The sequence below is a fragment of the Acomys minous genome, assembly GCF_964271855.1.
Source record: "Acomys minous genome assembly, chromosome: 6".
Taxonomy (NCBI): domain Eukaryota; kingdom Metazoa; phylum Chordata; class Mammalia; order Rodentia; family Muridae; genus Acomys; species Acomys minous.
Genome location: NC_140487.1, coordinates 128784116 through 128922331, shown reverse-complemented (window position 1 = coordinate 128922331; position 138216 = coordinate 128784116). Strand labels below are relative to the sequence as shown.

At 53.2% G+C, this 138216-nt stretch overlaps 2 protein-coding genes across 4 annotated transcripts; one reads left to right on the top strand and one right to left on the bottom strand.

Annotated features, from left to right (window-relative positions):
- Positions 1 to 17543: 17543 nt before the first annotated feature.
- Positions 17544 to 123645, top strand: PRKCZ (protein kinase C zeta). Of its 2 annotated transcripts, XM_084785314.1 has the most exons (18): positions 17544 to 17786; positions 21367 to 21488; positions 22632 to 22721; positions 24419 to 24469; positions 86172 to 86257; positions 92771 to 92902; positions 93883 to 93964; positions 95519 to 95571; positions 96297 to 96485; positions 98946 to 99043; positions 110385 to 110471; positions 112111 to 112246; positions 112460 to 112547; positions 115077 to 115196; positions 115799 to 115878; positions 116243 to 116332; positions 122990 to 123105; positions 123206 to 123645. In XM_084785314.1, the coding sequence occupies exons 1-18, from the start codon at positions 17716 to 17718 to the stop codon at positions 123291 to 123293; spliced, it is 1779 nt and encodes a 592-aa protein (XP_084641440.1). In that variant the 5' UTR covers positions 17544 to 17715; the 3' UTR covers positions 123294 to 123645. The 2 variants fall into 2 exon arrangements, with proteins under 2 accessions (XP_084641440.1, XP_084641441.1); XM_084785315.1 differs by lacking the exons at positions 17544 to 17786; positions 21367 to 21488; positions 22632 to 22721; positions 24419 to 24469 and adding an exon at positions 34582 to 34768.
- Positions 123646 to 127914: 4269 nt separating this feature from the next.
- Positions 127915 to 134817, bottom strand: FAAP20 (FA core complex associated protein 20). Of its 2 annotated transcripts, XM_084785316.1 has the most exons (4): positions 134659 to 134771; positions 134078 to 134222; positions 133699 to 133982; positions 127915 to 128456 (listed from the first exon to the last, which is right to left on the bottom strand). In XM_084785316.1, exons 1-4 carry the CDS (start codon positions 134727 to 134729, stop codon positions 128384 to 128386), a joined length of 573 nt encoding a protein of 190 aa, XP_084641442.1. In that variant the 5' UTR covers positions 134730 to 134771; the 3' UTR covers positions 127915 to 128383. The 2 variants fall into 2 exon arrangements, with proteins under 2 accessions (XP_084641442.1, XP_084641443.1); XM_084785317.1 differs by lacking the exon at positions 134078 to 134222 and having other exon boundaries at positions 134659 to 134817.
- Between the last annotated feature and the right edge of the window lie 3399 nt (positions 134818 to 138216).

Sequence of the window (138216 nt, the reverse complement as noted above, 5' to 3'; positions counted from 1 at the left end):
GCCCATTTGTGACTGACTGGAAGGTGGTAGCTGTCATTGTAGCAACAGACACACACACACACACACACACACACACACACACACACATACACACACACACCGGGAAGTTGATGAGTTCAGCAACTCTCCCCTCAGCTGCAGTAAGACCCAGGGATTGAGGCCATGCCTGGGTGAGTCAGTTCCCTTCCCACCCACTCCTGGGGAGCTCCTCTCAAGGCTTTGGTGCCCCTGGTGCAGTGACACACACCCTTCTAGGTGCTAGCCGTGGTCACCCTGACCACACAGCAGCCACCAGGCAACTGTTTGCCTGTAGGAAGCTCCAGCAGTAAGTCTTTTGGCTTCCAGACCTTCTCTCTTCAGCGCCTGTGGGTTCTGGGGGAAGGAACAGCAGTCTGAGTGCTACAGCTCTGAGGGGAAGGCACCCTGGGAATACAAGAAAGTCACACCACACAATAAACCGCACACAAGACAGTTATTGGGAGAAGAGCCCAGGAAGGCGGCTGCCTCTGCTGGGGTGAGAAGCTGCAGGCAGACAGGGCTTATATGGGATTTCTTGGGGATGGAGCTTTCCAGGGATGGAGCTTTCCAGGGTGAGGATTGGTGGGGATTTCAATACCAGAGTTTGGGCTTTTTACTTTTTGGGCAAAGGCTGGGTCCAGCTGTTAGGGCGGGTACAGTGTTCTGCAGGCAGAACCTGGTAGTTGGAGGTCCTCAGGGAAGGGGCCTGGCCACTTGTATGATTCTAGGGGCTACCCTCTATTTTGTTTATTATTGATAAACAAACAGGGGTCAGGAAAGGGATGGTGATGTCATTATTAGACTAAGTCCTGCTGAATAGGGGTGTTGAAGTCCTTGGGGTGATCTTGACCTTCACCATTATGGTATAATTGGGAGTCCCAGGTCTCTGGCTTGGTAGCTAGGGCCAGTAATACTGTAGTAGCCACTGATTGCAAGTCTGGTTAGAAAACTTTTGGATCTGGGCCAGGCGTGGTGTCGCACGCCTTTAATCCCAGCACCTGGGAGGCAGAGGCAGGTGGATCACACTGTGAGTTTGAGGCCAGCCTGGTCTAAAAAGTGAGTTCGGGACAGCCAAGGCTACACAGAGAAACCCTGTCTCGGGGGAGGGGGGGAGAAGAGTGTCCCTGAGGGGCTAAAACAGTCTGTTATGCAGAAGAAAGACAAGAAGTGATGGTGGTATTTGGCAGTTAAAGAGAGCTGAGGTGAGAGTCTAATAGTCCGATGGACGAGGCTGTGAATGCTGGTTGTGAGTTTGACCTGGGAAGGACACACAGCGAGCACTCTCCAAAGAGGCCAGGCACCGTGTTATTCAGTAGCTCATAGGCAACTATGATGCCCGAGGCTTGTCCCACAGTATTGACAGGACCAATGTGGGTAACCGCTCTTAAGTTTCTGGTCACTTTCCACAGTAATCTTCCTTTTTTGGTCATAGAGAGAACAGACACGGGTTGTAAGCCCCAGAGAGGGAGAGCTGGCTAAGGGAGCTGACAGCCGCATACAGAGCAATTTCCCAGCCCTGTTAGGACGGGCTGTTGCTTAGAGGTTGAGGTCTCTTCATGTTAAACACCCACGCGCACGGGCTACTCGGGCAAGTGTAACGGGCAGAAGCAGACAAGGAGAGAACACGTTTACACACCAAATCGGCAACGCGAGTCAGCTTGAACTGTTGAGACATGGGCATGGCTGAAAGGTAAATATGGCGTCCTCTACCGGCTACCCGAGGAGAGAGCACTGGGGAAGGGGGTAGCGTTTGGAGACCCTTGCCCGCTATGGTGGAACAGGAGGTGAGGAGAGAAGACAGCAATAGGACAGCCAAGGCCACACAGAGAAAAACCCTGTCTCGGAAAATCAAAAAAAAAAAAAAAAAAGCGCTTATTTAATAAGTCTTAAAGCTACACCTCCTCAGACTCATTTACAGGAACATACCTCTGGCTGCAGCCAAACCACTTATACACAGGTATTTTTGTTTTTAGGCTTTTTCATCTATTCCATGGTACACCTCGAAGACCATGGCTACGACTTCTGCCTGTGGAGTCAGACATCCTTTCTCTAGTGTTTATAGTCTTGGCCCTAGGACCAGGGTAACTATGTCAGAGGGAGTTGTTTGCCATCTGGAGACTCGAGATCCAGATTGGTATAGTGCAAGAGAGCCTTCGTGGGATGCTCTGGGAATTGAGACAGATCTTTCTGTTTGTCCTGGATGACCTTGGTGATTTATTTTTTTTTTTCATAATTTACCCCTTTAAGGGCAGCTTTGTGGAGACCAACCTGGAGGCAGTTATAAAATTATCCCTAGCAAGGACGCCCCCTTGGGTATTGTAATTCCATTGTCAGGGGTCTTGTCAGGGGCGGCCTCAGCCCTGGCTGGGTGGGAGGCATTAGTCAGGTGGGTGCTGCCTGCCTGGTCCCAGCCTCGCCTGCACCCCTGGGGTGTGGGGTGGGAGATTGTTGGTGAGATATAAACAGCACAGAAGATGGTAATACACTGGAATTCTTTAATAACGGTGGAAGAACTAGCAGTGTAGAGTGTTGGCTCTGTTTATTAACAATTAAACTTTATTAAACAACCCAACTAGCATATACAAGAAGGAAAAAAAAGGTTAAAGGGACAGAAGAGTAAACCTTTTGGAATCCGTAGAGCCCCTGGCTTTCTGCTATTTGAGAGCGTTCACTTGAGGAGAAGGGGACGTGTACCCTGAGCAAGCCATCTACCCAGGCAACCTCCCGCACAGGGAGAACCATGGCTGGGCTGGGGGTGGGTACAGAGCGTCCCATGGTCAAGTACAACAAGTAGAGGGAGGACTCAGGGCTGAGAGTGGGCACCTGAGAGGGTTGATTTGGACAGCCTATCTCTGAGGAGGGAGAAAGGGAGACAGAAGAGGACAGAGGCGGAGAGAAGAGGCTGTGGGTTGAGGGTGCTAAGGGGGAGGCTTGTTAGCGTGATAGTGAAGGAATGATTCGCCTGGGCCTCACAGCTAAGAGAAGTTGCGTTTTCCTTGCTTGGCTTATGCCACGTGCTCCCTTCTAATCAAGATGTGAGTGAAGTCGCACGGTAAAATCCGTCCTTTTCAACCCCAGCAAAGACGGGTGTCAGCCACATAGCTGCCTCCATCCTGATGGGGGAACATGGGCTAAGATGGCAGCAAGCCACACGTTTCCTTAAGACTACCTATGTATAGATTCTTAACTATCAACCCCAGGGGTTATGAGCTCTAAGTTAACCCTTTTGTTACAGGTTTAATCATAACCAAAATACTTATGAATCTTGAGGTATGGAAAATTTACACAGTAGTCTTACAAATCTCAAGACTTATACCTTAGCAAAAGTTTTAGAGAGTTAAACCAAAACCAAAAGAGTATGAGACAAAAGCCAGGCGTGGTGGCATTTGCCTTTAATCCCAGCACTCGGGAGGCAGAGACAGGTGGATCTCTGTGAGTTCGAGGCCAGCCTGGTCTACAAAGCGAGTCTAGGACAGCCAAGGCTACACAGAGAGACTGCTCCATGGTTACTTCCTCGGACTCAGGGAAACATTTAACTGATGGTCACTGGTGCAGCAATCAGTGAGCTGTTAGGTGAGCTTGTTGCATGTGGAGCAGAGATAAGGGATAGGATCCCACAGCATCTCAGCTCCTGAGGGGGATACAAGCACCAGGAGAGCCTTTCTAAGTCAGAGCATCCGTGTAACTGTTCCGGCTCTGAGAATAAACACCCTAGCAGCTGAGAGCCAAAGTCACACCACACAACAGATCTCACACAAGAGGTTTATTGTGAAGGAAGAACCCAGGACTGTGGCTGCCTCTGCTCCAGCGAGAAGCAGCATAGAACTGAGCAGAAGACAGCGTGTGGGGTAAAACTACAAAGGAAAGAACACCCTGATCTGGGCCGGGCGTGGTGGCGCACGCCTTTAATCCCAGCACTTGGGAGGCAGAGGCAGGCGGATCGCTGTGGGTTCGAGGCCAGCCTGGTCTACAAAGTGAGTCCAGGACAGTCGAGACTACACAGAGAAACCCTGTCTTAAAAAGCCAAAAAACCAAAAAAAAAAAAAAAAAAGAACACCCTGATCTGGATTTCACCCCAAGCCCAAGATCGGGACCAAGAAACAGAAGCTTTTCCAGTCCCCGAGCCTGCCACAGAAAGCCATCAACAGCTCCTGAACTCGCCCAAAAGCTTAGGAACTGAGATCCCACTAACCCTCACCCCGGAAATCCACGCTCTAGAAAGCTTCACCCCAGCCCCAAGGAATCCTATATAAACCCTGCTTTCTGCTCAGTTCCCTGCTGTTGTTTCTCACCTGAGCAGAGGTGGCTCCAAATTCTAACGGCAAGCGGTTGCCTTTTGGGATCTGCATTCACTAGTCAAATGACCCCTTTTATCACACTAGCTACAAACTCCAGGAAACTGAAACATTCTTGCCGAGAACCTAGTATCTCCTCAACCGTGTGTTTGCCTCTCTGGCGGAACACACCCTATTATTTCTTAAAGTTAACTCACCGGTCATTTTGAGCTCTTAGGCTTTTAGAGGTTTGGTCACAATTTCTTTTCAAATGACCGAATTTACTGCAATTGAAGGACCGAGCGTTTTGATATCTGAGGCTTTCGGTGGCTACTGGGAAAGTTAATGGTGGTGATCTCATAACTGGAGAACTGCTCTTCTGGCAGCTCAGTTTGCCCAAGATTAACCTTTTTTTCTTGAAATGGGCTGTTTCTCTTTAACCCTTTCACCCTGTATGGCCCTTCTGCTCCTCCTGGCTCCTCAGCTTGCCCAGGGGTTGTGGGCACTTGACACGTAAGTGCCTGGAGCAGGGCAGGACGGCAATTGCGGGAAACTCCAGCCCTCAGTTACCAGGTGTTCTCCCTTCACCAGCGGCGCTCTCTGCTACCCAAGCACCTCAGCCTCTGCCCACAAACTGCAACCCTTTCCCAGAGGAGAGAACTGAGCGAACCTTTTCATTTTCCTAAGTCATCCATTTGTGTGTGTGTGTGTGTTTCCAAACCCCTGTATATCCATTCACAACTTTTCCAATTGTTCAACCATTCTCTCAACCTCTTAAAAAACAGAATGCAGGAAGATGACAAAACCAAACCAGAGAATCCCCTTTGGAGTAAAGCAGGAGAGGATGCAGCGGTATTAGTGCCCAGATTTTTCAATATTCTAAGCCCTACGTCTAGCCACCACTTGTTAGTATACTTTTAAAATCTTATTTTTATTTTGGTTTCTTATATCCCTTTCTCCGTTATCCACCCCAATCCCTCTCAACACCCCAACACCAGGTAGGAGAGAATGAAGGTTCGTGGGGAGAGGGGGCGTAGCTCTCTTTGGCTACTTCCTGCTGTTTAGGGTCGTCAGGGCCTTTGGGGTGATACCAACCTCCGTGGTCAGGATATTCAGCCAGCAACAATAGCAAGCACAGCAGTAGCCTTCTTTTCCTCCTCTGACCGTCTCCTCTAAGCGTTCTTCTCACAGCCCTCCCCTCTCTCACACGCGTGGTTTCGTATTTATTCCATCTGCCAAAGACCACGCCCCTGCACCAGGCAGTTCCCAGCTGCCAAAGGCCACGCCCCTGCACCAGGCAGTTCCCAGCTGCCAAAGGCCACGCCCCTGCACCAGGCAGTTCCCAGCTGACAAAGGCCACGCCCCTGCACCAGGCAGTTCCCAGCTGACAAAGGCCACTCGTGTCCTCTCAGGAGGCAGTTGTCAGCTGTGTACAAACTGGAGCAGCCCCCATATCCCACACCTGGGATGAAAACAAAAATGTATTTGAAGAACCCAAAACTTCCACAACGGGAGATGGCGATAGTTTTTAGGAGGGAGAACTGCGTGGGATGAAGAGGTGACCGGAGCTGTGCTCGCTCCTGCCTCTCACAGCTATGAGAAGAGCTTTGCGCTACCGTGCTCCCTGCCATGAAGTTGTTTTGTTCTGCCTTGCCTGAGGCCCAAAGGGACAGGATCAAGCGACCATGAACTGACGCCTCTGACACTATGAGCCAAAATAAATCTCCTCTGCTTCCCCCTGCCAGGCATGGTTGTAACCCCAGCGTTCAGGAGGCAGAAGCAGGAGAATGCTAAGAGGTGACGTCCAGCCTGTGTTTCAGTTGAGATCAGGCCCTTACTCCATATTGTATAAAACACTGGTTTTGTTTTGTGTTCTGCCTTTCAGATTGTGCCTTGCCCTGAGGGACCTGTTTTGCAAGCAGCACTTGACTTCAGTTGGAGTGCACCTTCTGAGGCAGGAGGACTCGGTGTCTTGCTATTCCTGCAAATACCACCTGTCTCTCGCCACCTATGAGGCGAAAACTGAACAGTAAACATGGTACCACCCTAAACATTTGCCAAGTAAACTTAGACCATATGAGCATAGGGACATGTTAAAGCTGTATCTGGAGAACCAAGCCCAAGAACTTATCGAATATACCACACTGAAGGAGGGAGCGACACCCTCACTGGGGCCCTGCAAAGAGGGCATCGCGTTCGGGTGGTGGTGGGGAGCCAGCACTGGGAAGGCAGAGGCAGGTGGATCACTTTGAGTTTGAGGCCAGCCTGGTCTACAAAAGTGAGTCTAGGACAGCCAAGATAACACAGAAATACCCTGTTTCGAAACCGCCCCCCCAAAAAGACACCATATGCTGCAGTGTCAATGGCTGCCCCCGACCTGTAACCTAACCATCCAGTGTGCACTTCTAGGCACTGTCAACCAGAGAACTCCCACTCTCCCGGGGGCTTCAGCTTGGCTCTTCCTGCTTTATAGTCTTCTCAAACTGCCGTCGGTCCAGCTATCCAATAATGTGTCTGAATCTAATTCTGTTTTTTTACTTCTGTGTCTTCCACAGTCCCTGTCCCTCACTTTTGCAGCACCACTCAACCGTGAGGCTGGAATCAAACCTGTGACCCCGCGGCTTGTCTCTGAGGCAGGGCCTCCAGCAGCTTCTCTGATGGACTCACTCTTTCTCAGAGAACTCCTTAGGAGAAAAGATTTACACATTTATGATGTGTATTTTGTATCTGCAAGTTAATGATAATTAAATTGGATAAAGAATCTGTTTGCTAAGAGCCAACCATCAAGGGAAATCAGGACTACTTGGCAAAATATAGCCAACAAAAATCAACATAACTTATGAATTTCTGAACTGTCCAATAAATTCAGACATTGAGGAATAATACCAGTGTATCTGCCCATCTGTTTCTAGCACAGCGTACTCATGACAGCGCCACAGTGGGCTTTCTGGCTACCCTGGCTCCTGCGTGAAAAAACAAACACGTTGAATTTTTTTCCAGGTGTGAAGTCAGCATTTCCCATAAAAACCAGGCAATATTGCTTCTTCCTCAGAGAGCGTCTAGAACATGGCCCGTCTCTTGCAGCCACTCAGCGAATACCATTCATTTTTATTAGTTGGCTCAAATATCCTCTTAAGTGCCAATAGCCTTTGGGAAGACATGCAGAGAGGTGGGCTGCTGGCACGGAGCTGGCAGGGCTCTGCACCTGGCAGCCTACACGACTCGGGATGAGATGGCTTAGCCCTTACACCACACGTGAGGAACTCAAGGCCTGTGGAGGTTGGGTAACTCCTGTGCCTTCTGTCTGTGTCAGAGGACTGTCCCGCCTGCCTGTGTGCCTCACTTCCAAGCGGTCTATTAACCCCTTGTTTTGCGACTTGCTCGGTATCTTTACCTTCGGGAGCCCAAAGCCACAAGTTCTGTGCAGCCAGCTTGGCTGGGCAGGGGGTGAGGTGGGGATGGGGGGTAGGGATGGGTTGGGATGTCAGACCCTGAGCTCACTCACTCGCCTGGGATGGCCTCACAGCTGCTGCGTCCTAGGCTACAAAAGTGACGTGAGACCCCGATGAGGAGACCCCGATGAGCTACTCTCTGCAAGACAGCTCAGGTGCTTCCAAAGAGTAAGACGACACCTGGACACAGGCGAGCTGCGAGGTCTCGGTCTGGAGCTTCCCTGCGGAGCAGCAGTGTCTCCTCCATCTGCTGGTTTGCTGGGGCCAGTGCCACCCAGCAGGGGCATGTCTCCTTATGTCCTGGCAGGGCATGTGAGTGCCAGGGTCACGTGTGGTGGTTGGTTTATGTGTGCAAATGTGCAACCTTCACTAGCTTTGGGCTAGCCTTCACAAGCACCTCCCACCTGGCCGTCACAGGGACTTTCTGATAACACGAGGTACGAGAGCTGTCTGTACTTCCACGTCTTTCCTTGGGTCTGGCTCCTGAGTTGGAAAGCTCAAAACAGAGGGCATGGATGCTGCTTAGGCTCTGCTGCCTCTGGTTTTCTAAAAACCAGTCCCTAGTAGGCAGCTGGGGGTGGGGCTTCCCCCGTCCCACAACCTTGCCAGGCCAGAGGCCCTGCTGGACCATGTTTCAGCTGCCTGTGCATCTACAAGCTGCCAGCCTGACCCAGGAACGAGCCAGACATATTCTGGGTCTGAGCCACGCCGCAGACCTCCAGGCAGCTTGACACCCAATCCCACAGCTCAGATTTCGTAACGCCAGTGAGGGGCTCAGGCTGGAGGACGGGGGAGCCTTTTTACTCTATTTTCATGGGGGCTAAAATAGTGCTTGTAGTCCTGGAGTGCTTGCCGCCATTGCCATGGCGACACAGTTCTGGCAGAGGCCCTCGTCCTCCACTGGGTCTTAAGCAACTCCAGGCTGTTTCCAGGTCTCCAGACTGGTGCAGCACAGGAGTGCAGTTGCCTCTCTGTCTGCCCATGTGCTCTGACAACACCCCTAACCTGTAATTCAGGCCGGGGTCCTGGTCCCTAGCAGGCCCCAAGACAGGGGCATCACTGTGTTCAGCCGAGGTAGAGAAAAGTGAGTGAGTGTGTATGTGTTGCACTGATGTGGCCTGCAGGGACCTTGAGCCTCAGTCCTGCCTTCTGTAGCCATGGGATCCTGGGACAGGTCCGGTGCCTCCCAGGCCTACAGAAGAAAAGTCAGGACTCCGCACCCTAGGGAGAGAGGGTGAGGGTTAGTTAGTGAGACATGGTGCAAAGGGGGGGGGGTCACATTATGCCCCGGGCAGGATACAGCCCTAGAGCATAGCCTGGGCCCCTTTCCGGTTTGGCTGGCAAGTGTGTAGGAAAGCCATGGATGGCTGTTATTTCACAGCTCTTCTGTTCCTTTCTCTAGCTTCCCTTCCCTCTAGCCTCTTGGCCCAGCAACGCACAAGAGCTCTTAGCTCATCTGCCTCTGCTGACCTAGCATCACCCACACTCAAAATATCCCGATGCAACACACACACACACACACACACACACACACACACCAGGAAGAACTATGCATACACAGGCAGGAACATTGTGCACAGTCAGTGCTCACAGGTTTTTGTTTTCTGAAAAGGGTTTTATTTAAAGAATTTCATAAAAATAGGGCTGGTGTGATGGCTCAGAGGGCAAAGGCGCTTGTTACCAACCTGACCTCCGTCCCTAGGCCCCACATGGGAGGAGAGAACGGATCGCCACAAGCTGTCCTCTGACCTCCACGTGTGCACTGTTGCATGTGTGCACACACCCACTCCACACACACACACAATAAATAGATGCTTAAGGCTTACATAATTCACTTTGGAGAGTTGCAAGATATATATATGTTTCCTGCTCATCCTCTGACTAGAAACTGAGTTAACATCTCACATAGCCACGGCACATTTGTCAGTACAAAACAGTTCATTTCTGCACTACGAAGGACATGCTTTATCTGGGTTTCTCAATTTCTGCTTTGGATTCCACATTGCATTGGCCTATTTATTTATTTATTTTTGAGACAGAGTTTCTCTGTGTAATAACAGCCTTGGCTGTCCTGGAACTCACTTTGTAGATCAGAGACCCACAGAGACCCACTTACCTCTGCCTCCCAAGAGCTGGCGATAAAGGTGTGTGCCACCACACCCGGCTCTGGCCTGTGTGTGTTTGTTTTTTTTTTTTTTCAACAGATGTATTGCAAGTCCTTTTCTTGGTGAGATATACTTGGCATTTGACCTTAGGAGCATCACAGAGCATCCTGAGAGCTGGGACTCCAGGTGAGAACACTTGCCTGGTTTCTGAAGAGCTTGGGGTTGAAGCCCAGCTTTCTGCATCTCGGCACTAAATACATAGAAGAACACTATTTATTTTTAGTTTTGACAGTAAGTGTAAGGCTATAGAATAATTCTTTACATAATTTCTGGGAGGATTTCAATAGAACAAATTTCCAAGTGACACAGTAAATAAAAGCTATAATATGGGCAGGGTGTGGTGGCGTACACCTTTAATCCCAGCAGTCAGGAGGCAGGTGGATCACTGTGAATTCAAGGCCAGCCTGGTCTACAAAGTTAGTTCAGGATAGCCAAGGCTACACAGAGAAACCCTGTCTTGAAAAACAACAACAACAACAACAAAAAAAAAACCAAACAAAAAAAACCAAACAAACAAAAATAAAAAGAAAAGGAAAAAAAAAGGCTATCAAATATAAATAGCCAAAACACTAAGAATGTAACATTTATATAATTCCTGATTATGTCAATGTTCCTCCTGCTATAGGTAGTTTATTGCATACATGTGTAATAATATAAATATATAGGTAAAAATAATGTTTAATTAAAAAGAGACAAAAAATTCCAATGCAAAAAAAAAAAGTCAAATTACTATTTAAATCAAAAGAACAAAAATTACTTTGTTTCTGGAGGTACTGAAAGTTGACCTTAGGACCTCACCATCAGAGTCCAGCGCTCTGTTACATTCCCAGTCCACATTTTTAGTTTTTATTCTGAATGAAGGTCTTATTAGGTTTCCCAGGCTGGGTTTAAATTCACACTGCAGCCCAGGCTGCCTTGGTATTTCTGTCTCAGTCTCCTAAACAGGTGGGAATTACAAGCTTGCACCAAGGGGCCTGTTTTAGCAGATCATACATTTAAAAAACAAAACCCAGGCTGGAGTGATGGCTCAGCGGTTAAGAGCACTGGCTGGTCTCCTGGAGGACCTGGGTTCAATTCCCAGCACCCACATGGCAGCTCACAACTAACTGTCCGATTCCCGAGGATCGGACACCCTCTCACAGACATACATGAGGACAAAACACCAATGTGCACAACATAAAAATAAAACCAATCAATAAATATGGCCCAAGAGACAGAACTGAAGACACAGGAGACATCCCATGGGCCCAGAAGGTAAAGTAGGACTGTGTGGGGATGAAGACCCAGAGCGCCCCGCCCCCAGTGCTGGGGGGGTCCAACCAGCCAGAGCTGTGGTCACTGAGTAACCCCAGCTTCCAGGCCAGCACCAGGATCTGTTTAAGTAACAAAGAGACAGGCCCTGTCCGCTGAGTCCCTCCTGTGCCCCCTTCTGGGGATGCTCGGTACTGCGCCTGCCAGTGGAGGGCAGTAAGGAGCTGGCGTACAGGGCCCTCATCTCTGACCAACAGCAGCATAGGCGAAAAATGCAAAGTCCAGGCAAAACTGGCCATGGACACGTAGGATTTCTGATGTGTGTCCTCCCAGCCACCCCGACCATTTCACCCACTCGCTATCCTCCTCCTCCGCACTACAGCCATAGCTTTGGCTTTCCCAGCATTCCCCGCTTCCCAGGGCCATAGGTCTGTTGCATGTCTATCATCCCCACCTCCCTCCCCCCGTAAAAAACATTGTTAGGTTCCTATACCACCCTCTTCCAGGGCCTGGTCTTCCATACCCGGCAGAGCTGTCACCTATTTAATGAAAGGGCCCAGGCCACTGTGGGAGGTGCCGCTCCTGGGCAGGCGGCCTTCTCCAGGCTCCTGCCTCGGCTTCCCTCGATGCTCTTGACTTTGGATGACACCTAAGGCAAACAAACCCTTCCCTCCACAAGCGGCTTTGGGTGGTGGAACCAAGACCCGGTGTACTTACGTGTGAGTAAGGCGGGGCTTCTCCCTGAACCTCTTGAGTTTTCTTGGCTAGGCTGGAAGCCAGCAAGCCTGTGATCCTCCTGCCTCTACCTTCCACTCAGGGCTGGGCTTTACAGGTATGTGCCGGATGGCCAGCTCGTTCTGTGGGTGGGGTCCTCCTGATGGTGCAGCAACGGGGGCCACATCTCCAGCCCCACAGAACTGTCATCCTATAGGAGGCCTGTCTCTACTGGCACGCACAGGCTGCCTGCGAGGAAAACCCTGGCTTATGGCTGCACAACTTTTGACACTTCATTGGACCTCCAGCAACATCAGATGAACGAACGAACGAATGAACGAACGAATGAATGCACGCAGTGGGCGTTGTCACTTTAGTTGGTTTCCCTAAATCCAGTGACCCCTAACAAAGAAAGGAAACATCTGTTGTAGACTGTCAGCTGTGAGCACCAAGCACCTGTCAGCAAATGCTCGGGGCCCTTCCTGTAGCAGGTGGGTCTCTGCCAGACCCCACCCAGGTCAGCCTCACACGTGGAAATGTGAGCAATGTTTCCTTTCCCTGGTGGGGAAAGGACCCGCAGGGAAGCCACGCCTCCCGGGGAGGTGGGCGGGGCCTCATTTAACCCTCTGCAAGCCACTGGACACTCTTTACCCTTCCCCACACCTGGAAGTTTCTGCCCTGTTCCTCACGTCAATTTTACGCAGCTACAGTCATCTGAGGGGAGGGCGCCTCAATTGAGAAACTGCCTTTAGAAGACCGTGCTGCAGGCGGACCTGAAGGACATTTTCTTAATTAGGGGTGTGTCAGGGCCCAGCCCATGATGGGAGGTGTCGTGGTTGGACGGGGTAAGCCGGCTAACAGCGCTCCTCCGTGGCTCCTCGGCTCCTGCCTCCAGGCTCTTTTTCCGGTTGAGTTCCTGCCCTGACTGCTTTCAATGATTAACTGTTCTATGGAACTGTGAGTGAAATAGGCCCTTTCTTCCCTAGGTTGTTTTTGGTCACGTTTTATGACAGCAACAGAAACCAAAGGCACCCTCCACCAGCTGAGTGAAAATCAGGCTAGAGGGTGCTCCCCACCCAGCTGGGCTTTGGGCTGGCTCACCGTCTCTGAAGCCGAACCTGTATAAACCCATTTATACATTTGTTTTGTTTTGTTTTTTGGGGACAAGGTTTCTCTGTGTAGTCTTGGCTGTCCTAGACTAACTTTGTAGACCAGGCTGGCCTTGAGCTCACATTAATCTGCCTGCCTCTGCCTCCCGAATGTTGGGATTAAAGGCGTGAGGCGCCACCGCCGCCTCCGCCACCACCATCGCCACCACCACCCAGCCCCGCTTATATTTTTACAACCAGCTAGCATTCTTCATTTGGAAAACAAGGCTCTGTTTGTGACTATGGGAGTATGTAGTGTCCAGGAGGAATGAAAGGCTGTCCCCAGCTGCCCAGCCAGTTTCCCCTGTCTGCACACCCCCCCTCCCCGGGGCTCTGCCTCACAGTACTGGTTCTAAGGGTCAACTCCATACCCTACCCACCCAGGAAGTTCCCAAAGCCTCACCTTCTACTCTACTGTGACTATATGGGCTGGTGTCCATGGAAGCTGGTGGTGACCCTGCCCTCCCCTTGGTGGACAACACCCAGGAGGTCCTGGAGCCTGTGGTGGCCCCAGAAATCTCATTTCATTACACTGGGTGCCTAGAGAGGCCATGGGGACACCCAGCCAGAGAGGGGAAATCACTGGCGAATTTGAGAACAAATCTACTGTTGTCTACTGCCAGGCAACAACACCCCAACTCCATTCAAGGGGGAAGCGGCAGGTCGCCTCACCTTGAAGCCTCACAGGTTGGGGTCTGACTGTGGGAGTGGCCTGTCCCCACAGAGCTGGTGTGTGTGTGTGTGTGTGTGTGTGTGTGTGTGTGGCCTGTCCCCACAGAGCTGGTGTGTGTGTGTGTGTGTGTGTGTGTGTGTGTGTGTGTGGCCTGTCCCCACAGAGCTGGTGTGTGTGTGTGTGTGTGTGTGAGTGGCCTGTCCCCACAGAGCTGGTGTGTGTGTGTGTGTGTGTGTGTGGCCTGTCCCCACAGAGATGGTGTGTGTGTGTGTGTGAGTGGCCTGTCCCCACAGAGCTGGTGTGTGTGTGTGTGTGTGTGTGTGTGTGTGTGTGTGCAGGATAGGTGGGTGCTGGGGACGCTCTTAGGACACTGGGGCCCTGGTGACACCCTCCTACCACCCCTCTGGCTGTACATGGTCTAAGGCTGGGCCTGGGAGTCACTGCCCTCCCCCCCATGGAAAACAGAGCCCCTCCAAAAGCCAATGAGCCCAACTTTGCCTCACCGGGACTAGAGTACCCCAGACTCCTCTCCCAGAACTGAGGCTCCCAAAGGGACTTCCCTGGCCAAGGCCACCTGGGCTGGAAAAAGATTGCTGCTCATCAGTGTGCCTAGCCAGTCACCATGTCACTTTCTGTCCAGTTCCCTTAAGGTGATGGGGAGGTGGAAACAGACCGCTCACTTGGTAGAGACTCAAAGTGGTGTGGCACCAGCCTGGGCAGGCTTCAGAGAAGGTGCCAAGACCTCGGGCCAAGGGATGCAGAGTCAGATGACAGAACGGAACGGCGTCCCCAGGGCCTACGTGCCATGGTGGAAAGCTGGCTTTCACATAAGAGCAAGGGGGACAGCTGAAGGGTTCTAGTGTTTCTTTTATGTGTGTGAATGTTCTGCCTGCATGCATGTACGTGTGCCAAGTGTGTTGCTGATCAGAGACCAGAGAGGGCCCTGGATTCCCCCGGAAGTGGAATTTTAGATGGATGTGGGTGCTAGGAACCTTCTGGAAAGGCAACCATGCTCTCTACTGTTAAGCAATCTCTCCAGTTTCTGCCTGAGGCTTTTAAACCCTGACTACAACCCCAGCAAGGGTTGACTTTTTGTAGGCCAGGCTGGCCTTGAACTCACAGCGATCTGCCTGCCTCTGCTGTCTCCCGAGTGCTGGGTGTTGTTTTAAAAACTTGGACGTGGTGCAGTGATCCCAGCAGAGAGGGAGGCTAGGCCAAGGGGTCATAGTGAGCATCCGGGAAGATCCTACTGTTAGATTGTGATGAGGACACACCGGGGTGTAAAGGAGAACTGGCAGGGTTGGGTGGGGAGGGGGGGGGCTGCGGGGTGTGACATGGAGGCTTCGCTCTAGAGCCTTGGGAGGACAGGGACGGCAGTGGTGGCCCTGGGGTGCTGAGGGAACTTTCAGGAGCATGCAGGTAGAAGGGCTGGGAAGATTTCGGGGAGCATGATGCTTGGTTGGTGTCGGGAGAGCATCTATTTGAGAAGCCACCAGTGTCTGAGGGCCTGGGCACCCACACTGACCGGTCATGTGATCAGGGCACGGCAGTGCTTGATGAGTCGGGAGGGTCACAAGTTCTAGGCCAGCTGGGGCCACACAGGGAGCCCTGGTCTTAAAAAAAAAAAATTAGCTACCAAGAAGAGACTTGATACCCTATGAGCATATACAGGGAGAGGAGGTCCCCCTCAGTCACAGTCATAGGGGAGGGGAGTAAAGGGAAAATGGGAGGGAGGAGGAATGGGAGGATACAAGGGATGGGATAACCATTGAGATGTAATATGAATAAATTAATAAAATATAGTAAAAAATGTAACTAACAAATTATTAAGTCAAAAGGAATGTTTATCTTGTAAAGGCTGATTTTATTTTAAATACATTTATTATAAATTCCTAAAAAAAAAAAATTTAAAAGTAAAATATAAAGGCTGTGCATCCAGAGCATTGGAGAACCGCAGCCTGGGTGGGTGTGTTGCTGTCAAAGGTAAGCTAGGCATGGCAGAGGAGCAAGCTTCAATTCCAGCACTTGGGAGGAAAGGGTAAGCAGTCTGAGTTTGAGGCTAGCCTCTGAGTCCCAGGACAGCTTGGGCTACACAGCGGAACGCCGCCTCAAAAAAACCAAACAAACCAGAAAGTAAGAAAAAGTGCAAGCAAGCAGCAGCCTAGCCCAGGCCTGTCCTCTTAGCTACCTGGAAGACCGAGGCTCGAACAAGGATTTGAGGCTGGCCCAGGCGTTTTCGTGAGGCGATGTCTCAGAGTAAATGCTGAGGAGTTGTAGCGATGGCTCTGTGGTGAAGGCACCGCCACCCTCTCTGAGGACCTGCCACACTGCTCTGAGGAGTGCACATGCTCAAAACAACACTCACGTTCATAAAATGCAAATAAACTTTTTGGGTTTTTGTTTATTTGTTTTGCTTTTTGGGGCACAGTTTCCTCTGTGTAGCCCTGGCTGTTCTGTAGACCAGGCTGGGATTAAAGGTGTGCACCACCTTCCTTAAAAATAAATCTTTAAAAAAAAAAAAAGCAGTCCAGGAGGCAGAGGCAGGCAGATCTTCATGAGTTCAAGGCCAGCCTGGTCTACAAATCAGGGTCCAGGACAGCCAAGGCTACAAGGCTACACAGAGAAACCCTGTCTCAAAACAAAACAAGACAAACAAAAAACCCCATAAATTAAAAAGTTGAAAAAAAATTAAGGGTGTAGCTGGTGGCAGAGCACTTGCCTAACATGTGCAAGGTTCTGAGTTCAAGTCCCAATACTAAAATAAACAAAAATATCACACATATCTGGAATATAGTGGACACAGGCATGCCGACCTGCAGAGAAACCAAAGGGCGTTAAGAGAATTTATTATCTGAGACATTCCTGGGGATGTAGCCTAGGCTGGCTTATGGCTCTAGGTCGGCCAGCTTCAACTTCTCAGATGTTGGGATTAGGGGTGTGACAACATTTTTAAAAGTTATGATGGAAGCGTTTAAAAAGCACTTGAACAGGGTGGCGATGACGCACGCCTTCAATTTCAGCACTCAGATGTATCTCTGAGCTCAAGGCCAGCCTGGTCTACAGAGGAGTCCAGGGCAGCCAGAGCTACAGAGAAACCCTGTCTGGAAAAACCAACCAACCAACCAAGCAAAACAAACAAACAAACAAACAAAAATTACCCATTAGAAATAGATCACCAGCAGGGTGACAACAGGTTGTCCTCTAGGGGGAACGCAGGATCCAAGGCCAGGGCGGGCCTCCAGGGTCACCCTCAGTGCCTGGCACCAAGAAGAACCAGGCACATGTGTGGAATGTAAGGCGAAGAGCGAAGAAGGCTTCACGGTTCTCCAGATGTGTCCGGCTGAGAAGTGAACTGGAGCAGAGGCAGCGAGTGTAGACGGGCTTTCCCAGCCTGAGATGCCCGGCAGGCTCGCTCTCTGCCCAGGCGCTCAGCTCCTCGCAGCCTCGGGGGGACCTCGCGGACAGCTGGGGTTCGTGCGCCGAGGGTCTGAAAGCGCCGCACTACCGCACCTCCAAGTTCGCCCGGCTCCTCCGCACCACAGGCTCAGTGGGCTCCGAGGCGCGGAGGGAGCCGAGGGGCCCCGCAGTCCCTGGGCTATTCGGGTCGCCGCCGGTTGCCGGGCAAAGGCGCACCGTGCGCGCTCCCATTGGCCGCAGGTGGCCGTGCCCCGCCCGCCAGGTAGTTCGTCCTGCGCTCTCGTTATTGGGCCGCGCGAGGATTGGCCCAGGTGGCGGCCCCAGGGAGCCCTCATTGGCCACAGGTGCCTCCTGCCCCGTGGATTGGCCGTCTCGGCGGGCAGGTTCCGCCCTCACCCCGCCCGATGCGCCCCCCTCTCCCCCGCCCCGCGCAGCGCCCAAGTTCCGTGGAGTTGGCGCGGCCGGCGCCGTCGGTCCCGCGCTGCGCGCCCCCTTCCGCGTTCCGCCGTCCGCCCCGCCTGGCAACCCGGCCGTGCGCGGGGGCCGCTAGCCATGGCCCGTGCGCCTGGGACGCAGCGCTGACGGCGGCTGGCGGAGCGCGCCATGCCCAGCAGGACCGACCCCAAGATGGACCGGAGCGGCGGACGCGTCCGTCTGAAGGCGCACTACGGCGGGTGAGCGCGCGGCGGCCGTCGGGGTGCTGCGCGCGAGGGAGGCGGGGAGGCGCCGGCGAGGCGCCCGGGTGGCGGCGGTGGCGGTGGCGCCCTTGAATGTGGCCCGAGGGAAGCCTCGAGGGCGGGGCGCGCTCCGCGTCGCTATCTCTTCTCCAGGTGCGCGCGGCAGGCGGGCGGTGTTGCGCTCCCAGCCGCGGGCTCAAGTCAGGGACATCAAGGACAAATTTGTACGGTCTAAAAGTTTTCATCGGACTGTGAAAACTTCTGGTGCGTTAAAAAAAAAAAATCAAAACACTTATTTAAACTGGCTTTGGTTTAAACGTAAGGAAAAATCTTTGAGCCAGGTAAAGGCACGCGCAAGAATGCCTGCTGTTGTGGCAACATAAGGGCACATTTTCACGGCTTTTGTTTGGGGGGACAGAACTTTTTGGAGCTCTCCGGGAAGAACATAGTCCTGCCCTTTATTTATGGACAGAGATGATGGACTCTTCCGTCACTTCCCTGGAGGTGGTTTTGGGGGCTGGCGTCGGCCCTGAGCCCTGATTCCACCTTGTTTTTCCGGGAGAGGGGAGGTTTAGGGGCATCGGGCACTTGACAGTGGTCAGTGTGGTTGCCCCGGAGCATTGAGTGACGGGAGGAGAGTGGTGGTGTCTGATCCGCCCGGGCTCAGCTGGGTATTTTGCGTCTCTGATTGTGTAGACAGAAGGCGGTGGGTGCCTAATGCTTTTGGCCGCTTCTTCCTTCGGTGGTGCTGCCTCCCGGAACCGACCTGGGTACTCCCGGGTCAAGGGTCAAGGGTCACTGCTCTTGGGAAGGAGGAAGGGAGTGGAGCGGAATGCTGGCCCTGTGGCTGAACAGCATTCTTGGGAGTTTTACAGAGTGGCCCGTCCCAGCCACAGAGACAAGTGGCTGTGGTCCTCCGGAGGTAGTTCAGGGGCGATGGTTTGCTTTCCAGCCTCAGGGACTCCCCAGCCCCACAGTTTGTTATGGAAATATTCGTGCCAGTTCCCTCTCACTGTGGCCAACTCCTGGTGATCCTGGACTTGGAGGTGGGGCTTCTGGTAGAGCCAGAGAAAGAAGGATTTCTGTCAGCCCCACCCAAAGATGTCAGGTCGGAAGCTGTGCCCTCAAGCTTGTGGATTCTGTAGCGACTGTCTCAGCTGCCGGGAACCCCATCCCTGCCCCAGCCCCCCAAGCTCAGCAACTCCTGTTCAGTTGGCGCTTGCTAAAGCTTGGGGCCTCCGGGGGTGGGGTGGGGGTGGGGCGGGGAGATCCGTCCTTCCCTTAGGGACAGGTTCAGCCCGCACTCTGGGGTCATGGCTCACCTTGGACAGTTCCCCTAGTCCTGGACCTGCCAGTCTTGCCCACCCTCCCTGCCTTTTGCCCCTGGGGAGCACTTTGGTTACCGGCAGTGTAATTCAACCTGTTGACTCCAGTTTCCTCAGCTGACAAAAGTGGAGCCCCCCCCTTCCTCTCCCTGCCCCTCCTCTTTCCCTTCCTCCACCCCTTCCTGTCCTCTTCCTTCTCTCCCTGTTTCCCCCCCCCCCTGTGGAGGAGGCATCTCCCCAGCCTAAAATCTGTCAACTGGGTGCCTCTCTAGAGCTTGAGCCCCCACCCCCACCCCCCTCTCCCCCACATACCCGACACCAGGCAGTTGCAGAAATGCAGAGACAGTCTCTCAGCTGTGAAAGCTGAGGGTTAGGGCAATGTGCTGTCCAGGAAGGCAGTGTCCTGGGACCCTAGTACCAGACACTGCCCCGAGGGAGGAGATAGAGCCACAGCTAAGAACCAAAGATGCAACCCTGTGTTAAGCGATGGCCACTTGCTCTCCTGTTGTCCCAGAGTGCTGCCACCAGTGTCAGGCAACACTGTGTTCGTGGGGGTGGGGAGTGAGCCTGATGTGCAGAGCTGAGGTGCCTGCTTTTTTAAACTTCAGACATCACAGATGGTGGGTTCTTCCCTCCTGTTGAGGCTCTTGTCACCAACTTTCATGTTGGAGGACCTGCTGTGGCCCGTCCAGGCCGTTCTCAACCTCTGTGAGGTGCTCTTGCTTAGAAACTGTCACCAAAGAACACTTGACTCAGGTGAGACATGGCCAGGGTGGTAGCTCAGCCTCATGTGGTGCCTACTAAGGAGTCACAGGAATGGTCTACCTGTCCCTGGGCGCTGAAGGGTGCCAGCGAGGTTGGCGGAGGATGGCTTCCAAGGGTTCAGAAAGAGGTTGGAAGGCTGGCCAGTGCTGAGCATGCTGGGTAATGTAGGCACCATGCCAGGGTGAGCCTGGTGACAGACAGGTGTCTGGGGGTGATGGCTTGGTCTTCGGAGTCCTCACTTCGATCCTGTCTGAGCTTCAGTTTTGTTATCTGTCACGATTTGACAGGATAAGCTCCTGCGACAAGTGGGGGCCCTGGGCAGGCACTCGCTAGCTGGTCTTGGCAGGAAGTCGGGACAGTGGGGGGACATCTGGCCCTGGCCCTGCAGAGTTGGGGGGGAGATCCTTGGGCCAGGAGGTCCCAGAAGGCCTGGCTGGTGTGTTGGGGGCTGGGCAGGGGCTGCGTCCTTGTTGCTTTGAGTTTTGTTAGTAGACAGAGTCTTTGTTTATGGACAGTTGTGTGACCCAGTTCAGACTGCCCCGTGGGGAGCCCCGGCCCCAGTGTTTCTGTTTCAGAGCTTTTCAGGCTTCCTCTCCTAAGCCGCCTTCTCCAGGGATGTCAGACACCAGCTGATTTTCACTGCAGCTTCTCTGAGGGTGTGGTTCCTGCTCGGTTTCCATGGAAACTTGTTGCCTTGACCCCCTTATAAGGGAAATAGGGGAGCAACACCCCCACTTCTCACTTTCCTCCTCCAGGTCATGTGCCTGAGCCGTCTCCTGCTACAGAGGGTTCAATCCCATTTAGGAATGAAAAGATAAAAGGCAACTGCATCTTGAGGTTTGATTTCCCAAGAACTGTGCCTTTCAGAACTCTACACTGGGTAGAGGTGGGTCAGGTCCTACTAGGATGCCCAAGAACTGCTTGATTAATTAACTTCCCGTTTCTCTGGGTAACATGCCGTGGTCTCCACCACCAAGGTTTTGGAAAAAGGCTTGCTTGACACTGACCTGAATGAAGCCAGTGGGTTTGCGTCTGCATCCTGGGCTTTCCTTCGGTGCCCAGTAGGGACGGTTGCTTGGCCTCCACTGTGGGGGTGCCTTCTGTCACTTCAACTTGGTTCTCTGTGGAGTCATGGGGATCGTTTTTAAAACTGGCCAGTGGTTCTGTTTTGTGTTGGGGACCGTCATTGTTTTTGGCGGTGGGGGAAGATTTTAATTTCTTTCTTTTTTGGGGGGGGGTGTTTCGAGACAGGGTTTCTCTGTGTAGCTTTGGCTGTCCTGGACTCTCTTTGGTAGACCAGGCTGCCTTTGAACTCACAGAGATCCACCTGCCTCTGCGTCCCGAGCGCTGGGATTAAAAGGCGTGTGCCACTACTGCCTGGCCCGGTTTTCATTTCGTTTACCTAATCAGTTACTTGGCTAACTAAACAGGGTTTGGTCAGATTCAGATGTCATCCTAGTGACAGATTCCTTGTCCTTTTGTCCCAGGGACATCCTGATTACCAGCGTGGATGCCATGACAACGTTCAAGGACCTCTGTGAGGAAGTACGAGACATGTGTGGCCTGCACCAGCAGCACCCACTCACCCTCAAGTGGGTGGACAGTGAAGGTAGCCTCTGTCCTGGGATGGTCAGCCCGAGCTCCCCTGGGCTTTGGCTTGGCAGCCTCCTCCACAAGTGTTAGAACCAGCAGTGCCTCCGTAGGGGTAGCTGCAGATGGTCAAACAGGAGCAGGGCAGACAGGGCAGCACTAAACCTAGGCACAGGGTGTCACTGCTGAATAGCGAACCAGCTTTGTGCATCTCTCGGCTCCCACTCGCACAGTCCTGTCCCCTTCTCTCACTTCCCTGTGTCCTGGAGTTTTCTGGCAGCTGATTTAGCTTCCTGTTTTCCTAGAAGAACCAGAAGGCTAAGTATAGCCCCAAGGCATCCATTTCCTGCCCTTTGATTTCTCTGTCCTTTTGTTTGTTTGTTTGTTTGTTTGTTTTCCAGACAGGGTCTTTCTGTGTAGCCTTGACTGTCCTGGACTCGCTTTGTAGACCAGGCTGGCCTCGAACTCACAGCGATCCACCTGCCTCTGCCTTCCGAGTGCTGGCATTAAAGGCGTGCGCCACCACGCCTGGCTTTTTCTCTCTCCTTGCGCATCTATCTTACATTCTTTTCTCTGTTCTTCTCTCTCTTTCTCTCCTCCTCTCTCCTCTACCCCTTTCTGCCGCCACCTCTCTTGCTTTCTCTGTGTTTTTCTCTCTAGCCTTGTCTCTTGTCTCTTCCTTCTGTCTTTCTTTCCCACATTCAGACCCATAGACAACTGAGACGAGATGGGGGATGGTCAGGAGAGACTCCAGTTGCGCATCCGACCACCACTGTCCGTCAGAGACACTGTGGAGTAGGCAGAGCACATGGCCTCTCTCACCTGGGGCTGTTCGTCCCTGCGTCACCAGGCAGGGACCTCCTCCTTCACCTGGGCCACCTAGGAGGAGGTTCCCTGTCTCATTTGCTGCCTAGCAGGCTCTTAGAGCCCCCAAGGCTGAGTGAATGCGCCCTCCTGCGATTGATAGCTCTTACGTGGGACCTGAGGGTCGCACGAGGGAAAATCAGCCCCTAGGTTTGGGTGGCTGCTCCGTGCCAGCCAGGAACAGCGAGACTTTGCCTGCCTATACTTCTGTCTGACCCGCTGAGTGAGCACGGTGTTGAGCAGCTCAGACCTCTTTGCCTTCACAGCCTCACTGGTGCCTCTTGCCTCCACCCCCTAGGTGACCCTTGTACTGTGTCCTCACAGATGGAGCTGGAGGAAGCCTTCCGCCTGGCCTGTCAGGGCAGGGATGAAGTGATCATCATCCACGGTAGGTGAGACGCCTGCGGCAGGCTCCTCATCTGTCCACTCGGCTGTTGCGTGTGGCTCACACATCCTGATCCCAGTCCGTCACTGAGGGAAGCCAAGCAGGGCATGAACCTGGAGGCAAGAGCTGAGACAGAGACGCACGCACGCCCAGGGTGGTCCCACCCACAGTGGCCTGGGCCTTCCCATGTCACTCATTAATCTAGAAAATGTCCCACGGACTTGACTAAGGGTCAGTTGGAGGGAGGCATTTTTCTCAGCTGAAGAAAGCGAAAACAGCCCAAGGGTCTCCACTCAGCTCTGAGGATCTTTGTCTGACAGCCTAGGGACTGGGAAGCCACATGGAGCCTGGCAGTCTAAATTCTTATGTGCTTTAGAAAGTAGGTTGATTGGGCTGAAGAGATGGCTCAGTGGGTAAGGGCACTTGCTGTTCTTGCAGAGCACCTGGGTTCTGTTCTGAGAAGGCACATGTTGGTTGACAACTGTCTGTAATTAGTTCCAGGGGTGTCCAGTGCATCTTCTGACCCACACGCTCCCACACGTGTGTGCACGCTCCCACACGTGTGTGCAGGCTCCCACATGTGTGTGCAGGCTCCCACATGCGCATGGTGCACATACACTGATTCAGAGACACAACGCATACACATGAAAAATAAATTTTTAGAGGCAAATTGACTTAATTAGAAATGTATTACTGCATTTATTTATTTACTGTGTGCATGCATGTGTGGGTATACGTGTGCCGTGATCCGTGTGTGGAGATCAGAGCACAACTTTTGAGTTGCTTCTTTTCCTCACTATGTGGGTCTCAGGGATCAAACTCAGGTCACCTGGCTCCATGTGGCAGGTGCCTTTACACTCTGACCCATGCTCACACAAAACCTAAGTTCCAGAGAAACTGCTGTAGAGTTAGAGAAGGCCAGCCTGGACAGCGCTACCCCTACCCTGACCCCCACCCCCTTGTTTTTGGTTTTTGGATTCTGGTTTTTTGGAGACAGAGTTTCTCTGTGTGGCCTTGGCTGTCCTGGACTCACTTTGTAGACCAGGCTGGCCTCGAACTCCGAGTGATTCACCTGCCTCTGCCTCCTGAGTGCTGGGATTACAGGAATGCGCCACCACGCCCGGCTCCAGTCTAGACTGCTTAATAAGACCTTGTTTCAAAATAAAAAGTAAAAAGGGCAGCTCAGTGGAAGAGAGCCTGCCGAGCACTCTCAAGACCCCAGGTTTAATTCTTAGTGCTGCTTTGTAAAATTAGATTTTCAAGGTAATTGCTGTCCTTTCTTGCTCCTGAGTTGCTTTACAGCGAGAACTGCTGGTTTTCCTTTGATAGCTCCACTTTTCAAAAGCCTTTCCCTGGAGCCTTACAAGCTGGGCTCTTGACACAGAGATTCTCTGGAGCTTTTGGGCCTGTGCCGAGCAGTATCTTCCAAAAAAGGGTCCTCAGCCGGGCGGTGGCACATGCGAGGCAGGCCAGTCTCTGTGAGTTCGAGGCCGGCCAGGTCTACAAAGCGAGTTCCAGGACAGACAGGAGTGTTACACAGAGAAACCTCGTCTCTAAGGAAAAAGAAGAGGAGGGGGAAGAATGGGTCCTCATGGGACTGTGGGGAGCAATTTGACCTGAGTCGCGGCCAGACTCTCTTTGAGGCACAGCGTAATGGTACACTGGTCTCTAACTTTATTGTTGTCTTTTTCTCTATCCAGTTTTCCCAAGCATTCCAGAAGAACCCGGCATGCCTTGTCCTGGAGAAGACAGTGAGTGTTTGATTTTTTAAAAAAATATTTTATTTTATTTTACTTTAAGTATATGGGTATTTTGCCTGTGTGTGTGTCTGCACACCATGGTATCTGCACAGGCCAGAAGAGGGCATCAGAGCCCCCTGAAACCAGAAGTGCAGTTGTCCGCTGCCGTGTGGGTACTGGGGATCATATCCAAGTTCTCTGCAAGAGCAGCCAGCACTCTTAACCCCTGAGCCATCTCTCCAGCCTGAGTGTTCCAGTGTTGCTTTTAACATGTGCCGTGTGCTACAGGTAGGACTGCAGTCCGTTACGCCAGGGCAGTGGCTGGGTGCTGTGTGTGAGGCAGGGCCTTGGGAGCCAGAGTCGTTTACCCTGGTGGTGGTGGGGGTGTGTGTGTGTGGGGGGGGTTGTCATCTAACTTCAGGATGGCCAGCACTGTAACCCGAGAGCTCCCCATCATTTCCATGGGTGCGATGTGGCTGACTGGTGCTTTGTGGGCAGTGGGGGAGGTGAAGGTAGGAGGTGTGGTCGGCCATCGTGAGGTGTCAGAGTAGAAGCTCGACCAAGCGTCCTGGTTTGTCCCAGGAAGACAGTGCCCAGGCCGCAACAGCTGGCACTGCACCAGTGCATCTGTGCCACTGTGTCTGCCCCAGTGCGACCACCCAGGCCTGGCCTTCTTGCTCTCGCTCTCTTCTTCACTTCCGTTCGCGGCTGTTGGTAGGAGATGAGGGAAGCGGGTCCCATGAGTGGCGGGTTCTGAGGACAGCTTGGTCGTTGCCTCTGATTCTGTCATGGAGGCCGTCTTTAGGTGTCAGGGCACGGCAAGGCTCCTGAGGATGGCATCTTTTGGCTTTCCTGGTTGGCAAAGGGGAAGTGCCACAACCCAGCGTGGTTGGGGCCGTATAATGTGGGGAACCGACCTATTGGGTAGGAGGGCCAAGGGAGAATATCCTTAAGGTGTGTATGTGCGTGTATGGGATGTCGTGTAAAGAGGCCATCGGTGGACTGAGTGGTATAGACCCTGACGCTCCCTCTGGGGTGCTCATGTCCCGGGGGTTGGGAGGGGGCAGGATCTGGACGTCTTTATGACTGTGTGTAAAATAAGGCAGGGTTAGCCAAGACGGCTCAGTTCTTGCCTGAAGACCCGAGTGTGATCCCTGGAGCCCACGTAGTTGTTGTTTGTTTGCTGTTTTGTTTGTGTTTGAGACAGGGTTGCTCTGTGTAGCCTTGACTTTCCTGGACTCTCTTTTGTAGACCAGGCTGGCCCCGAACTCACCGAGACCTGCCTCTGCCTCCCTGAGTGCTGGGATTACAGGCGTGCGCCACTGCACCCGGAACCCATGTAAAAGCAGGAGACAGCCAGCTCTACAGAGTTATCCTCAGACCTCTAAACACACACTGTGATACACATGTACCTGTATTCACACACACCGTGCACATGCTCACACGTGAATAATAAAACTTCAGCCTGGTCTACAAAGGGAGTCCAGGACAGCCGCTGCTAACACAGAGACCCTGTCTCGAAAAACAAAAACAAACAAAACAAAAACCAAAATAATAATAATAATAATAATAATAATAATAATAATAATAATAATAATAATAAAAACTTTAAAAATTAAAAAAAAGAAGAAAATAAAGTTGTTCAAGAGGGAAGATGAGGTTATACTGTCTGTCTTGCTCCTTGACTTTCACACCGCTGTGATCACAGGGCAAGAGGGTGGGTAGCTCAGAGTGTTTGTGCTCTGTCTCAGCATTGTCCTAGGGATGCAGGCCTTGTTGGCTGTCTGTGTGTGGATGCTGAGGGGCTAAGGAGCTAGCCGCAAATTCACAGCAATCCACCTGCCTCTGCCTCCCAAGTGCTGGGATTAAAGGCGTCCACCACCACCATGCGGCTGTTTGTTTGTTTTTAATGCTTTTTCTTTTCTTTTCTTTTTTTGGTTTTTTGAGACAGGGTTTCTCTGTGTAGCCCTGCCTGTCCTAGACTCACTTTGTAGACCAGGCTGGCCTCAAACTCACAGTGATTGCCTGCCTCTGCCTCCTAAGTTTGGGGATTAAAGGTATGCACCACCACGCCCAGCCCTGTTTTTAATGCTTTGTTTTTATTTTATGTGCATTGGTGTTTTGCATGTTTTGTTCCTGTGGGAAGGACCCAGACCATCTAGAACTGGAGCCACAGATGGTCGTGAGCTGCCATTTGGGTGCTGAGACTTGAGCCTGGCTTCTCTGGAAGAAGCTAGTGTCTTAACTGTTGAGCCTTCTCTGCACCCCGTGACTTGTGCTGTGTTTGTTGGTGAGTGTTAGGAGCTGTCTGTACAGTCTGGATCTTAGCATCTGCTAGGTCATGATTTACAAACACTTTCTCATCCTCTGCGTTGCCCTTTTTGTTGAAAGACCCTTTAGACTTTCAGAGTTTTAAAGTTTTCCTTGAAGTTGGTTAATTCTATCTTTTGTTGCCTTTGGTGTCACATCTGAAGAATTGTTGCTGGGTGTCACGATGCGATGTCTTCGCTTGAATTTCTGTGTGCAGTTTTTGTGGGTTCTGTTCAACTTGGGTCACGGATCTGTGTTAGGTTGGCCTTGCATTTCTCTTCTTTGTTTGTTTGTGTTTTTTCGAGTTAGGGTTTCTTTGTGTGACCTTGTGTGGCCATGGCTGTCCTGGAACTTGCTTTCTAGAGAGGCTGGCCTTGAACTCAGAGATCTGCCTCTGCCTCTGCCCCTGCCCCTGCCTCTGCCTCCCGGGTGCTAGGATTAAAGGTGTGCGCCACCATGCCTGGTTTAACTCTTGTATTTCACATCTGGTAAGAGTTTTAACTTTTTCTTGCACTATTTGTTGAAAAGATTCTCCTTTTCCTGGTGAAAGCCTTGGCGCCCTTGTTAACTGTTTTTCATGTATATGCAAGGATTTGATTTCTGTTTCCCAGGGTTTGTATATGAGCTTGAGGATATGGTCCATAGCTGGTAGCGCTGTTTGGGGAAGTTTTGAAAGCTTTGGACAATGAACCTCAAAGGCTTAAGTGGGGCTGGAGAGTTCTAGCTCACCGGGTTCCGTCAGGAGCTCTCTGCTCCCCGGCTCTAGCTCACCGGGTTCCGGCGGGAGCTCTCTGCTCCCCGGCTCTGGCTCACCGGGTTCCGGCGGGAGCTCTCTGCTCCCCGACTCTGGCTCACCGGGTTCCGGCGGGAGCTCTCTGCTCCCCGGTTCTACCTCACCGGGTTCCGGCGGGAGCTCTCTGCTCCCCGGCTCTAGCTCCCCGGGTTCCGGCGGGAGCTCTCTGCTCCCCGGCTCTAGCTTACCGGGTTCCAGCGGGAGCTCTCTGCTCCCCGGCTCTGGCTCACCGGGTTCCGGCGGGAGCTCTCTGCTCCCCGGCTCTAGCTCACCGGGTTCCGGCGAGTGGTTCACTGAGATGTGAGCACATTGTCACACACACTTCTACCACCACATGGTGCACTCTGCATTATACTGTGAGGCAAAACCTCATCACCCTTAGGCGGCTTCTTATCAGGATGGTGAAGACCATATTATCTCATTGGTCTGAGCATGAAGTGATTCATACAGCTACTGTGATTTTGCATTAAGGTTTTTGTTCTGTGTTTTGTTCTTGAGACAGAGTCTCATGTAGCCCAGGCTGGCCTCAAACTTGCTATGCAGCTGAGGATGGCCTTAAACCCTGATCCTTCTGCCTCAGGGATTACAGGTTTGTACCTAGATCTGATGCAAGTTTTAAAGGCAAGCAAGAAGTGAGGGGTGCTGGGTACATAGCTTGGTGGTAGACTGTAAAGTTACCACACACACATACACACACACACACACACACACACACACACACACACACACACACACTCTCACGCAGTGAGTCCCCAGGCTCGCCACTTTGTCAGAATGGTTTTGAATTCTGGGAACCTTAATATTCTATCTTCCTTTTTCGGATTTTAGAATGAGATTTTTCTGTTTCTGTAAATTTTTAAAATTATATGGGTTGTTTGTTTGTTTGTTTTTCTGTGCTAGGGAACAAACCTAGGTCCCAAAGAATTCCAGGCATATAGCCTGGCAGAGCTTTACCCTCAGTTCCAGGACTAACATCTTAGCAAACTGAAAGGTTTCCATTTATTTATGTGCTTTTTAATTTCCTTTAGCAATGCTTTTCAGTTTTCCTTTCACGGCGTTGGTTTGGGTGGTTGGTGGTTTCATGGTACTGGGAGTTGAACCCGGGGCCTTCCACAGCGTGTTCGACCTGGGCAGTTGTCATACTGGCCTTTCGCCTTCTTGCTTGACTATTCTTTTTGTTTGTTTGTTTTGTTTTGTTTTGTTTTTCGAGACAGGGTTTCTCTGTGTAGCCTTGGCTGTCCTGGACCCGCTTTGTAGACCAGGCTGGCCTCGAACTCACAGCAATCCACCTGCCTCTGCCTCCCGAATGCTGGGACTAAAGGCATGCGCCACCACCCGGCCTCTTTCTTGCTTAACACTTAAGCTGTTTCCCCCCTTCCTTTTGATGCTATTACAATGGAACTGTTCTTTCATTGTACAGGAAGACGGTGGGTTTTGTTGTTTTTGTTTTTTTAAGTAGCAGGAAAACTTTATTCAGAGTGAGGTGATAGCGGGTAGGTGAGTGAAGGTCTCTGTCTTCTTAGTTTAACTGGGAAGAGGGAGCCCTCAATTGAGAAAATGCCTCCATCAGATTGGCCTGCAGTCCAGTCTCATGTGGGAGGGCCCTGCCCACTGTGGGTAGTCAAGCTGAAGAAGCCAGTGATTGGCAGTCCTCTGTGGTCCCTGCCTCAGCTTCCCTAGCTTAGAGGCTGAGGCCTGTACAGTGAAATAAACCCTTTCCCTCCCAAGCCGCTTTGGTCACGGCGACAGAAAGCAAACTAAGACTATACCCACGTGCCAAGACAAGCGATTTTTTTTTTGGTACGCTCACCTTATAGCTTGTGACTTCACTGAACTTTTCATTAGTTGTCACTACTTCTGTGGCAGTTCAGGCGACATCGTCTGCACACAGCAGTGTGGGAGCCCCGAGTCTGTCTCTGCCCAGACCTATATACAGTGTTCTGTCTGCATGTACACCTGCAGGCCAGAAGAGGGCACCAGATCCCACGACAGATGGTTGTGAGCCACCATGTGGTTGCCGGGAGTTGAACTCAGGACCTCTGGAAGAACAGCCGGTGCTCTTAACCTCTGAGTCATCTCTCCAGCTCCGGTGGTTGACTGTTTTTATAATGAAAGATACTGGGGTTTGCCAGTGGGTTGTTCTGTACCAATTGAGATGTTCGTGCAGTTTTTAAAAAGTCCTGTTAATGTGACTAGTACCCTGGCTTGTTCTTTATTTCTATCCCCCTGGGATTGTGGGGGCCATGAGTGTGGTGCCTGTGGGGCCAGAAGACTGCAGCGCATCCCCTGGAGCTGGAGCTAAAGGAAGCTGCTGGCCACCGGATGTGAACGTGCGGGCTGGGAACCAGACTTGGATCCTCTGGGAGAGTAGAGAGTTTTTAACCACTGAGTTATCTCTCTGGCCCCGAACTAATCAGTTTTCTACTTTGAATTTTCCTTGAATTTCCGTGAATAGGTTCCACTTGTTTTACTAGTGTTTTATTGGTTTTTGTTGTTGTTGTTTTCTCTTTTTAATGGCCGCTGATGCCCACCTGGGTAATATAAGAGCACGGACTTCTGACTCAGCCCCATCTACAGATTAGGTCATGCCAGCAAGTTTTAGGGAAAGGATGTGGGCACACATCACTAGCAGCGTTTGCCACTTTGCGGGCTCTTCTTTCTTCCACCCTTTCAACCCCCAACACTAGATATGAGAGGAAAAAAGAGAGAGAGGAAAGGAAAGAGATCCCTGAATGAAGCCAGGGGTCATTAGGCGACTTCCTGCGGGTTAGGGCTTCGAGCTCCTTGGGGCAAGTTAGGTCTCCACTGTCTTGTTGTTTCTTCTTTGCACAGGACTACGTAACAAACCTCGACTGGCTGGCATGGTGGCGCACGCCTTTATCCTAGCAGTTGGGATTAGATCCCAGGTGGATCTCTGAGTTTGAGGCCAGCGTGGTCTACAAAGCGAATCCAGGACAGCCAGGGCTGTTACACAGAGAAACCCTGCTCGAAAAACCTAAAAAAGTAAAAAATAAACCATACACACACACACACACACACACACACACACACACACACACACCCTTGACCAACAATCTCCCTACTGAGGCTCTAGCATTTCTATATTTTCTGAAAAGTCCCCAGAATTCCCAACATCACACTATCTGCAGCTGGCAAACCCATGCCTCTGCCAGAGCCCGAGGCAAATCACAGTCAGCTGCTGCGAAGCGGCCCCCACACCCGCACCTGGGACTAAAACAAAAATGTTCTTATAATACTGCTATTTTCTAAAGAAACAGACATTCCAAGATTGTCACTGCTCCTCACTGTTCAAACGTCCTCAGCTGGTGGCTGCACTGAGGTCCGTTTTTCCTCTGTTCCTTGTAGATTGGTGGGTCTGGTCTGACCTCTTCCTCCATCCCAATTTGTGGGTGCACCAACACTGTTGTGCTGGAGGCTCTGTGTGACTGGGGTGGTGGACTGGGGGGCACCAGGTGGGGATTGGACCCTGGGGGTTCTGAAAGCAGATGTCCGGTTCATGCAGGTCAGGAAAGACTCCCAGCTCTGTCTCTTGTGTCGCCAGTTCATGGGCCTGTCCGTTTCTTACACCCACTGTCCTCCCAACCTGTCGAGCTGCTGTGCCTGCCGCTCCGCCTGTTCCTGTTTAAGACTTTGTGCATCCTGGGGGTAGTCAGAACAGTGGCCCCGAAGCAGACCACGGCAGAGGAGGCTTTGGCAGGGGTGCGGTCACCAAAGAAGCTGAGGTGGCTGTCTGTTTAGAGAACAGTCCGAAGCATGTTGGGACATGATGTGTGTAACCTGAAGGTGCTGAGAACAGGCCGAGGGAGCCGCTCAGTAGGCCCGAGGCCTGGTCTTCAAAAGGCTTGGATTCTGTCCCTAGTATTGGAGAGAGAGAGAGAAAATGGAGTGTGATGCTCATGTGGCTACTGTCTTGTTGGCTACTCTATCTGCAGCATGACTTTGTCCAAGTAGTGCATGTGTGGTGCCTCTGTTTCCCCATCCGCAAGTGGGGACAAGGAAGCTGATGACATTTAGAAGGGTCTGCGCCTGTAATCCCAGCACTTGGGAGGTAGAGGGCGAAAGGGTCAGAAGAAGCTCCATGTTACCTTTGACCACACAACGAGTCAAGCCTGACGGGTCCCCATGAGACCCTGTCTCAGAAAAACAGAGCGGCCGTAAACACAAAGAAAGGGGGTCACTGGAGCATGTTCCAGGGGGGCCAACTCCGTCACAGTCTGCCATGGTCAAGTACAAATGGGAGTTCCTACCAAGTGCTACCAAGCTTCTGCATGGTGTGTGTCTCCCTTGTCCTGGAGGCTCAGGGTGGGTAGCAGCGTGCAGCACCAGGTTGCTGTCAGGGAGACGGAGGTGTAATTTAGTGAGCTGTCCGTAAGCCCGCACTGCAGAATCTTTCCCAGCTCCCTGACACTCGCCAGGACTTATAGGTAGGCCTATTGTTTTTGTTAAAAGTCTACTTTCATTCAAACTCAAGTTACTTGCCACAAATTGGGAAAGCTACTTTTGCACCTAAAATAGGCTTGTGACAAAATTAGCAACCAGCCAGTTCAGCCTGCGTTTTTCTGGAGTTTTTGCAAAACTGGATATTTTGGGCTGGACCAGAGGAGAGAAATTGGCCAGACAGCGTTTGTGATGTGACGCTAGTTTTTTACACGTTGGACACGTTTTTCTTGTCCATCACGGATGTCATGGTTCTGTTATTGTATGATCTTATAATCCTGGCCAAGGGCTTGCAAACTTTAATTATGTTGGGCTCTGTGGGCCATGCACTTGCTGTCTTAACCAACAGTTCCTACGACTGTATTGTACCTTGTGGGTAACCCCATAAAACTTTCACATACACTGAAATTTGTATCTCAGATGTGTTCATGTTTTTCAAAATATTATTATTTTATCTTCCTTAACCAGTTAAAAATGTAAGATTTTTTTTTTTGCAGGCTTTGTGCATACTAAGCAAGTGTTCTATCCCACAACTGAACTATACCCACAGCCCTTGATTTATTTTTTTATTTTTATTTTTGAGACAAGGTCGCACCTTATAGCTTAGGCTGGCCTTTAGTATGCAATCCTCCTGCCTCTGTCTCGGGAGTGCTGGGATTAAAAGCGTGGGCCACCAGCCTTAGCTCATCAACTGCTAGAATTTCAGGTCGGCCACCACCGCCGCCGCCGCCAGCTCAGGGGTCATTTCTATCTTGCGTGCCTGGAGGACTAGCTGATAGAACAGGGGCCTTCCAAGTGCCACGTTTACAAATTTCACATTTTCTGAAGTGCTTTGTGCATAGCTGGTTGGTCCCCCAAAGAAGGAGCCCTTGTCCTGGGAGAAATGTCTGCCCTCTGTTTGGTGCTTGACTGAAGAGCTGTGGTTTGAACCCAGAGCTTAGGCAAACAGACACGGACTCTGAGTTGATGGTATTGTGATGCAGGTGTGGCTTGGCCAGCACTGACAGGTGGACTTGTTACAGCTCCTGGGGTGGGCTCCACACCAAGCACCAGTTTGGGGTGGCGGTTCATCGTGGGCTCCCGTTCCCCTGCCCAGGTGGCGGTACGTTGGGTCCTACACTGGGTGACAGACCTTGGCCTGCATATGTGTGGTTCTCTGGGGACTTTCTTCCTCCCGTTTCTACTTTGCTATTACCCACTTCCACTCTCCGTGTGGCGAGGTCTGTGTAGTGGACGCACTTACAGCATGCAAAGGCCGTTTGGCCCCCACAGAATGGGCCATCATCCTCTGTCCTGGGCACAGGATAGCCCCTGAGTGTTCACAGTCTCTTGTGATTTGGGGGCTATTGTGTGGAGCCCAATGAGTACATATCACAGACCATTGCCTGGAGTTGCTGCACCCAGGATCCCAGCCCAAGGAGGGGGGGGAGGGTGGATGGGGTGGGGGGCATGGGAAGGACCCCAGCCACCTGGGGTGTTTGCCAGATGTGGTGTTTTAAAGACTGCTAAGTGTGAGCCCTCTTTGGCTGGGCCCTGACTGGCCCTCAGCCTGTCCAGCAGGCTCAGTACAGAGACGCTTGTTTTCGTGTGACGTCAGCTCCTCCGTATCCATGCCGTGTTTTAGTTTGTGCCTCAGCTGCCGGCTGTAGCTTCCCAGGGGAGCCCGGGTACCACCCGGGCCTGGAGACATGAGGAGGCAGAGATGTGAGAGGCCGGGAGCAGGACGGCCAACCTTCTGGTAGATGTCCGCTCCTCCTGCCGTAGCCCACCCTGCCTATTGTCGATCTGGAGACCCACCCCGCCTATTGTCGGTCCAGAGGAGGCCAAGGGGATGGCAGCCTCGGCTCCTTAAAGGGACGGAAGATGCCTCCTTGCACGCCCACCTTCGGTAGAGCATAAAGAAATCCGTGCTGAGGAGGCAGCAGAGAAAGCCGGTGAGTAACGCTAGACTCTCCCCGTGGATTTTCCCACCAGGCCTTAGGTGGTGGCAGCGTTGCAGGCCTCGTGAATGCGGTGGCTGGGGCCGCGGAGCTTCGGGTCTCATCTTGGCTCTGTCACAGCCTGCGTGCTGCACAGACGTTCCACACGGACTCGGCTTAGGGCAGGGATGCTGCTGCTGCCGCTGCTGCGGCATCCCACGGTGATGTCCACGGTGATGTTCCGGGGAAGCACACTGAGGGGCTGTTGCTTTCCCCTGGTGACAGATTTCTACCCCCCAACCCCCGAAAAACAAGCCATAGCAAAGTGCCCGAGCTGCCTCGGCTGTGAGGGAAGGAGATGGTGCACCCATGGTGCCTGCTGGAGGCCTGGGGTGGGGAGCTGCTGCAGAGGCTGGTGAGGCTTTTCCTCACTTAGCCCAGCCCTGGGGAGCCGCGACTGGGCTCTTACGGGTCGTGCATCTGTGTGTGGTGGTTGGAACAAACGTGCATGTCTGCCGCTCTCTTTTCACCCTGCATAGCTGCGAGTGGATGGATCAGAGGGGCCACAATGAGGTCTGGGCTCCCGCCCGGCACGCAAACAGCCAGCACCTGTTTCCATAAACAAGGGCATCTCTGGTTTGTAGTCTTACAGGGGCCGAGCCTGCCCTGCCTCTCTGAGCCGCGGCTTTGCACCGGCGGCGACAGCCTCGTGTTGGCGTCTGGGTGACACGAAAGGCACTGACGTGCGCGGCTTTTACTCCACCAGGGCCCTCGGACGTCGGCAGGCAGCGCGGCCTTGGCGCCTGGTTTTCTGTCCTGAGATGGTTGGAGGTAGATTGAGATGGGTCTGAGGGTTGCTACAGGATTGAGGGTGAGGGGGGTGCATGGGGAAGGGGGGGGATGCTTTTCTGACGACCATTTTGAAAAAAATTTAAAAATAAACAAAAAACCCAAAAACAACAGGCAGCTTCCCCTACCAAGCTGGTGGGGGCCTTGGGGCTGGAGAACCAGGTTGCCCAAAGGTAGCTCTCCCTCCTTCGGAAGGTGCAGGTGCTGGCTGAGGCACCCCCACTGCCACCCAGGTGTGCATAGTGTGCCCTTCCTCCAGTCGTGGATTGCTCCTTGTGGCCAGAACGGGTCTCTAGGATGGGCTTGTTTGTTTTGGGTCCTGGGGTTATAAAAAGCGGCTCGTGGACAGGTTCGAGAGAAGACCAGCTAGCAGGGGTGTTTGCTTGCATGAGTGCCTGCAAGGGAGGAGAAAGGAGCTGTGTCATAGTTTCTCTGAGGTGTATAGGTGTCGTGGCCTCTTTCTGATGGTGAAGGCTGCTGGCTTGCAGTGCATAGCTAACTCGAACCCTCAGACAGTAGACACGCAGCCAGGATCTCCAGAATGGCACCGGAGTCTTGAGATCTTCCTGGTGGGTTTTGGCCCAGTGCTTCTTTGTAATTTCACAGAACCGTGGTCAGGGGCCAACTTCCGGCAGCCAGGAGGCCTTCCCCGCAAAGCGGCTGCTAAGAGATGCTGGCAGTGCGTGGAATGGGTCACAGCTGCATGTTACCTGTGTCTTGGGTCTTGGCCAACTCTGCATAGAGACAACCTTCTTGTCTACGCTGAATCAGCTTCCAGTGGGCGCCTTCTCTGGTGTCTTTGTAAAGTTCAGAGGCACCGGCAGTTACGTAAGGAGTTAGCTGTGAGCTCTGTTCTTGCCTCCCAGACTTTGCTCCTGAGCCTCAGGCTGCTGCCTTGCAGCACTTTGCTGGGCTGCCTGTCTTTCCCAGAGTGCCCATGGGTTTCCTGGAGCCCCTGACAGTTCAGGTAGGTTCCCCAGTGGCTCCAGGCCTCCAGGCAGAGTGCGGGGGCCACTGGTGTTGGCTGTGGGGCCAATGAATGTTGTTGGACATTCTCCTGTGTCGCATTGTTTGGTCTGGTCACCATAGTGGAGCCAAAGTCTGACCGTCAGGAGAGCTGTCTAGGGGGCTCGGGCACGAAACTGCTGGGAGTCTTAACGTAGAGTGGCGGTTGTTGCCTTTGCTGACCTGGATGTGTTGTGAGGGTGTACTGAGGAGGGGCCATCCTGGGTGAGGGGAACATCTCTGAGTGGACTGTTTTTGTTGTGTGGTGATACCTGAGGAACCCAAAATACTTCACTTTTGAACTTGACCCTTGGTCCTCCTAAGCGCTAATGCGTCTGGTGTCGTCTGGTTCACTTGCTGCCTCTTGCTGTCTCGTGCTACAGGGCCTTTGCTTATACTCTCTCCTCCCTTCCCAACAGGGTAAGTGGTACGGTGGCTACCGTCACCCCAGATTCACTCACTAGGCAGGCCAGGTACCCCGGGGAGTCCAGCTCTCAGCTGAGGGGTCAGCACTGGAGCAGGCTCAGAAAAGCCGTGTCTGAAGTAAGCTGTCTCAGTCTGCCACTTTCCAGTCCAGATCCAGAGACAGCCTGGCATCCCCCTGCCCCAGCGTGTTTGGCCACCATGGTTTATTTTTAGGACCATCCTAAGTATGTGGAGTAGGGCACCTCATTATGACGAGCTGCTTCCCTGTTTCTGTCTTCGAGGCTTCTGTGCAGGAACCTGCCAGATTCTACCCGTCTCCAGGTGGCCCGGGAGCCAGGTGCCCATTTGAACAAAAAGACAGGTGTGTGACAGTGCAAGACAGTCTCTAGTGTGACAGGAGACCGTTTCTGTTGGCATACTGCGCCAAGAGGCTGCCTCAGTTTCCATTTAGTTGGTTCTTGGGTTTTTGGTTTTGTTGTTTTTTTATAATGTGGGCGTTTGAGTGTAACCGATCTTTGTGTGTGTGTGTGTGTGTGTGTGTGTGTGTGTGTGTGTGTGTGTGTGATGTGTCTGCGGGGACCAGAATCAACATCAGATGTCTTCACCTTGCCTTTTGAGAGAATATCTCTTACCTAGGACTCGTCAATATGTCTAGGGTAGCTGGCCAGAGATGTCTGGGACCTGCCTGCCTCTGTCTGGAGCATGGACTCCCTCAAACCTGGATTTGTATGTGGGCCTCATGCTCTCATGTCGAGAACTTTACTGACTGAGTCATCTCCTTTTAAATGTCTCTTTTGTTGGAGATTCTGAAAAGTCTGGGTTACCATAAGATGGAGCCACAGAACGCTGGCGAGCAACGAAGAATCTGAGCAAGAACGAGCTGCCAGTGCCCACCGCTGGCTGTCCTGGGCACAGGCCTGGACCACCGCCTCAACTTGCTCCGCAGTAAAATAGGAGTGTTCAAAGCGTGACTTGAGGCCATGCTGAGCGGAGGCCCGAGTCTTGTCCCGGTGACAAAGCTGCTTTGCTGGATGATCATTTATAAACGCAGCGTTTTGCATTATTCTTGTTTTGTGTTGTGGCAGGATCTCACTGTGTGGTCCTGTACTGTCCCCTCAATATGTAGACCAGGCTGGCCTCACCGCCAACTCACTTCTGCCTCCTGAGTGTCACCGTGCCTGGCTCTAACTAAACGTTTGTTTCTATTTTGCTGAGTGCCTGGAAAGGGACAGGGCCTCCTTTCTCTCGGCCTAGCCTCAACCTCAACCCTTATTTCTTCTTGGGGGTCATTTCTACCATGTCAGTTTCTTGTAGCCATTTATTTCCAAGACTCTGTGTAACACATTTGTGCAGCTGCTTATATAGACTTTTTAATCTAACTTGGTTCTCAATTCACCTCTCTCCCTAGGCCTGTTGGTTCAGCTCTCTCTGTCTCTGTCTCTGCCCTCCCAGTATGGTTGGGTCTTTACTGTTTGCCACTTATAGGTTAGTTTAATTTTATATATGTATATAAATGTTTGCCTGCAGACATGTATGTACCCATGTGGATGTGTGCCCAAGGAGGTTCAAAAGAGGCCATTAGATCTCTTGAAATTACATCTAAAGACAGTTGTCAGTGACCGTGTAGGTGCCGGAAATGAAACCCAGTTCTGCATGAGCAGCGGGCGCTCTGCATGCATGCACACCTGCACACTGGAAGAGGTCATCAGATCATATTATAGATGGCTGTGAGCCACCGTGTGGTTGCTGGGAATTGAACTCAGGACCTTTGGAAGAGCAGGCGGTGCTCTTAACCTCTGAGCCATCTCTCCAGCCCAGCGGGCGCTCTTAACTGTTAGACATCTCTGTAGCTTCTCCCCTTAATGTTTAACCGCTGCACATCATTAACCATACAGTTAGTTTCCCATTTTTATGTGAAAGTTTTGGTTTTCCTTGGAGCATTCCTGATTTGGGGGGGAAGGGTCTCAGAGTTCTGTCATGTTTTTATTGGTTTGGACAGGGTCTCACGCGTCCCAGGCTGGGCTCAAACTGGGTATGTAGTCAAGGGTGGCCTTGAACTTGGATCCACCTGCTGATTGTATCTCTACCTTCTCTCAGTTTTAAAAGTTTCTTGAATGTATTATTCATGTGTATGTGTGTGCGAGAGAGAATTACATGACGTGGGGGCAGGGGGCGAGTGTGCTGTGGCACATTTGGGAGACATCTTTTTGGAACAAGGGCTTCCTATTGTTTCACGTGGGTTGTGGGAATTGAACTCTGGTCACCTGCCCTGTGCAGTGACCCACTGAGCCTCCTCACCAGGTGGCGCTCAGCACTTTGGGAAGCCTTGTCTCCCCAGCTGTGAGAGTCTTCCCTCGGTGCCCCCAACTCTTGGCACCGCCACTCCCTATGTGCCACTCTCAGGACCTCTGAGCCCAACCCAGAAATGCTGGCACCTCCTCTGCTGGCTCTCTTGGTCCAGCCATATCTGCTCTTTCTTTCTTGGTATAACTTATGGTTGAGATACATTTGCAAGAAAGAGAGAGAGAGAGAGAGAGAGATACATTTGAGAGACCCAGGAAAGAGGATGTGGGTGGCAAAGTGTTAAATTCTTAAAAGTACAAGCAGCGCCTGTGGTGTCAGTTCACCTAGGTATAACGTATGTCTGTGGTGACCCTCACGTTAGCTCCTGGCTTCAAGGGCAACAGAGTAGCTAAGTATTTGGGAAAGTGTGTGTGCTTGCAAGTGTGCGTGTGTGTTATGTACTTGTCTTTTGTGTGTTCTCAAGTTTCCTGGAGATGTCCCTTGCTGTGGGACTTTTAGGTCTCTTCTGCTAGGAACTTTGAGGCTGACACACATGCTGTTTGGATGTGGGGGGCTTCATAGTAGGGTTTTCTTGCATGACCAACTAACTTTCCGCTGTCTTTTTTTGGTGGGTCCCATTGGTTAGGCCTCCTGGTTGGTCCTACAGCCTTTCCTGTCTTCTAGCTCTGTGGTTTCCCCACCCACCCACCCAGGTGTCACCAGGTCTTTTTATCCAAACCATCCCTTAAATCCTTAAATGTCATCCCATCCCTTCTTCAGATATTTTGTAGAATGAATATTTATTTTTCAACAGAAGAATATATTTATATACCTCCCAGGCTGCCCTGGTACTTGCTATGTAGGCCAGGCTGGCCTCAAACTTCTAACAGTCCTCTTGCCTCAGCCCCCTAAGTGCTGGGATTGTAAATGTTTGCCCCCATTCCTAGCCCCTCTTACCTTCAGACTTTCAAGAGATCTTTGCTGTTCCCTGTTCTTCCTTTTAAAAACTGCCCATCTCTTGCGCTAGAGGTATAGTTGAGTTGGTAAAGGGCTTGGTCAGCCTGGGGGGTTCCTGCGTTCAGTCCATAAGACGGAGTGTCAGGACACACGTCTGTGTCAGGCGTGTCAGGGAGCTGGAAGAACAAGAGCCCGCGCTGAAGTCCCTCGTGGCTCTTCTTGGTAGGGACGGCTCCTCAGGTGGCCCGTGTTTCTGATGTTTTGAGAATCTCTTGGGTGCTCTGGCACTTTCTCACCAAGACTCCCCAGGGCTTGGGAAGGAAGACTTTGGAGACTAAGGGCCTCTTGCCACCTTGTCATCCTCTCAGGCTGCCCAGCATTCACACAGCTCAGTCCTGCTGAGGTCTCTCCACCAAGAAGTGACCCTCCCTGGCCCTCGCATGCCTAGGAGAAGGATGTTGGCACATCCCACACACAAAGTGCCTACACAAATGATGCCGCGTCTTCTGTGTGAGAATCGTCATTTGCTGGGCCTCTCTCCTGTCAGAGCGGTTAGAGTCTTCTCTTGCCCTGGGTGACTTGCCGTTGGGCTTTGGAGCTCCCTCGAGTCTGCCTTGGTGGACGGTGAGAGGGCCAGGAGGTCCAGGAGGTCGTGCATCCTTGGCTGGATGTGGAGGTTTTAATGAGGATGGCCCCCCATAAGCTCATGTGTTTGAACGCATGGTTCCCAGGTGGTGGGGTTGTTTGGGAAAATTAGTATGTGTGTCACTGGAAGCACTTTAAGGTGTGTGTGTGTGTGTGTGTGTGTGTGTGTGTGTGTGCATGTGTGCTCTCAGGTGTTCCACAGTGATATTGCTGCCACTTGTCCCATCTGTCCTGGGTGCCTTTTTCCTCCTGAAGGCTTTGTGTCTGGGAAAGGCCCGGCTCCGGCCTTCATGTGTGTCCAGGTGTGCGCAGAGGCCTCCAGGCCTCCTGAGTTCTTCAAAACAGACTTGGTAAAAGCTCACCCTTGGAGCTACTATTTGATTCTCTCTGCCTTGAGCCAACAGAGGGCAAAACATGACTTCGAGCAGGAACCATAATTAATCATTTTGTGAACATAAGATACTTGAGTGTTCATACCTCGTAAGTGTTCAACACGGACTCTCTGAGAAAGACAGGGGGAGTCAGGAGTTGTGTTTGTGGCCTGACTCCCTGATTTACACATTTCTGCCAGGCAGACCTCAGGCTGTGCACACCAGAGACTCACACAGTAGGCCACCTGTGGGCTTTATTGGAAGAGGACGTCAGGGAGGTGACTGGGCTCCTTGTGGCTCGTGACTTGAGGATCCGTGCCTGTACCTGCACCTGTTGCAGCTCTCAGCGTTGTATCTGTGCCGGTCGCAGCTCTCAGCGTTGTGCCTGTGCCTGTTGCGACTCTCAGCGTTGTGCCTGCGCCTGTCGCAGCTCTCAGCGTTGTATCTGTTGGTTGGCTCCTCACCTTCACAGCACGTACATAAGTAAGTGGGTGGGAGGGAGCTCTGGGTATGGCCGGCTGGGTGATGGTGCCCACTTCAGGTGGCATTTTTGTTCTTTTCCTCTTTGGCATAGTCGGTTTGAAGAAGCTGCTGCTTTCCTGCTGCCCCTGCTACCGAAGTCAGTTTTAAATTCCTCAGGACCAGTTTTCCATGGTGTACTCTCTCCTGTGTCACTGGCCAAAAACAACAACAACAACAACAAAAACCCTCTCTAGTCTTTGACTACATTTTAGACACTTTTGATTTTACAGCAAGTTCTCAACTACTAATTAGCCTGTCCTGCCCCATTGCAAGACACCTGTCCTGCCCCATTGCGAGACACCTGTCCTGCCCCATTGCGAGACCCCTGTCCTGCCCCATTGTGAGACCCCTGTCCTGCCCCAATGTGAGACACCTGTCCTGCCCCATTGCGAGACACCTGTCCTGCCCCATTGCGAGACACCTGTCCTGCCCCATTGCGAGACACCTGTCCTGCCCCATTGCGAGACACCTGTCCTGCCCCATTGCGAGACACCTGTCCTGCCCCATTGTGAGACCCCTGTCCTGTCCCATTGCGAGACCCCTGTCCTGCCCCATTGTGAGACACCTGTCCTGTTCCATTGCGAGACACCTGTCCTGCCCCATTGTGAGACACCTGTCCTGTCTCAATGTGAGACACCTGTCCTGTCCCATTGTAAGACACCTGTCCTGTCCCATTGCGAGACACCTGTCCTGTCTCAATGTGAGACACCTGTCCTGTCCCATTGTGAGACACCTGTCCTGTCCCTTCATGGTTTCCAGAAGAAAATGGTGGGAGGAGAATGTGCCCTGCCACATACTAGGGACCCTGGATGTGCGCCTTTGTCCTCTCTTGGTGTTCTCCAGCCCCAGTTGTGGCTCCTTGTTGGTACCAGGCTGATGGCATGACCAACAGTTGCCCATGGCAGTTTTAGAAATTTAAAGTGAGCCCTAACCCTTAGGATCCCAGCAAATTAGGAGGGTCACAAGTTAAAGGCTTAGCCGGGAGTGGTGGCGCACGCCTTTAATCCCAGCACTCGGGAGGCAGAGGCAGGCCGATCGATGTGAGTCGAGGCTAGCCTGGTCTTCAAAAGTGAGTCCTTTTGTCTCCCTAGTGCTGTGCTGGCATAAATGTAGGCCACCAAACCTGCCTGTAAAAAAACAACAACAAAAAAAATGATTTCTAGAGCTCTAACTCCGGCTCCCAAGTTTACAAGGCGTGCGCTTCACTGACTGAACCATGTAACAGCTTGAGGGGTTCTTTTCTTTAAGTTTTTATATATGAGTATTTTGCCTGCGTGTGTGTCTGTGCCCCACGTGTGTGCCTGGTGCCTTCGGAGGACAGAAGAGGGTGTCAGATACCGTGGCGCTGGAGTTCCAGGAAGCTGTGGGCTGCCTTGTGGGTGCTGGGAACCAGGACTGAACCCTCTACAAGATCAACAAGTGCTCTTTAAAAAAAGATTTATTTACTTATTTTCTTTATATGAGTGCCCTATCTGCATGTACACATTATAGATGGTTGTGAGCCACCATGTGGTTGCTGGGAATTGAACTCAGGACCTCTGGAAGAGCAGACAGTGCTCTTAACCTCTGAGCCATCTCTCCAGCCCCAACAAGTGTTCTTAACTGCTGAGCCCTCTATTTAGTCCGAAGGATTTTCCTGAATTTGTTATAGTTCACATCTGTTACCTTTTAAAATTGTTTTAATTAATTAAGTTGTGCGTGTGTTGGGGGGAGGTTCCCTCCTTCCACCATGTGGGGACTCAGGAATCAATTCAGTCAGTTTTTGTTTGTTTTTTTAAGACAGGGTTTCTCTGTGTAGCCTTGACTGTCCTGGACTCCCTTTGTAGACCAGGCTGGCCTCTGCCCCCCCAAGTGCTGGCATTTAAAAGGTGTGCGCCACCACACCTGGCAATTCAGTCAGTTTGTGACAGGTGCCTTTACCCACTGAGCCGTCTCACCTGCCTGTCACTCATTTTGAGGCATTAATTTTCCTCACTCAGCTGGCATGGTTCCCTTCGCAGCCCGTGTGCTCTGACACATGCTTCTCCGTCGCCTGACATGGTGGTCGCCTTCCCTTGCCTGCCCCAGCCTGGAGCGAGCCTTGTCTTTGAGGTACCCGACGGCATTTAGAAGCCATCCCAAGTGTCCCTCGCTGCTGGGGCCCTGTGGCTGTGGCTTGGGCTGGGATCCTGTTCCCAGCCCAGTTCCTCTGCTCTTTGCTTTGATCGCCCGGCCCAGCCGTCAACCACAGTCATACCCACCCCTGCGCTCTGGCTCCGAAGGCCGACTCTCTGGACAGCAAAGTTGCCCACCGCTGTGTACAGACCTGAGTTCATTCATGGGGCTCTGGCCTGGGAATGCTCCGTGATCTACTTGGTCAGCTGGGTTCATTCATCCCTTCGCCTTAGTTTTAGTCACAGGACAACATGCAGGAGCTGGCTCTCTCCACCCTGTGAATCCTGGGAGTCAAACTCATGCCCTCAGGCCTGGCGGCCTCCACCACAGCCATCTCATCTACCTGTCCACATTGTTTTTTTTTTAAATTATAACCGTTTGTATGTATTAAGGTAGGATGAGAATAGAAATAAAAATAATACAAGCTTACGTACCAGCAAAGACCTCAGACTTACTGTCTCAGTTAGGGTTTCTCTTGCTGGGACAAAACGCCATGACCAAAGAGCAAGTTGGGGAGGGAAATGTTTGTGTGGCTTACACTTCTGAGCCGTGGTTCCATCATCCGAAGGAAGTCAGGACAGGAACAGGATCCTGGAGGCGGAGCTGATGCAGAGGCCTCGGAGAGGTGTTTCTCATGGCTTGCTCAGCCGGCTTTCTTGTAGAGCCCAGGACACCAGCCCAGGGATGGGATGGCCCCTCCCCCATTGATCACTAATTGAGAAAATGCCTTAAGGCTGGGTCTCATGGAGGCCTTTCCTCAACTGAGGCTCCTCCCTCTCTGATGATGCTAGCTTGTGTCACGCCAATACACAAAACCAGCCAGTGCACTTACTACAATCCAGGAAAATGGCATTAATTAGACCCATCACTTACTATCGGCTTGCCATATTTACCGCCAATGTCTTTTATTAGCAAACAGTTTCGTTTTTACTTAACTGACAGTTTTTCAATATTTTCTCTTGCAAAATCTCCAGAGAACTTAGCTTTTTTTTTTATTAATAATTGGGTAAGTGAAATGCAATTTTTTTAAAACTTATGACTGCTTAGAAGATCTCAAATTGGGCACGGTGGCCATGTTGGTAAACCCAGGAAGGCCAGCCTGATGTGTGCCACATAGCGAGGGCTCAGCAACAAGGTGTTTTAGATGAGTCACCGCACAAGAAATTCCAAAATACTCTACAGTCCTGTGAGTCTTCAGTGAAGAAAATGAGGCATGTTTCCCCAATTGTCTGTAAGTCACCTGATGTGAAGCAATGGGACTTGAATGTGCTTATCAGAACCTACAATCAGGAGAAAAGGAAAGCCATGTGTGGTGGCACGCCATGATCCGGTACTGGAGCTGCACGGCTGGGAATCCTCAGTCTCACCAGCCAACCCCGTGCAGCCCAGTCGGTGATCCCCAAGGTGACCTCTGGTCTCTAGGTGCATGAGCACACATGCCGTCTGAACACACGCGCGCGCGCGCGCACACACACACACACACACACACACACACACACAGAGTGAGATCTTGCCCCCAAACTTGAAAATGTGGCATTGATATCACCAACCACTGTTGCTGGTGGAGGGTGGTAAGTCTTGTTTTGCTGTAGGGTCCCACTGTGCAGCCCATGCTGGCCTATTGTCCCAGCCTCATGAGGGCTGGGATTAGGTGTATGCCTTTCGTGTGTGTGTGTGTGTGTGTGTGTGTGTGTGTGTGTGTGTGTGCGCGCGCGTACATGTCCACATGTGTGTACATGCATGTAAAAGGCCAAAAAGTCACCTTCTGTCTCTCTTGCACATATTCATCAAGACTCGGTCTCTTAGTAAAACCCAGGCCTCACTCGGTGGCCAGCTTGTGCAGAAAATCCCATCCTGCCTTCCTGAGGCTGGAATTACAGGTGGCTGCCATGCCTGCCCAGCGTCATGTGGGTCTCTGGCGATCTGAACTCCAGTCTTCATGCTTGGTCAAGCGCTTAACCATCGAGCCATGTTTCCAGCTCCTTTCTAAAATTTCTTAATGGAACCCTGGGGCCTTGTACTTGTATCCCAGCCCATGCCAGGTGAGTGGGCTAACCCAGAGCTGTGTCCCGGCCCATGCCAGGTGAGTGGGCTAACCCAGAGCTGTGTCCCAGCCCATGCCAGGTGAGTGGGCTAACCCAGAGCTGTGTCCCGGCCCATGCCAGGTGAGTGGGCTAACCCAGAGCTGTGTCCCGGCCCATGCCAGGTGAGTGGGCTAACCCAGAGCTGTGTCCCGGCCCATGCCAGGTGAGTGGGCTAACCCAGAGCTGTGTCCCGGCCCATGCCAGGTGAGTGGGCTAACCCAGAGCTGTGTCCCGGCCCATGCCAGGTGAGTGGGCTAACCCAGAGCTGTGTCCCAGCCCATGCCAGGTGAGTGGGCTAACCCAGAGCTGTGTCCCAGCCCATGTTACGCAGGTGTGCTGACCCTGAGCTGTATCCCGGTCCATGCCAGGCAGGTGCATTGACCTTGACCTCTGTCCCGGCCCTTCATCTAGTTTTAAACTAAGATTCTGTAAAAAACAGAATATAGGATGGGTTTGGAATGTCACTGTGTGGTAGGTAAAGCCTAGTTCTGCTGATGGCTGTCATGGTGCCACCACCTAGCACCACATCAGCCTGCTGGCCTATGTCCTGAGATGCTGGCCTGTGTCCTGAGACGCTGGTCTGTGTCCTGAGACGCTGGCCTGTGTCCTGAGACGCCGGCCTGTGTCCTGAGACGCTGGCCACCCTGTTTATAAAACCCATGTTCTGAAGGGTTTTAATGACACCTTATTTCTGTGTTTATTATTTTGTTCTGATCCCACCTTCCGTAAAAGTTTGGTGTCATAATTGCCAAGAGGAACGACCCAAGCCACCTGAGCACCACATGAGTGTGTCACCCGTAAAAGCTGTTGTGTAAATAGACTGTAGTTTGGGTAGGTTTGGTTTGTCTGTTTTCTGAAACTGCCCTTTGGGGACTTCCTACTTTCTGCTTCTGTTTCTAATGGGCTGGCCCACTATGCAAAGCAGGGCTAGGGCCCTCTCCCCGCCTGAGAACCTGCATTCAGCATTGTGGCGACTGTGCAGTCGGTCAGACTGGCCGGCACTTGCATCTCAGGAAGGCCTGGCCTTGAGGCTGGGGGATGCTGGAGATGGGTGTGAGGGGCAGGCTGCTTGGTGACTGGCACGTGTTGGCTGCCTGGGTGCTTGGCTTGAAGGAATCCTTTGTTCTGACCACAGTGGTGTCAGCTCTGAATGGCGCCTTCTCTCCGGCTGTGTGCAGAGGGGGTTCAGGGCTTTGGGGTTGGCATGGGGGGGGAGGGGGGTCCGTGGCTTCGGCTTCTGCAGCCTTAGGAAAGTCACTTTGCTGGCTCCTTAGCTAGCAGGCTCAGATGCTTCTACTTCCTTGCCAGCTACCCCTGCAGTGGATCCTATGTCAGGGAAACGCAGGGCTGTACCCCACCCCTCCCAGACTCTGCGCCCTTCCCACCTCCGGAGTGTTCAGTCAAGGCAACGTTGGGGCTCTCTGCTTTTGCTCGGACAGTGCCTCCACAAGGGATTCTGGTGCTCCTCCGCCATGTCCTACCCGTTCTCTCCCTCTGGAGTCTGCTCAGGGTCCTCGTCCTCCCCCGACGTGCCCCAGCCACGTCAAGGTTTCTCAAGGATGAGATCCATCTGCTCTGATCATGGCGCGTCTAAAAGTTAGGTCTAAAAGTCCATGCATGCAACACACACACACATACACACACACACACACACACACACACTCTCAGTGACCCCACACACTCACACACACACACACACACACACTCCTAGCGACCCCTCCCCAGGCTTCCTGCTTTAGGCTAAGCATCCTTCAGTGAAGATGTTCTGGCGAGTGATGGCCTGCCCTAGCCTCCTACACCAGGAGCTGCCTCCAGAGGCCCCAGAGCCAGGTCGGCTGGGGCGAGCTGAGCCTCAGCTTTCACTGGCTCACGTGCAGCATCACCTTCTCTGTCTAGGTCACACTTATGGGCCCGGTGAAGCCAGCCGGGAGTGTGCATCTTGCATCTTCAGGGGTCACAATAGCCGCAGAAAGAAAGGGTTTTGGTTTTTTGTTTTGTTTTGTTTTTTTAATGGTTTCTCAAGACAGGGTTTCTTTCTGGGTAGCCCTGGCTGTCCTGGAACTCACTCTGTAGACCAGGATGGCCTCGAACTCAGACACCTGCCTGCCTCTGCCTCCGAGTGTGGGGGATTAGAGGCATGTGCCACCGCCGCCGCCCAAGGAAGGTCGTTTACATTTGTATTTTAAAGTTGTAAAAGCAATATGTGCTGGTCGCACAGAACCTGAAATGCCCAGCAAAGTGTTAGAAGAAAATTAAAAATTTCCCTTCCTGGTGCTCCATGGAGAGCACACCTTAATTTTGTTGTAAGGGAGCCTGTGTACTTACTTTTTTAAAAAGAAACTCCAGTGGTGCGATATTAGTTAAGCCTCCGGGTTATTGGCTAACAGTGCCTGAGCCTGCGGTGGGCATCCCAGAACCCTTCCTCCCAGTGCATATTCCATTGAGCTTCCTTTCCTGGGTACAGGAGCCCAGCTTGTCTGCGAAGACGTCAGTGTGTTTATGTTTCAAGGATTTGAGAATGCTCTGAGGCTCTAAGGTCAGTGGTGGAGCGCTTGCCCAGCATATGCCAGGCATGGCTCCTACCAAGAACTGAGAAGATGAAGCCAACCCGTACACACAGCGAGCAGAGCGTGCTTGCTTGGAAGCAGAATATTGTGTGGCCCTTCCCCCAGGCTGAGAGACTTGAACCAGGACCCTGGATAGGTTCAGGTGTCCCCAGGAAGTTGCCATCTGTGGTGGTTTGAGCGGGATGTTCCCCACGGTCTCAGGCATGTGAACATCCCCGGTCGGTGGCACTGTTCAGGTAGGGTTAAGAGATGTGGCTTTGCCCAGGAAGTAGCTCCCTAGGGAGCGTGTGATGTGGCTTTGCTCAAGAACTGTGTCCCTAGGGAGGGCTTTGCGCTTCCCAAGACTCATCCTGTTCCCACTTTGCTCTCTGCTTCCTGCTTGCACTTCAAGCTGTCAGCTCCTTCCTTCCAACACTACCGTCATGGACTCTTACCCTCTGGGATAAATCCCATCAGTTGCCCTGGCCATGATGTTTATCGCAGCAATAGAAAAGCACCTAGTGCACCGTCTCATTCCCTTACCAGACACTGTGACCGCGGTGTCCTGAGCATCACCTGCCGCCCACCTTCCCAGCAGTGCCTGCTGTGTAGTCTCAGCCCCACTGGTGGCCGTGCTGGGTCCTGCGTTCCCACTGCCAGGGGAAGGGTTGAGTTTAGTAACCTCACTCTCTTCCTGGTTTCTCGCTGTATAGACTGTATGGGCCCCGGGGACCAGGAAGGGCAGTTGGAGGGTAGCCAGGAGTTGTTAAGAGGTCTGGGTGTTAAAGGGTTAACTGCTTGTTTCCACTTGGTCTTTGGGGGCCTTAGCCAGGGTGTCTGGCCTGTGGGGGAGTAGCTAAGCAGCAGGTTCCCCAGGACAAATCTGGGCTGCTGTTTTAATGGAGTCCACCTGCAGGGTACGGGTCCGTGGAGCACAGCCAACCCATTGACCTGTGGATGGGTGGTAGGGTACAATGAAGGACTCCAAACAGAAGGGAGGAGATAAAGCCACTGTGCCTAGTCCACGGGTTGTGCTGAGTGACTCTGGAGGGCGTGAGGAATTACAGAAGCAGTTAAGAGGTTCCGTGCAAGTAAGAAAAGGGGGCGAGGTGGACGGGCAGGGTGGCGCCCTGGGGTTTGTATGGTTTGAGTTTAGCGGGGGTTGGAAGTGACCTTCAGGTTCAGTCATGGAGAACCAGGGCGGTAGCAGGGATGAGGATGGTCCCCATAGGCTCGCTTGTTTGAATCATATAGTTGAATGTTTGGTCCCCAGTTTGTAGAACTGTTTGGGGAAGGATTGGGAGGTGTGGCCTTGTTGGGGGCGTGGCCTTGTTGGGGCGTGGCCTTGTTAGGAGGGGTGGACTTAGAGATTTCAAAAGCCCACACCATTTCCAGTTAGTGCTTTGTGCCCATGGATTAAATGTAAACTCTCAGCTTCCGCTCCAGCTCCACGCCTGTCTGCAAGCTGCCGTGCTCCCCTCCGGGTTCACCGTGCACTCTTGCTCTCTGGAACCGTGAACCCCAAATTAAATGCTTTCTTTAATAGGTTTCCTTGGTCACATTGTTTTGTCACAGCAATAGAAAAACAACTAAGACGGCCTGCAGAGCCCACACCCACTTCCGGCCAAACTGCTTAGAACAGAATCCAGGCTGGTGATGCCCCCTCCCTCCCAGAGGGTCCACAGAGGGCTTAGGGGACGTGACCACAGTCAAAATCACGGGGTCTTGTTTGTGCTTACTGGGCCCGCAGTGTCTGCCAAGCGAGGTGATGCTGGGAGTTGACTCAGAACTCCCCGGTTTTCCAGTATCCCCGGTTCCTCGTCATGATGCTCCTGTGTTTATGTGTGAGTGTAAGACTAGAGCTCGCCGACAGCCTCAGAAGTCAGCACATTAACCACAGCAACGCAGGTGGGCGCTCTGCTCTGTATCCGCCTTCTCTCCTCAGAGCAGTAGCCCTTGGGGCTTCTCGGCCAGACTCCGTTCTGGGATCTGGTCTCCAAGGTCTCGGCAGGTTTGCCCCCCTGAAAGCGGGGACACTAGCAAGGGACGCAGTTCCTTCTGAGACTGTTGTGCTTGGAGCCTGGAGTAAGGTCTGAGTGAAGACGCTCAAAGCGGAGGGTGCAGGGCTGGTGGTGCAGACCCTCAGGGCAGGGTTTGTCCTTGTAGGCGTGTGCCCTCTCCGTGTGCCTTCTCCGTGTGGCTTCTCCGTGTGGGCCCCCAGGGTAAAACCCCACAGCTGGACGCTTAGAGATGCAGCCATCCCTCAGGCCTGCAGGCTTGAAGTCAAAGGTCAGGGTACTGGCAGACTGGTTGTTTGCTGAGGTCTGTTTTCTAAGTGGCAAGTGAGCTCGCCCAGCCCACCCCATAAGACACCAGTCCCTTCCTAAAGGGGTCACCATCCTGGTCTGCTGACCCTCCAAAGATCTTAACACCGTCACAGGGTTAGGGTTTGGCACAGATTCGTGGGTAGTGCACACTTCAGCCACAGTACCAGGGCGGCAGAAGGGAGCGGCAACACAGATGGTGACAAGCGGGCGGAGGCTTTGCCTCCCACACCACAACCAGAGGCCTGAATGAAACCCTGGGATGCGCAGGGAATCTTGGTGAGACGCCCACCAGTCATGTGACCAGGCGTGTGATGGGCTGAGAAGTCTTTCAGCTGCCATGGGGCCTTCTGCTGTAGACGCAGCGAACTGTGGCCATGTAGCTGGCCGCGTTACCCTGAGGTCTGTGGAGCAGGGTTTGGCTCGGTGTCCCTGCGGGCTGCTGTTTGACCCTTAACGCCAGCACAAGGGGGCACCGCTTCACCGTGGTGCCCCCTCTCCCTGCTAACGCCGCTCCGAAGACTTCTCTGGATACTTAGAAATGGACTCTGCATCTTTGTTTTCTGTTTTGCAGTGCTGAGGGTGAGCAGGGCCTTGCATGTGTTAGGCAAGCATTCTGCCCTTGCATACCCCCACCCGAAGCTGTGCCTTCCACGCTTGTCCCTGTGACCCTGTGGTTTTGCTCAGCGGATATACTGTGGCCTTCAAGTCAGCAGGGAGCATGTGGGAGCCAGGACCAGCCCAGAACCCTCGGTACAGGGTTCTAGGAATTCTGGTTGTGCCATTTGGTTGTTTTGGTTTCAGGGTTTGATTTATTTAATTATTTTTAGGCTTTGCTGCATGCAAATATTTTAACCATATTACACTCGCAGTCTTTTTTTAAAAATTTATTTATTTATTACATATACAGTGTTCTGGCGACATGTACGTTTGTGTGCCAGAAAAGGGCACCAGATCTCATTATAGACAGTTGTGAGCCACCATGTGGTTGCTGGGATTTGAACTCAGGATCTCTGGAAGAGCAGACAGTGCTCTCAACTTCTGAGCTGTCTCTCCAGCCCAGTCTACTTTTTCTTTACGCTACCATCTAAGCAGGTGACAGAATCCATACAGTAAATGTCATTGTTCAGGAATGCCTTCCCTCCAGTGTGCTGCAATGGAGACTTTCCCTTTATGCTGGCTGTTCTGCTCATTGTGGAAAAGTACATATAAAATAGAGGCTCAGCCGTTAAGAGTGCTCACTTGGTTTCCAACACCCACGTTGGTCAGCTCACAACCACCTTTAGCTCCTTTGACTACCTTTAACCTTTAACAGATTCAGGGGACCCAGCCCCCCTGTCCTGCCCTCCCTGGTTACCTGTACACACACAGCACACACTCAGAGAGGCACCAGCACTCATACACAAAGTAAGATACAGGCAAACAAAAACAAACAAAAACCCACATGATGTAAAACTGGCCATTTTAACCAGGCTCTGCGTTACTGTACACTCAGTCTCTAGAATTTTTCATCCTGTATAACCAAAACTCTGTTCCCTAGAACACCCGCTCTCCTCATGCTGCCTGGCACCACTGGCCCTCGGTGTGGGCTAACTGGTTGCTTCCCGTCAGGCCTTCCATGGACCCATCCTTCTGTAGCTGCCTTATTTTAGCGTAACGTCCTCAGGGCCCATCCATGCGGCGGCGGATTCTGTCAGAACTCCCTTCCTTCTTCAGGCTGACTAGCATTGCTTTGTGTGTGAACGTCACATTTCCTTTCTTCATTCATCTGTAAACAGACGCCCGGGTTTGCCTCCACCTCCTGGCTGCTGCGGGCAGGGGTGTGCAAATAGCTACCCAAGACCTCGGCTTCTGTTCTCCCGCATGCGTGCCCCGAAGTGGGATTGCTCCATTGTATGGTGATTCTATTTTTAATTTTCTGAGGAGGTCTGAATGTTTCCTACAGGAGCTGTTCTACTCGACATTCCTACCCACAGCGGGCAAGCGGTCTAATTTTCCCCCATATTTATGTATTGTTTGTTTGGTCTGGGTAGATGGGTGTGCGGGCGCCTCAGCACGCATGTGGGAAATAGAGGATGATTTGCGGAAGTCAGTTCCTTTTCCACCATGTAGGTTCTGGGGCTCAAACTCTGGTCATCAGGCTCGTCAGGGAGCACGTTTACCCCCAAGTCACCTCACCAGCCTTCTAAATGTCTTTTGTCAGTGCTAATTTTTTACTTTTGGGGGGGCGGCGGTATGAGGTGGATTTGTTGTTGTTGTTGTTGTTGTTGTTGTTGTTGTTGTTGTTTTCTTTGTTTTGAGACAGTCTCGCTATGTGACTCAGGCTGTCCTGGAAATCGCAATCCCCTCCTCAGCCTCTGGAGTGCTTGAACTACAAATAAACACCACTGTTCCTGGATAGAGTTTGTTTGTTTTTAAAAACATCTTTAACTTTATGTTATGCAGATAACAAAACACGTATCTAGATAATTTTATAGTATGAAAAATTATCTCTAAGAAAGAAGAGTTTGCAGAGAAAGAAGGTGATGTCAGATGGTGCTCCGCAGCTCTCAGGAGTCCTGTGTCCTCAGGAGCCGTAGGTTTTCTTCCTTGGTATCCTCGGGACGATGGAAGGAGGGTGGCAGTCCAGGCAGGAGCAGCTGCTCTTCCCCTGATGTGTCTGCCCCACTGTTCACGTGCTCCTTCCTGATGAGTGAGGTCATGTGAGGCCACCCCTCTATTCTGTGTGAGGTGACGAGGGCAGCCTCACCATTCCACAGGGAGTCTATGCAAGAGCAAACCCAGTGTAGCAAGGGGGGAGGTGGCCGCGTGGGAACCTGAGTTCCGGATGCCTGGCGGCTGAAGCACCAGGCTCCTGAGCTGTGTGCACTTGTAGCGCCTGCTGTCCTGTGCCAGAGGCCTAGAAGACCCCTCCCTCCCAGCCTTAGCCCCTCTGAGAGGTGCTGTGGAGCCACCCGGACTTGAAGCTTTGTGTGTTTTGTTTTGTTTTTTTTCAGGATGTAAACTTGAAGCTTGGGGTGTTCTTCCAAGGTTTATCTTTCCGGTTTTTTCTTTTGTTTAAGGAGCTTTTAAAATATGATTATTTTTGCCAGGCATGGTGGCACACACTTTTAATCTCAGCACTTGGGGAGGCAGAGGCAGGCGGGTCACTATGAGTTTGAGGCCAGCCTGGTCTACAAAGCGAGTCTAGGACAGCTAAGGTTACACACAGAAACCCTGTCTCGAAAAACAAAACAAAACAAAACATATATATGTATAAGTGTGTGTGTATATGATTATTTTTAAGCATTAAAGGAAGGCTTATCTAGGAAGCCAGAGGTCTGTCCTCACATGAGCAGACAAGACTGCCAGGACATGTGTGAGCATGTTGAGATTATCTGAAGTGAGCAGGGTCAGAGCCCCTGGAAATGGAGGAGGCGTCAGGATGGGCAGTCAGGTGGGGTGACTGAATTTCACTCCCAGCAGCACCATTAAAAATAGCCAGTACAGCCCAGAGGTGGTGATTCCTGCACGCCATTAATCCCAGCACTCGGGAGGCAGAGGCAAGGGATCTCTGGGAGTTCGAGGCCAGCCTGGTCTACAAAGGGAGTCCAGGACAGCCAAGGCTACACAGAGAAACTCAGACTCGAAAAAACAAAATAAATGAATAAAAATAAAATAAAGAAGCCAGGACGTCATACACGGGGGTCCCAGGTCGCTATCCCTCAGGCAGACCTGGCACCAAGAAGCCTGGGGTCAGGCGCCGTGCAGTGTTGTGGAAGCATTGGTGAGGGGTTATTCTAAGAAGGGGGGGGGGCAGTTGCGGTGCCTGTGAAGGCATCACTTCCACAAGTGTGCACGGATTGAGGGGAACCCTCTGTCTGCCCTCCCCCGCAATTCTAGAAGCACTCTGGTGCTTCACAGCAGCTCAACATCTTGAGTGTCACTGGCCTCAGTCCTTCGCTGTCAGGCGTTTCCAGCACTCGGTGGCTCCCACGGTGGCACTTCCCCTTAATGCCCAGGCTTAGCTGCTGCCCTTGTCTTAGAGCACAGTGTACACAGATTAGGAGGACACAGGAAGACACGGGGCCCCAGCACCGCGCGGAGGGATCCCAGCCTATCTAAGCTGTGAGTGGATGGGCCGCGCCTGCCCAGATATCCCAGGAGCGGAGGGCAGATAAGTCCAGATAGAGACGTGACTACTTGCTTTTAGTCAGCGTCGCAGACACACAGCGTGAGTGGCACAGCGTGAGGGCCCAGGGCAGAAGGTGGGAGTTATTGGGAAACTGCTCCCACAGGGGCTGTACCAGACCCTGGGCGTGGGAGGAGGCACTGCCCTGACGTACGCGTTCATTTCTAAGTCTGAGTTAATCCTGCTGTCTTCACACCTCTCCTCTCCCACTCACCGCTGCTCGCTCTTCTCAGGTGTCACTGTAGAAGGCTGCAGCCGATGCCCAGTAGCTGAGACTCAAGTGCTCACACAATGCAGAGTGTCTGGGAGCACAGCAGCCCTCCTGCAGAAGCACTGATTCCCCCTCGGGGCCCAGAGTGACTAAAGCAGCATGAAAGCCGGTTCCTCTGCCTTCACTGCACACGCACCTGACTTTCTTACCTTGGTCATGGAGACAGGGATCCCCCTGAGCCAGCGTATGCCCCTTCAAGCTGAAGGCTCCGAGAGCAGCAGAGGCATCCTACTGTAAGCTTTAGCAGTGCGCTATGCCGGCTCTAAAAAGGTTCCCAAAGGCCTCTGGTCATCCTCCTAAGCCTGCAGTCACCAGGAAGGAGGGCAGTTATCTGTGGTGCTAAGCCTGTGGCTGGAATGGGAGCAGTTGCCTCATGTGAGCCCGACTGCTCCCTGCAGGCCGAGTAAGATGGAAGATAAGGATGGAGCAGGCCACACCCTCACCAGAGCAGCTCAGTTATGGCTGCCCTTTGCCCTACTCAAAACCTGAAGCTCATGCCCGTGACCCGAGGATGGACTTGTGGTCACCGGACCCCTCCGTCTCTTTCTCTCCTAGTGTACGTTTTAACTAGATCTCCTCTGTTCACTTGTGTCTACACCTGGCGGATGAGGACAGCAGGCCACGTCACCCTCCTGAGGCTCCCAACGCCACATCTTTTGTCCCGAAACTCAGTCATATTTCTACATTGCTGTCATTACCGGGCACATGAGGAACACCGTGACTTGTGATTTTGTTTGAGATATGAACGCTCCTAAGCAAGCCCTTCTTGGCGCCTCTCCTAGGCCTCGGGGCAACTAAGCCAGTGGCCCAGATCACCAGCATCACTGTAACACTTGCTTATTAGTTACCGGTCTTGTTGTTGTAAAACACCCAAAGAAAGCAACTGCAGGGAGGGGAAGGGAGGGGGAGGGCAGGCAGTCTTATTCTGGCTCCCAGTTTGCCGGCACACTCCACCTTGTGGGGAAGACCTGGCGGCAACAGGAACAGGAGGCGGCGGGTCACACACATCCAGTCAGGAAGTGGAGAGAGACCAAAGGCAGCTAGCTGCTCAGTTCACTTTCCCTCTTTTTCAGTCCAGGACCTCCCTCCGAGCATGGAGTGATGCTGCCTCATCTAGGGTGCATCTTCCTAGTTAGATGCCTAATTCAGTAAATCCCTCACCACGGATTTGCCCAGAGGTTTGTTTCCATGGTGATTCTAAGTCATGCCAAATTTGGCAATCAAGGCTACTCAGCACAGCGCGTTAGGTCGCACCCAGCTGAGCTTCCTCCTGTGTTGCTGCTGTCCTTCTCTTTGACCTAGACAGAGTATTAATTATTTCCTGGTTGTTACAGCTATGCCAAGGGCTTGGGGTACAGCCTGGAGCTCCCTGAGTAAATTTGGGGTGGGGCGGACACATCCAAGTCAGGGAGGCCAGGTGGGACTTCACCTGGACTGAGTCTCTGTCTGGGCGAGCACTTGCCTAAGGAGTTGCAGTAGCCTTCAGTCTGTCCTGAGCCAGACTTTGTGGGGGCAGCACCAGTGGTTCCTTTTCCTGGTTTCACCTATGTGTGTGGGCTTTGCCTCTGTTATCCAGTCAGGTGGGAGTTGGACTGAGTGTGCCCAGGAGGTACAGGACAACACCTTAGGTCTCAGTGTTCTGGTGACATCAGAGGCTGATTCATGTTCAAAGTCGCTGCTGCCAGGCAGCTAAGAATAGGAGTGCCACCATCCGTCTGACCCCTGCTCCGGCTCACTCTGACCTTGGGCAAATAACCTTTGTTCTCCGCACCTCCAGTTCCTCAGACGTCAGGTGTGAACACAATAACTTAATTGATTGGGTTTCCTGAGGCTCAAATGAACAGCGTGTAAAAGTGCCCAGCCCCAAGCTGGTCTTTAATTATAACAGGTCCCCAGTGCTTGCTAACAAAGACCATCTACCCGCAAGGCACTTCACAGTAATTCTGAAGCAGACACAGGCGTGAGATGTTGAGACAGTAGCTGTGGGTCAGCCAGCTACGCCCGAGGTCCAGGGTAGGGTGGGCACACAGGAAGCTACTCATCTCCCCAGTAAGACCTGCAGCGCGGCTGAGGGGGAGGGGCTGCAGATTATCAGCCCCAGTCCACCCTGAGAGGCTGAACTCCCCCACCCCACCCCCGGCCTGCGCGCAAAACTGCTTGTTCATGGGCCAGGCTCACTAGCGGGCTGGACAGGGGCTTCTGTGTTTCTGTGATAGAAGCTGCTATTTCCGCATATAATAAATGTTGCAGCATTTGGGGTGGGAAAGCAGTAAGAGAAGTTACCTTGCTAATAGGCAGACAGAATTATACTGTGTAGATCAGAACAGTTAGTATTTACGGCACTTTGATGTCCCCAGCGGTGGCCTGACTGGCCGAGGGCAAGTCTGGGCAGCTCTCTGCTGTGCTGGAAGCAGGTGCTCAAGCATAAATTCTGACCTCCTTTTCCAACAACTTAAGTGTGTGCGTGTGTGTGTGTGTGTGTGTGCGTGTGCGCGCATGTGTGCGTTCAGGTAGGTAGCACTTTTGCCAGCAGTTATTGGTTCCCTGTAGGCCACGCTCCAGATGTGCCTGAGCTCGGCACTATCCTCGGATGAAGGCAAGCTGTGCCTGAGAGATGGTGAGGGTTTCATTTTCGGCATCGGCTTCCCAGCCCTGGCCCTGGAACTTCTGGTCAGTTTGCTGAAGCTGCCCGAAGTTGCTGCAGGTGCCGCCGAATTGAGCCTACCGTCCATCCAGCAAAACGGGGTTTGGGGGGGGGAGTGTTTGCCGCTGTGACCTGGGGGCCCTAGATAAAGCCTGTTTTCAAGCACCTCAGTCAGAAAGGCTTTGGTGCTGTGGCCTGGCCATACCCTGCCGCTCCTGGCTTGTTGCTTAGATGGAGACCCAGCTGTGTGTGACCTAGAAGCTTCTCCTCCTCGAACATGAGAGGGGGGTGGTGGCTTGTCTTATCCTGAGTTTCTGGGACATTAAATTAAGAAACAAATGTGGCGTTGTAGCTTGATTTTGCATTCTACAGATACCCTCTTGGACATTCTGTTTTTCTGCTTAGAGCCCACTGCCATCCATCCATCCTCCATCCATCTATCCATCCATCCATCCTCCATCCATCCTTCCATCCTCCATCCATCCATTTATCTTCCATCCTTCATCCATCCATCCATCCTCCATCCATCCTCCATCCATCCATCCATCCTCCATCCATCCTTCCATCCTCCATCCATCCATCCATCCATCTTCCATCCATCCTCCATCCATCCTTCCATCCTTCATCCATCCATCCTCTATCCATCCATCCATCCCTCCATCCTCCATCCATCCCTCCATCCTCCATCTATCCATCCATCCATCCTCCATCTTCTATCCATCCATCCTCCATCCATCCATCCATCCTCCATCCATCCCTCCATCCTCCATCCATCCATCCTCCATCCATCCCTCCATCCTCCATCCATCCATCCTCCATCCATCCATCCATCCTCCATCCATCCCTCCATCCTCCATCCATCCCTCCATCCTCCGTCCATCCATCCCTCCATCCTCCATCCATCCCTCCATCCTCCGTCCATCCATCCCTCCATCCTCCATCCATCCCTCCATCCTCCATCCATCCCTCCATCCTCCATCCATCCATCCATCCTCCATCCATCCCTCCATCCTCCATCCATCCATCCTCCATCCATCCATCCATCCTCCATCCTCCATCCATCCTCCATCCATCCATCCATCCATCCCTCCCTCCATCCTCCATCCATCCCTCCATCCTCCATCCATCCCTCCATCCTCCATCCTCCATCCATCCTCCATCCATCCCTCCATCCTCCATCCTCCATCCATCCCTCCATCCTCCATCCATCCCTCCATCCTCCATCCATCCATCCCTCCATCCTCCATCCATCCATCCATCCCTCCATCCTCCATCCATCCCTCCATCCTCCATCCATCCTCCATCCTCCATCCATCCCTCCATCCTCCATCCTCCATCCATCCTCCATCCATCCCTCCATCCTCCATCCTCCATCTATCCTCCATCCATCCCTCCATCCTCCATCCATCCTCCATCCTCCATCCATCCCTCCATCCTCCATCCTCCATCCATCCTCCATCCATCCATCCATCCCTCCATCCTCCATCCTCCATCCATCCTCCATCCATCCCTCCATCCTCCATCCATCCCTCCATCCTCCATCCTCCATCCATCCTCCATCCATCCTCCATCCTCCATCCATCCCTCCATCCTCCATCCTCCATCCATCCTCCATCCTCCATCCATCCCTCCATCCTCCATCCATCCCTCCATCCTCCATCCTCCATCCATCCTCCATCCCTCCATCCTCCATCCATCCTCCATCCTCCATCCCTCCATCCTCCATCCATCCTCCATCCTCCATCCATCCTCCATCCTCCATCCATCCTCCATCCTCCATCCATCCATCCATCCTCCATCCATCCCTCCATCCTCCATCCTCCATCCATCCTCCATCCATCCATCCATCCTCCATCCATCCCTCCATCCTCCATCCTCCATCCATCCTCCATCCTCCATCCATCCTCCATCCTCCATCCATCCATCCCTCCATCCTCCATCCATCCCTCCATCCTCCATCCTCCATCCATCCTCCATCCTCCATCCATCCCTCCATCCTCCATCCTCCATCCTCCATCCATCCTCCATCCTCCATCCATCCATCCATCCTCCATCCATCCCTCCATCCTCCATCCTCCATCCATCCTCCATCCATCCATCCATCCTCCATCCATCCCTCCATCCTCCATCTTCCATCCATCCTCCATCCATCCTCCATCCTCCATCCATCCCTCCATCCTCCATCCTCCATCCATCCCTCCATCCCTCCATCCTCCATCCTCCATCCATCCTCCATCCTCCATCCATCCCTCCATCCTCCATCCTCCATCCATCCCTCCATCCCTCCATCCTCCATCCTCCATCCATCCTCCATCCTCCATCCATCCCTCCATCCTCCATCCTCCATCCTCCATCCATCCATCCTCCATCCTCCATCCTCTATCCTCCATCCTCCATCCTCCATCCATCCCTCCATCCATCCATCCATCCATCCATCCTCCATTCATTCATTCCCTCCACATAGCTCAATGGTGTCCCCTGAGGGCTGGGCTGCCGATCCTGGGACACGTGGGGAGAACACTCCTGAAATGTCCCCTTGTCAAGAAGTAGACAGGTAAAATACAAAGCAGACTCGTCTCACACAGACAGGTGATTTAAAATCCCAGCCCATGAAGTAACATCATTAGCCACCGTGGAGGATCCAAGACACCAGGCAGGGCAGCGCCAACGCGAGACCCCAAGATGAGACTCAGAGCTAGATGACCTGACGGTGGCGAAGGGGCAGTGGGTCCAATGCCGGGAGGGCCTGTTAGGTAACCTGGAAGACCTTGCTGGACAAACCAGCCATGAGGAGTGAGGGGGGTGGGGTGGGGATGAGGCATGTGTGATGGACGAAGGAGGTGAGGCATTGGCGTGACAGGGGGACGGGGCAGCCATGACAGGTAGTGGGTGAGGCAGCGGTGAGTGGTGGGGAGGATGTGGCAGCCATGAGCGGTAAGGGCGGCAGGCGTGCCTGGGGGTGACAGGGAACAAAGGAAGGCTGAGAGCCCTCAGGAGTTAATTCATTGGAACCCGAGACCTATTTTCTGTTCCAATTAAGTTGAAGGTCAAGTTAAAAGGGATCACTTGCAAGGAGCAGAACCGTCTGAGAGAGAAGGCAGGGCTCGGGGCTGTGTCTCTGCATCACGGGCTACAACAACGACGTGCTTTGAACCTGCTTGCCCAAGCTAGGAGTTCCTTTTTCCCCATCCTTCCTGTGACTCTGCAGAAGCCGTAGCGTGTTGGCCTAAAGAGGGTGAGGGCTCCTGGGGCCGAGGGGCCTGCGCTCACCAACCCCGACAGCCCTTGCTTTGCGTTACTTTGCCATGGTAAAAGTTATCTTGCCAAAACTATTGGAAAATCTGCCACATGCAGAGACGCCACTGGGTGCTGAGGGTTCTACCAAGGCAACAAGCTGTGTGCTGCTTCCTTTGTCACGCCTGGCTGTCACCGGCTGCCAGCGGGATTTGTCCTCTGTTCCTGCTCAGCAGCCCCACCTGGTGGCCATTTACCTTACTACGTCACGGCCTGTGATGCCCTCTGCATACCCTGTCTTCTCTTACTTGGTCACATATGAAGTCAGGCTCTGTGAACAGAGACCTCATGGCAGCAGTACAGGAGTTCGCAAGAGATTTATGCGCCTAATTCCCAGAAAAGCAAACAGAAGGCAGGGACCTGTGTGGTAATACGGGAACCTTTATGGAGAGTCCCTCCCTCCAGAGCTTGGAACCCCTCTCGGTTCAGAGTACAGCAGACGGGCAAACCTGACCTGTGGGTAGATGGAGAAGCAGGGCAGGTATGACCCTGTGGTCTGCTTCCACCACCACACCGCGGGGCTGCACCCCTGAGGCAGGTCTGCTTCCACCATCACACTGTGGGGCTGCACCCCTGAGGCAGGTCTGCTTCCACCATCACACTGTGGGGCTGCACCCCTGAGGCAGGTCTGCTTCCACCATCACACTGTGGGGCTGCACCCCTGAGGCAGGTCTGCTTCCACCACCACACTGTGGGGCTGCATCCCTGAGGCAGGTCTGCTGCCACCACCACACCGTGGGGCTGCACCCCTGAGGCAGGTCTGCTTCCACCATCACACTGTGGGGCTGCACCCCTGAGGCAGGTCTGCTGCCACCATCACACCATAGGGCTGCATCCCTGAGGCAGGTCTGCTTCCACCACCACACCGCGGGGCTGCACCCCTGAGGCAGGTCTGCTTCCACCATCACACTGTGGGGCTGCACCCCTGAGGCAGGTCTGCTTCCACCACCACACTGTGGGGCTGCACCCCTGAGGCAGGTCTGCTTCCACCATCACACCGTGGGGCTGCACCCCTGAGGCAGGTCTGCTTACACCACCACACCGTGGGGCTGCACCCCTGAGGCAGGTCTGCTGCCACCACCACACCGTGGGGCTGCACCCCTGAGGCAGGTCTGCTGCCACCACCACACCATGGGGCTGCACCCCTGAGGCAGGTCTGCTTCCACCATCACACCGTGGGGCTGCACCCCTGAGGCAGGTCTGCTTACACCACCACACCGTGGGGCTGCACCCCTGAGGCAGGTCTGCTTCCACCACCACACTGTGGGGCTGCACCCCTGAGGCAGGTCTGCTTCCACCATCACACTGTGGGGCTGCACCCCTGAGGCAGGTCTGCTTCCACCACCACACTGTGGGGCTGCACCCCTGAGGCAGGTCTGCCTCCACCATCACACTGTGGGGCTGCACCCCTGAGGCAGGTCTGCTTCCACCACCACACTGTGGGGCTGCACCCCTGAGGCAGGTCTGCTTCCACCATCACACCGTAGGGCTGCACCCCTGAGGCAGGTCTGCTTCCACCATCACACCGTAGGGCTGCACCCCTGAGGCAGGTCTGCTTCCACCATCACACCGTGGGGCTGCACCCCTGAGGCAGGTCTGCTTCCACCATCACACCGTAGGGCTGCACCCCTGAGGCAGGTCTGCTTCCACCATCACACCGTGGGGCTGCACCCCTGAGGCAGGTCTGCTTCCACCATCACACCGTAGGGCTGCACCCCTGAGGCAGGTCTGCCTCCACCATCACACCGTGGGGCTGCACCCCTGAGGCAGGTCTGCTTCCACCATCACACTGTGGGGCTGCACCCCTGAGGCAGGTCTGCCTCCACCATCACACCGTGGGGCTGCACCCCTGAGGCAGGTCTGCTTCCACCATCACACTGTGGGGCTGCACCCCTGAGGCAGGTCTGCCTCCACCATCACACCGTGGGGCTGCACCCCTGAGGCAGGTCTGCTGCCACCACTACACTGTGGGGCTGCACCCCTGAGGCAGGTCTGCCTCCACCATCACACCGTGGGGCTGCACCCCTGAGGCAGGTCTGCCTCCACCATCACACCGTGGGGCTGCATCCCTGAGGCAGGTCTGCTTCCACCATCACACCGTGGGGCTGCACCCCTGAGGCAGTCCCGAGGAAGGAGCTGTTGGCTAGAACCACAGGCCCCACAGCTTGGCCACACAGGAAGGACAGTGGCCGACAGGTCAGCCCCCTTCACTGAACCCTCCTCCTCCTCCTCATCTCGTTATTCAGCCTTTGCGCACCTTGGGGTCTCCGTGCTTGTGACACTGAGGCCTTTGTAGGCAGCTGGGGTGCTCAGAACCCACCCAAGTAGAGGGAGATGCAGGCAGAGGGGCTTGGGCCATGTTAAGAGAGTCTGCGAAACAAAGACTCACTGTTTTATCCTGTCTGCTGAAGTGCCAGCCCCCGGGGAGCCAGCCTTTCCCTGTACGCAGCTCCCTGCTGCTGGCTGTGCTTTGGCTCCTTATGTCTGCCTTGCTTTTGTTTGTGATTGTGGGTTTGTTTGTTTGTTTTTCTGAGACAGGGTCTCTCTGTGTAGCCTTGACTGTCCTGGACTTGCTTTGTAGACCAGGCTGGCCTCGAACTCACAGAGATCCGCCTGCCTCTGCCTCCCAAGTGCTGGGATTAAAGGCGTGCGCCACCACGCACCCGGTTTGATTGTGGTTTTTTAAGATAGGATTTCTCTCGGTAGCCCCGTCTATCCTAGAACTCACTCTGTAGACAGGCTGGCCTCAAACTGGATTAAAGGCCTGTGAGCCACCACTGTCCTGCTCTTCGCTACTTTTGAAGTGAGAGAAAAGTTCACTTTGTAAAAAGAGATTGGAGAGTTACGTGTTGTACAGAGGCCTTCTGGGAGCTGACCTCTGGGATGGGGTCACTGCCCTTCCAACCCCAGGTCCTCTGAGTGGTTCCTAATACCTTGCATCTGATCTTGCCTGAGGTTTTTTTTTCTCATACCTTTCTTTGTTTTATTTCTAGTTTGAGATAGAGTCTCACTGTGTGGCCCAGGCAGGTCTTGAACTCCCTCTTTTCCTGTCTCCACTCCCACAAAACAACACACCACCTCCCAGTACATTTTTTTTTTAAGATTTATTTAGTTACTTATGTATGCAGTGCTCTGCCTGCATGTACACCTGCAGGCCAGAAGAGGGCACCAGATCTCAATACAGATGGTTGTGAGCCTCAATGTGGTTGCTGGGACTTGAACTCAGGACCTTTGGAAGAGCAGGCGGTGCTCTTAACCTCTGAGCCATCTCTCCAGCCCCCAGTACATTCTTTTTAGTGTTTGAGCTATTCTAGTTTTTTGTTTTGCTTTATGTGTACAGGTGTTTTGTCTTCATGTATGATTGTGTACCACGTATATTCAGTGCCAGAGGAGCCCAGAAGAGGGAGTCAAATCCTCTGGAACTGGAGCAACAGTTTTCTAGACCCTGTGTGGGCATTGAGAACTGAGCCCGGGTCCTCTAGAAGGGAAGTCACTGCTCTTAACCTCTGAGCAGTCTCTCCAACTCTCCACCTCCCTCAGTACATTTTAAAAACCTCCTTAGGCAATATTTGAGGGACGTTTAACTCATTTTCTGTATTCAGTTCCCAACCCTATTTTGATTCTCATATATAAGAAATATAGCTGGGTGGTGGTGCTGCACACCTTTAATCCCAGCGAGGCAGCTGGATCTCTGAGTTGGAGGCCAGCCTGGTCTACAATGCAAGCCAAGGACAGCCAAGGCTACACAGAGAGACCATGTCTCAAAAGAAAGAAAGGAAGAAAGAAAGAAAAAAATATAAAGCCACACATTGGCCGCGCCCACCACCTGGAGGGAGACTGGTGAGCACCTTCTGATTCAGCCATGGCTTTAGTGATGTGCCTGTTTCTCCTTCCCAAACCCTTCCTCTTTCCGTCTTTTGACTGCCAACCCCCAGGAGAAGCTCCACTGGGGCTCTAGCGATCTACCTGGTCTTGTACTAATTCTCACAATGAATCATCCGTCCCTTGGTCCCAGCCTTGCACCATGTGCTGTAGCATTCCTATAGCCTCTCCCTGGTCAGCCGCTGACTACAAGGCTCAGGACCCAGAACGGCAGATCCACTAGGCTTTAGTTCCCTTTCTGTGGGAAGAGGATAGAAGTGACCTACTAGTCAGCGGCCCGGTGTGTGCGCCTGTTCGTAAGGGCCCCTTGCCCTGCTCTGGCTCTTCTTTTTCCCATAGCTGTTGAGAATCTTACTTGTGTTTGCCCTTTGGCCTCTGTAGAAGGGAGAATTGCAAGCCAGGACGCAAGCTGAGGCTCAGCCAGGGTGATGGACCTCAGTTGAGAGGGGTGTGTCCTGTGTGCTGTGCAACCTTTGCCTCTCAAGCTTGTTACTTGAAGTTTAAGGATCTGACTGGCTTCGAAAATACAAGACAGACAAAACAAAACAAAACTACTTTAATCCCAGCACTTGAGAGGCAGAGGCAGGTGGATCTCTGTGAGTTCGAGGCCAGCCTGGTCTACAAACAAAAGCAAGTCTATGACAACCAGGGCTACATAGAGAAACCCTGTCTCCAAAAAACCAAACCAAACAAACACACCCCTGCCCCCGCTCCCCCCAAAGAAGACGAGAAAATAAGGACTAATCTGTATTATGTAGTCTGGACGCTGCTCCTGTTGTATGGCCCCACCTGGAGGCCTGGAGGCTATGAGACACGTTGGTTTGGTGGTGTGTCCTTAGTCTAGAAGTGTGGCGATGTCAAAGTAAGACTTGTGGAGGCCCACAGAGAATGCGAGGGGAGCAGCAGCGGCTCCCAAGACTCCTCAGAAGGTCCTGATGCACCGCACACAGTGCTGGTCTACAGGGGACTCCTGGCACACTAGTGATGTCTCAAAATGGCTGGGAAGGTGACTGCTTCCCCCTTCTTTACGGAAGTCTCCTGCCTCCCTCCCCCCATTTCCTTGTAGTTACACCAACCTGATTGATTGCTATTGGTGCTTGGGAGAGCATGCGGTGGTCTGATAGGTCAGCCTTTTAAAGGCTTAAACACTGACTAACAAAGTCAGCTCTGCACCTTTGAGTCTGGTCTCCAGAGTCTGATTCCCCGGATTCTGTGTGGACTCTGTCATCGTTCACCCCCTTCCTGACCCCCACATAGAAGGGCGTTTGCTACACAGTATCAAACTAGAAGGGCATGTACACAGTGACTATTCCTAAGCAAAGTCACCAGGTACATAGCAAAGACACAAAGTAGACGGGCAATTGGTCCACCATAGGGACATGCTGTAGACACTTAACGAGTACATTGCAAAGACACTGGGCAGACAGACACGTAGTGGGTACACGGTAGATCAGTTTATGCCGGTAATGCCGCATGAGGTTCCTGAAGGCCCCCGGGACCCGAGCTGGTCTCAAGGGGAGAGTTGCAGACCTGGCACTGCTCCCAGGTTAGTGGAAGCCGCGTGGGTGCGCTCTCCCCAGTTGTCACCGACGGTAGGGGGAGCTGTGTGGCGTCGGCCTGCTGAGATGCTGACCACGGCCCCCAGCTCTCCAGCCAATGGGATCACGTCAGGATGGTAGGCAAGCCCTGGACTTGTAACGGTTTCCCAGGTGCTCCCTCTTGAGGCCGCTATCTCAGCAGCTGGCAGGCGTGGTTGTGTCGAGCCCGGGGCTGGGTGTCCAAGTAGCACCCGCTGACCAAGAGGCACTGTGAAAACAGAGCTGCGGGTGGGGATGCGGGTGAACTCCTGCCCCCTAAGAGGCTCCATCCAGGAGAGCAGAGGGGTGGGGGGCGGGGGAGTTGGGGGTGGCAAAGCTCCTTTCTGCAGGGTTCCAGGCAGCAAGGAAGAGGAGCAAGGGCAAGCACCCCACTTACGGAGCACCCGAGCCCACCAGAGTTGATTCTTCATCCGTGGTCACTGTAGAGAGGGTGCTGTTTACAGCGAGCGGGGCACACGTGTGTGTGTGGGGGGGGGGAGTTTGTCGCTCCATAATGAGGGCTTCTGAGGAGAACAGGAGCTTCCCACGCTTATCCTAGGTGGCTTGGTAGGACACCCTCCTCCCCCTGGAACAGCAGAGAGGCCTAGGCTTGCTCATCAGCTGGAGGGGGGCGGGGTTGGGGGGGTTGGGAGGTGCTCCAGAGCTGTCAGCTGAGACAGCCTCTAAGCCCTTCTGCTACAACTTGCTGGGAAAGGCTGAAGGGAGGCTGTAGTCAACGGCCAGGTGGATGCAGGCTCCCACCCTGGAGCTGCTGGGGGAGGGGGGGGAGCTGAGCCCTGTCAGCCAGAGTCACCTTGACCACCAGGCTGCATGTACACAGGGCAGACACGTCGTCACCCGAGCACAAGGAATTTGTGTTAGAGGATAAGAGTGAGCAGCATTGAGCTGGCAGGTGACAGGAAGCCTGTGTCCTCCATAGAGGTGACCACAGCAGGGACCTACAGTCAACCATTGAAGCCAGGAGTCGGGTGAGGAGAGGGACCCCAGGCCTGCCCTGGAGAAAAGTCAGAGGGGGACTAGCTGGACCCTGAGTGTGGGACAGGAGACTGCCTGGAGGTTCTTGTAAAGGACGCGGGACTTGGCGAGGGGGAGGCCGGGGTCGCAATACATTCCTTCCCTACCTGGTCAAGGACTGTCGCCATAAAGCGTTAAGAAGAGAGAAGCAGGGGCCAGCTGACTTTAATCTGAGCGCAGAGGCAGAGGCAGGCAGATCTCTGAGCTGGAGGCCAGCATGGTCCACAAAACCAGTTCCAGGACAGCTGGGGCTACACAGAGAGATGGGGGCAGGCGGGGCGGGGCAAAGCAGGCTCTAGCAATGATTGACAGGAGATAGGTAGGCTGGCGGCAGAGCAGTAGATAAGTGGGCACTGACAGGTGAGTGCAGGGAAGGGGCCCGTCTTCCAACAGAGAATGGCTTTGGGGTAAAAAAAAAAAAATGTGTGTCTTTTCACGCATGGCCCATGTGTCTAGCTTACAGCCATGTCAAATTCCTCAAAATGTCATCATGTGTGCAGGTGTGTCAACACATATGTAGTGTAGTTTTACAAGAAAATCCCGATCGCTCTATTTTACCAATAAAGACTGGCTCAGAGAGTCAGAGAGACCACCCAGCTGGCCTACCGCCTTAGCTCATGTTCCGATGGAAAAGGCCCAAAAGGCTCACTGGCTCAGCGGACAGCCCAGGAGGAAAAGGCCAAAAAAAACCAAGGCCAAACAAAGGCTTGCTAGCTCAAAGCCCCAAAAAGCCAAAGACCAAGGAGCTGAGGTGCTCAAGAACCAGAGAGCTAAAAGCTAAAAAGCCCTGTCTACTTCTACCCGCTGTCTTAAACGCCCCACAACTCAGTCCCTCCTAATCTTAATCCCTGTCAGCTGGGTTCTTGCCCTGTCTCTGGACCTAAGGGTCAACGTTATTAAATCCTGTGTACAGGAAATTCTTGGGTTAAAGGTGTGTGTTAGGGCTCATCCTCAGCAGACAGGAGACAGGCTATTACAGTTCACGGTCTCAGGGGTCACAGTGGGATCAGATGTCCTGCCACAGTGTGGTCTTTGTGAGCAGCCAATACAGAGAGCTGTCCCAGCTCTGCAGGGACCCACCTCCCCGTCCCTTTCACCCACCGCCTGTTCCCCTGCTGTGATTTGGGCGTTTTCCAGCAAGTCATAGAAACAATCCTGCCGCTCAGGGCTTCAAGAGTGGCTCTTCACTGTACGGGAGCCCAGAGGCGAACCCCAGCTTGCGGCCCTGTGCCTCTTCGGGGGGCCACGGCATTTGTGGGTGGCTGGCCCACGCTAAGCTGGCCATTCCCTCAGCTAACCCTTCTGCTTGGACATTGTGTCTCTCTCCTTGCTGCAGGGCTGCACCTGGTCGTGAGTGTCTAAGTGTGTGAGCACCCACTCCTGTGTGCTGGCACACTGTTGCTGTTTTGTTTATTTGTTTTGCATGACAGAGGGTGCTGGGGAGTCTTGGGAGACATGGAGCTCTAGAGGTGGGGTTGCTGGGGGTGCACAGGCCCAAGCGTCATTTGAGTTTGTGCTTGCCTCCTTCCTCCCTCCCTTCCTTTCATGTGCACCAGCTGAGGAGGTAGCCAATTCCCGCCATGGCTTTGTTTTCAGACATTGTAGTTTATTCTAATTTCATTACTGTTGCTGTGATAAAATGCCCTGACACCTCCCCCCCAAAAAGAGAACTTTTAGGGGAGAAAGGGTTTCTTTTAGCTCAGTTTCTAGCATCAAGGTGACAGGAACTTAAAACAGCTACTCCCATCACTCACAGCCAAGTGCATGCTTGGCTTCTTCTCCACTCTCACACAGTTCAGGACCCCTGCCTGGGGACCAGTGCTGCCCACAGTGTCCCCACAGCCCCTCATGGAGACATTCTAGGTTGGGCCAACTTAACAATAAACCCGACCGTTGCGGGCTTACGACATTTGAACGGACACACCCTTTTCTCCGTGTCTATAGAAACTCTGAGGCTCGGAGACACATTTCGTTAGCGCTCTCAAGCGGGCATCGGGGGTGGCACTCTATGACACCCTCCTGATCCCTGGGAGCAGCCTTAGGTCCAGCCCTGCGCTTAGTGTGGCGCACACCAGTCGGTGCCCTTCTGACAGAAGGAAGTCACCCTCTCTTTCCCGCTTACCTCTAATTGAGTGCCCCTTGCTCCTGAGCCCTATTTCGAGATCCTAACAGCTTGAGTGAATGGCAGATGAGGCCGAGGCAGTGAGGGCTGGTTCTGCCGGAAAACGACAAGGAAGAGGCGTGTGCTGCGGTAGCTGTGTCCTGTGAGACCAGTGGGTCCTGAAGCAGTCGTGGGTTGGGGTTTTGAGGTTGCTCTTTAGCATCCTAAAGTCATTGTTCCCACTGGAGAGTCTGAGGCCCTCTAGGGCCCTGGGGATAAGAGTAACCTCTGTACCCTCCCTCTCCCTCTCCAGATCCAAACCCTTCCCCAACAGGGCGCCAGCAGAGCAGTAAACCAGACTGGCCCTAAGGAACTCGGGTGTCACCCCCAAGGCTGATCGACTCTTACACTTCCGGGCATCTTCTCCCTTTCTTTTCTTTTTTGTCGGTTTGTTAAGGGTTAGTTTCTTTTGGTTTTTTTTTTTGTTTTGTTTTTTGTTTTTTTTTTTCTGTTTTTCTGTATAGCCTTGGCTGTCCTAGAACTGGCTCTATAGATCAGGCTGGCCTAGAACTCAGAGCTCCACTTGCCGCTGCCTCCTGCTGGAATTAAAGGTGTGCACCACACCCAGCCCTGCCTGCGCATTTTCAGAGCTACGTTATGTCAAAAGACAAAGTTGTCAATAAGTCTAAAGGTTTTGTTTTGTTTTTGAGGCAGAGTCTTAGGTTCCTGGGCTCCAACTTCTGTCTGAAACTATAGGTACCAGGCCCTGCCAAAGGCTTGGGGTCACTGCGTGCATGCAGTCCTGGGATCCCAGGCACTGCCTCACGAGACCGTAAGTGTTCCTGTCAGCAAAAGAAACTACCGTTTCAGAGTTGTTGTAAGGTGAGGACAGGGAAAAAGAACAGAACAAAAACCACACACTGATGTAGATCAGGCTGTGCAGGCCACCACTGTTACAAAGCTGCCACACTGGATACTCCTTAATTATTTATCTTTTTAAAAAATGTGTATTCATTTGTTTTATGTATATGAGTGTTCTCTCTTCATGCACACGGGCATCAGATTCCATTACAGATGGTTGTGAGCCACCATGTGGCTGCTGGGGATTGAACTCAGGACCTCTGAAAGAGCAGCCTGTGCTCTTAACCACTGAACTATCTCTCCAGCCCCTTCTTAATTTTTTCTAATATGTCTTTTTAGGGTCAAGTACAAGAGCCTCCTGTATTTTGTGAATATGTTTCCTTTTGTTTTGAGACCGTGCTGCCGTCTGCCCTTGAACTCTTGAGCGCTGGGATTACAGCTTCCTTTAGTTTTTAATGAACTAGGCAAACTGGGATGATAATTTTTGTTGATTCGTAGACACTTCTTCATATATTTGGGGACTGTTGTCTTTTTTTTTTTTCTTCAAGATGTGTTTATTTATTTAGATAGGATCTTACTAAGTAGTTCTGGCTGTCTTGGAACGCCTACATAGACCATGCTGGCCTCAGACTTAAAGCGATCTGCTTACTTCCACACCTGCCATTTTACCCCACTCTTAAGTGTGTGTGTGTCTGTATGTGTGTCTGTGTGTGTGTCTATGTGTCTGTATCTGTGTGTCTGTATATCTGTGTGTGTGTGTCTGTATCTGTGTGTGTCTGTATATCTGTGTGTGTCTGTGTCTGTGTGTCTGTATATCTGTGTGTCTGTATATCTGTGTGTGTGTCTGTGTGTGTCTGTATATCTGTGTCTGTGTGTGTCTTTGTGTGTCTGCGTCTGTGTGTGTGTGTGTGTGTGTGTCTGTGTGTCTGTGTGTTTGTATCTGTGTGTGTCTGTATATCTGTGTGTATGTGTCTGTATCTGTGTGTGTCTGTGTCTATATATCTGTGTGTGTGTGTCTGTGTCTGTATCTCTGTGTGTGTGTGTGTGTGTGTGTGTGTGTGTCTGTGTGTGGGTGTAGGCGTGGGAGAGCAGGTGCCTGCGGACACTAGTGGTGTCAGATCCTGCTGGACTTTTAGGTGACTGTGAGTGACGTAGCATAGGTAGTGGGTCCCAAACTTGGGTCCTGTGTAAGAGCAGCAGCGTTTTAACCCATAAGACGTCTGTCCAGCCCTGGGAGTCTTGGGTTCTCGTGACAAATGTCTTCCTCACTCGATGGCTTACCCTCCATTCTGATTATGTCTTTAGACGAACATGCAATGAAGTCTTTATTTGGTATTTTTTTTTAATCCTGCTGAGGAAATGCCCCTGACCAAAGCCACTAACAGTGCCCCGTGCTGTACTTTGTGGGCTTTAGTGAGAGTTCTCCAGTACTGGGAGTGAATTTTCTAAATGGTGTGAGGGGCAGAGGTCTGGCTTAGTCTGAAGGGCCTTCCTTCGCCATGCACTTCAGTGGGCCTGTCGCAGATGAGGCCGTCTGTGGGGCCTCTGTGTGAACTCCCTCAGCCTCCCCACCCCAGCATTTTGTGCCCACACCACACTGTCTTAACTACTAGGGCTTTGGGATCAGTTACCCGTGAGTTTTATCCTGTAAAGTCTTCCAGTTTTACTTTTCCTCAAAATGGGCTTTGCTGTTCTTCATCTTTGACCCTTGTTTACAGTCAGCTTGTTAGTTTACAGAACACCAACCAGGAACACACTCAAGGCCTCAGGTCCCATTCCCCAGTAACACACACACACACACACACACACACACACACACACACACACACCAACCAGGAGCACACTCAAGGCCTCAGGTCCCATTCCCCAGTAACACACACACACACACACACACACACACACACACACACGGGCTGGAGAGATGTCTCAGTGGTTAAGAGCGCCGCCTGCTCTTCCAGAGGTCCTGAGTTCAATTCCCAGCAACCACATGGTGGCTCACAACCATCTGTAATGTGATCTGATGCCCTCTTCTGGCCTGGAGGTGTACATGCAGGCAGAGCACTGTATACATAATAAATAAATAAATAAATCTTTAAACACACACACATACACACACACAGTGTTGTTTGTTTGTTTGGGGGTTTTGGTTTTTCAAGACAGGGTTTCTCTGTGTAGCCCTGGCTGTCTTGGACTTATCTTGTAGACCAGGCTGACCTCGAACTCAAAGAGGTCCTCCTGCGCTCTACCTCCTGAGTGCTGGGATTAAAGGCGTGCACCACCAATCCCGGCCCCAGCTGCTTTATTTGAAAGATGGACATGGTGGTGCACACCCACTGTCCTAGCATTTGGGAGGCTGAGGCAGTAAATTAGGTGTTCAAGGCCATCCTCAACTGCATACCAAGTTTGAGGCCAGCCTGGGCTATGTAATACCCTGATTTTGTTTTTAACTTTAAGTTACAGATCAGCTTATGGGTTGATCTGGGGAAATCGACATCTTTGCAATGTTGAGGCTTGTAACCCATGAGAATGTACTTATGTGTTCATTAAATTATTTCAGTGTTACGATCCTGGCACATTTTCTGTTAAATTAATGTTACAATATCTTAATTCTATTTTATTATAAAAATTTTTTGTGTCCTGTTTGATTATAAAGTTGTGAGGTGGGGGGGATTTGATCATTGTTTCATTTTGCTCTTTTGTCGCCCTCTTGTCACACTCCACAGACCTGCCATAACATTCAGACTGTGGGTCCACAGCACGTCCTAGAGGCACTGCCAATTCATCAGCAAATGACAGTTCCCTTTGTCCTTTTCCTTGTTGTCCTGGTACTGTTTACTTTTTCTTTTTCTTTTCCTGAGACAGGGTCTCTCTGTGTAGCGTTGGCTGCCCTGCACTTCCTTGGTAGACCAGGCTGGCCTTGAACTCAACAGAGATCCGCCTGCCTCTGCCTCCCGGAGTGCTGGGATTAAAGGTGGAATTGTGGGGCAAGGCTGGCCCACACCGCGGCTGATTCCAGGGAATCGCTTTCAAAACCCGATGCTGTTAGTACCATGCTTTGTTATTGTTATGTTTGTCATAAGTCCCCACTGTCTTTTTTTATTTTTTTTAAGATTTATTATTTATTTATTATCATGTATACAGTACTCTGGATGCATGTACACCTGCAGACCAGAAGAGGGCGTCAGATCACATTATATAGATGGTTGTGAGCCACCATGTGGTTGCTGGGATTTGAACTCAGGACCTCTGGAGGAGCAGTCGGTGCCCTTAAACTCTGAGCCATCTCTCCGGCCCCAAGTCCCCACTGTCTTAATAAGGAGGTTATGCTTTTCCCTGGGTGAAAGTTGTCACAGATGATGCTGTGTTTTACCAAACTGCTTCCTTCCTCTGACATGACAGCCACTCCGCTTTTGTTCGCTAATTCATTGAACACACCTGTCAGTTTCCTGTGCCACCTGCCTGGGTTTTAGTGTGGACTACCCACTTTATACCTCAGTAGATTCATTTTGCTAACTCAGGGTTTGGTGTTTTTGTAATTGTGTTTATGAAAAGGTTGAGCTGTAATTTTCCTTTTCTGTAATGCTGTCAACTCTTGGGGCTGTAGGCCTTACAAAATTAAGAAAGAATTCTTTTTCTTTTTCTTTTTTTCTTTTTTATATATAACCAGGATGATTTTTTTTCATAACAGATTAATATTCTAATTTTGGAGGCCGATTCACTCATGAAGTCACATGGTGTGCTTCATGGATGTGTCTTTGCATTGCAGGCTCAGCTTTTCAAATTGAAGTCAGCTGTATGGATTTTGTATCCCTGCGGTCACATATAGTAAAATGTGTCCTCAGGGCCTGGTAAAGTTGGAGTTACGTGAAGTCTGCCAGTTTCTTCTGATTTTCTCATATGTGTTACTGTTTCTACTTTGCTCTTCATTATTTTCTTCCTTGGTGTTCTTTGGGTTTGAATTGCCATTCCTTGACAGTTTTCCTTAAATAGAGTGTCCTCCGGTTCATAATCCTCCTGCCTCAGTCTCCCACATTCTGGCATCACAGGTGGGCACCACCTTACTCACCCAGCAAACAGCCGGTTTCTATGTATGGAGATGGATCATAAATCACTTTAGCACCCCCTCTTCTACTGTTTACCTCCCACCCTGACAGTTTCCCCTGATAGTGTGAGTTAGCCCAGATAAGGATAGCCATTGTAGTTAGCTGTGCCCCCCCTGCCCGCCCGCCCCCCCAGACTAGAATAGCCATCGTAGTTGGAAATATTTTAGTTTCTTTTGTCCTCTTTCTTAGACCCAGATTTGAGGGGCCTTGTTTTGTTAGCTTTGCTTCGTGCTTTTGTGGCCTTTTGAGACAAGTGTATCTCAGGCTGGCGTGGGGCTCGGGCTCCTCCTGCGTGCTCCAGTCTTCCCAGTGCGTGATCCGGCAGGCCCGCGTCTCAGCTATTGCTGTGATACAAAACCCGTGACCATGACAACTTAGATGAGAAGGCGTTAACTCATCTATCAGTTTCTGAGGTTTAGCGTCCGTCCGTGATGGCAGGACAGGAACAGTTGAGGGCTCATTCCTTGATCCAGAATGAGGAAACAGAGAGAACGGTGGGAATGTCCTAAGCCCGCCCTCGGTGACACGCCCCCTCCAACCAGACCACACCTTCTGATCCCTCCTAGGTAGCTCCACCAGCTGGGGACCAAAGTTCAGTGAGCCTCCGAGGGGCTGCTCTCGTTCAAAGCAGTGCACCCCGCTTCGGTTCTTCAGAAGCGAATTAGTGAGCTGGGCCATTGCTGGTGGCAGGGACTCATATGGCCCATACAATCAAGCCCGGCCCCAGGTTCAGTTCCCAGTACGACCAAGTGTAGAGGACGCGGTGGTTGCTCGGCTCGGTGAGGCACACCGTTATCCCAGCAGTCAGGCACCTGTGGCAGAATGACCGCCGTGAGTTAGAGGCCAGCCTGGCCAGCTTAACAACGCCGTATTTCAAGAGCCAAAAATCTCATTATTATTTAATCTCCAGCCATTGGAATGCCATTCCCTTTCTGTTTTTAGCCTCATTTCGCCGAGGATAGAGAACACACACAATTGTAGCACTGCAGCCTTGACACAGGGGCCTGACAGGATGTCGTGAGCATGTTTCGCATTTGACGGCGTGAGCTTGGGGAGTCTTGGGGGGGGTGCTATGGACTGAAGGTTTGTGGGGCCCCTCATTCATAGTTTTAATCTGTACTTCATCGTGGTGGTGCTTAGAGACAGGGCCATCCATGCTGGTGGGTCTGCTGTACCTACAAGAAGAGACTGTGAGAGACTTGGTTCTCACCTCTCCATCATGAAGGACATAATTAGACCACACTTGTCTGCAAGCCAGTGAGAGGCCTCGCCTGAACTCAGCCCGGCCTTAAGCCTCTGTGCTATCTGAGGAGGGTCTGCTGCCGTGGCTTTTGCTGTGCTGCCCACGTGACAGAGACAGATCTCCACGTCTGTCTTGTTTGTCCCAGTAGCTGAACTCTCTCCAGCCAGACATCTGAGAACTGAGCCCCAGCCCCTGCTTTAGGCCGTACAGACCCTAAAGAATCAGGCCCAGCCGGCCCCCGTGGTCTCTTTGCTCCAGTGGGGCCCTTGGCCTTTCCGACTTTCCCCGCTCACCCTTGGTTGGAGGGTTAGACTGGTGGGAGCTACGTGGTGCCCCCTCCATGTTCTCAACCCTGTGTCACGTCCACAGTGCGCCTCCTGTTCAGCTGTCGCTTGTAGCAGCATCTCCGACTTGTTTACTTGCTCTGTGCCCCGTGTTCTGTCCGTTGCTGGCTTCATTGTGTCCCTCAGATCTAAGGATTGAATCCAGTCTGACGGCCGGGGGGGGCAGTGATATGCTTACTTCTTCCCGGGGGGGGGGGGGGGAGCTGTACTCAGCACGGATTCATGGCACTTGGACTGCTATGGAAATACTCGGCTGTCCATTGCAGGGTTTTTTTGTTTGTTTGTTTGGTTTTGGTTTTGTTGTTGTTGTTTGGTTTTTTGAGACCGGGTTTCTCTGTCTCTGCCTTGGTTGTCCTGGACTCGCTTTGTAGACCAGGCTGGCCTCAGACTCACAGTGATCCGCCTGCCTCTGCCTCCCAAGTGCTGGGATTAAAGGCGTGCGCCATCACGCCCGGCTCGTTGCAGTTTTTATCGCAGCACATTAGTGTATTAGCATCAGTACTACCATAAGGTGTGATTGCCGTAAAGTGCCAAGCTTCCTCTGGACCACTCAGGGTCAGTTTTCCTAATGTTTACTGGTCACAAAAGGATACTTGTATGCAGGACTTGTACCAGGGCTTCTGGGGCCCAGAGGCAGCCTCTCTTCCACACGCTTACTTGGTTATAGGTCAAGGGTGTAGCAGCAAGTTCCTGCGCCCCCAGCACTGTGTGGCCATTTTCATAGCAGGCTAGCAAGTCCCAACAGCTCCTCACGCAGTTTTCCAAGCGGTCAAGGCCTTTCCTTGCTCCACCATTCCCTCACATAGGACCCTTCTGAGACTCAGACCCTGAGCGCTACTCCGGCCCCTGCCTTCCAAGATTCCCAGTGAGGTTTGGCCAGGCACTTCAGAAACCCTGTCAGGACGTGGCCGTCCAGCAGGGGGCACCTGAGATCCAGCCACAGCGCCACTGTCCACGTAGACAGTTTTCCTCTGGAAGGAGCTATCCTGTGTCACACCAGTATTGGTCTTTCTCTTTCTCTCTCCTCCCCTCAGTCCCATGGGGCAGCTGTTCTGGGGTTTATCTTGCCCCCCCGCCCCGGCCAGGCGGCAGCACATCTTCCTGAAGTCTTTCCCATGATGGCCCCACAGAGCCTGTCTGCGATGTCTGCCTGCCAGCGAGGGTGTCTGGTGTCTTCCTTGCAGGTAGAACTCCTGAGACCCAGAGACGTCAGTGCCTGGTCACTGTCAGAGGTCATGTGTGTGCTCACTGGACACCTAACAAACAAGTCCCAGGGCCCAGGTCCTTTTCCCTGTGAGACAGGCTGCCTCAAACATGTACATCCATGACATGGCTGTTCAGCCAGGCAGTGAGGGCATGGATGCAGTTTTGGTGTTATAGTGGATAGATACAGATGGCACTGACAGGCTGTTGGGCTGCAGGCCATGAGCAGTGTCCACAAGGTGGCCCAGACTCACCTTGCTTCTTTATGGCCTCACTCAGGGCCATCTGGGGTGACCCACACACATAATAAGCCGGCCTGACCGGCAGCCCCTCTCTTTGTCTTTGGTCACGTGGCTGGACCTGTGCTGGCCAGCGACATCACTAGGATACTCTGATCTTCTTTGGTGTGGACGATAAGTGAGCCATCTCCAGGCTGGAATGGGCAGCGCCGCCAGGACCTGCTCCCCCTATGGGATGCTCAGTAACTGCACCCCCAGGCAGGGCCCTCGTCCCTGTGCTCTGCCCAGGAAGGAAGATGAAGCCAGAGGACGAACAGGCACCCACCAGCCCTGGGTCAGCTTTTTTTTTTTTTTTTTTGTTTAGCACATATCAATAATACATAGTAATTGGCTTTATTGTAACATTGTCATACTTGTACATAGTATATCCCATGCATATCACACACACACACACACACACACACACACCCTTGTTTCTGTCACCCTCTCTGTGCCTGTTTTGACTTGTTTGTTTCGGGTCTTGCTGTGCAGGCCACGCTGACCTTGGACTCATGGCAATTCTCCTGTCTTAGCCACCATGCCTGTGTCACAGTTTTTCTTCCTCCCTACCCCACTACCTGGGCCCCTCTCCAGTCAGCGTGACCTGGGTTAGTCCCCACTGAGGCCCATGCCTTGTGCTGGGGTCACCGCCTGTGTCATTGCCAGTTTTCCCACCACGGTCCTGTGTTCGCCGGTATCTGTCCTCATCTGTAGGGCCGCAGGATATGTGTTTTTTCGCCCATCTCTGATGTACCAAGGCTCCCTGTAGATGAGGGGACGGGACAGCCCCCTGTGTGGGTCAGCTGTTTGGCTGTTTCTCTGCTGTGCGTTTTCTCCTACACCCTCCGGTGTGTTGTGGTCGTGTTGTGGTTGCGTAGGGACACGCCCTGGGCGCGCAGGCCGGTGGCGACCCTGTGTGGGAGCCGTGGCTGCGCCTGCTGCTCACAAACAGGCCCCTCTCCCACGCAGCCGTAGCTTCCCACAGAAGCAGTTCCCGTACCTCTATCCAGGCCTGTTTCTGTGATCTCGGTGTTACTCTTCGCTTGCCTCTGAAAGCGTGGCATGTGTAAGTCATACTTTGAGCTGGGAAACAGATCGGTGGTTAGAGACAGGAAGTTTGAGATGGGATGGGAAAGTCCCTGGAGGGAGGCAGTGAGTGCAGACTCAGACGGCGCTGCCCTCCCCAGGCTCCCACAGTTGAGCAGCTGGTCTTCCCATCACTGCCCACTGCGCCCAGCTCCTGGGATGGCGCCTACGTGGCAGCGCAGAAGGAAAGGACATCCTTATTCTCACTCATATCCCGCCCCCCCCGGGGGGAGCCAGAGCCTGAAGTGAACTAGCCCTGGCTACCCACAGCGTTAGGGCTGAATAAAGCACCCTGTGCACCACGGGAAAGCCACGGCGCAACCACTCAGTGGCTCGGTAATGGAACTCCCGGGATAAGTTGGCGTGCGTATGTGTGTGATGGAGAAAGATAAACAGGACCCTGGGAAGAACCACCGTGGCCCTGAGCCTACAGGTGGCAGTGTCTGTTCTGCCCCGTCCCTGACATCTGTCCCGCGCTCCGTTAGACTCCCTCTGGTCCTCAGGTGCCTAACCTGCTGCCTGCCTTTGCTGGCCACTGAGCTCTCCGTGAGACTTAATTGCCGGTCCATGTTCCATCGCTGGCACCACAGGGTCCACCCTTTGGCACCACTGTGCCTTGTGCACGTCACACCGCACATTACACATCCCACAGACGAGGAGCCCCCGGCTTTATTCCAATCTGCTGCCAGACCTCAGCCCACCTCCTCGTCCCCAAGCCTGGAGGAGGAGGTGGGTTTGTCCAGTTAGCTTAGCTTTTTTAAAATGTGGGGGGTTTCTTTTCTTTTCTCTTTCTTTCTTTCTTTCTTTTTTTTTTCTTTTTTTTTTTTCACCTTGTCAGTGCTTGAGATGCTAAATTACCATGGAAACAGCTTGTTAAGATTCCTGTGACCAGCCTAATTATAGAATTCAAAGACAGGCAGAGAGAGCTCCTGGAGGTTGTCAGAGTTAAGGCTGGAAGAAAAGAAAGGCAACCCACACAACTCTTCGGGACTTGCTGTTCACCATGTGCCAGCCCCCAGGGAGGTGGCGGCTGAGTACCCAGTGGGGCATGTGACACCAGCAACTCCCACCAGAGTTCAGGCTCCTTTCACAGCCAAAGCTCAGCCTTAACACCAGCTTTCATGACAGACGTGCCAGACCACCACCATGGATAGCTCCTGTGCTGTGCAGGGAACATCACTCAGCTCTTCCTTAGAGCCTGGGCTTACTCCAGGGTCCAGGCCCCACAAAAGTCTCCCTCCGCTGGAGGATGAAGTGGACTGAGATGCCCAGGCAGTAGGTGCACAGGGTCCCTCCCTCTGCTGTCAGAAACCGAGGCCCACTCATATCCTTTTGTGCTCGTAATAGCGGCAAGCTCTTAGGTCCACAGCAGAGTTTTCCAGGCAAAACCAAATTCTGAAAGTGCAACTGGCCCCCCTGTGACAGAGGCAGCCGGATTCCCCAAGGCTCCCCAGAGTCTCAGCCCAAAGGCCTAGAAACCATCCCAGCGGGACTCTTTGTGGCTGTGTCCAGGGCTACACTGCTCTTTGGGAACCTTCTATTAAGTCTGTACAGTGTGAAAGTTTGGATTTTGACAGCTGCAGCCCTTGCGGCAACTCAGGTTTCTAAGAAACAGCTCAGTTGATTCAGAAGCCAAGGATGTCACAACCCTGCCCACCCCCAGGCGACCGTAGGTAGTTACCTCTGAGGAATGCTCTTTAGCCCCTGGCCGGAATCCGCAGCACCAGCAAAGAGCGAAACATCACCCTAAGCCCTGACAGACCGTACACTGAGCGGGAGTCCTGGATGGGGTCGTGGGCAGGGAGACGACATTGGAGAAGTTAAGGAAATCTGAGCGGTGCGGACTTTGCTGTAGAAAGCATCCTTTTTGCGTCACTGATTGTGACAGAGGTAACATGCTAAAGTGGGTGAGGATGGCGGAGCCCAGGCAGGAAGTCTCAGGAAGTACCTTGCTCAGACACCTAAAAAGCAGCTCACTGGAGGAAGTTGAGGGGGCCTGACTAGCACCAGGCTGGAGAGGTGAGCTGCTGACCCCGTCCTAGTTTGTACAGGTGAGGGAGGGGACAGCACATGTCTTAGTCACTGTTCGATTGCCGCGAAGAGACACTATGACCGTGACAACCCTTATAAAGGAAGCATTTACTTGGGGCAGGCTCACAGTTTCAGAGGGTTGGTCCATTATCGTCACGGCGGGCAGCATGGCGGCACGCTGCTGGAGATGGAGCTGGGGATTCTGCGTCTGGACCCGTAGACAGCAGGAAGAGAGGGACACTGGGATTGACATGGGCTTCAAAACCCCAGAGCCCACCCCCAGGGTCGGGCTTCCTCCAGCCTGGCCGCACTCCTAATCTTTTCAAGTAGATCCCCTCCCTGATGACCAAGTGTTCAAGTATGAGTCTGGGGGTGGGGGACATTCCTCTTCAAACTACCACAGCACAAGACCTAGTCCAGGGCCTTTCTGGCCCCTTAAAGTGTAGCAGGGCCTGGAAAGATGACCCAGCAGTTAAGAGCACTTACTGATCTTACAGAGGGCCTGGTTCCGTGCCCAGCACCCACATGGTGCCTCACAACTGTCAGCGGGCAGCAGACATGCACATAATCTGCATATTTTTTTGTTTTTTTGTTTTGACATGAAGGATCACTGGCTGTTGCTGTGAATCCTTCTCACTCATCTGGTCGGTGCTCATCCAGCAGTGGCACAGGCATGGATCAGATACCCTGGGGCTCCCCTGATCTACCTGGGGCACCCACTGCCACAACTGTGAATGATTTTCCTGTGGAGCTCTGAAGTGCATAGCTCTCCCACAGAGTCCTGTGCTCCTGAGGCACCCAACGTGATGCATACAGTGAAAGGAATTGGCCCACAGGGACATGGAGGCTAGGATGTCCAGCGTCGTCAGTGTGGACTTCAGGCCAAGCACAAAGCCCACAGCCACCAAAGGGCGGCCTTCAGCCTTTCCATTGTGCTGGCTGACTGGAAGAGGCCTGTCCATGATGAGAAGGGCCACATTCAAAGTTCATATTTAATGCTAGCCTCATCCCTGTACATCTTGACAGAAACATCTAGAACGTTAGACCTAACACAGTTGACACATGAACTCTAGAGGATTACCTCTTATCAAGTTGGCATTCATATACTGCTCTGTAAAGCACACTTGGCCTCCAAATCAAGTCACACTTCACCCCTGCTGAGCAGGCCTGCACTGTGCACACCTCTGCGTGCACTGGCCCATTTCTTCAGAGGAGGGCGTGGTCACCTTGGGCCTTCTGGTCGACCTCCAGTAGGCAGTCATGGCCTCTTACTGATTTTCATACCACTTTACTCCCTTTCCCCTCACAGTCTCAGCTTTTCCTTCTGAGGTGGAGGGGCCAGTGTTGTGTTGGTGGCTTCCCTAGGACCTGACAGAATGAATCCCAGGCGTCCTGGAGGAGACAGGCCTGGTCTGCAGGTGCACAGGGTGCTTTAAAGACTGCCGCCCCAGCGCTGCTGCACAGGGTGCCTGAGACGAGGTGGTTTGCAGGAAACGGGTTTTGTTTCAAAGTTTTAGAGGGTGCACACAGAAAGCTGTGTCAGCCTCTGGTGAGGGCCTGGTGCTGTGTCACTGCTACAGTGTAGAGAGCCACATGGGGACGCTTTCCCCTTTGTAAAGCCACTCGTGCCCTAGCGTAGAGTGCCCCACTTACAGCCACCTTCCGCGGTGCCATCAGCCTGCGGCTCTGGTAACTGCGATTCCAGCACGCAGACCATAGCAGATCCCTGAAGGTAAAAAGTGAAACTGAGGGCTAAAGAGACGGCTGGGCAGTTAAAAGGACCAGGTTTGGTTCCCGGCACCCACATGGTAACTAACAACCACCTGGGACTCCAGTTCTAGGGGCCTGATGCTTTCTTCTGGCTTCCGTGTGCCCCCGTGTGCACGCGGTACACGGATATACACTCAGGCACATACACATACACGTTAAAGGGGGGAAAATGAAATCGGGTTAGCAAGGTGGCTTACACGTGTGCCATGGCATGCACACACTTACATACATGATAGATAGATAGATAGACAGACAGACAGACAGACAGATAGGTAGGTAGATAGAGATAGAGAGATAGATCTTTAAAAATAAGTGCCGGGCGGTGGTGGCGCACATCTTTAATCCCAGCACTCGGGAGGCAGAGGCAGGTGGATCTCTGTGAGTTCAAGGCCAGCCTGGTCTGCAAAGCGAGTCCAGGATAGTCAGCTACACAAAGAAACCCTGTCTCGAAAAACAAACAAACAAAAACAATAAAAATAAGTAAGTGAAATGTGGGCCAGTGAGTTGGCTAAGAAAATAAAGGTACTTGCTGCCAAGGCTAACAACCTGAGTTCAGTTCCCAGAACATACATGGTGGAGGCAGAGAACCAGCCACACACATGTCTGTGACATGTACATAACTCCTGTGGTTTGTCTCCTGACCTCCACACACATGTCTGTGACATGTATATAACTCCTGTGGTTTGTCTCCTGACCTCCACACACATGTCTGTGACATGTACATAACTCCTGCAGGTGGTCTCCTGACCTCCACACACACATCTGTGACATGTACATAACTCCTGTGGTTTGTCTCCTGACCTCCACACACACATCTGTGACATGTCTGTGACATGTCTGACCTTCACCCACATGCCCATGACATGTAAACAAACAATAATAAATAAAATTTAAAACATTTTTAAAAATTGTTTTTGTTTGGTCGAGGTTTGTTTGAGAGAGTCTCCCTTTGCAGCCCAGGCTGGCCTTGACTTTCCATTCTCTTGCCTCAGCCCCAAGTGCTGGGATTTTAGTGTGCACCTCCCGTGCCTGGCTTGAGGTGGTCTCGGATGCCCGGGGAGCCTCTGCGGGAGCTCTGTGCAGGCTGTGACTGAGGACCACAGGAGCAAGTGTTCCTCTTCACAGACCTGTTCCCATGTCAGCTTAGGCCTTCCCCAGGAGTGTATGTGAAGGCCCTGGTGCCCTTCTTCCTAGATGCCGTGGCAGATCATGTGACGTTAATTTGGCTGATCCTTCAAATGTAGAGAGAAGCTTTTGCGATCTCAAGGTTTTCTGGCTTCACAAGTTGGATTCATCCAACTCATTTGCTATCTTCTGGGAAATGCTTTTTTCTTCTGTGGATATGCTCTCTTTGTTTGTGTGTGTGTGTGTGTGTGTGTGTGTGTGTGTGTGTGTGTGTGCATGTGTGACAGCACATCTGTATGTGAGAGTACACACATCTACACATGAGTATATTATATCTAGCTAACTCTCTACTTTATTATATGTGATAAATAATGTGTATATATATGATATATATTAATTGCTACTTGCAGCTTGGCCCGGGGACCTTGTCTCTGCCGCTCACATGCTGGGGTTTCAAGCGTCTGCTATATCTGCGTGCTGTTTACCTGAGGGTTTCCAGGGACCCAAACTCTGACACTCTTACTTCTGCAGCAAATGCTTTTTAATCCACTGAGCTGTACCCCACTCCACCCCACCCCCACCCCAGCCCCTGCAACCCCACTGCCTTTAAAACCAACTACTGGGCTTGGTCCTGTGAGCGCGTGGCTTATCTGCCACGCTTACCTGCGCGTGTAAGTGTTCAGATACGCTCGCCTCCTACTCGTAGCCTCCTCGGAGTCTCCTCACGGGGTCAGGGTGTTCTCCACATCGTCCTCATCGGCTGCTCGCTTTCACCCTTTTTTTCTCTGAAAGACCAAATATCCGCATGGCAGAAGACAGGGTCTTAGACTGTCCTGGCTGCAAAGCAAGATGCTCCAGGCCAGGGACGTAAGTAAGGCTGGAGGACCAGCATCAGGAGCCAGCGTGTGGTCCTCTGCTCCCAGACTTCAGGCAGGACATTTTTTAGTGCCCTTGTATTCTGGAGAGCTAGCGCTGCTCTCCTCTTGGGGGAGGCACTAACTGGGGCCCCACTCTATGCCCATCACCTCCTCAGCCCTGTCTCCAATTACAGCCCCACTGTGTGCTTCGGGCATAGAGCCGTCCCTCAACAACGATGAAGTCCAGGCTCTTTTGATACAGATGACAAGGTACTGCGGCACTCCTGGTCACTTGTCACTTGTGTGCTTCAGACCCTGAGGCTGATTACACAGTTCTGTTTCCTGTCCCACTGGCTAAGTTTCTCCTGTTGAGGGCTCCCTCGACAGCCCTGGCCTCTGCGAGGACACCTGCGCTTCCTTTCACTTCCCAGTGTCGTCCAGGAAGGCGCTAAACGGCTCTTCGTTTTTTTTTTCAGTGCTGTAACTGAGCTGGAAGGCTCTCATGGGAAATGTGGGACAAAAGGACGCAGCCCACAAGTCCCCGTGTGTCCCCATGTTGCCCCCTAAGTTTACTTCTTCAGCTCTGTCCTCTGGCCACTTCATACACCTCATCCCCTTCCCTTCAGGTATGGGATGGTGTGGGAGCCACACAGAAGGACAGTGAGGCCCGAGGCTGTTAGGAGTAAGGACTTGGGCCCCCTTGGCTCGGTTTCCCTAGGAAGGCGGGTGGGCCAGAGAGCAGGCCGTGACCTGGCATCGTGGACAGGGGCACACGGGGCTCACTGGGGCTGACAGACTCTGGTTTCGCCCCTCCCACTAGAGTGTACTTCCACAGGGCCTGACTCCCCAGGTGGCTGACGTGGGAGGGGACAAAGGCTGGCGCTGCCTCCCATCGTGGCCTCATCTGAGGCTGGAGCCCTCCCTGTAGGGTCACCAGACAATGCTTGCCTTCTCTCAGATGCCACTGAAGCCGCAATTCTGGGAGCATCTGAGCTGTGAGCTGGGACCCGGGAGGGGAGCTGCACTTGGGTGTGGTGGGCCAGACTCACGCACGCGCGCACACACACACACACACACACACACACACACACACACACACACACACACACACACGGCTGTGGGACCTTCGTTCTTCCTGCGCTCCCAGAGGGACCGCGGCTTCCGGCTCCTCACTGAATCTCCCCTTTAAGTGGAGAGAAGCGTGTCTTGCCATTTGCTGTGACCTGATTTCAGCAGTTTCCAGCCAGAGCTGGTAATTTGCTTGTTTTAAAAAAACATTCCGTTACACTCTCCGCTTAGGAGTGTTCTCAGTGCTTCTGCGAGGCTCCTAGGCGTCGCTCTTGCTACAGGATTTTATAAAAGCACAAAGGTCCCCATTGTACCTTGTGTTTCTGGAGGTTTTGTCTCTGTGTGCTGGTCTCATGGCATGTGGGGGTTGTGGGATGGAAAGCAGGCTACGGTTCTGGTCAGAACTTCAGTGGTGTTTAAAAAATAAAAAAAAGAGTTGTTCTAGTCGATGTAAACAGTTCATCTCACAAAGTGATGTTTGGGGTAACTTTGGACTCAGAACAAATATTCAAGAGAGCTAGACCCCTCCTCTGCCCCAGGATCTACTGAGTTAGAGGGGCCTTGGGCCTGGGTGAGTCACAGAAACTACCCTGGCTGACTATAACATCCAGCCCAGCCGTCCACTTTCCCTCCTTGGATGGTCATATGTAAATATCATGGTCCATTTGAACCTTGTCCCTGTATGGAAAAAAAGGGGCCTGGCTTTCAGGGTCTGCCCAGAGGGAAGGAGGGCAAAGGAAAACAGGCAGGCAGAGAGTAAGCAGTCTGGGGACTGAGTGGCCCAGGCTGGAGGAACTGACATCCCATCATCCCACTGCTGTACCCTGCCTGCTCCTGCCGGATGCTGGGTATTCTCCACTACTGTCCGGGGCCTCTCCCGTCCGAGCTGCCTTCTCCAGCAGCCACAGCTGTGAGAACATGAGAGTCGCGTGAGGAGAGGTGAAGGAGAAGCCTCTACCTGGGAAGCTGTCAGTTTAGTTCTGGCATCCCTTAGCCGGGACTGCAGCCGCAGCTCCAGCCACCTAGACAGGAGTGGCCTGTCCCCGTCTGTACCTTGGGCTCAGGAGCCAGGCTCCTGCATCGCGATGCTGCTCTTCCTCACACGTTTTTCACACCCTCCCTAGAATCCATCTACCGCCGTGGAGCCAGAAGATGGAGGAAGCTGTACCGCGCCAACGGCCACCTCTTCCAAGCCAAGCGCTTTAACAGGGTGAGTGCCCCGCCCAGTCTCCAGTGACCCTCCTCGCAGGGGTCGCTTTTTTATTGCTTCTATAAAAGGAAAGGGTTCCCCCCCACCCAAGCGTCCTTTTCTGCTGAGCTTCCTTCAGCTGTGCCTTGGGTGTCCTTTCCTGCTCCTGATTACAGAAGTCTGCTCACTGTCACTTGCCCTGAGGACCTGGCCTGCCTGGAATCATAACCTCGCAATGCTGTGAGGTGTGGCCTGAGCACATGGTGCTTCCTGTGGGCAGCAAGGGTCCCCTCGCACCCTCTAAAGTCCCCGACACCTCCACCCTCTTGTCTTGCATCGCTCCAGTGGCCAGTCCTTTCTGAGTGACTTTGTTCCCTCAAATCTCTTCACCACAGTGCTGCTTTGTTGCTGGTGTGCAGTGACTGGGTGACTCTGCTGTGGCTCCTTTCACAGCAAAGGGCAGTGCCTGTTTCCCTCTCTGGTACGGGTCCTGTGAACACGGGGACCTGCCTTTACTGCAGGCCTGCATGGAACCCAAGTGCCACTGCCCGGCTAACCCTGTACTTTTCCACTCTCTGTCCTCATGCTGGGAAGACAGTTCAGCATCGAGTGGCCACAGCCCTAATAGTTAGGAGCCGTGGCAGCCGAGCTATGGGGTCAGCCCAGCCTCTTATACAAGAGTTCCCTTCTGTCTTGTTTCCAGTATGGAACATGTGAGTTCTGGGAAGAGGGATGAAGGGGGAGGGGGCACAGGGGTTGAGTCAATATTTGTCAGTGGTGTGAGAGCCGCGCGCGCGGAGGCCTCTGCATCCTCAAGGCAGCCGCCGATACTCCCTTTGTGCTCACTGCCATGTGCCTCGGCCACAGGTCCCTCTCTCTGGCCTCCTCTTGAGTCACATTGGTAGGCTAGCCCAGTCACCGTAGGCGTTAGCCGGCTTCCTCCGTATCCCCAGGTGATTATGTGAGTGTGAGCTCTGGGTGCCCGTCCTGTGTGCCAGTTTGGGGTTGCGTTCACCCCTACCCCAGGAGCGGATGAGGCTGGAGCCGTAGGCCAGGGGGTACACTTGTGAATGACTGAGCGGGAAATACGTGCATGCCTGACTTTAGCCAAGACTGAGAGGCAACAAGCTGAACTGGAGACAGCTTCAGACTCAGGAAGGATGGGGGGCAGTGCCTAGGGAGACAGCCAGGTGCTGCCTAGAGACCCTAGGGACTTCCTGGAGGAGAGGGTGCCTGGAAAAGTCAGCCCAGAGAGGATGCTGGGAGTCCGGCATGCAGCAGACACAGTGGAGCCCAAATAGCGTCAGGGTACGCTGAGACCCCAGGCTCTCTCTGCGGTCCCATCAAGATGCTCCTCGTACTCTCCAGGCCTGGCGCGCAGTAGGTACGTGCTGAACGCTGTTGTCCACTGTGACTGGCGGTTGAAAGAAGGGTACTTACGGAGACTCGGGGGGGGGGGGGGGGCCCGCGGGGCCACAGTGGGCAGCAGAGGAACCACTCAGACTGTCACTCACCTTGGAGAGGCCTAATGTCATCAAGGCAGGTTCAAGGGGTGCCAAGCGTCAGGTGCCAGCATGGGGTGCTCCAAGGACAGCTTGGAGCGGTGCGACGGACGAGCCTTGTTGCTCTTGTGCTGCCCAGCAGGGTGTGCCCACGAAATTTTACAGTAAGGTAGCCAGGATGGAAGTTGTCCACTGAGAATGCGGAGAAATGGGGTCATCCGGCCTTGGAGTACCCAGCGCCAGCTCCCCATCTGTGCAGCCAGGTGCCCCCTCTCCTGTGAACCCGTCCCTGGGCAGAGCAGCAGTCTCAGGCAGCCCAACCCTCCACCTCTGATGGCACCAGAATCCAGTGCTGTCGTGGCTTGTTCCCCTCTTTCATGGATGGCTAGTGGCTGAGACCAAGCCCGTCCACCCGCACAGGGGCCAGGGTCAGGCAGCACTAAGAGTGTGTAGTCATGTGGATGTGGGCACAGCTGCGTGCTGATGTGCATGCTGATGTGCGTGCTCATATATGTAAACACACATACACACGCACGCGCGCCCACACACGCACGCTGGTGTGGGTGGAGGACAAACGTTGGCACTGGGTGGCTTCCTTTGTGGTTCTCCACTTTAACTTTTGAGTCGGGGTACCTCGGTAAACGTGGAACTCACAGTTCAGCTAGGGTATCTGGCCAGTGAACCCCAAGGGTCCTCCCCTCTCTGCTCCTCCCCGGTGCTTGGATTACAATCGCGTACCACCACCCCTAGCCTTCTTATGTGGGTGCTGGGGATCAAACCAGGTTCTCATACTTTCTGGGCGAGCACCTCACCTACTAAGTCAACCGCCCCCCTAGACCTTTCTCAGCCTCTTAGTCTGCAGACAAGGGACCAACAGGAAGGTGGTGTGAGTCCTGCGCGCTCTGCCCCTCCCATGTGGCCTCGCTTTTGCCCTCTAGCCTCACTTCGGGTTTCGGAAGGAAAATGTCCCTCTGTGAGACTCAAGAGGAGTGCATGGGTGGGTGTGTGTGTGTGTGTGTGTGTGTGTGTGTGTGTGTGTGTGTGTGTAGGCTGAGCTAGCTAGCCTTGGTCCCTGTGTGGTGTGTGTGTGTGTGTGTGTGTGTGTGTGTGTGTGTGTGTGTGTGTGTAGGCTGAGCTAGCTAGCCTCGGTCCCAGTGTGTGTGTGTGTGTGTGTAGGCTGAGCTAGCTAGCCTCGGTCCCAGGGCCTTGCCTACCTTTGCCTCTTCAGTGCTAGGAACTCCCCCTGGAAGTGATGGAGATCAAACACTGGTCTCTGTGTTGGTAGCACGTCACAGACTGAGCCATCATCTTCCCAGTCCTACAAGAAAATATGCATAACATATAAAACCTAAGGGAATAAAAGATTAAAAGAACACAAATGCTTGCCACTTTCAACTTCTTGCAAGTTACCTTTTTTTTATTTTTTAAGATACTTATTTTTAATTTTATGAGTCAGGGTGTTTTGCCTGCATGTGTATCTGTGCGCTGTGCACATGCACTGCCAGCAGAAGCCAGAAGAGGGTGTCAGGTCCTCTAGAGCTGGAGGTCCACACGACTGTACCCTGGTCTTCTACAGGGGTCTCCAGCGCTCTTAAACACTGAGCCATCTCCCCAGCCTCTGCAAGTCAGCTTTGGATAAATGTCAGGACTGAGTTGTGAGTGTCTAATGAGTGTGATTGCTCACAAGCACAGACGGCTTAACCCTTGTTATTTAAAAGTGACAAGTGTTTTTAAATGTGGACGTTTTTCTCAAGACAGTGTCAAAGGCATGGAAAGTAATCATTGCTTAGTGTGAACTAGAAAGTATTCACACTCTGCTTCTGTCCGGAAGAATCCACCTCTACCGGTTGGCCCCGTGCTGCTCCTTCACGGAGGCAGCCATAGCTGGGAGCCCAGCTCGCTCTGCTGTGAAGGCTTGGCCCACTCTCAAGGCCTAAACCAGTGCAGTTTGTGGTGTCTTCCTTGTGATGGCCACATAGCCCTGTGCCGGTGCGCGTGGGTCCTTGTGCTACAGGGCAGGCTGGGTAGACAGTACTTTGTCTTCTCTGACGAGTGGGTAGGCAGCATCAGGGCTCAAGAAGAGAGGCCTCTGGGAGTGGGCAGAGCCACCAGGTTAGGACCACCGAGGGTTTCTCCTGAGGTCCTTTTGTCTGAAGCAACTGAAACGGTTAACAAGCATTTCCTGCAGAAGACCAGAGTCTATATTTTCCGTCTTTTAGGACAGACACCTCTATGGCAGCAGTCAGTACTGCCACTGTGACTCAAAACGCCACAGGCCGCAGCCAGTGGGTGCAGCAATGTTCCAGTTAAAGTTCATATACAGAAAGGGAAGGGGGCGCCCTGAGCTGGGGCTGACCTTCTGCTGCGCTTTGTGCGCCCTCTCCCTAGGAGCTTAGCATTGGTGTTTGCTCCAGTAACCGAGGCCCTGAGAGAAATGGGTTTGTGTCTTCCCATGAGCCTCACCCTTCCCAGGTAGAGCAAGGCAGAGGAACAAGGAATACTCTCTCTGAGGATCTGGAACCTCATACTGGACCTCATAAATACTTACATCCAGAACCATGCCCTAAGAGCGTCTAGCCCAGCGGTGTCCCAGGCGGCTGGCAGATGCAAGTGCAGACCCTCTGGAAGGCAGCCTGAAAGGATTCCCACAGATGGTGAACCGGACATCTGGGCTCCCAATCAGCAACGAAAAAATAAAAAAACATAGTCGACAATGGGCATTCTGGTCAGGGTCCAGCAGAAACTGAGGCAGAAGGCTTAGCCTGACTGAATACAAAATGGGCGTTTGATAGGTTTGAAACATTAAAATACATGATTGAAAAATAGAGCAAGAAACAAATTGGCAGCATATGAAACAGACTTCCAAATGTTTTTATCCCATTAATCTATTTTCTGTGAATTCCCGAGAATAGAAACCCAGGGCTTTCGTTTTTGCTTTATTGTTTTAATGGCATGCTTTTCTGAAATGTTGATGATTCGAGTATAGATTTTAAATATAGAGCAACTGGCCAGGAGTGGTAGTGCATACCTTTAATCCCAGCACTCTGGAGACAGAGACTGGCAGCTCTCTGTGAGTTCGAGGCCAGCCTGTTCAACATAGCAAGTTCCAAACCAGCAAGGCTATATGGAGAGACCCAGTCTCGGGGGGGGGGGGGGGGAATATATATATGAAAATAAAATTAGAAAGAAAAGCTATTGGTACAGTTTTTTAAAAGATTTATTTGTTTATATATGTATACAGTGCTCTGTCTGCATGTACACCTGCAGGCAGAGGAGGGCATCAGATCACATTACAGATGGTTGTGAGCCACCATGTGGTCGCTGGGAATTGAACTCAGGACCTTTGGAAGAGCAGTCAGTGCTCTTAACCTCTAAGCCATCTCTCCAGCCCCTGGTACAGTTTTGGTAACTCAAGTAAGAGAGGTGTGAGGCCTCAGACCAGTCCGTGTTGGTAAGTCCAAGCTGCTCTTGGTTAGATGTTGTCCTGTCCTGGCCCCAGGTAAGAGTGGCTCTCTTGTCCAGATATGATGTGCGGATCTGTAGTCACAGCACTGGGGGTGCTAAAGACAGCCTCAAAAAGATCAGAGAGGCTGGGGCTATTGCTCAGCGCGTGGAATGGCTGCCTAGCACGCCCAGGACCCAGAATTCTACCCCCAGCAAGAGCCACATGAACAACCAGGCATTGTGGTGCCTGCTTGTGACCCCAGCACCGGGAAAAGCAGGCAGGGAAATCAGAAGTTTAAGCTTGGGCCAGAGAGGTGGCCCAGTGGCCAGAGGGCTTGCCGCACAACCATGAGACTTTGCACCCAGCACCCGCAGCGTGACAAGCCAGGCAGGTATGGTCATGCGTGGGACAGAGACAGAAGGTTCAGGGAGAAACCCTGCCTCAGAAGGAGAAGGCAGAGAGTAATCGAGGTGGACACCAGTGCAAATGTCACACGGCGGGGGGGGGGGGGGTGAGGGTGTGTGTGTGTCAGTCATCCTTGAGAGCATAACAAGTTTGAGACCAGCCTGGGCTACATGAGACCCTGTCTCAAAAAGGGTAAAAGAAAGCCAAAACACATAAGGATGCTAGTAAGTCTGGGACAGTTGGGGACCCACATTTCTGTTCATAGATGCAGACGCCCCAATGCTATATGAGGCATGTGACCAGATTCTGAGCGTGATTCTTCTCACATATTTTTTTTTTCTTTTTTTGAGACAGGGTTTCTCCGTGTAGCCTTGGCTGTCCTAGACTCACTGTGTACACCAGGCTGGCCTCAGACTCACAGAGATCCACCTGCCTCTGCCTCCCAAGTGCTGGGATTAAAGACGTGTGCCGCCATGCCTGGCCTCACAGATTTTTTTTTTATAAGACTCCAGGAGTCGTGGACGCTGACACCAGCGGAGCTGACACTTAGCCGTTTCAGGCTCATTAGAATCTTGAACAACAGGGCCGGGCATGGTGGCGCACGCCTTTAATCCCAGCACTCGGGAGGCAGAGGCGGGTGGATCGCTGTGAGTTCAAGGCCAGCCTGGTCTACAAAGTGAGTCCAGGACAGCCAAGGCTACACAGAGAGACCCTGTCTCGAAAAACCAAAAAAAAAAAAAAAAAAAAAAAAAAGAATCTTGAACAACAAAGGATTATTTCAAATTCTGAAAATAAAACTATTGCATAATTGTCGCGCAGCCATTCACACACGGTCCCTCCAGGTCAGAATGTTAGCGGCCGCCCTTAGGACTGCAGTCAGTTTGAGAGTCGTCGGCTGCTTCCACTGCCCTCCTCTCGGCCTGGGTCGCTTGGCCACTGTGGCCGGCGCCACACCCTGGCCCCTGCAGCACAGCCCCTCCTGGGATCGCTGTCTCTGGGCCTTCACATGAGCCCAAGAAGGGAGCTACTGAACTAGAACGAGTCTGCGTTCAGAAAGGAGGTGTCAGGCCCCCTCTCCCGTGGCAAAGTGTGGTCTGCCCGAGTTCTCAGCCAGACTCGTTACGTGTGGCACGGGCTTCTAGAAGGGCCAGCGGGCCTGACAGCTGCTGTTCCCATCCACAGAGAGCGTACTGTGGCCAGTGCAGCGAAAGGATATGGGGTCTCTCGAGGCAGGGCTACAGGTGCATCAACTGCAAGCTGCTGGTCCATAAACGCTGCCACGTCCTCGTCCCGCTGACCTGCAGGAGGCATATGGTGAGTTGGGGTGTGGGGAGGGATGGCTGGGCCTCTGGGATTCTCTGGCCACGCTGACCTTGGCAGCCCTTGGTCCGTGTCATTCCGTTAGTGATACTGCGTCTGCCTGCAGGCAGGAGGAGGCCTGTATGTTTCAGGGGTGACTACGGGCAGAGTCTAGAAGAACCTCACATCCCGAACAGTGGGAACTAAAGGGGCCAGGCCCCCTGGCGTGTTGGTAAGGGTGTTTTCCCGCCACCTGTGCTTCAAGCCAGCCTGCCTGGGCCACCTACCCTGCTTGTAGACTTCTTCCTGGCCCCACCCAATGCCTGCCAGACCCAAGGCCTCAGCCCCCAGGACGGCTGTTGGCTTATGTGCATCTTGCCAGAGTGAGGAAGAAAGATGCCGCTGAGGTGGCATGTCCGTGTTCCATATGTCAAGTAAGAACAGGGTCCAGACTGGAGCATTACGTAAGTTCCCACAAAGCCATCCTCCTGTGTCTGCTGTAAGCCCCGAAGACACATACAACCTATGACCCTGTAGATCTGCCATTACCTTAAGATGAAGGAGATGAGCCCAGAAATGTGGTCATTCAGATCTGAATGAGACCAGTGCTTGGACCCGAGGGGCCGTCACCGGAAGTTGTCTCTGTTCTGGCTTTAGCTACATGGGGAGCCACCCCCCCCCAATCTGGGTCCTTAGACTGCTGATCAGGAGCCTGGCTGCCAGCGAGGTGTCCACAGCGCAGCAACAGGGTATCGCCAAGCTTGGTGTAAAGTATTCCTTCTACCAAACACCTTCTGGAAAGGCGGTAGCTTTAGAGCCTGGGTGGCATCTCAGCACCTCTTAGGTAGCGGCCTCGACGCTTCTGTGCTCTACGCGGCTGCTATTGTTTCTACAGCGCCTCGCAGCGCACACGTGCATGGGCACGTGCACACATGCGATTTATAGTCAAGAAGCAAGAGCTGAGTTGTAACTCTGACACCATCGTTTTCTCGCAGGATTCTGTCATGCCTTCCCAAGAGCCTCCAGTAGATGACAAGAGTGACGGTGTAGACCTTCCCTCAGAGGAAACTGATGGAAGTAGGTGCCCCTTCCCCCCAGCTGGGTGGTCCCCCTCTTCTGAGCCCTGCAGTGCACTCCTCTCACCGCCTTCCTGGTCTTCCTTCCTGGGTGAGCTGGGCTGGGGACAGCACTGTGCACAGCCTCCTGTCTGTCCCCACAGAAATGGGTGGGGCCACTGGCCTCTTCTCTGGTAGCTGCCAGGCAGTTATCGCCTCACTACTGGTACCCTCCGTGCTGACTGCAGGTGTGACTACCAGGCCAGGCACCTCCTGCACACTGGGCACGCCACAGAGCTGGCCTCTGTGGTCAGCATTCAGTGGCCCCAGACTGTCAGTGGTTCTCCCTAAGATAGTTACAGTAGTGCGAAGGTCTAGCCACACGACTGCATCTTGGTACCTTCACCTTGGGTATGTGTTCAATCATTATTTCATAGTCTACTAAATGTGTTTAACTCTTCACCTCCTACTTCTGTCTTTGTCTCTGTCTCTGTCTGTCTGTCTGTCTGTCTGTCTGTCTCTCTCTCTCTCTCTCTTTGTCTGTATCTCTGTGTATGTGTCTGTCTGTCTCTCTGTGTCTGTCTGTCTCTCTCTCTCTGTGTCTGTCTGTCTGTCTGTCTCTCTGTGTGTCTGTCTGTCTGTCTCTGTGTGTGTGTGTGTGTGTATGTGTCTGTCTGTCTGTCTGTCTGTCTGTCTGTCTATCTCTCTCTCTCTCTCTCTCTCTCTCTCTCTCTCTCTCTCTCTCCCTTTCTCTTTGTGTGTGTGTGTGCTCACACGTGCAGGCACACAAAGCATGTGTGTTATTGCTAGGCCTCCTCCTGTCTCCAGCCCCTCACACCCTCAGGTTACAAATGTGCACCACTACACATAGCGCACATTTGTAGTGCTAGCGGTCCTCACGCAGGTCCTCACAATTGTGCAGCATTTTTACCCATTGAGCCGTCTTCTCAGCTGTAAAGTTTTGTTTTTTGAGACAGTCTTATGTAGTCCAGCTTGGCCTTGAGTTTGGTAAATTGGCAAGGATAACCTTAAACTTGTGATCCTCCTGTCTCTGTCTCCCAGGCGGAGCGCTAGGGTTACAGGCATTTGCCATCGAGGCACTGGTGTTCAATCCAGGGCTTTGTGCATGCTGGGAACATCCCCGGCCTTCTCTTTTATTTGTTTGAGACAAGGTCTTATTATGTAGCCCTGGTTATCCTTGAATCGTACAATCCTCCTGCCTCAGCTTCCCAGGTATGAGGAACAGAGGCACGCACTACAACACCCAGCCCTGGATGAACTTGTACACTACATTTCAGCTCACAGTCCTTCCGTCCCGGTGAATTTGTCACATTTTGACCTCATCATGAGTAAAGGAGCTTGTAGCCACAGTCACACAGCCAGCTTAGACCAGGCTAGGAAGTGGAGCTTCATGGGGCTCTTCAGAGTGAGCTGTGGCTGCCTTGTGGACTGGCCTCTGAGCACTGCTGTCCCGTCTGAGGTCCCTGTCCCACTGCTGCAGGGAGGTGAGGGTCCAGGGGGTCCCTGTGCTTCTGTGACACTTGTCACATCATCCTTCCTTCTGTCTCTTTACCAGTCGCTTATATTTCTTCATCTCGGAAACATGACAACATCAAAGATGATTCTGAGGTAAGTGAGTTAAGGGGCCGTTATATGAACCTCAGCGCAGGCTGGGTGCGGCAAGACACTGCAGCGCTGGGCTCAGATGAGGCCGATGGCCGTTGAGTTGTCGGTGCCCCACATTGTATCTGCTCCTAAGCCTCTCCTCTCCTCTGCTCCTTTGTCCTTCCTGGTCTGGCAAGCCCTCAGCCGCTCCCTCAGGCAGGCCCTTCCCCGGAATCTGACCCACAGGCTCCATCTGGCTCTGTCCAGCCTCCCACCTGCCCCCAGCTCTGATGTTCTAGAGAAACAGAAGAACGCGCTGTGCACTCAGCTTTTGCTGGTCATCTCACAGCGCAGGCACCGCGCGCTGCCCTCACCATCACAGCACAGAAGCAGGCGGCACTTACAGAGCAGGCTCCGCTCTCCCCACCCCCATGGGGCAGGTTCCGGAACTTCCCACTCTCACAGAGCATGCCCAAGTCTGCATTTCAGCCTGGGCAATCCCCATGTCCCCCAGAGCCATCATGGAGGCACTGCTGTGTTTCCAGCTCCTTCCTTTAGAAGCCCACAGTATTGGTTCTTTGTTTTTCTAGTTTGAGTTAGGTCGGGGTGGGGGGGGGGAGGGTTGGGTGCTGGCACGTGAGGCATGGCTCAATGCTGAGGAGCAGGCCCCTGCTGCCCGTCACGTGAGGGTGAACAGCTTTTGGATCTTGGCAAACGGTGTCCCCTCTTTTCTCCGGGCCTCTCCCCAGGACCTTAAGCCTGTCATCGATGGGGTAGATGGGATCAAAATCTCTCAGGGGCTGGGGCTGCAAGACTTCGACCTCATCAGAGTCATCGGGCGCGGGAGCTACGCCAAGGTCCTTCTGGTGCGGTTGAAGAAAAACGACCAGATTTATGCCATGAAAGTGGTGAAGAAGGAGCTCGTCCACGACGATGAGGTGAGAGCGTGCGTCCTGCCACAGCGCCATGCGCGGGGGTCCAAGGTGTGCGCGTCTGTTGTGGGGGGCGCCACCGAAGGCCCTGTGAAACTGGGCTCTCCTGGGCCACAGCTTTCCCACTTCCAAAGTAGCAGCAGCAGCTTTAGAACCCCTGAGTTAAATGGTGTTGCCCTTGCTGTTCATCTCTCTGTGGATGAACATGGGGTTTCTTGCACTGCTGTGAACTGTGGCACAGTAAACATTCGCACGTAGGTATTTAGTCTGCTTTCTGTTCTTTTTTTCCATGTAGTTCTAGGAGCAGGACTGCCAGGGTGTATGATAATTCCAGGGGTAGTTTCTGGAGAAACTCTCAAACTCTGCCCAACATGGCTGCGCCATTTTTGTTCCAGCCAGTGGGGCTCAGGGCTCCCAGTTTCTCCACATCTTCACCAACACCTATTTTCTGGCTTGTTTCCTCACAGCACATCTGTGAGTACCCAGCGTGACCTTGACTCGCAGCTTGTCTGACGGTGCAGGAGGCTGGCACTTCCTCACGTGCTTGCTGGCTTCGTGTCTGTTTGCTTTTTTGCTGTTACAGTGAGCAGCCTGCTCTGTCTCTTGGGAGCAGAGAAAGGCCAGTGTGTAGATAGCAGTGACGCTGTCCCTCAGCCGCCACTGGCGCTAAGCAGCAAATGTTTGTCAGGTCCTAGAACGGATCGCATTCCGCACCCGAGCCAGGCTGGGAGCTTGGGTCTGAGGTCTGTGCCCTGCGCAGGGCTAACACACAGCTCAGTAGGGAACCCGCCAGAAGGTCATCCCCGGGGATGGATGAGGCTGGCACACTCTCACACGCTTGCTGGCTTCCTGTCTGTTGGACCTGAGGTTGGCTTGGGACTTTCACTTGTAGGATGCATTTGCACAAGGCATGGCCTGTCAGACTGGCCCTGTACCCCCTGGATGCTGAGCTCCTGAGTGAGTGGGAGTACCCATGACTCAAGCCTGTCCTCAGCACCAGGTGTCAGTCCTCACAGCCTTGAGGTGCTGCCAGGCCCTCCTGAGCTGAACTGGGTTCCCTTTCTCTGGAGTCGTCTTCGGCCACTGCTCACCTCTGAGTGGTTTTGTCTAGGACGTGGCTCTGAACACAGACCAGGGAGCTGCCTCAAGTTCCCCATTAACAGAAGCCCACTGGCTCCTGCGGTCGGTCCTTGAGCCTGGTCTCTGTTGACCCAGAGCTGAGGTTCCTGGGACACACGAGTCCCTCAGCTCCCTACGCTCACCTTCTCTGCAGTGGAACTTGTCAGCCTCGCTCCTCCAGGCCCCAGGCATTGCTATGTGGCCCTGCTGTCCCAGTGCCTGGATGGCTTCCTAACAGCTTCAGTTATTGCGGGATGACCTTCCAGCACGTTCCCTGGTGACTTGTGTGCCAGCCCTGCACGGTGCCGGGTGTTCTATAAACCTGGAGAGCTGCAGTCAACAAAGCCTAGTCCCAGGCGCGCTGGTGCCAGGTGGCCCAGGCTTGGGAGAGATAGAGGACCGCCAACCCACTCGAGGTGTGAGCCGCCTGAGTGTGGCGGTCAGGTCAGGTCGCCTTTGGGCGAGCAGGTCGGGAGTCTGGGTGAGGTGGGGCTAGGTGTCACCTGCATGGAGGAAGGCTGACACTGTTCCACCTGGTGGAGCTCCTGGGATTCAGAGAGCTCACCACGGGGAGTGGTGGCTGTCTCCAATGCACTAAGTGGGTTCCCACACACCAAGATGGGGGGCCGGCAGCCCCATCCCGTTCTGTTTCCTGGGGCTGTGGTGGAGTCAAGCTGTGGGCTCTTACTTTGCAGCATCCCACCCAGCTGGGTTGCGGGGGGGAGATGGCCCTGTGGTAGCAGCCGATCACTGGCCGTGACTGGCCTACTCGTCATTCAGTGGCTGCGGGTCTTTGGGAACGTGTCCCATCCTGGGTGGATGGGGAGGGTGATGGAGGTGATGATGCTGGAGACGGTGATGACGTCTAGTGTCAAGGTGCGGGTTATGGCAATGGTATGGTTTGGTTTGGTTTGGTTTGAGACCGGATCATTCTGTAACAGGCTGCAGGCGGCCCTGGGGAATTTACAGTATTACCAACAGTCCTCCTGCCTTGGCTCTGCACCCCAGGCCTCAGCACTGGGGTCATGGGTGTAAGCACCACACCTGGCTCAAATGTCTCCTGAGAGGTGCTTTCTTTTCCTCTCCACGTTGTCTTCTGGGAAGCAGAGAGGATGTTGTTCCTGCCTCACCCCTGCCTCCCCTCCCTGACCAGTGCTGTCTGTCTAGATGGCATTCCTGCCTCACCCCTGCCTCCTCCGCCCTGACCGGTGCTGTCTGTCTAGATGGCATTCCTGCCTCACCCCTGCCTCCCCTGCCCTGACCAGTGCCATCTGTGTAGACGGCGTTCCTGCCTCGCCCCTGCCTCCTCCGCCCTGACCAGGGCCGTCTGTCTGGTGTCTGTTTTAGGACATCGACTGGGTGCAGACGGAGAAGCACGTGTTTGAGCAGGCGTCCAGCAACCCCTTCCTAGTCGGCTTGCACTCCTGCTTCCAGACGACGAGCCGGTAAGGAAAGAGCCGAGCTGAGCTGCAGCTCCAGCGCCCTCCACGAGCCTCCTCCCCTCGCACGGGTGCGGTTTCTAGGTCACCAGACTTATTTGGTGGGTCCCCGTTGGCTGGTGTCATGCGCGGTAGACTTCACACACCTGAGTTTATTTACGTGATGCCCTTTGTGGGATCTTCTTGAAGACATCCTACCAAAGGCAGGTTCTCGGCCCGACGTGGGGTGTTAGAGCAGGCCTGGGTGTCCTGTGCTGCTGCTCACTGAGCCAAGACACAAGCTAACGAGCAGCAAGGCGTCACTCCTAAGCTTTGGTATGTATGTTGAAATTCTGCCACTTTAAAAATGCTTGGAGTCTGGTGGCCTAGGACTACAGCAGTACGCTGTTGAGAGTCTGGGGGACCAGTTGACTTGGACTAACATGGTCATCACCACATCCCTGCAGCCATCCCCCACTGGGTAGCTCAGTAGCAGGACTCTTGGGGGCTCAGCATCTCCTGCTCAAGGCAACGACTGGTACCTAAAGGATAAGTAAAACTTGGCAGACCCGAGCCAAGTGTGGTGACACATTCCTGTAATCCCGACACTCGGAAGACTGAGGCCAGCCCTGTCCCTGGTCCTCCAGCAACGAGCTGTGACAGCTCAGTGTTTTATTATGGAGGCCAAAAGCCCTGATGTAGAAGTGCCCAGTGGCCAGTCCTCCATGGCGGATGACCTCCGTGTCCCATAGGCCACTGCTTAACCAATGACAGACCAGGAAAGCCAGCTACAGAGTGCAGGCTTGAGACCCGAGGGCAAGGACAGACTTCCCGGCCCAGCGCTGACAGATGCCCCTCAGCCCCCTGGGGGCCAGTGGTCACTGATCTCCCATTGCCCCACCCTGGTAAGGGACCCTGCTCTGCTTGTTCTGTGTTTTCACATGTGACCTCCAGAAGCATCCTGAGAAATACACCACAGATACTGCTTAACCAGGCCAGACATGTTAACACACAGCCGTGGGTACGGTCTGGCACAGTGGGCCGTGCTGTCTTCATAGGGAACGTTTTACAGGGCTTTATAGGGTCCGGTTTGTGGTGCTGGGTCCCCAGCTATGGCCTTTGGTGTGACTCTTAGCCTGAGGAGCCCTGGACTGAACTTGCATCTTCCCAAACCAGTTGAGGGTTCTGCCCATCGTGGCTGGCAGCATTCCTGTCATCACGTGGGAATCCTGTTGTGAATCAAAGATTCTTTCCTGTGTCCTGCCTGAAGCCTGGCCACAGCCGCCCTGGGGTGCCCGGGCCCCAGGCTCCCTGAGCTATTGCTTCCATGGTATGGAACTAAGCCATGCTGGGAAGTACCAGTCTGAGATCTTTCTCCCGCTTAGTGGCAGCTCTGACTGCCTTGTAGCCGCCACTGGGAGGAAACGCGAGCTTCCTGTGCACCCAGGCCGTGTCTCTCCACTCTGTGGTCTCCCCCTGCCCTTGCCTCATAGACTCCCTTTCTCCCTGTTTCCTCCCAGAGCCAGAGCCACTAAAAGGGCTCAGCAGTCAATGGTCCCCTTTGTGCACGCCCGTGGCCCTGTCCCCACACTGTCCTGGCCCTGACCTTGTCTCCTGTGAGGAGGAACAGGCCCGAGGGAAGGGCAGCCCAACCCGGCCTTAGTGTCCCCAAAGGGTGAGAGCACAGTCGGGCGCTGATCAGCATCTACACTGATAAAACCAGGATCAGGTGTTCCAACCTCAGGTCACCTAAGTGCAGAAAGTGATGCCGGGACAGCTGACACGCAGCAGCCTCCTCGTTGTCAGCTGCAAGGCTGGCCCCAGGAGTGATGCCTGTGCACGTCACTGACACTGGGGAGCATCTGACGTGGCTTGGTTAGGTTTTGCGTGTGTCCTTGGATGTCTTGAACATCTGCTTTGACCTTCAGGGGTGTGTGTGTGTGTGTGTGTGTGTGTGTGTGTGTGTGTGTCTGGTCCCCCCGCAAGAGATGTCACTTGGGTCTGCCCCAAAGACTTCTGACAGCAGTCCAGTCAAGCCCGAAACCCACACTTTCCTGGCTGTTTGTTCCTGTGTGGCACAGGCACTTCACGTGTTTCCTCTGGGAGCAAAGTTGGAAAGTTCTGGAAGGTTCTGTGGAGTTGGCAGAGATTTACGGCAAGGCTTTTCATGGCGACCCACTGAGGAACGTGAGCACCTGACGTGGGAAGCCTTTTTCCTGCTTGGTGCCGTGCCTTCGCACAAGCAAATGGCAGCACCTGTTTGCCAGCTTCTCCCTCAGAGATAAGAGAGGGCTCTTTCAGCTGCACAGATGTCCTCACCGACCTTGCACAAAGTGAGGCAAAGCCACCAGGAGCAGAAAATCTGGTGCCCGCAGTTGGGCACGGGATGCGCCCGGACGCCTTGCCCCGCCTGTCCCACTGTGCTAATAAACGCGGGGTTCATAAAGACATTCTCAGAAACCCATCCTGAGGTCTCGCTGAGCCCGTTGCTAAGGGCTGCATGAATGTCAGTGTGCTCCGCCTCCCAGCAGGTCACACACAACAGGAAACCGATGAAACTCCAGGCAGGATGCTCGCGCTGGCTGGCAGCCCTGAGTGGAAACCTAGTAAATAAAAGGCAATGGTTTCCACATGTGCCTGGTGACTGTAAAGAAGCCTCCGCAGGGCTGGGGGGTGCGGGGCGGGATAAGGATTTCTTTCTTTCCTTCCCAAATCCAGTGGTGCCTATTCTGGTGGGCCCCACGGAATTCCTGCTCTCACAGGCTGGCACCACTTCCCTGGCACGAGGAGCATGCTGAGACAAGGACAGGGCCATGTTAACACTAAGCATCTGTCCACGGGGAGCCGTACCCCATGTCTGCGTGGTCTTTTCCAGACAGTAACCAGAATTAAAATTCTCCTGCAAAACCTCTTTTAAAAAAAAAAAACTGGGGAAAACGTTTCATCTTAAGTTGTGCCAGGAAAAAAAAAAACGGCAACCTGGAAAGCCTGCCAAGAGTGACCCCTTTTAAGCCCTGTGGCGTGTGACCCCCAACTTGAGTGTGGCTCAGGCACAGGCATGCAGACCCCTACAGAAATGTCTGGGAGCGCTCGAGGTTAGAGTGTCGTGTGCAGAGCCTTAGGTTCAGTGTTAAACAGACGGGGGTGAAGGGCGGAGAACTTAGTTAGCCGCGCACGCTGTGCAGTTGGCTCTCATTTTTTTTTTAATTATTATTACTATGGTGTCGGGGAGGAGGGGGTGCACTAGCTTGTCTGGAAGATTACTTTGTAGAGTTGACTCTTTCCTTCCGCCTGTATGTGGGCTGTGGGGGTCAAGCCCAGGCCACACAGGTTGTTCTGCGCCGCCATCTTGCCAACACCCAGCTCTCACCGCTCAATCCCGTAGGGGCCCCCACGGCATCCTGATTTAGACGGTTGGGGAAACTCCTCCTGCCTCAAGTGGCTTATGGGTACCAAATGTCACTTGATCCTTTGCGTGTTGCTGTTTATAAATAGAGACCTATAAGCTCTGCCACGGAACTGGCGAGGGAGAGAGCCTTTTCCTCTTAGGACAGGAAGTAAACCACCACCACCCCACTCCCCCACCCCCACCCCCCCTCATAGGTTACAAATCTATGTCTATCAGGAGAGGCCCCAGAAGGCTGGCGCCCAAACCCACACACTGGAGTGAAGAATTTCTCGTAGGGCAGCGGGTGGTCTGAGACTCTGGCTAACCTATTGCCTTGGGGGGGGGGGGGCAGACGTCTCTATGCAAGGAGCCCACCTTGTCTCCGAGGAGCAAGCCAGGCAGCCAGGAGCTGCTGGGCAGGGATAGGCAGGATTCGGGAAGGAGAGCCACCAGGCGTGGGATGCAGCGGGTGACCTGACCCTGAGCAGACTGTTCCAGAACCGCTTCCTCGTGCAGATCGGAGGGACTGTGGCCTCGAGAGAGTCTCAGGGAGGCCCAGATTGCTGTGAACTTGGCAAGAAGCACTTAAGGAGAGGCCTTGGGGGAGGGGGAGAGAGAGAAGATGACTCAAGGTCTGTCACTCGCTGTAGTCACACTGGAGCCCAGAATGGAAAGAGCCGGTGTTGAGTGGCATCTGTGGAGCTGAGCGTGGGAGCCCTGTCAGCCTTCACGCTGACAGCATGATGTCTCAAAACCCCGAAATGGTTGTAGTGCGGCCCCTGCAGCCTCTCACTGCAGAACACAGCTCTGGCCACGAGGCGGGCCTGGGCCAGGTGTCCAGCAAGTTACAGCCTGGGCTCTCCAGGGAGAAGGGTGGTCCCAGGGCAGGTGAACTGCAGCTCACACAGACGTACGAGTTCCAGGAATACTCCTGTTAAATGTTGGCTCTCTGTGCCATCCTAAGAACACTGGGTTAGCTATTAGTGAGTCATCAGGAAGCCCTGGCCAGCAAAGGGACCCTTAGGACCCTGTGACCTCGTTTGTGTCTCTCCCATTAGGCTAAGCCCTCCACCATCTGTGAGAGACGTGGGCTGTCGACCCCCCAGCTAGGAAGTGACAGGCTGCTCTTGGCTATATGGCTGGGGGTGGGTGAGCATCAGGTCACAGTCTTCCACTGCCAGGTGACAGACCTAAAGGTAATTGTGTCCTAGTGGATGGGTATGAGACTGTAGTGTACCCGTCTTGCCCTGGGGACAGCACCATGTGTCTCAGCCCCGAAAGCGAGTTTCTCCCTCTCTGTCCTGCTCCAGAGTCCTTACTGTGTAGTGCCATCCCTGGAGCTTTCTAACCTCCTGCCTCCATCCGCTTAGGGCTAAGTTGGCCGGCACTCCCCGACAGCCGTGCCTAGAAGTCCACTTTCTTTTGCTTACTGGTTGGTGCAAAGGGTCAAACCCAGGACCTTGCATGTGCAAAGCAGGTGGCCCCGCCTCTGAGCTGCACCCTTGGTCTGTGTGTGTGTGTGTGTGTGTGTGTGTGTGTGTGTGTGTGTGTGTGTGTGTGTGTGTGTGCTGGAGTGCTTGCCTGTACATGTGTAAAGGCCAAAAGTTGACTTCAAGTGTCTTTCTCAACCACCCCCTTCACTTTTTTTTTTTTTTTTTTTTTTTGGGATAGGCAGTGCCCTCCCTCCCAGGGCTGATGTGTCATCTCCCTCAGGCTGCTGACACTAGATTGGCACACTCTACCTTCCAGGTGACTGGCGGGAGTGACCAGCACTGCCGTCTTCCTTGCCAGGGATGGAATACTACGATGGCACAATGCCAGCCACAGGCATGAGTCACGTGTCATCAGAAAGGCAGACAGAAAGGGGGTTGAGGGGAAGAGAGAGAAAGACAGACAGACAGACAGAGAGAACCAAGCCCTCAATCCATGCAGACAGGTGTGCCTCTGTCTGCGGCTGGGAGCAACAGTGGAGAGCCTCACCCTTGGCCCTCTGGGTTCTGGCTCACAGGAGAGCTGCTGCTGTGGGCAAGTTGTAAGACACAGGAACCATCACTCCCACCCTCACTTGGGCACCCAACGTCCTTGCTCAGAGAGAGCGCCGTGGGCTCAGCAGCTAGAGCGCCCTCCTCACAGGCAAAGGAGACTGAACCCTGGATCTTCGGAAACCCTGTAAATGTAGGGTGGTGCTGCTCACCTGTAATTCCAGGTCCAGCCTTGGAAGGTGGAGCCTGGATCTCCTAAGCAAGCTGGCTAGCCGCAGGGGAAGGATCAATCAGTGAAATCTGGGTTTGATTGAGACAGCCTGCCTTAATAAGTGAGATGGAAGAGCAATGGAGGAACACTCCCAACATCAACTTCAGAGCTACACACACACACACACACACACACACGTGCATGTAATGTATACGAACACTGCACACTACTCATGAACCCCGCCTCCCAAAGAAAAAAAGGAGCATATTGCCTTGGGAAGTCACCAGTTCTGAAGATGGCGGTTCCTGGATGCCTGGAGAAAGCCACGTCCTGTGTTGGTTTGACAGTGCTTTCAGACTTAGGACTTCTCTATTGCTGTTTGTGTTGACATTTGGTTGATCTGTAGTTTCCTTTTCTTAGACAGTCTTTATCAGATTTTTTTTTTTCGAGACAGGGTTTCTCTGTGTAGCCTTAGCTGTCCTAGACTCACTTTGTAGACCAGGCTGGCCTCGAACTCACAGCGATCCACCTGCCTCTGCCTCCCGAGTGCTGGGGTTATAGGCATGTGCCACCATGCCCGGCTTTATCGGATTTTTCTTATTTCTATTTTATTCTGTGGAAAGTCCTAATAGCACTGAAATGTGTCTGCTACGACTGCTTTTTATTTATTTGTATGTGTGTGTACAGAAGCCGGCAGAGAGCCGCAGGTCTCCTGGAGCTAGAGCTACCGATGGCTGCGAGCCGCCTGACGTGGGTGCTGGGCCTGAGCTTGGGCCCTGTGCAAAAGCAGTGTGCACTCATAATTACTAAGCCCCCTCTCGAACCTTCCCCCGCCCCACCCCACATCCCCTTTTTGGTGTGGCACTGGGCAGGAAGGCCAGAGCCTCATACATGGCAGGTGAGCGCTCTCTCACCCACAGGCCCAGGGTCACCTCTTGCTTGGTCCCTATGAGGATTTTCCTCGGTGCCTTCCCGCTTTGGGCTTCTAAGCCACTCAGATGCTTCCTCCTGTCTCTCTGTCAGACGCCTTCTGACTCTGAGGAGAGTGTGGGGCTTGTTTGTACCCTGTGGTGTCTGAGGTACGAGCCTCTCTGACAGACGTTTATGGCACAATCTGCATCTGGTCCTGAGGACATCTAAACCATTCACTCCCCTCCTTACCCCACAAATCTCTTTGAACGAGAGAGAAACGCTCTTTTTGGGCCAGCTGTTTCCTTGTCTGTCCATGTCTTTCTTAGAGCACAGAGTCCTTTCTGGGCCGGGGAGCTGGAGCCTGACTCCCTCCTTCCCCCCCCCCCCCCCCCCCCCGGCACTGCTCCTGCCTTGTGTCCTTGGTGTGGCGGGCAGGGGTATGAACCTCACCTCCGCCCTCTCAGGCCTCGACTCTGGGTCTGGGCTCCTTCTCCCTGCCGTCTGTCTGCTGGGACCATCTGTGGGAGCAGAGGTGGGACCCGAAAACGAGCTTGTGAGCAGGTTGTGTGGTGCCACGGCCGCGCACCCTGCGGTGCCGTGTGCCCCTCCGAGTGAAGATGGCAGGGTTTACCTTCTAGTGTGGGGAGTGAGCGAGTTCTATAGGGTGTAACTTTCCTGTCTTTGTTACTCTTACACCGAGAATTCGCAGCCTCTCTCTAGTGGCCGGAGTAATCAGTGTGGCCCAGACAGCAGGGCTGTGGTCCTGAGAACCTGTCGCTAGGCAGTCTGTTCCCGACTATCACAGCGTATACAGACTGGGTTACGATGTCACTTGGTGACACCGGTGGCTCATGACTGAACTCATGTTCTCAACTGTCCAGCCTTCACTGTGGCTACGTGTTCTGGCACAAAAGCCACAGACAAATGTAAGAGCTGTGCCTGGTAGGACTGCGCTGTGTGCTTGCAACCCTAGCACTCCGAAGGCAGAAGCAGATCAAGGTCACCTTCCCTGACTGCTTCTCTGGGTCCTCTCCTGATGAGGGGGGCAGTGGACTCGGCCACTCCCTACAACTAACTCCTCTGGCCCTGGATCCTGGGGCCCGTTGCTGCTCCTCTTCGTGCCCTTTCTCCCTCTGCTTGTGCGGACGGATCCATTTATGCTGGCTTATAGTAACCTTTGCACGTTCTGTTTAGAATAATTGATAACACGCACTGTCTGAGCCATTAACTGCTTCCTCCCCATCCTTGTAAGTCTCCCTTGGGGCTTGGTATGGCTCCAGGACCAAGGGGCTGTGGACAGTGACAGACAGGTGCTTATCTGCTTGACCCACCGACACCTGTGCGTAAGTCTGTGTGCAAGTGTTGGCTTCAACCTGCCTGAGAAAATAGCCGTGGCCCAAGACAAAAATCTGAGACCAAGCAACTTGGTGTGCCAGGCACACAGCGCCAACTGCAGGAGCAGGTGCGACCTTGTATTGTCACAGCCGCACACCGGAGTCACCTACAGTGCAGGCCACATGGCACTCCTGGGAAATTTCTGCTTGGAAGAAATGTTGGAAACAGTACCAACGTTTTGTCTGTAGCACCACCAACCCCCCCCCCCAGAAAATTAATTTCACAGCTGCTTTTATAACAGAAACAGAAAGAAAGCTGAGGGCAGCAAGATGGCTTAGCAGGTGAAGTGTCTGCTCCACCCCTGACCATCTGACTTGGTGGAAGGAGAGAACTGACCCTGACCTTCACATGCACGCTGCGGCAAGTGCACCCCAAGACACACTGCAGCGCCCGGGCATAATGGTACACACCCACCTGTAATCCCAGCGCTCGGGAGGCCGAGGCAGGAGGATCAAACTTCAAGACCAGCCTGGTTTGTATTGTGAGCAAGAGGGAAGAGAGGCCCACCACTGTTTTGTAGTTCCCTCACGCCAACCCCCCAAACAGAAATGGCCTCTCTAGACAGACATGTCGCCCTTCTGTTTCGGGGGGCAGGGTGGGGTTGTGGAGCCTGTTTTCTGGAGGTAACCAAAGCATCTCCCTATTAAAGGGAGCCGTGCTTAAGTGTTGGCACATGAGGGCAGGGCTCGGCCCCTCCTTGATGACAGGGCCTATTAAGTTTGTGAATCCTGCTAAGTGGGTAAATATCTTTGCTTTGTAGTCATCCAGAGAGTTTTGAAGAGAGACCTTTGACTAATTTTGAGGTGCTAGACATCTCTGGAGTCTGACAAGCCTCATGGGGCCCACCTCCCATGGGGCATGGTCATCGTGTGGACACTTGGAGGCACTGAGAGCTCTTCATGACTCGGAGCTGAGTGCTCCGCCTGTCTGCTCCTGGGGGCTGCCTCTCTGAGGGCCAGAGGACAGTCACAGAAAAGCCACCACAGGAGATTCACAGTTAGGGTGCCCCAGTCCTGCCTTGTACTGTGGGCTGTCCTCTGCACCTTCCACCTTGATGTGTCAGAAGACCTTGCGCGGAGCTCTCCCTGGACTGCGCCTGTTCTGGCCTGTGTGGTGCTGGGGGTGCTGGGGTGGAACTATGACCCTGTGTGTGCTAGGCGAGCACGCTGAGCGGCACCCCAGGGTCAGGCCATTAGCCCCTGGCACTACAACATGCCGTGTTCTCTTCTGTTGAGTGTGGTAAGCAATCCAGAGATGAATACACTACGGCGGAGGGTCCGTTCTGTAGAGGAGGCTTGAGCAACAGTGGTTCCGGTCATTGAAAGGATCGTGCAGTCAGCCCTCCCCCAACCCCACAAATACCAAGAGCCAAGTATTACTTAATGAGTGTGTCTTCCTTTCAGTAAAACTTTGCTTACAAAGTAGACTACAGCCAGTGAGTCCCTGAGGGCAAAGCAGGGGACTTTGTAGACGACATATAAGCTTATCCCATAGAGGCTAGAGAAGTGAATTAGATCACAGGGAAGTGCTTTCCTCAGCCCTAACACAAGCATGCTGGAATTTTCTTCAGGACCAGGGCACCTGGGGGGCTGGCTTGCCTAGAGGAAATACGCAGATCCTTGTCTGGTCCTGGAGGCTCATGTTCTGATTTCCACACATTAGAAATTATTTCTCATCTAAATAATGTAGTTTATAGTTCGGTGAGTGGTTTACAGCCGGTTAACATGCTGCGTCTGTTTTCCTGTCTTCTCTGGCCTCTTGCCAGAACTACGGAGGCCAAAAGCTGGTGTCTGGCCACAGTGGATTTGGGGTTAGGCTGTGAGGGTCCGCGCAGTGTGCTGAGAGCCCTTACGGGAGCCAGGAGATGAAGGTTTGCCTGCTCCTTCCCACACCGGCTCCATGCTATTGGACAGCAGTAGGCTGCGCGTAAACATTTCCAAGGCAAACACGAGCTACCAGCCCAGATGTCCCCAAGGTACCCTCAACAGGGCAGCTCGGGAAATTACTGTGAATCAGATTTTGAAAATTAAGTCTTATTAAATGCAGCAAAGATCTTATTAGCGAGAGAAACCACATGGCCAATGTTTAGAGACATGAAGGGCCTGTGTGCTGGATCCCAGCTCCACAAAGCTCAGACTTGACCTCTGCCTGACCCCGCTGCCTCTCCCCTTACCCGGCTGCTGGGCATCTCCCTCAGGACCTACAGTGTCGGTCCCACACTAAAGTTTCTGTACCTCAGCCCCAGCAGCCAGGCTACATCTCTGAGTCAAACCCAGTCTGACGTGATGAATAGCAAGCAGTCTTCCCTGATGTCCGGCTAAGGGCAGGCCCATTCAGCTCAGCCTGGCTCTTCTCTGATCCACACAGCGTCTCTCTCACCCGGTGGACAGGTGCCTCTGGTTCTTGGGCCTGTCCATTTACACCTTCCTAAGGTCCATCCACATACAGAAGAGAGTGGTCAACCCCTAAACCGTGTTCCCCTCATATGCTTCCTCACCTGCCCTAAACCTGGCCTGGACACCTGCCCCATGGATCCCCACTTAGTCCATCTGAGCCAAACTTGCTCTGCCTCCGGGATAGCCCACAGCTCTGCGCTCTTCCCTACCCCATGCTCCATAAGCCCTCGGCTTCTTCTCTGGTCACTGGTTCACTTGTCCCTAACCCCAGGGTGTCCGGCCACCATCTTTGCCTTATCGTGACCTTTTTTTTTTTTTAAACCCTAAAACAGACCTAGCACCATTAGGAACACAGAGATGAAATAATAAATGAATGAACACCTAAGTCTATTTTTGTTTGTTTGTTTTGAGACAGGGTTTCTCTGTGTATCCCTGACTGTCCTGGAACTCACTCTGGAGACCAGGGTGGCCTTGAATTCAGAGATCCGCCTGCCTCTGCCTTGGAGTGGTGGGATTAAAGGCGTGTGCCTAGCCTAAGTCTGTTCCGTGTTTTCTACAAATAATGCCCTACCTTGTATCCTATGATGAAGCCACATCCATCATCCAATGGTCTTGGACCCCAGATGTCAGGATCTAAACCCAGGCCTCGTACCTCACTGGTCCAAATTCCCAGTTCCACCTCTCTTTCTTTTTTCTTTCTTTTTCTTTTCTTCTTTTTGGTTTTTGGTTTTTGGTTTTCCGAGACAGGATTTCTCTGTGTAGCCTTGGCTGTCCTAGACTCACTTTATAGAGCAGGCTGGCCTCGAACTCACAATGATCCGCCTGCCTCTGCCACCATGCCCAGCTGCTGTCACCTCTCTTTCACCCTGAGTTGTTTCCTGCTGACCCCAGAGCTCCCTGGTGCCCTGTCACCTCCTTGTTTTGGGCACTTACAAAGCACCTGCGGGTAACTCGGGCAGACACTTTAAAAAGTAACCCCTTGTCCATGTGGAGGTTCACTCACTGTGGCCACGTCAGTGGGGCCCTTGTTAGAGTGTTTCAGGGGGGTTCAGCCCCTTGACCCGCTGCCCTTCTCTCCTGCCAGGTTGTTCCTGGTCATAGAGTATGTCAACGGGGGAGACCTCATGTTCCACATGCAGAGACAGAGGAAACTTCCAGAGGAGCACGCCAGGTGGGTCCAGAGCACTGAAGGCTGCGGCCTGGGGACCTTCCTCAGGAGGCCAGCAGGGACAAGAGGGGAGCGAGGTTTGGGCAGAAGGTGGCAAAGGTTAGACTTTGTTATATCATAAGAAATTCCAAAGCCTCTGGGAGAGTTTGGGGAGCTTTGTGCCCAGGGCTGGTCCCTCCCCAGACTTTGAGGGTGGTCCCTCCCAGACTGTTTTGTTTTCACGATCATGACATCCTGGCTTTGTCCTTTTCCCTCGGGAGTAGAGTGCATCAGGAGAGAAGGCCCTGGTTCGCGTTCTGGCCGTGAACAGCTGCCCTCCAGCCTCTCTGTCCTGGTGCCTCCCGTAGCCCTGGCCTTGCAGGAAGGGCTGGGGGAGATTTGGGTGGCCCCTTCTCATTTACCTTAGTTTCTCCCCCTTGAAGTCCTGGGAGCCCCCTTGGCTCCTCCTGGAGAAAGTGGGCAGAAGCAGCAACAGCTCATTGTCCGTCCACTTGCTTTTTATAAACCTCGTGGTAAAACGCACACAGCGTCCCTGTCACCGTTTCAGCCGTCCCAAGTCTATAGTTGGGGGCCGTGACGCTGATCACGCTGCTGTACAGCCACCACCGACACACAGCCTCTTTATCTCTCACTGGAAATTGTACCCCGTGAACGCCGACTCCCCAGGCTGCGATCTCCAGCCCTGGTCACTTCCCTCTGTCTGATCCGACACCTCCCTAAGTAGAATCCTGGGTTCCCATCTTTTATGTGTTGCACTTGGCATCCTCTTCCAGAGTCACTATATAGCCTGTCAGGAACCAATTGCTTTTAAAAGTTGGATAATATTTCATTGTACCGATAGGCCGTACTCTCTCCCCGCCCCCTCTGCCTCTTCAGTGGGGTTTGCTGTGTGACCCAGGCGGGCCTCAGACTTGCAGTCATGAGCGACCCTGCCCTACCCACGTCTCCTTTACCCACCCACCCCCATCAGTGCGTGCTTCCACATTTTAACTTTTATGAGTAAGGTTGCTATGCACCTACTTATTAAAACATGCATATTTGAGACCCTACTTTCAATTCTTCCTTCCTTTAATCCCAGCACTCTGGAGGCAAAGGCAGGTGGATCTCTGAGTTTGAGGCCAGCCTGGTCTACAAAGGGAGTCCAGGACGGCCAAGGCTACACAGAGAAACCCTGACTCAAAAAAAAAAAAAATTTAGTATACAAAGTAGTGGGTTTCATAACGTCATGGTCCTGCCCTGCCGTCTCCAGCCTTGGGAATATGTGTGTTAGTGGAGTCGTCCTTTGACGTGTATCCTTTCTGTTTGGCGTGTTCGTTCTGGTGCCGTAGACCAGTGTAAGCCAGGCAGGAGCTCTCCCCCCGAGCTGCTCTCGGCCCTAGGCTTCATATTTTGAGGCACCTCGCTGCGGTCACACTTTTCTCGTTCCCACCACCCACACGTGGGGTCCAGGTTCCCGCGTCCTCACCCTCCCGCGTCTGGCAGCATTAGGTAGCCATTCTGGTGGGCGGGAGGTGGAATCCCACTGTAATTTACATTTGCATTTCCCTGGTGACCAGGATACCTTGTGGGGCTCCGTGTGCACCAGCCCCCGTCCGGCTGCCTGCCACTGTCCCTCTGCTGACCACAGGATACCCCACCTCAGGTTCTATGCTGCCGAGATCTGTATCGCCCTCAACTTCCTACACGAGCGAGGGATCATCTACCGGGACCTAAAACTGGACAACGTCCTCCTTGATGCTGACGGACACATTAAGCTGACGGACTATGGCATGTGCAAGGTGCCTGCCTCACCTGTCCCCCACCCGTCCGCCTCACCTGTCCCCCACCTGCTTGTCTGCCCTTGACACCCTGCAGAAGTACTCACTGGCTGGGCACAGCTCAGTGCTGACCAGAATGAGCCCCGCCCCCACCCTGCGCCCATAGCTAGCCTATGTGGGCATTCCTTGTGGCTCTCTGAGGGAGTCACCCTCCTGGTGACTGTGTCCCCACAGGAAGGCCTAGGCCCTGGTGACACGACAAGCACTTTTTGTGGAACCCCGAACTATATCGCCCCTGAAATCCTGCGAGGAGAAGAATACGGTGAGTACCAGGCATGTGGGAGATAGGCGGGGGTGGGGACTCTCTGGAAATCTCCCCGACCTGGCGATGTTCACTCAGCAGGAGCCTGCCCGCCCTCCCCTACAAGGTCAGGGAGGGATGTATGGCCGAGTATACCCAAAGACAACACACAGCACCCCCATGCTTCCCTGCTGGAGGTCACCTCTTGCACACCTTCCCAGCCTACCAGACGACCCCGGACAACATTCCCCTCCCTGAGGGACCCTAAGGCTGGGAGGAGGAAAAGGAAAAGGGAGCAAAGACAGACAGATCCAGGGTCAGGTCATAGCACCCAGAGCCACAGGCCACACGTATGTGGAGAAACACGGTGGTGTCCTTGGGAATGGCAGAGGTGCCTCAGTCAGGGTCCAGAGCAGAGTGTGACCTGGGGTGCCCTGTAGTCATAATGGCACACTTCGATGACTCCTTCTCTGGTGGAAACAGGTGCGCGCATGCGCATGTGTGTGTGTGTGTGTGTGTGTGTGTGTGTGTGTGTGTGTGTGTGTGTGTGTTGCAGGAGGGAGTGGGGTGGCAGCAGGACCCATATAGGTACATGGACATTATAGGTGCATGGACATTATAGGTGCATGGACATTATAGGTGCATGGACATTATAGGTGCATGGACATTATAGGTACATGGACATTATAGGTACATGGACATTATAGGTGCATGGACATTATAGGTGCATGGACATTATAGGTGCATGGACATTATAGGTACATGGACATTATAGGTGCATGGACATTATAGGTGCATGGACATTATAGGTACATGGACATTATAGGTGCATGGATATTATAGGTACATGGACATCCATGAGATGGAAGAGAGGCTATAGCATGCCGTGTGTGTGTGTGCACACGCGCACACACTTAACATACAGCAGGCTCATCATATATGTTGTACATGTCCACAGCCACTTTGGCATCCTAGTGTCTTCTGCCATGCAGGTGAGATCACAGGCATGTGCCATCTGACCCTAACTCGTGACGGTGACTTCAGTGAGACCACTCGTAAAAACACACCTTCACGTAAAGGCCACAAGTGTAGCAGGCTGTATGTGTATGTGCGTGCTTGTGTCAGGCAGCATGTGTGAGCCACCGACCCAAGAGAATGACAGGGCTGCTAGTAGCTGCTTCAGTTGAAACTGTCAGTAACCAGAGAAGAAAAGATTAGAGCAGAAATAGTCTAGAACCAGCCAGGGTTCTAAGTGGCCCTGGTTCTGTGTGTGACAGAGGGAACTGTTGCAGAGACGCAGGGATGGCCAGGCAGAGCTGAAGCCCGCCTTCCCTCCTGCTGCCTAAAAACCTAAAACGTGAACAACTGGAGAGATGGCTCAGAGGTTAAGAGCACTGGCTGCTCTTCCAGAGGGTCTGAGGGCCACTCCTGGCAACCAGCTGGTGGCTCCCAACCATCGATAATGAGATCTGGTGCCCTCTTCTGGCATGTAGGTGTACATGCAAATACAGCACTCACATGCATGCATACATACATACATGCATATACATACATACATACGTACGTACGTACATACATACATACGTACATACACACATACATACACCTTGAAAGAAAGAAACAAAGAATAAAGGCAGACAGTGGTGGTGCATGGCATTAATCCCAGTACTTGAGAGGCAGAGTCAAGCAGGTCTATAGAGCTAGTTCAGAACAATCAGGTCTACACAAAGAAACCCTGTTTCCAAAAACAAATTTGTGAATGTAGAAGAAGTTATAAGGAAGTGTTTTCTTACGTCACAGAAGGGCTCCGGCTAGCTATGTGTGTCTTGGCAGCACTGGGCATTGACCTAGAGCTTTACACGTGTGAAAAAGTGCTCTGCGTTCCTCGGTGAGAAGGAGACTTTGTAACTCTAAATGAAAACAGGAAAAAAGCCAGTTATGGTGGCATGCACTCCAGAGGCTGAGGCGGGAGGGTCACAAGTTCAAGGCCAGCCTGGGCTACATAGTGAGACCATGATGATGATGATCATAATGATGATGATGATGATGGCAGCAGCGGCGGCTGGAGAGATGGCTGAGAGGTTAAGAGCACTGACTGCTCTTCTAGAGGTCCTGAGTTCAATTCCCAGTAACCACATGGTGGCTCACAGCCATCTATAATGTGATCTGATGCCCTCTTCTGGCCTGCAGGTGTACATGCAGGCAGAGCACTGTAAATAAATCTTTTTAAAAAATAAAATTAATAACAACAACCACAACAAAGCAGGGTCCGTTCTTGGACCCATTCAGTGTGTTTGTGTGGCAAAGCTGCCCCAGCAGAGCTGAAGGGCCAGGTAACAGCCTGGGTTATCGCAGTACAGGTAGAGGAGTCACAGCCATACACCAGTTCTGCAGCTTCTGCAGAAACAGATGCCCAGCTCAGTGAGTGAAATTCAGCCCTGCTGCCCGGGGAGATGGACACTGGCTCTTCCGCGTGTTCACGTTCATGGACTGAGAGTGTCACGGGCTTCCCCACCGCCTCCTGCCCAATGACTGCCTGCTTCGTTCCAGGGTTCAGCGTGGATTGGTGGGCGCTGGGTGTGCTCATGTTCGAGATGATGGCTGGCCGTTCCCCGTTTGACATCATCACGGACAACCCTGACATGAACACTGAAGACTACCTTTTCCAAGGTCGGTAGCTCCCTGCCTCTGCGTGCTCTTTTCTTCCCTTCTCAGAGGTGAGGATGGGGCCGTTGACCAGGCTGGTGCCTCAGCACCGGTACAAGCACGCGGGGAACCATTCCTCTGGCAGAGGATGTGAAGTCAGATGGCCAAAGTCTACCTCACCCCAAGTCACCTAGAGAGAGGGTGCCCTGGCAGCCAGCGCCCCCTTTCTGCCCACCCGAGGCATTTCCTGTAGCCCCAGGCAGGTTCCCCTTACTCCTGGTCAGGGTTAATGGCGTGTCCCTCAGGGCTGTCCCTCAGCACCCCCTGGTGACCAGTGTCCAGAGGCCTTCGCATGCCTCAGACCAAAAGGTTGTTCCGGGGGTGCAAGTCTGAGTTCTGGCTTGGAACTTGGGTTCATGCCAGGTTTGAGTTGCATGGCCTTGTCATCCCAGCTGCTTGAGAGGGCTGGTAGGAAGGGCAGGCGTTCACAGCCAGGCTAGATACATAGCAAGATTCTGTCCCCCCCCCCAAAAAAAAAACACATGAAGATGGACAGAGTTCAGGTACCCTGCAGGCTGCCAGGAAAGGCAAGCACTGCCCTTCTCACCCGGGCCCTGTCCTCACAGTTATCCTGGAAAAGCCGATCCGGATTCCCCGCTTCCTGTCTGTCAAGGCCTCACACGTCTTGAAAGGATTTTTAAATAAGGTAAGCTCTGGCCTTGGTGACCAAACATCTCTGGGATCAAGTCACCCGTGGGATGGGATGGGTGGACGGAGCCCGCTGCTATCAGAGCTGTTTATTATCAGCTGTCAGCTGCTCTGTGCAGGTCTGATCGTCCGCTTTGGCACTGGGGCTCTGTGATCTGTGAGTTTAATTTTTATTGGTGCAAAACAAATGGTGAGAAAATAACCCACCGGAGGATGAACCCCAGCAGAGGGGAGATTGTACCTGGCTGGGAATGGCTGGGTACAGTCAGTGCCCCTGCGGGGAAACCTGGGTTGGATCGCGTTTCCTTGGGAGTCCTGACTCACCCCTATTTGAACTCCCCCCCTCCCCCGCTGCCCCCCAGGATCCCAAAGAGAGGCTTGGCTGCCGGCCGCAGACTGGGTTCTCTGACATCAAATCCCACGCCTTCTTCCGCAGCATAGACTGGGACCTGGTAAGCCTCGAGGGTCACTGCTGTGTGTGGTGGGCTACTCTCACAGGCAGAGTGGGGGCCCCAAGGGGCGTCTTCTTTAGTGTCATGGTTGGTTTCCCAGAGCTGCCCAGACCCTGTCTGTCCTGTTGCTCGTCACTGGGCTGGCTAGCAAGCAAAAGCCTCAGGGCTCTCACTTGAGTCCATTCCTGATATTAGGAGAGAAAAACAGCTTGCTTCAAAATAAATAATTGGCAGATCTCTTTGAGTTCGAGGCCTGCCTGGTCTACAAAGCAAGTCCAGGATAGCCAAGGCTACACAGAGAGACCCTGTCTCGGAAAACAAAACAAAAAACCAAAAAGAAAAAAATCAAACAATTGGGAAAGTTACTGAAATGTCACCTATAAAAAAAAAGTACACTCTTGGTGGCGCACGCCTTTAATCACAGCACTCGGGAGGCAGAGGCAGGTGGATCTCAGTGAGTTCTGAGTTCGAGGCCAGCCTGGTCTACAAAGTGAGTCCAGGACAGCCAAGATAACACAGAGAAACCCTGTCTCAAAAAAAAAAAAACAAAAAACAAAAAAACCAAAAAAAGTACACTCTTTTGAGGGAAAATATAAAGATTAGCCTATTGAGTAAATCTGGAACTTGCCCAACTCTGGGACACTGGACACCTTCCTCTGACCTTTCCAGATGGTCCACTGCCAGCGCTGTCTGCATTCCATCCCCCCAGGAAGAACAGGGTGTTGTCACAGAACTAGTCATGTTTTACTGACAGGACTGTTAGTGTGTGTGGGTTCTGGGAGGAATGGGGAGGGCCAGGCTTCAGAGGCAGCCAGGAAAGATGATGCCTCGCAACCCGTGGCCCTCCTGGAGCCGGGCCTTACTGTACCACAGTCAGAGCCTCCTGTCTCTCTTCTTCAAGTGTAGGTATTTATGCGGTATTCAGAGCACTGACGCTCTTTTTAAAAAAACATTTGGAACCATGTGTGGCGGCTAGCGCAGGCCTTTAATGCCAGCACTCCAGGGGTGGGGGGGCAGAGGCAGGCAGGTCACTGTGAGTTCAAGGCCAGCCTGGTCTACAAAGCGAGTCCAGGACAGCCAAGGCTACACAGAGAAACCCTGTCTCAAAAAAACAAACAAACAAAAAAAACATTTGGCTTGTGAATGTGTGTGTACACACGGAGGTCAGCGGACAGCTTCTGAGAGCCAGTTCTGTCCTTCAACCATTTAGGCCACGGGGACCAAACTCAGGTGATCGGTGTTGGCAGCATGAGCTGTCACTTGCTGAACCATCTCACTGGCCCTTGATACTTAAGAACCAATTTTGTGAGCTTTTCATCTCATTTTCTTGCTCTGGCAGCATCAGAGAGAAGCAATGAGTTTATTTCTAACCTAGATCTTCACAGGGTAGCCCTACCTGGCCTGGTCTGAGCTCCACCCATAGGCTCTCTGCTGGCCCCAGTCTTTTAGAACCCGTCGCCCCGACTCTGACACTGAGCCAGGTACCTCAGATCCCTCGGCGCAGTAGCGAGAGCTCTACACTGTCTCCCAGCCACTGTCCTGACTCCTCCTCAGCCCCTGGCCCTGGGCTCCCGTCAGTCTTACCTCACCACGTGAGTGGTATGGCACAAATAGTGTCTAATTTCAGCCCAGCTCCCTCGAGGCTGGAGAGCCACGTGGTTCTGAGCAGCAAGAGTGGCCGAGGAGGGTCCCCCAGTGCATCAGGCACGTGGTACTGTAGTTTTCAGTACATCATCACAGTTCATCCTCCTCGGCCCAGGAGACACACCCCATGCGTCTTCACACCCGCCTCACCCTACCCTCCCTGGCCACTCCCGCTTGTGTTCCGTCTTGCAACTTGGCTTTCCTCAGCTCAGCCTTGAAAGGGAGCCCAGCTAATAGGCTGGCCTTGCATTCTGGAAGCCTTCACTCGGTGAAGCATCTTCAAGGCTCATGCCTGTCAGGGTGATGTGCACACCCTCCCTCATGGCCACCTGATGTTGCCTTGCATAGATGAGCCATGTGTTTACCCACTGATGGTCACGTGGGCGGGGCCCTCTCTCTGGTTCTTAATTCTCCAGGCATCTCTCACGGCATGTTTGCCAGGACTCGTGCCTAGTTTCTTGGGGACATTCCTCTAGAGGAGCCACTGTTGGGATGGTCGCTCCATCCTACCTGCTGAGGGTCTACAGCCCAGCACTGGCTGCAGAGAGCTGCAGCCTCGGGGCGGGAGCATAGGCCCAGAGGCTACACAGTGGGTGAGACTCAGAATGATGGTCCCCTGGCCCCTCATAAGGAAGGAAATACATGTGGGCAACAAGGAGAATTGCAACTGTTCCCCCATGAGCCCCTGGAACAGCACTGGAGAGGCTCCTAATCCCAGCCCTTCCCCAACTGACCCAGCACTGCTCTTGTCAGCACCATCAGTGTAGCCACTGGTGTGTGTGTCCAAGTTCTTGGACTTAGGCCTGCTGACACGGGTCTTGTTCGGGGGGTTATAGGCTAGATGGCACTGCTGTCTGTTGTCTGTTGTCTGTTTGGAGCAAGAGGAGGCCAGGTTTCTCCTTGGCTCTCCCCACCTCCACCCCACCCCCGTCCCACCCCCGCCCGACCCCCACCGTGGGCTTGGGTTTTGAAAGAACTGACAGCCAAACTGTCACTTGAGCCCCCAGGACACCTGAGCTGAGGTCTGGGCTCTGGAATGGCCTATTTGCGGGGTGAGCCTCCCCTCCCTCCCCCATAAGCAGCCCGCCACACCTACACCTCCCTCCCCTAGCGCTGTCCCTCCGGCACACTCTGTTCTGATGTCCTCTAGGGCCACCCTGCAGAGGGAGTCATGACAGGCTCGGGCAGGCAGGGCAGCGGCTGCCCTTGCAGACAGAGGAGGGTGGGCGAACCCCAGCGCTGGAGTTTTGCTTCCGACAAGTCCAGGTGGACACTCTAGATCAGACACAGACGAGAATCCTCTGCCCGTCCCAGTGGCTGATGTGAGGACTGTGTAGTGGCACACTGTTCCCCCGTAGTGACCTTTTGCTACCAGATCCTCTAAACCTATCCTCTCCAGACTCAGCAGCAGAGGCCGCTCTAGAACTTGGTGCTCAGGGTCCTCCCTGGGCCTTGGCCATGGGCCCCTCTGCCATGCCCCTCCACTGCTCTGGAGGAAGAGTGGAGTCGGAAGGGAGCAGGGGGGCACAGGGAGGGGCTGTGGGGCGGTCTCCTGCCCCTCCCCTGGGACGTGAGGGTGGGAGCATATCCTCCGCTAAGCACACCGAGTCCACAGTGGCCATCCGGCACGTCCTTCACTGCCAAGTCTCCACCAGAAGGTTTGGATATTAGCATAAAGGCCACAGGAAAGTTGTTGGACACAGTCCCAGGCAGAGATGTGACTAGTCAGCCTATTGGTTCTGAAAGAAAAGGGTCCGTGCAGCAAAGTCCCGGCTCCCTTGGGACGCTTGGCTGCGGCCGCCGACCACAAGGGTCTGTCAGGTGCTCCATGCGGATTTGACAGTATCTCAGGTCTGTGAGGTATGTATCTTAACAGCAGTCCCTGCCCCACCGTGAACCGGAGAGAGCTGAAGTGGCCATCTGGGCATTGCTACCACCTGCCGTCAAACCTACTAGGTTCCAGGCTGCTGGCAGGTGCCGTGGCGACTGGCCACCTTGAGGAGTGAGTCACACTGTGGCTAAAACAAGCTCCCTTGACATCAGTTCCCACCAGGGCAGGAAGTCGAAAGCCTCCGCTCCTCCCCGTGTCGGGCGTTTTAAATAGGTCCAGACCAGTGAGATGATGGTTCAGTGGGTAAAGGTGCCTGGCACCCAGCTGACGGCCTGAGTTAGATTTCCAGGATGCAGATGGTGGAATGAGAGGGCTGTCCCCTCCGTACGGGTGCCGCAGCTCGCGTGTGCCCACTCATGCACACACAGGGAAACAACTGCGTTTAAGTAATAGGCCCGAGGCTTCTAGAGGAGAGTCTTGACTCCAGAGAGGAAAGCGAGTAGGACAGACTCACAAAGCCTTCTAGTTCCTCAGGCATCCTGCCAAAGAAAAAGGAAAGGACGAGTCCATGGCCGTGGCATGAGCCTGTGGCCAGGAGAGAAAGGAAGCAACAGGAGGACAGGATGGATGGCCACGCCCAGAAAAGCCCATGCAGGGGGCTCCAGAGACAAACAGGTGCTGCAGGCAATTGTGCGGTCCACAGCCAGGTGGACTCATCAGAAACGGGGTCACAGCTGCCACTAGCCCCGGGCACAGCTCCCTGAATAGGACCAGCACCCTGCTAATCCTCATTGCAGGACCAGCCTGCGTAGCCCCAGACTTCAGAAGGCAATAGCGACAGCAGCATCCTGGCCGTTGGGCGTGGCTCTTTGCCTCGGGTACCAAGAATCCAAATGGCCGGTGCTATCCATGTGCTCTCAGCTGTTCCTCCTGCCTACAGCAGTGCTGGGAACTGGCTCCCAGTTGTCCCTCCGTGCTCGCTGCTGTGAGCTCTGGAGCTATCCCAGAGGCTGCCAGGCTTAGAGCTCCCTACTCTCCTGAGCAAGACCTCACTGGTGTCCCGTACCCAACCGTACTGCGTCATGTCCATCAGGGAATGCACAGCAGTCAGAAGAGATGCTGGTGTCGCCACATGGCGCCATGATGCATGTGGCAGGAGGGGGTCCTCCCTCACATCCACACTCACCCTCATTCATGCTGGGTAACCAGACAGCTGAGTGTGTCCCTAAACCCTGCTGGGGACTTCTGGGGTGTGGGAGGGGTCTGGTCTGGGCCAGTTAGGACCCTGACAGGCAAGGCTGCAGGCAGACATGGGCACGTAGTGTCGCCCCGGTTGTACAAGGACAAAGTTGTAGTCCTCGTAAGTTGCCCAGTCTTCGCAGGGCCGCACTGGCACCCTTTCTTGCTCTTACTCTGTCACTCACTATGGATGTGAGTGACACACTCTTCACACGGTCTCCGTTGCTTTTCTCGTTCCCTCGCTCGCTCACTCACCCATGCACGCTGTGCTCTGTTGGATCAACGTTGTCTCTAGGAACTGAGATGCAGCTGTAAGCCAGACGCTGGTCCCTTCCACAGGGCCATCGTGAGACAGACTAGGGAAATGTCACGCAGCGTCCTCAAGGCCTGCATCCTGAGCTCTCGCAGGGCAGTGTGGCTGATAGGACAGAGCTTTGTGCTGTTCTGGGACCAGTTGTCACCCACCTCCCCCTGAAAGAGCTTTGTGAGTGCTGGGCAGACAGCAACAAATGCTCAGGAACGCCCCACCTGTGTGGTTACCCCTGTGTGGCTCAAGAGCCCTGCTTGAAGAAGAGGAACAACTATGTTTTATCTTTCTCCTTTAAAAAACAAAACAAGGGCCTGGCATGGTGGCGCACGCCTTTAATCCCAGCACTCGGGAGGCAGAGGTAGGCAGATCGCTGTGAGTTCGAGGCCAGCCTGGCCTACAAAGAGAGTCTAGGACAGCCAAGGCTACATAGAGAGACCCTGTCTCGAAAAACCAAAAAAGAACGACCACAAAATAGGGTCTGTGATGCCCTGGCTGTCCTGGAACTCACTCTATAGACTAGGCTAGCTTTGAACTCATAGAGATCCTCCTGCCTCTGCCTCCCTAGTGCTGGGATTATAGCTATATGCCACAACCATCCAGCTGAACAGCTATTTTATAGCCAGTCTCGGGGATGGAGAGATGGCACAGCGGTAAGAGCAGTGACAGCTCTTCCAGAGGTCCTGAGTTCAATTCCCAGCACCCACATGGCAGCTCACAACTGTCTGTAACTTCAAGATCTGACACCTTCACACAGACATACATGCAGGCAAAACACAAATGCACATAAAATAAAGATAAATTTTAAAATAATAAATTATAAATAACCAATCCATCTTGGCACACCATGCCCCTTTCTCTGTTTTGGAGCCCAAACATTCAGAACAGGTATAACAACAGCAAAACGCTCAGGACAAGGGGTAGAAAGGAGGGCAGTGGGACTGAATGTGGACAAAGCGTAATAATATATGAAAGGCCCATAAGTTTATGCTGTTGTATGCTATGTGTCTCTGGCCGGCCAGAACTCACAGAGATGCACCTGCCACACCTAGATGCCTGGAATGCAAGCAGCCGTGTCACCAAGCATGAATGGGTGTGAGTGTGAGGCTGGGTGGGGGGCGTGGAATTCCTTGGCACTGTTGGTACCATGTGGCGAGGGTCAGACAGCAGAGTCCCGGCAGATGGCTGTGCGTTCCCCGCTGGACCAGAGGGCGCACCTCTAAATAATAAAAAGACAGAGATGACATCCACCGTAGGGTGAGGAGCGGAGGGAAAGGTCCTCCCAGTGCCCATCCAGGGGGGCGTTGTCACACCCCAAATACCATTATGATCAGGTTCTGAGAGACAGAGGCGGGGGAGGGCGAGAGGAGAGAGCGTTCCCAGCCACCACTGGTAATGCTGCTTCCCCAGGACCTCTGCCTCCAGCACTTTTCCCGGTGTTGGGTATCTTCTCCCAAATTCTGTGCGTTAAGGTGTGGGGGGCAGGGGACTGGCATTCAAATACCAGGCATGCTGAAAAGCTCAGCTTCCCGCTTCATCCCGTGATTGGTGTGCGCACAAAGCGCCAATGCGGGCAAAGGGCACTCGTGGTGCCCCCCCCCCACGCCCCCTGACACACCCTTGTCGCTATCCTCAGCTGGAGAAGAAGCAGGCCCTGCCTCCCTTTCAGCCCCAGATCACGGACGACTACGGCCTGGACAACTTTGATGCGCAGTTCACCAGCGAGCCTGTGCAGCTGACCCCGGACGACGAGTAAGCCCTGGGCCGGTGTCACGGCGGGCAGGCGGGAGGGACAGCGCCTGAGGGAGGGGCACGCACGGCCTGCCACTCTTCCCCTCTTCTGCCTCTCTAGGGACGTCATAAAGAGGATTGACCAGTCTGAATTTGAAGGCTTTGAGTACATCAACCCACTTCTGCTCTCTGCCGAGGAGTCCGTGTGAGCCCATGAGCATCTGTTGTGGACACACCTGTGAATGACCCTGTCACTTTACCCTTAACTACAGCATATGCATGCCAGGCTGGGCACTGAGGATGCTGGCCACCAAGACCGCAGAGGGGCATCCCAACAGGCACTTGTGGGCTGATGAGTCTCTTGTGTCCGGGCCCCAGAGGCTGGCTTTGTGATGGAGGAACCGCTTCCTGTGCCCCGTGGCGGCCCTACCAGAGGGCGAGACGGTCACGCCGTTTTGAAGGTGCACATTTTCCACAGAAACAGAACTCGGTGCACTGATCCGCTCCAGGAAAAGATAGCGTGTAATGCCCTGAGGAATAAAATGTACCGATGATGTTGAAGCCTCTTCTGATGCCTTTTTTCTGAGTGGCACCCGCCCCGATGCCCCCAACGCGGCCCCCATGTGAGGAGGAAGCTGCACTTTCCGAGCAGGCAGACCGTAGGCAGGGGATGGGTACCCAAGTGCCTGCAGGGATGCACTGCGACAAGAATTGTTACAGATCTGGAACGGTTTTCTAAGTCCCGGTAAGTTCTGTTGTTAATATTTAACAAGTATTTTCGTACCTAGTGCAGCTAAGCCGTGGTAGTCCGAGGCTGAAGTGACACCCTGGTCAGCTTGGTGGCATTGTTCCCACCAGCCCTTTTGGACTCCCATGGGGAAAATTGGATTATGGAGATTCTAAAACATTGCTCACCAAAGCACCAGTAAACCAAATAAATAGGTAAATAAATTTTTAAAAAAGGGGATGAGAATTGAAAACTAAATCCGCACAAAATATATTTATGAGAACCATAGCCAGTGCCTCCAAGATGTCTTGTGTTATACATTAGATTTTTTGGAAAATATTTTTATCACTGATACTCCAGATTAGAAAATGTAAACACGTGTGTGTGATGGACCCGAGCCTTAAAGTAACAGAATACCCACAATCCCATACTCTTCCCGGGGAAACACGCCTGCTCCACACTGCTGTGCCCAGACATCCTCCTCTTTAGATTTACTGGGAGGCCCATCGGAGGCTTTCCGGGATAGGTCAGTTAATGCAGCAGGCCAGGTGTGGCGGGGGCCATTGTTTACGCACCTTGGTCATGGGCAGGTCATGACAGAGCACCCCAGGTCCACCCAAGCCAGGCTGGCCCGCGTGGCAAACAGGCTACACATCCCCCAACCCTGCCAAACTGAGTCTCCATTGTCAGGCAGGGTGGAGTCTAGCCTCCTCTCATGTTTAGAGCTGGTGGCCTTGGCAAAAGTCAAACTTAGGGGGGAAAATGTAGAGGCGCTGTTACCGGTGCTGCCCTGCTTCCCGTGACGCCCAGTGGCCGCCCACAGCCCCCACCCCAACTCACTCAGGTTTCTCGGGCCATCGCCATGCCTGGCACTGAACGCATCAGAGCCACACCCAGGTCCAAGGTGCTGGGACGGAACAGGCAGCCCAGGCTTCTGACAACGTGGCTCTGGAACACCTGTTGAACACGGACACATTTCAACCAGTGTCCATCAGTAAAACATGTCCCCAACAACTGGTTAAAAAAAAAATCAAACAGCCTAAAAGCCAGTGTTTTGGGGCCCCAGGGGTATCCATCCCAGCCTTGGGGTGTCCATGTGGCTGGAGCCCCAGTCTGAGGGCTCTGCAGTCACACCTGCCTGTGAGCTGAGCTGCTAAGGTGAAGAGCCCACAAACAGTCCGAGAACAAATGGGTTCCTCAGGGTCCTTTCCTCCTGTGTGCTGCTGCCCCGGACAGCAGCAGCTCCTTTGCCCACACAGCACGGGAGCCCTTGGGTTGTTAGAGAAGGGCGTGTTTATTTGGATACTGCCTATTGCCAAATGACTTGCTGGTTACTGGTTCGACTGCTCATGTACAAATGTGTGAATAGCGTTGTGCCCACCAAAAGGGGAGACTTTTATATACAGTAATTTGTTTTATAAATTAAAGTGCAGGATGTACTGAAATGTGATTTGGGGGAGGGTGGGGGTGATAAATAGCGCTGACGGTTGCAAACAGCCCCGGGCAAGATAGTGTGTGTCTTTTGAAAATGGTTCACAAACACTGGTGACTTCATGACTGTAAAGCCGTGACCATGACCGTGTGGTTTTGTACACTTGATCGGTGGAGCCCGTCGCCAGCCCGCGTTCCTTCTGTGGACGATGTTCTCGCCCTCCACGGCCAAGGTCGTTTGTGTTCTTGCCTGTCTATTAAAGACTTTGACGAAAACGCCCGTACTGGTGTTATTTGTATTCAAAGTTCGGCGAAAGCAAAGGTTGTATTCCGTTTTCCTGAGTCCCTCCCTAGACTACATTTAGGCTTAGGACGCAGCACGGAACAGGTGTCCCACACACCTGCCCGCTCAGTGCCTCACCGCCATCCCCATGAGCCGAGTCTGGCCTCACGACTGAAGATTCTGGAGGCACGCCCTCTTTCCTCCTGACGTGACAGGCTGCACTGTCGCACACTTGCGTCTGTGTTTCCGTCACTGTACTTTCTCAGGTTACAGTGCTGGGATTGCAGACTGACTAGATTAGGGATTTCTGGAACCCTGGTGTGAGACCGGTGTGAGTCCCACTGGACCAGCTGAGAAATGCTCTTCTCACTCATGTCAGAGCTCCAGGGTTGTTGTTCTCCCTATTTCCCAGAGACACGCTCCAAGCCTGAGACCCACATCGTCGGCATCCCTGGTTCTGAGGCCCTTCCCAGCATCCTGGGACCTCCCACCTGCAGGTAGCCTGTGAGGAATTCTTCAGCCCCGTGACCAGGGAATCCTCTCACCCGATGATGACACCTGTCTTTAAGAGAACCCTGACAAAGTGGCCTTTGCAAGTGTGCCTCTTCACCTGGCAACACAGCTGGTTTCAGGTAGTTTGAGTTTTTTGAAGGGCTTCTGGGCATTGCAGCCAGGCCTTACACACCGGGTGAGTCCTCACCAACCTGTACACTGCACCACAGCCACCTTCGTGTGTTTTTGTGGGTTATATGAAGCCCTAGTAGTTTGTTTTTTGCGACAGGTTGACTTAGCTTTACTATGTAGGATCAAGAGTCTGAGCATGAACCCTCACCTGCCAATCGCTGAGGTTACAGGTGTGACCCACCACACCCAACTGATTGAGCCAATTTTGAAAGGAAAATACAGATCTAATGGTTATCTTGGGCTTTCAGACCATGCCTATCTCCAGCCCAGGCCAATACTTGTTTCCACAGACAAGAATGTCAGACGCAAGTCAGTCTAGGGGACATTGTAATCCCAGCACTTGAGAGGTAATGACAGGAAAATCAAGTTGGCCTCAGCCACAGAGTGAGTTCAAACCACAAAGATTGGGGGAAGGGGGAGGGGAGTACCAGGCCTCGCTGGGTATTGGAGCCCACTATTTAGCGTCTGGGCTTAATAGCACAAGAAAACAACCTAAATTTGCTTTTGCCCCATTTTCACTTAGGTTGGCAGCTGGAACATGTAGTTGACAAGATATGGCCCATACCCCTCCCTTAAATCCTCCCCAGGAACCCTACCCCTTAGCCATGAGGCTGCAGAGGCACATTCCACTCCCCGTGGTGTCTTGGCTGTGCCACCAAGACACTCCCCAGCCTAGGTAGACAACACACCTTCCATCTTAGTCCTGGAAACCAAGGAGCCAACGTGACGAGCTCTGGTGAGGGTCCGTGTTGACACTGAGGACAGGCGCCTTGCTATGTCCTGAGTGGTAGTGGGGTTCCTGTCTCTCAAGGCCCCTTCAGTAGGTTCTCTGAATCCCCTTGAGGAAGCCCCACCCTCGTGACCCGCCCCACCCAAGGCTCCACGGTCACACCATCATCACTAGGGGCAAGGACTTCAATTCAGTGATAAGCCGTCAGCCTGCCGTCCTGTGTTTCTGTAGGGGGAGCTGCACATTTGGAGAAATAAAAGCGTAACTGTGGGGTGACCAAGAAGTCAAGTGGTTAGGACAAGCTGCTCTTAGAGAGGACTCGAGTTTGGGTCCCTGCAGCTCACAACCCCCTGTAACTAGCTCCAGGCACCCAGTGCCCCCCACTGGCCTCTGTGGGCAACCACATTCACGTGGACAGACCGTACACAGACACATATAAATATACATGATTACCTTTTTAAAAAATGTCTATGAGGGGCTGAGAGGTTAAGAGCACTGACTGCTTTTCCAAATGTCATGAGTTCAATTCCCAGCAACCACATGGTGCCTCACAACTATCTATAATATGATCTAATGCCCTCTTCTGGCCTGTAGGTGTACATGCAGGCAAAACATTATATAGTCAATCAATCCTTTTTTTTTTTTTTAAATGTCTATGAAGCCAGGTGGTGGTGGCGCACTCCTGTAATCCCAGCCCTCGGGAAGCAGAGACAGGTGGATCTCTGAGTTTAAGGACAGCCTGGTCTACAGAGTGGACTCAGGACAGCCAGGGCTACACAGAGAAACCCTGTCTCGAAAAACCAAAAGAAAAATAAATAAATAAAAAAGTCTGTGAAATGTAACAGTATATCACTCTTGCGGTCAGGAAAAGGTGCTGCCTGCCCACAAATGCCGACTTGAGTCTTGTGACAGATCCTGGCTCCCTGCTTGGGTGGGCATATTCGTTTTTTCTTCTTGCTATGACAAAACACTTGATGAAAGCAACATAAGGTTTATTCTGGCCCACGGACGGAGTGCGGTCCACCACGGCAGGAAAGGCACAGTAGCCCAGGCAGCTCCACCCACCGTGGCAAGTGAGCAGTGCACCACATCACATCCCTAGTCCGGAAGTGGTTCAGTTTCTCCCTTTTCCCTTTTTCATTCAGCGGGACCCCAAACCAAGGCACCCCCACATTCAAGGTGCGCCTTCCTTTCCCACTTAATCTCTGGAAACGGCTTCGCAGACACACCCAGAGGTGTGCCTCCTGGGTGATGATGGAACCCTTGGCAATGAACCATCACAGGATCTGCTGCTACCAGCTGTCAGTGATCAGCATCATCCCAACCCCCACAAACAAAACCAGAAGGAGCCTGTACTCAGGCGTCCACACGAAGATGCATCTCCGCAGCCGCATCCAATGTCCGCACGAACGCTCGAGGGAGACACAGCGAGGCGTCCTGCAGCTCACCACACGAGGTCTTCTGTGCTGTCAGCCAAACACTGAGCAATGTGGCTATCCACATCCAGCTGGGTCAGCCTGCAAGGGAGAGGAGACAGTGGAGTCGCCTCCTAGGGGAGTGCTGGTCTCCCTCCCTCGAGTACTCCAGAACCCCTGGGAAGCCCTGGGCTCTTCCACAGCTGGTCAGCAAGGCTGACCTCCCTGTTACTTGAGAAGGCCAGAGATTCTTAAGTCCCACAGACTCTCTGGGGCCAGCAAGATGGCTCAGTGAGGTAAGCACTTGCTTGATGACCTGAGTTCAATCCTTGGAACCCACGTAATAGGAGAAAATAAGTAGAAGTTTTCCTCAGATTTCCACACTCTCGTTCTGGTGCGCACGCGCACCCACGCACGCACGCATCCACACACACACACACACGTGCACACACACACTATAATTTAAAAAGCCAGATGTGGTGGCGCTCGCCTTTAATCCCAGCACTCTGGGGGCAGAGGTAGGTGGATCTCTATAACTTCAAGGCCAGCCTGGTCTACAGAGTGACTTCCAGGACAGCCAAGGCTACACAGTGAGACCCTGTCTCACAAAACAAAAGGCAGAGACCAGCAAGGGGAGCTAGAGGCTCTACACCGGCTCTAGGGGTGCAGCGCAGGCCCTCCTTCTCCACGCCTGGCTACAGCAGGTCAGGCTGGACAAACCTAAGGGAACTCCACCAACCAGCACAAAGGGCAGTTCTCAGGAAAGCCCAGCTCAGTGGGCAGCCCAGGGAAAGACACACGAAAGTCAGAGTCCCTCCAGGACAGCCAGCCCCACCCTCCAGGAGGCAGACATGCTCACAGGAGGGGCCGCAGCTCAGGTTGACTGGCTGGTGTTCGCTTGTTTCTTGGTTGTAAAAGGCCCCCCTATATAGCCCAGGCTGTCTTGGAACTCACTCTGTAGACCAGGATGGCCTCAAACTCACAGAGATCTGTGCTGGGATTAAAGGCGTGCGCCCCCACACCCTGCTAGGGAATGTTTCCTTGATGTGGAAGGACCAAGCCCCACCATGCAAGATTCAGTCATGTGGCCCCTGCCTCTACATTTCTGGAAGGCCCATAGAGCTCCCGCACCCCAGGAGGGCTGGGCCACTGGCCTCGGGAAGGGCATCACAGCCAGAGAACAAAGGCAGCACCCTTTCCACCCGTGACTTCGTCTGGCCATCAGAGAGAGGAGGTGACCCAGCTAGGGTGGTCAGTAGAGCTGCCAGGACAAAGCTCAGCAGCCCAGGACTTGCTGGAGGCCATGCGGCCACCATCCTGTTAGAGGGGCCATCTCATAGATATCACCACCCAGACGCATGCCCTGGAGTGGCTAAGCTCCCGTCTCTGCTCGCATGGCCCCTACTTCCTTCTAGCACCCCACACACAGCCTTTCGTCCTCACACAGCCACCCCCCAGGCACCATTCCTCCCTCAGGCTCTCCCTACAGCTCCTGACCCCATGAGTACTACAGTGAACCCCCTTCCACAAACCAATGTCGCAGAGTCTCACCCAAGCCTGTTAGAGCAGGACTGCCATCTCCCAACGTAGAACCAACCAGAAACCCTGTGACTCTCATTACAATGCCCTGTGTCTCTCCCAGCACCCAGCTCACCATGTATGTGCTGAGCCTGGTGAAATGACCCACACAAGTCCTAAGGTGAAACCCCACAGATCCCGAGGGTCCTCTGGGCCTCCTGCTGGCCAACCAGGTGCCCATTACTTCCCCTCACAGGCCTCCCAGGGCTTGGCCGGCTCGCTGCACCCTAGCTGGCTCCCACCTAGATCGATGGCCACTATGGGAACAGACCTGCCTGGAGACTTACAACAGAACAGACACCAAGAGAATGGGCCTGAGACCACATCGGACACCTCGCTCCCGAGTCCGGAGACTCTCAATGGCTCTCTCAACTGGCAGTCCCAACAAATGGTCTTTGACTTCCCTGAGAGCCCCTCAGGCAATCTAACCAAGGTATTAATACTTCCCTCCCTGCAGCTTTCTGGAAGGCACCTGAAGGGTCTGTGTGGACCCCCACCATCCTCGAGCGGGGTCTCGGGGATTCTGCCCCCCCACCCCACCCACCCCCGCAAGAGCTGTTTCTGTAGCACTCATCTCACAGCTGGGTTCCTGCTCACTCCCAGACACATATCCCTGGATATGGCCGACCATGCCCCAGATTCTGAGAGGGGCACAGCCATGAGCCAGGCATCGGGCATCCCTGTCATCCCAGCTACTCTGAAAGCTGAAGCAAGAAGACAGCTTGGCCTAGGTCACATATTGAAAAAAAAAAGGGGGGGGGGCAGGGGACAGACAAGCAGGGAGGGGGGGACCGACTGTTGGACAGAGAGACAGACAGAGACACACACCGAGAGAAATAATCACAACCACCAAGCCTCACTGCGTCAGAAGGACTAAGGTTTCGGCATCTCCATCCGCTGGACTATCTCACCAGCTGCCTGCCTGGCACAGGTGTGAGAAAGAGTACAGTGGCTTCCCTATCTGTGAGTTCAAACAACCACAGATAGAAGTGACTGTACCAGCCGGGCACAGTGGCGCAGGTCTGTAATCCCAGCACTCTGAGGCAGAGGCGGGTGGACCTCTGTGAGTTCGAGGCCAGCCTGGTCTACAAAGCGAGTCCAGGAACAGCCAGGGCTATGGGGGGTGGCGAGGGACTGTCCTAAATGTAAAGACGTGCCCTTGTCATCATTTCCTGGACAATACAGACTTACACAAAGCCACGAGGAGATGCAGGCTCTATGGAGGAACAACTGTCTTAAAGAAAAGCACTGCAGGCTGGTACACTGTGAGTACTGGGCCAGCCCCCAAAGGTGGGCAAAGAGAAGACACAAGCATGAAGTGTCTGAACGTGGCAGCTAGGTCTTCTTACACCAAAGAACGCAGCGTGTACCATGTCCCCTGGAGGGGGATATCTGGTGGCACTCAGAGGAAGGACAGCAGGTTACCGAGAAGAGACTTGATACCCTATGAGCATATAGAGGGGGAGGAAGTCCCCCTCAGGAACAGTCATAGGGGAGGGGAGTAAGGGGAAAATGGGAGAGAGGGAAGAATGGGAGGAGACAAGGGATGGGATAACCATTGAGATGTAACAAGAATAAATTAATAAAAACAAAAAATTAATAAAATTAATAAAAAATTAATAAAATTAATAAAAACAAAAATAGCACTTAAAAGAAAAAAACCCAGCGTGTATGTAAACCCAGCATCTGATTCTTGGCACGGTTAGCAGTTAAAACGGGTGCTCTGCATGGCTCAGTCACAGCTAAAGGAAGTCAAGAGTGGGGTGGCGCTCCCTGGGTGCGCTCCCAGGCTCACCTGCGCCAGCTATGTCTGTCCCTCAGAGGGCGGCGTGACAACTCAGTCTGTGCCTAGCTGCCAAACTGACCTCGGCCTCCTCGCCTGGGTCTTGCCCATCGTCTGCCATCTAAACCACCGAGCATCCTGGAATTGGGGCAGGAATCGGACGCAAGCTCCTTCAAGAGCGTGGGGCACAGTTTCAGCTTGACAAAATGGCTGCCACGTCACGTGAGTCTCACCAAACAGATCCCAGTTCCTTTACAGTTCAACGTAAGAATGCGTCTTAGTCTGTGCAGGCTTGCTAAGACTTGAGCCCGCTTTGGGGATAAAAAAAAAAAAAAAAAAGTCAAGGCACTTTGCCAAGCTGCCTTACAGCCGCTGCAAAAGCACCCAGCGCGCCCGGAGCTTCTCTCCTCGGTGGCCCTGTCTTCAGGAGTCTTTTATCAGACGTGCAAGGACAGCACAGACAAAAAGCCGTCCTGGAACAAGAGAGGAGTGGGAACCATGACAGGGTCTGGGGTCTGTGAGAATGAATTCCCCAGAAGGGTTCCCAAGCCCTCAGCTTCTGCGTCTGTGTCTCACAAACACTCACTGTCACATGAACAGGACCCCACTTGGGGACAGCCATAACCTGACTCAAGCCAGCCCACACGTAACACATGTTGTCTCGGCTAAGTGGACTGGGTAGAGATAGTTGCTAGGGGTGGGGCTGGGATCCTCTCAAATTCACAAAGGCTTGATTCTGACTTTTTTTTTTTTTTTTTTTTTTTTTGGTTTTCCGAGACAGGGTTTTCTGTGGAGCCTTAGTTGCCCTGGACTCACTTTGTAGACCAGGCTGGCCTTGAATTCACAGAGATCCACCTGCCTCTGCCTCCTGAGCACTGGGATTAAAGGCATGCGCCAAAACCACCCCGCCCGGCCTGATTTTTTTTTTTAAGATTTATTTATTTATTTTATTGCATATGAGTGCTTTACCTGCAGAAGAGGGTATCAGATTACATTACAGAGATGGTTGTGAGCCACCATGTGGTTGCTGGGAACTGAACTCAGGACCTCTGGAAGAGCAGGCGGCGCTCTTAACCACTGAGCCATCTCTCAAGCCCCAATTTTTTTTTTCAAAGCCACATTTTGGAGGTTAGGGAAATGGTTCGGTTGGTAAAGTACCTGCTTATGCAAACATTACCCACGTAAAACACAAGCCCTGGCAGTGTGCATTTGTGACCCAGGTACTGGGGAGGCAGCAGGTCCCCAAGCTCACCGGCTACTCACTCTAGCCAAACCAGGGAGTTCTAGGTTCAGTGGGAGACTCTATCTCAAAAACTAAGGTGAGAAGTGATGGAGAAAAACACCTGACCTGACCTCCAGAGAGATGAGCACCTCTGTGCCCGACTCTCATGGACTCATATGTACACCACACAAACAAGAAATACGTCTTTGTTTTGTTGGGTTTTTTGAGACGGGGCCTGTCTACATAGCACTGACTGTTCTGGAACTCCCTAAGTAGACCAGGCTAGCCTCTCAAGTGCTGGGATTAAAGGCATAAGCAACCACTCCCAGGTCAGCACAAATGGTTTTAAAAAACATTTGGAGGGGCCGGGCGTGGGGGCATGCGCCTTTAATCCCAGCATTCGGGAGGCAGAGGCAGGCAGATCTCTGTGAGTTCCAGGCCCGCTTATTCTACACAGGGAGTCCAGGACAGCCAGGGCTGTTGCACAGAGAAGCCCCGTCTAAAAAATAATAAATTGGAGCTGTTGGGCTCTGAAGTAGGGTTCAACCGGCCTTATCTTCGGTGTATCCCTGGCTGTCTTGGACTCGCTTTGTAGACCAGGCTGTCCTCGAACTCAAAGCCTGCCTTCGAACTCATCCTGCCTCTGCCTCCTGAGCGTGCTGGGATTAAAGGCGTGCGCCACCACGTCCGGGCAGCGGGTGGGTTTTTTACCACGGGCTAAGTCTGCAGCCTGACGTCTGCGGTGTGCGTGCGACACTCACTTCGGGTCAAATGCCTTCTGGCACAACGGGCAGCTCAGCAACACAGGTGGGTTCTGCGCAGGCTCACACTCTTGGGTGCTGGGAGCCCGACGGGACTCCGCTGCGGGGCATCCTTTCCCAGATGGAGGAGGAGGTGACCCCTGTGAACCTCCAGCCCCGTGGACCAGCTGGTAGGGGCGTCCAGAGCCACCAAGGGCAGGTGGAAAAGGCGTCCAGGAGAAAGTCTTGGATCCCACAGTGAAGACCTCGGGAGGCGCAGGGGGATCTGGGTCAGGCTGGGACTCCTGCAAAGCACGTACCCATAAGGTCATAGCCACAGACGCCATGACTGCCCCCCCACACCCCCCGCGGGGCCTGGGAACCCTCCGGACGGACACACCTGGCAGGGAAAAGCAGGCAGCGGTGGTAATGGCTGACTGTCGGGGGTCAAATCCGCATTCCCGCCCGCGGCGCTACGCAGCAGAGCAGCCCACGGCTCACTCTTACAGCTCTCCAAGAGGAACCAGGGGCGGCGGTTAGGGGGCCTGGGAAAGCGCAAGCAGGGTCAGCCCGGGGGTGGGGGTGGGAGCCATGGTAGAAAGGGGCTCCCCAGGGAGGCGTAGCAGGACCCCCGGGGGAGGGGGCAGAAGGGTCGACAGTGCAGTCACGGAGGAGGGACTCCGCGGTGGAACGAGGAGCGTGGCTCGCCTGGGGCGGGAAACGGACTGCAGGGGGAAATGGAGCCTGGGGCTGCGAAAGACGCAAAGTGGGGGCGGGGGGAGCGGGGAGGGCGGGGGGCGGGTGAGGAGCGCAGGGTTGGGGCGGAAGAAGCGAGCGAGCGCGCCCGGAGAGAGGCGGAGCCATGCTGGCAGCGGGCTGCACGGTGGCGGAGTGCGCGCGCGCGCTCGCGAGGTGGGACCCGCACCTAGGCGGGAGCGCCGCGGACCCCTGCGCCCCCTGCGCCCCCTGCGCCCGCCTCACCCGGCCCCGGCGGGCGGCTTGCGGCGGCTCAGCCTCCCCCGCAGCCGCTGCTGCTGCTCCTCCTCCTCCATTCCCCCCCCCCCCGCCTTCCAAAGAGCGTCCGGCGGAAGTGAGACGTACAACGCGACCCGCCCTAGCTCCCATGTGCCATCTCCCCCCTCGTGGCACTGCTAGTCCGAGGCGCCGAGATCCCAACCTCCGGGGACACGAGGCTGCCGCCTTGAGGGAGAGGCGGGACAGGGTGCAGCTTGCCCTGCAGCTGGCAGGGGTGCGAGGTTGGGCCCACCCAACCCTGCGCAAAGGTTCCCTGCAGCCATTGCTCCCCTCCGGCAGCACGTGCCCTGCCAGTGCCACCTCCCCAGGGGTACTAGACAATGCCCTGCCTCAGTTTTCCAGTTCTGTACCCCTTTTCGGGAGGCCTAGTGGACAGAGCTAGATTTCCAGATCCAATTCTACCATCAGTGTCTTCTTATAAAGGGAACTGGGTTTCTCCACCCAAGAGAGAGGAGGCGAAGCCGCCAAGCCCTGGGGACTTTGAGCTCCGAGAGAGAAACCCGGGCTTCCTACCTGCCCTGCGATCCTGCAGCCCGTCGCTTGGTGGCAGCAGAAGCCCAGGCACTTAGGTGTACGCTTTGGAATTCGCCAAGTGTCTGTCTTATTTCTCCGCAGCCCCCAGGGGTCAGGGCTGTTCCAAAAGCCCGGGCCTGAAACCATCTGACTCCCAGACCCCTCTTCCTAGGTCCTCCTCCCGTCAGAACCTTACCTTCCATCCCTAGGCGAGGTCACGCCCACCGTGTGCGGTCCAGCCTGGAAGTTGTGTCCAGGCCAGGGTCTGGGGATAGATTTTTTTCTTTTTCTTTCTTTCTTTCTTTCTTTCTTTCTTTCTCTCTTTTTTTCTTTTTTTCCGAGACAGGGTTTCTCTGTGTAGTCTTGGCTGTCCTGGACTCCCTTTGTAGACCAGCCTGGCCTCGAACTCACAGCAATCCGCCTGCCTCTGCCTCCCTAGTGCTGAGATCAAAGGCGTGCGCCACCACGCCCGGCTGGGGATAGATTTTTGACTAAGGTCTTTTATCTCTGCAGACTTGAAGAGGATGAGCACGTTTAATCTTCTAAGGATCCCACAGCACACATGAGGGTGTCTGTTCTGCCTTGAAGTGTTTTGGGGGAGTGGCCATCTTGGAAACCTGCCTGTTCTAGCCTGAAGAAGCCAGAGTGATGGTCAAAGGTGCAGCCCAAGGAGCTGCCCAGGCAGGAGCTGCCAGGGTGGAGCAGTCGCATACTGCACTGTTAGGGATGACCTGGGACCGGGGTGGGAAGGCAGGTGTGATGGGTCCCAGGTCCATGAAGCTGATGGGACACTGGGCTTTTCAAGAAAGTGTCACTGTACTTTTGCGAGAGACCTTGAGAACTCTAGGAGGACTGGCGCCAGCTCACAAGCAGGAGCAGCAGGATGCCCAGCCAGGTGCTGAGAGGGTCCTTTGTGGCTAAGAAGGCCCAGTTCAGCCACACCCGAGCACCAGAGCCCAGGGGCTTTCCTGAGGTCTTCAGCCCCTCACATACCCCTCGTCTGCGTACACAGGTGCTATGGCCCGTTGGCCCAAGAGGGTCAGAGCGAAGCAGAGCAGGCCGACTTACCCCGAAGCTCCCGAAGGGGTTCTCTCTTCAAGTACCCCGAGGCTGAAGAGATGCGTGTTCTCGAGGCACAGAGTAAGGAGAATCCGTTATCTTCTGGCCTTGGCCACTTCAGTGGGACCTTTGGCTGTCAGGAGAGACAGGCACTGACCCCAGGATCGACCACACCAGCTACAGAATGTGGGTCCTCCTGGCTGAGGACTCTCAGACCCGTGTGAATGCTGCTCTTCTGGGGCTTTGTTCCACCCCCAGGGTTGTCGCTCTTTCCTCAGGCTACCTGGGAGGGCGCCAGGCCAGAGACCTTGTGGCCTGCAGCTTGGAACTCTTCCACAGAGAATGAAGTTCAAGGAGACCCCACTCGGTGCCAAGCAGCCCTGCCTTCATTCCTCCTGTCAACCACTGCCTCTACAGTTTGAGATCTCCCGGGGCTTACAAGATCCAGTCATTTCTTTAAAAAAAAAAAAATATTTTACAGATATCAATACATGCATTCATACATGTATTTGTGTCATGTGTGTCTGGTGCCCACAGTGGTCTGAAGAAGGTCTTGGATCCCCTACAACTGTAGTCATACATGGATGTGAGCGATCATGTGGGGTACTGGGAGGGGGAAAAACCTGGGTCCTTTGCGAGAGCAGCAAGTGCTCTTAACCACTAAGTCATCTCTCCAGCCCCATTCCTATCATTTCTAGAACCTGAGGGGGCAGAAACTGGGGTGATAGGCAGCCCCAACAAACCCAGCTTTTCCCAGGTGCCTTCCACGTTTTATCAAGAAAGGCCTTTAAAGTTTAACTTGAGCAGTGGTTAATCTCGACATTTGGGAGGCAGAGGCAGAGGGATCTCTCTGAGTTTGAGGCCAGCCTGGTCTACAGAGTGAATTCCAGGACAGCCAGGGCTGTGAAGAAAGACCCTGTCTCAAAAGAATAAAACAAAACAAAAAGTTTAATTTGGGCTGGGGAGGTGGCTCAGCGGGTATAGCCAGGTGTGCAAGCATTAGAGCCCAAGGTCAGTTCTCAAAAACTGTGTGAAGCTGGCCTGACAGCACAGGTCTGTGGCCTTAGTGCTGCTGTGGGTGAGGGTAGAGACAGGAGGACTGCCTTAAACATGGTGGAAGCTGAGGACCAACAGCAGGGGTTGTCCACCACTCCTGCACTATGGTGTGTGTGCCCACCCTCAGACCATGGGGGAGGGTGGGGCACAGATTCTTTTTTTTTTTTTTTTTTTTTTTTTTTTTTTGCTTTTTCGAGACAGGGTTTCTCTGTGTAGCCTTGGCTGTCCTGGACTCGCTTTGTAGACCAGGCTGGCCTCGAACTTACAGTGATTCGCCTGCCTCTGCCTCCCGAGTGCTGGGATTAAAGGCGTGCGCCACCACCACCCGGCCAGATTCTTTTTAATTAATTAAAAAGTAAAATTGGGACCGGGTGTGGTGGTGCACGCCTTTAATCCCAGCACTTGGGAGGCAGAGGCAGGTGGATCTCTGTGAGTTCGAGGCCAGCCTACACTACAGAGCTAAGAACCAGAGCTGTTACACAGAAAAACCCTGTCTCAAAAAAGAAAAGGAAAGGAAAGAAAGAAAGAAAGAAAAAAGTAAAATTGGACTTAATGGAGCCATCTGCTGTGGTGACAAGGAATTAACTTCATTCGAAAATACTTTCTGCTTGGGACTAACCCTTGTACTGCAGAAACAACTTTCTTTTGAGCCAAAATTCACATTTACAAAAGGGCAGTTCAAAGCCGGGCCTGGTGGCATGTACCTTTAATCCCAGCACTCGGGAGGCAGAGGCAGGCGGATTGCTGTGAGTTCGAGGCCAGCCTGGTCTACAAAGCGGGACTAGGACAGCCAAGGCTACACAGAGAAACCGTGTCCACAAACAAACAAAAGGCTACTTCAGCCCTTTGGAAGAGACATGGAGGAAGCAGGAAGTG

Coding starts and splice junctions, on each gene's coding strand:
- PRKCZ (XM_084785314.1), top strand. CDS start 17,716: ATGCCCAGCAGGACCGACCCCAAGATGGACCGGAGCGGCGGACGCGTC. Junction 95,572..96,296: donor ACATCAAAGATGATTCTGAG/GTAAGTGAGTTA, acceptor GCCTCTCCCCAG/GACCTTAAGCCTGTCATCGA. Junction 115,197..115,798: donor TGAAGACTACCTTTTCCAAG/GTCGGTAGCTCC, acceptor CTGTCCTCACAG/TTATCCTGGAAAAGCCGATC.
- FAAP20 (XM_084785316.1), bottom strand. CDS start 134,729: ATGGAGGAGGAGGAGCAGCAGCAGCGGCTGCGGGGGAGGCTGAGCCGC. Junction 134,223..134,658: donor AAGCCGCCCGCCGGGGCCGG/GTGAGGCGGGCG, acceptor GCGCTTTCCCAG/GCCCCCTAACCGCCGCCCCT. Junction 128,457..133,698: donor CAGAAGGCATTTGACCCGAA/GTGAGTGTCGCA, acceptor TCTCCCTTGCAG/GCTGACCCAGCTGGATGTGG.